The sequence below is a fragment of the Cervus elaphus genome, chromosome 6 (genome assembly GCF_910594005.1).
Source record: "Cervus elaphus chromosome 6, mCerEla1.1, whole genome shotgun sequence".
Classification (NCBI taxonomy): domain Eukaryota; kingdom Metazoa; phylum Chordata; class Mammalia; order Artiodactyla; family Cervidae; genus Cervus; species Cervus elaphus.
This window is the reverse complement of record NC_057820.1, coordinates 31,114,810-31,258,988: the sequence shown is the minus strand read 5'-3', so window position 1 is coordinate 31,258,988 and position 144,179 is coordinate 31,114,810. Positions and strand designations below refer to the sequence as shown.

General features: G+C 37.8%; 3 protein-coding genes and 1 pseudogene across 5 annotated transcripts; all 4 read right to left on the bottom strand.

Moving 5' to 3' along the window:
- Positions 1-26,139: 26,139 nt before the first annotated feature.
- On the bottom strand, positions 26,140-44,190 carry LOC122696509 (UDP-glucuronosyltransferase 2B4-like). Its single transcript, XM_043906584.1, has 6 exons — positions 43,444-44,190; positions 42,540-42,688; positions 32,664-32,795; positions 30,421-30,508; positions 29,822-30,041; positions 26,140-26,625 (listed from the first exon to the last, which is right to left on the bottom strand). Exons 1-6 carry the CDS (start codon positions 44,171-44,173, stop codon positions 26,346-26,348), a joined length of 1,599 nt encoding a protein of 532 aa, XP_043762519.1. The 5' UTR covers positions 44,174-44,190; the 3' UTR covers positions 26,140-26,345.
- Positions 44,191-59,267: 15,077 nt separating this feature from the next.
- On the bottom strand, positions 59,268-79,164 carry LOC122696508 (UDP-glucuronosyltransferase 2B4-like). Its single transcript, XM_043906583.1, has 6 exons — positions 78,409-79,164; positions 77,573-77,721; positions 64,523-64,654; positions 62,753-62,840; positions 60,398-60,617; positions 59,268-60,296 (listed from the first exon to the last, which is right to left on the bottom strand). Exons 1-6 carry the CDS (start codon positions 79,145-79,147, stop codon positions 60,017-60,019), a joined length of 1,608 nt encoding a protein of 535 aa, XP_043762518.1. The 5' UTR covers positions 79,148-79,164; the 3' UTR covers positions 59,268-60,016.
- Positions 79,165-87,881: 8,717 nt separating this feature from the next.
- LOC122696640 lies at positions 87,882-109,430 on the bottom strand (annotated as a pseudogene).
- An 8,999-nt stretch (positions 109,431-118,429) lies between these two features.
- On the bottom strand, positions 118,430-143,713 carry LOC122696506 (UDP-glucuronosyltransferase 2B4-like). 3 transcript variants are annotated; one of them, XM_043906580.1, is made up of 6 exons: positions 142,975-143,713; positions 142,143-142,291; positions 123,139-123,270; positions 120,719-120,806; positions 118,961-119,180; positions 118,430-118,859 (listed from the first exon to the last, which is right to left on the bottom strand). In XM_043906580.1, exons 1-6 carry the CDS (start codon positions 143,711-143,713, stop codon positions 118,580-118,582), a joined length of 1,608 nt encoding a protein of 535 aa, XP_043762515.1. In that variant the 3' UTR covers positions 118,430-118,579. The 3 variants fall into 3 exon arrangements, with proteins under 3 accessions (XP_043762515.1, XP_043762517.1, XP_043762516.1); XM_043906582.1 differs by having other exon boundaries at positions 118,431-118,859; positions 143,227-143,704; XM_043906581.1 differs by lacking the exon at positions 123,139-123,270 and having other exon boundaries at positions 118,431-118,859; positions 142,975-143,704.
- Between the last annotated feature and the right edge of the window lie 466 nt (positions 143,714-144,179).

Below are 144,179 nucleotides of genomic sequence, written 5' to 3'. Positions count from 1 at the left end.
TCTAACAACAGTGACTGATATTTAAGAAGCCTACTGTCTGTCATCGAAATATTAACCTTAGAATTCAAGATTCCACTCACATCATGAGAAGTCAGTACATTAAGGTTTCGTCCATTAATTATTTTTAAAGCTTCAGGTGCTAATAAAGCCATGGTCCCAATGACTCTTAGGCAGTGGGGCCACCCACGTGCAATTACATCTAATTCTTTGCTTAGATAAGCAATGGGTTGCTGGTGAGGCCCTGAGGTTGTGTCAAAACTCCCAGGGCCATACCTTTTCTTTCAGTGACAAACAAGTTAAATTCTGACCCAGTGGGCAAACTCAAAGCCGGAGCTTGCAGGAGAGCAGTCTGAAGAACCTTAAAAGCCTTTTGAGTATCTGGAGACCAAACCAGTTTGTCAGTTTGGGCCTGCTGAGTTTCAGCTATAAGTTTATATAAAGGCCGGGCAAGTTCCCCATAGCCCGGAATCCAAATACGACAGTAGCCTGTGATTCCCAAAAATCCTCTCAATTGCCTTAAAGTCATAGGTAGGGGTGGTTTAGTATAGGTTTAATTCTCTCGGGGCCTATGGCCCTAGTCCCTTCTGATATGATTAGGCCCAGATATCTTGTTGACAAAGCTGAGCCTTCTCTCTTGATGCCTTGTAACCGCAGCCTGCCAGAAAGTTTAAGAAATCTTCTGAGGCTCGTGAACAAGCTTCCTCTGTCTCAGCACAGAGCAAAATATCATCTACATATTGTAACACTACCGCTTCAGAGCTATTAAAGTTTTGTAGATCCCGTGACAAGCTTTGTCCAAATAAGTGAGGACTGTCACGAAATCCCTGGGGCAAAACTGTCCAGGTTAACTGAGAAGCTGGCTGCGTGGAGTCTTCAAAGGCAAATAGAAACTGACTTTCCTCCACTAAAGGCACTGAATAGAAGGCATCTTTCAAATCAATTACTGAGAAATATTTGGCTCGTTCAGGAATTTCAGACAATAGAGTATAAGGATTAGGCACCACAGGGTGTAAAGGAACCACAGCCTCATTTATTATTCGTAAATCTTGAACTAGTCTCCATTTACCATTTGATTTCTTTATACCCAAAATAGGAGTGTTGCATGGACTGTTACAGGGAACTAACAGCTCTGCTCCTTTAAATTCCCAATGATGGGTTTTAACCCTTCCTTAACCTCAGGTTTCAGTGGATACTGCTTCTTATGTGGGAATAGGTGTGGGTCTTTGAGCTTGACAACTTCAGGAATAGCATTTTGTGCTCGACCCACAGATTTTCCATCAACCCATACTCTAGGATTCACACTTTGTTCAACTAAAGGGAGAGAAAGGGAGGGCTCCATATTCATGAAAACAGAGGCATGGACCTTGCTCAGTATATCCCTCCCCAACAGGGGTGAGGGTGATTCTGGCACGATAAGAAACTCGTGTGAAAATAGCACAGAATCCCAGTTGCACGATAGAGAATAACTGAAGTAATACCTTTTGGCTCATCCAGACAGTCCCATTACGGAAGCGGATCGGGAAGAAAGTGGGCCAGGGGCTTCAGTAAGCACGGAATAAGTTGCCCCAGTATCTAAAAGGAAATTGACGGATTGGCGTCCCACCGTTATCAATACCCGGGGTTCCTCAGGTGTAATTAGGACGGGAGCTTGTGTGGGGACCCCTGGGCACCTTCAGTCCTGATTGTCTTGAGAGTCCGACCCCTGAGACCTACGCCTCTGGGGGCAGTCTCTCCTCCAGTGTGGTCCCTTGCAGACTGGACATGGAGCCGGGGGCAGCTTAGATGCCTGAGGGCAATCCCGCTTGAGATGCCCCTCCTTTCCACAGCAATAGCAAGCCCATCCCTTTTCACCTGGGTCCCTCTGGGCATTTTTCTCAGGCTGTTTAAGAATGGTTTTCATAGCCATTGCGAGGGCTTCTGCCTTTTCCTTCATCTTTCTCTGCCTTTCTTTCTTTTCCTCATATTCCCTTCCATAATAGACTGTCTGAGCCAGTTGTAACAGATTATCTAAAGACTGATTTGGTCCATACGCCCGTTTTGATAACTTACGGCGAATATCTGGAGCCGAGTGAGTGAGAAATCTATCTTTTAAGATCACTTTTCCCTCTTCACTTTTGGGATCAATCTCAGTGAATCTGCGAAGGGCTTCTCTCAGTCTGTCTAGGAATTTACCAGGAGCTTCCTTCTCTTCTTGTTCTATGTCTGCCAGTTTGCCATAGTTTAAGGGCTTAGAACGCGCCTGAGTCCTTCAAGAATACATCTGACAAAATGACTCTGATCCCATCTTCCTTTAGCAGTGTTATAGTCCCAGTCTGGTTCTGTAGCTGGGACCGCCTGACTCCCAGTGGAGAGGGCAGTTATCTCGTCCTCCCTCTTTCCTATTGATTCATTACCAAGCCATTCATCTCCGTAAGCAACCGCTTTTCCCAAAACTCAAGCTTTTGAGTCGGGAGTCAACGTTTGTCCCAAGATATACATCACATCTTTCCAAGTAAGGTCATAATGCAGAGTAACACCTTTAAAAGCTCTAATATATTGTTCTGGGTCCTCTAAATGTCTCCCAGATCCTCCTTGATTCTTTGTATCTCTTGATAAGAAAAAGGCTTATTAACTCTCATAGACTGATAATTTCTCCCGGTGGGTACTTCACGAAGAGGCAACAGCATGAGTGGCTGTCCCTCAGTCTCTCTGTCTGCTCTGCGCATGTCCCAGGGATAGATTGGAGAAAGCTGCTTTTCTTTATCTCTTTGCCTCCTGTCCTCCCTCTCATCTCTTACTTCGATGGTCTGAGTTTCTACTGAAACCAGAGTAGTTTGAACCTCAACTTGGAGTCCCGGATACAGGGGTAAAGTAGGAGGACAGGGGGGAGTGGAAGGTTTCACACCCAAATCTACACCCTTAGGACATAAGTCTGGCATATTTCGCAGAGAGAAAAAGGGCAACACATACGCTACTTCTACCCATTTCCCTTGCTTTTTACAGAACCGGTCTAATTGTAAAACAGGTATTATACTCAAGAGACCCTCCAACCGGCCACCGTTCGCCGTCCTCCAGTGGGTACCGCGGCCATGCAGTATCACATAGGAAGACCAGGTGTGTCTTCTTTAAGCCCTGGGAATCAACTCTATCCCAGTTTTTCAGGATACAGTTCAAAGGAGTGAGGCTGGAATTGTTAGCTCCCATCTATAAGAGAGAATAAAAAAGCGACCAGCGCGCCATTTTTTTCTACTGGAGGCGTCCCTCCCTGCTCTAGATGGGGGTGTAGACAGACTTTACACCAAAAGCTTTTCCTTCCTGGTCGGACTTAGTCTGTCCCTTACCGACGCAGGCGTCACACGCGTCCCTCCCGGTTCCACCACCGAGACGGGGTGGGGATGCACCAGGGGTAGACCTGATGGCATCCCTGACTGACGTCCAGCTCTTCACCTCGCTTGCCTCTGATGCCACCCGGGGTGCAATCAGAGTAACTTTCCGGAATGCCTCCCAAGCTAAGACCTCTGGGGGACACATTCGTCACCTGAGTGCCTGTGCACGACCCGGAGTATATTTCTGACCACAGTAAGACCAATACAAACATGAAACTGAGATGTTCCTTCTAAGCGTCACCACACCGGTATAAGAGCCTCCTCTGGTCCACTAAGAGTCAGTGTTACCAAAGGAAAATAACCATTGCAGTTCCAATCCGAGTAACCTTTAACCTCAGAGATGCTCTGGGAGTTAGAGCTCTAGCTAGCTTCCGAACTTTCCATGCCTAGCGAGGCTAGGTGCTTCCTGACTACCAATCCAAGTTTGAGACCTAGGCCACAGTACAGTATCAACATAGATCACAAGCCTCTTGAAAGCCTATGATCCGATAGATTAGGTTAGTACTTCTAGTTCCCAAGGAGTTATGAAATGGTCAAAGAGACCGAAAAGTTTGACCGAGAAAGGAGAGTTCAGTCCACACACTTTGCCCATTTCTGATCGGTTCTCGAAGGAGACATTGGTTGCCTCTTGACATTGGCAGGTCGGTATAAACCCCCGACATGTTTCTGCCATAATCCTTATGAGGTCACCACAGAACCGCAGAGCAGGGCTCCTCACTTGCTTCACGCAGGGCATTTCATTCATTCACACAAGCACACCGTGGAGTTAGTAAAGTACAGCGGAAAACGTGTTCGCTAGGAGAACAAAGAACTAGAGCTCCAAGCATCCTTACGTTGTCCTGAAGGATCCCAGACGAGCCCCCAAGATGAAAGGTTGTTGCTGAACGATGAGACGCGGGATTCTTGGCCTCCGGAGGAGATGAATTCAATCCGGGGCCAGAGACGAGGCTGGATCGCTCAGAGCTTTTGTGTAATAAAGTTTTATTAAAGTGTAAAGGAGATAGAGAAAGCCTCTGACATAGGCATCAGAAGGGGGCAAAGAGTATCCCTACATGGACTATTTAATGAAGTCATTTTCCACTACAGTGTAAAATCTCTGATGTAGCTATTTAGAGTATGGAGCCTCGGGCATATTTACATTCCCTGGCTGGTAGCTTTCATCAATTGTTGAGTGATTTGCTATATATATATAGATATAGATATTGGCCATTCTTAAAGTCTGTATTTAATTTGTTAAAGTATTGCTTCTGTTTTAAGGTCCCACACCATGTGGGATTTTAGCTCCCACATCAGGTATCAAACCCACACCTCCTGCATTGGAAGGTGAAGTCAACCATGGATCACCAAGGAAGTCCTTATAGTTTTTGATAATATCTTGGGAGCATAAATTGTTCCAGAATCTGACACCCCAAAGTTCATTCTCTTTTTCAAGGATACTTTTGAAGTCAATGTTTGAGATGTGTTCTGACCTCAGGATGGCTCTTAGCTGTGTCTTTCTCTGGTTTTCTATGATAAACTAGTTAGCTTGCAAATGGCTTAGCTTGAATCTGTCATGAAGTCATAAGCTTCCTCTTAACTGCTTATCAACAAAATCTTTCATAGCTTGAGGGAACTCTTAGGCTTGACCTTCCCATGTGAAATGAAGTGAAAGCATAGTCTCTCAGTCGTGTGCAACCCTTTGAGACACCATGGACTGTAGCCCACCAGGCTCCTCTGTCCACAGAATTCTCCAGGGAAGAACACTGGAGTGGGTTGCCAGTTCCTTCTCCAGGGGATGTTCCTGACCCAGGGAAAGAACCCGTTCTCTTGCATTGCAGGCATATTTTTTACCATCTGAGCCACTAGGGAAGCCCTGACCTTCCCATAGTCTGTTTCAAATAAAATGAGCTTCTTTGTAGAACCTTGGAGATCTCTGTTTCAGTTCCTGCATCACCCTATGAACAAGCCCTCTGAACTCTGGCTTCCAGAGCTGGGGATAGGGACAATGGCACAATTCTTTCTGAGTGACATCCTTGCTTTGGGTGTAAACACTAGTCTCTGTTTTCAGTTTGCCTCTTTTCATAATAGAAATTCCACATAAGTTAAATAAGCAGGGTGACAATGTATAGCCTGATGTACTCCTTTGCAAATGTGAAACCGTCCTTTGTTCCCTGTAGCAGAGTACATCATGCAAAATGCCAGGCTGGATGAATCTCAAGCTGGAATCAAGATTGCTGGGAAGATATCAACAACCTCAGATTGCACGCTTTCCTGGTAGCTCAATCAGTAAAAAATCTATCTGCAGTGCAGGACACCCCAGTCCAATCCCTGGGTTGGGATGATCCCCTAGAGAAGGAAATCGCAACCCACTCCAGTATTCTTGCCTGGAAAATCCTGTGGACAAGATCCTGGTGGGATACAGTCCATGTGAGAGCACCATTCAGACACGAGTTAGCAACTAAACCCCCACCATCACTCTAATGGCAGAAAGTAAAGAGGAACCAATGGGCCTCTTGATGGAGAAAGTGAAGAGTGAAAAAGCTGGCTTAAAACTCAACATTCAACAAACTAAGATTGTGGCATCTCTTCCCATTACTTCATGGCAAATAGATGGGGAAAAAGCAGAAACAGTGACAAAGTTTATTTTATTGGGCTCTAAAGTCACTGCAGATGGTGATTGCAGCCATGAAATTAAAAAACACATGCTCCTTGGAAGGAAAGCTATGACAAACCTAGACAGGATATTAAAAAGCAGAGACATCATGTTGCCAATAAAGGTCCATACAGTCAAAGCTATAGTTTTCCAGTAGTCATGTATGGATGTGAGATTTAAACCATACACAATCTGAGCACTGAAGAATTGATGCTTTTGAACTGTGGTGCTGGAGAAGACTCTTGAGAGTTCTTTGGACAGCAAGGATATTGAACCAGTCAATCCTAAAGAAAATCAGGCCTGAATATTCATTGGAAGGACTGATGCTGCAGCTGAATCTCCAATATTCTGACCACCTGATGCAAAGAGCTGATTCATTGAAAAAGACCCTGTTGTTGGGAAAGATTGAGGGCAGATGGTGAAAAGGGCAACAGAAGATGAGATGGATGATATCATTGACTTGGTGGACATGAGTTTGAGCAAACTTAGGGAGATAGTGAAGGGCAAGGAAGCCTGGCGCTCTGCAGTTCATGGGGTTGCAAACAATCTGACACAACTTATTGACTGAACAAAAACAAAAGATGTTAGTTCTATTTTTAATTTTTACATCAATACTACACTCTTTAGATTAATGCAGCTTTTTTTTTCCATTTATTTTTATTAGTTGGAGGCTAATTACTTTACAGTATTGTAGTGGTTTTTGCCATACATTGACATGAATCAGCCATGGATTTACATATATTCCCCATCCTGATCCCCCCTCCCACCTCCCTCCCCACCCGATTCCTCTGGGTCTTCCCAGTGCACCAGCCCTGAGCATTTGTCTCATGCATCCAACCTGGGCTGGTGATCTGTTTCACTATAGATAATACACATGTTTCAATGCTGTTCTCTCAAAACATCCCACCCTCGCCTTCTCCCACAGAGTCCAAAAGTCTGTTCTGTACATCTGTGTCTCTTTTTCTGCTTTGCATATAGGGTTATCGTTACCATCTTTCTAAATTCCATATATATATGTGTTAGTATACTGTATTGGTCTTTATCTTTCTGGCTTATTTCACGCTGTATAATGGGCTCCAGTTTCATCCATTTCATTAGAACTGATTCAAAAGAATTCTTTTCAATGGATGAGTAATATTTCATGGTGTAATTGTACCACAGCTTCCTTATCCATTCGTCTGCTGATAGGCACCTAGGTTGCTTCCATGTCCTGGCTATTATAAACAGGGCTGCGATGAACATTGGGTGCACGTGTCTCTTTCAGATCTGGTTTCCTTGATGTGTATGCCCAGAAGTGGGATTGCTGGGTCATATGGCAGTTCTATTTCCAGTTTTTTAAGAAATCTCCACACTATTCTCCATAGTGGCTGTACTAGTTTGCATTCCCACCAACTGCAGCTTTGTAATATTGTCTGAAGTCTAGGAGAGTTACCTCCTGCCTTTACCCCACTCAGGATTACTCTTCCAATTCTGCATCTTTTATAGTTCCATATAAAATTTTGGATTATTGATTCTAGTTTTGTGTGAAAAATGTCATGGGTAAATTGATAGCGATCACATTAAGTTTGTAGATAGCTTTGGGTAGTATTTCCATTTAACAATATTAATTCCTCTAATCCAAGAGCGTTGGATGTCTTTCCATTTCTTTGAATCCTCTTTTATTTCCTTTATTCAAGTTTTACAATTTTCAGCATGTAAGTCTTTCATTTTCTTGGTCAGGTTTATTCATATGTGTTTTATTTTTTGGGTACAATTTTTAAAGAGGTTATCTTTTTTTTTATTTATTTTTATTTTTTTTTAAGAGGTTATCTTTTTAAACTTTCTCATTCTGATATTTCAATATTAGTAAAAAGAAATGCAACAGATTTTTGTAAATTAATCCGGTATCCTGCTAGCTTGCTGAAATTGTATTATTAGTTCTAATAGCTTTTATGTGGGGACTTTAGGATTCTCTGCATAGAGTATCATGTCATCTGCAAATACTGAAAGTTTTTCTCTCTTGCAGTTTGGACACATTTTATTTCTTTTTCCTATCTACTTTCGGTGGGTACAACTTTACATACAGTGTTGAATAGAGGCAGTAATGTGGTATCCTTGTCTTGTGCCTGGATTTAGCAATAAGGCTTTAAGTTTATCACTCGAGTATAATTTTTGCTGTGGGTTTATTGTCAATGACCTTTGTTATGTTGTAAAGTATTTCCTCATCAAATGTGCTCATTTTAATGAGAGTTTTATCATGAATAGATATTGGACTTTGGTAAATGCTTTTTTCATATGTACTGAGATAATCGTGTTTTTTTTTTTTTTTTTTTTTTTAATTTCATATCCAATTTTGCTTCCTGTATTTGGATATATGTTGTCTTTTTTAGATTTGGGATGCTTTCATCCATAATTTCTTCAAATACATTTTTGGTCCCTTTTTCTGTCTCTTCTCCTTCTGGAACACTATACGTGTCAGTTGGCACCTTTTAGATTATGCCATAGATCTCTTATGCTGCTTTCATTTTTTTTTTAAATTTGCTTTTCTGTCTGCTGTTTTAATTGATGATATCTGTTATTTTCTCTTCTAGATCACTTGTTTGTTTTCCTGTGGCATTTAGTCAGCTATTTGTTGTATCTAGATTGCTTTTTATCTCAGAAAAAGAATTATTTATTTTTTAATCATTGATATTTAAAATTTCTAATTCCTTTTCTAGTCATATGTGTTTATATCTATATTTTTTTCTTAACTCAACTGACATTTTTATTACCTTCTTTTTAAACTTGGTGTCTAGTAGATGGGTGATGCCTGTTTCATCAGTTATTCTTTCAGGAGATTACTCTTGCTCTTTTGATTAGGAGTATTTCCTCTGCTGTCCTTCATGGAACACTTATATTCCATAAATGTTGTGAATATTCCTCTGCAGGCCTTTATGGAATGTCCTTTAAAGAACATTTCTTTTTTTTTTTTTCTTTTTTTTTTTTTTCATTTATTCTTATTAGTTGGAGGCTAATTACTTCACAACATTTCAGTGGGTTTTGTCATACATTGACATGAATCAGCCATGGACTTACACGTATTCCCCATCCCGATCCCCCCTCCCTCCTCCCTATCCACCCAAATCCTCTGGGACTTCCCAGTGCACCAGCCCAAGCACTTGTCTCATGCTTCCCACCTGGGCTGGTGATCTGTTTCACCATAAATAATATACATATTGTTCTCTCAAAACATCTCACCCTCACCTTCTCCCACAGAGTTCAAAAGTCTGTTCTGTACTTCTGTGTCTCTTTTTCTGTTTTGCATATAGGGTTATCGTTACCATCTTTCTAAATTCCATATATATGTGTTAGTATGCTGTAATGTTCTTTATCTTTCTGGCTTACTTCACTCTGTATAATGGGCTCCAGTTTCATCCATCTCATTAGAACTGATTCAAATGAATTCTTTTTAACGGCTGAGTAATATTCCATGGTGTATAGGTACCACAGCTTCCTTATCCATTCATCTGCTGATGGGCATCTAGGTTGCTTCCATGTCCTGGTTATTATAAACAGTGCTGCGATGAACATTGGGGTGCACGTGTCTTTTTCAGATCTGGTTTCCTCAGTGTGTATGCCCAGAAGTGGTATTGCTGGGTCATATGACAGTTCTATTTCCAGTTTTTTAAGAAATCTCCACACTGTTTTCCATAGTGGCTGTACTAGTTTGCATTCCCACCAACAGTGTAAGAGGGTTCCCTTTTCTCCACACCCTCTCCAGCATTTATTGCTTGTAGACTTTTGGATAGCAGCCATCCTGACTGGCGTGTAATGGTACCTCATTGTGGTTTTGATTTGCATTTCTCTAATAATGAGTGATGTGGAGCATCTTTCCATGTGTTTGTTAGCCATCTGTATGTCTTCTTTGGAGAAATGTCTGTTTAGTTTTTTGGCCCATTTTTTGATTGGGTCATTTATTTTTCTGGAATTGAGCTGCAGGAGTTGCTTGTATATTTTTGAGATTAATCCTTTGTCTGTTGCTTCATTTGCTATTATTTCCTCCCAATCTGAGGACTGTCTTTTCACCTTACTTATAGTTTCCTTTGTAGTGCAAAAGCTTTTAAGTTTCATTAGGTCCCATTTGTTTATTTTTGCTTTTATTTCCAACATTCTGGGACGTGTGACATAGAGGATCCTGCTGTGATTCATGTCGGAGACTGTTTTGCCTATGTTCTCCTCTAGGAGTTTTATAGTTTCTCCTCTTACTTTAGATCTTTAATCCATTTTGAGTTTATTTTTGTGTATGGTGTTAGAAAGCGTTCTAGTTTCATTCTTTTACAAGTGATTGACCAGTTTTCCCAGCACCACTTGTTAAAGAGGTTGTCTTTTTTCCATTGTATATCCTTGCCTCCTTTGTCAAAGATAAGGTGTCCATAGGTTCGTGGATTTATCTCTGGGCTTTCTATTCTGTTCCATTGATCTCTATTTCTGTCTTTGTGCCAGTGCCATACTGTCTTGACGACTGTGGCTTTGTAGTAGAGTCTGAAGTCAGGCAGGCTGATTCCTCCAGTTCCATTCTTCTTTCTCAAGATTACTTTGGCTATTCGAGGTTTTTTGTATTTCCATACAAATTGTGAAATTATTTCTTCTAGTTCTGTGAAGAATACCGTTGGTAGCTTGATAGGGATTGCATTGAATCTATAGATTGCTTTGGGTAGAATAGCCATTTTGACAATATTGATTTTTCTAATCCATGAACACAGTATGTTTCTCCATCTGTTTGTGTCCTCTTTGATTTCTTTCATCAGTGTTTTATAGTTTTCTATGTATAGGTCTTTTGTTTCTTTAGGTAGATGTACTCCTAAGTATTTTATTCTTTTTGTTGCAATGGTGAATGGTATTGTTTCCTTAATTTCTCTTTCTGTTTTTTCATTGTTAGTGTATAGGAACGCAAGGGATTTCTGTGTGTTAATTTTATATCCTGCAACTTTACTATATTCATTGATTAGCTCTAGTAATTTTCTGGTAGAGTCTTTAGGGTTTTCTATGTAGAGGATCATGTCATCTGCAAACAGCGAGAGTTTCACTTCTTCTTTTCCTATCTGGATTCCTTTTACTTCTTTTTCTGCTCTGATTGCTGTGGCCAAAACTTCCAACACTATGTTGAATAGTAGTGGTGAGAGTGGGCACCCTTGTCTTGCTCCTGATTTCAGGGGAAATGCTTTCAATTTTTCACCATTGAGGGTGATGCTTGCTGTGGGTTTGTCATATATAGCTTTTATTATGTTGAGGTATGTTCCTTCTATTCCTGCTTTCTGGAGAGTTTTAATCATAAATGAGTTTTGAATTTTGTCAAAGGCTTTCTCTGCATCTATTGAGATAATCATATGGTTTTTATCTTTCAATTTGTTAATGTGGTGTATTATATTGATTGATTTGTGGATATTAAAGAATACCTTTTGCCCTGAAATATCAGTGTTCTAATATTTTTTAATTCATTCATCTATTTTATATCTTTTGATTAGAGCATTAAGTCCATTGACATTTAGAGTCATTATTCAAAATTGGTAGTTACAGACATTTATATTTTTTATTATATAGTACTTTTGTTCCATTTCTTCTTTTTATTTTTCCACTTGTTTCTTGATGATTTCTTTTTTCCCCTTGAATTCTGGTATAGTTCCTATGTTTTTGGTTTTTGTGAATCTATCTATGTTTCTGATTTGTGGCTACCATGGCATTTGTTTAAGTTGACACCAAATATGTCCACTTGCTTAAAACTAAATAACATTTGAGTTCAGTCATACTCTAAAATATTTATATTTTATACTTCTTTTCCCCATATTTTGTGACTTTGTTAATCTTATTTTTATTTTCATCCTGCTTATTCTTTGACTGTTTATTATAATTATAGTTGCTTTTTCAATTTTTTGATTGTTTTTTATTCCATGTACTGATTTATCTAAGTGATCTTCAGCCCTTATTCTATGCTTGCCTTTCTTATTCAGATCTTATCTTTCTAAAGAGCTTTGCTTGTTTTTCATTTAGAGAATGTTCAGCCTCTCTTTTAAGATAGGCTTGGTACTGCTGAATTCTTTCAATTTTTACATGTCTGAGAAATTCTTTATCGTTCCTCCTATTTGAAATGACAGTCTTCTTGGGCAAGTTTGAAGGGTTTTCCCATTCAGGATTTTGATTTTAGCATGACTCTTCCAATGGCTTATTTTTGTCAAAAAATCATCTGATAGACTTATGGAAGTCTCCTTGAAAAGGACTCTCTGTGTTTCCTTTCTACCTTTGAATATTGTCTTTATTCTTAATGTTTGCCATATTAATTTTCACATGTCTAGCTGTGGGTCTGTTTAGGTTGATTTTGTTTTATACCATTTAGATATCTGTTTCTTGCTTTATGTTAGGAATTTTCTGTCCAAACTTTCTTCAAATAGATTTTTTATTTCCTTCTCTGTCTCTTCTGGAATCCATTGTATGCATAAATAGGCTCATTTTATATTATCCCACAGATCTTGTATGTTGCTTTCATTTTTTCATTTGTTTCTCTGTCTGCTCTTCTGATTGGGTGATTTTTTCCTATGCTGTCTTCCAAATTACTTATTCTTTTGTGTCCTTTAGTTAGCTATTGATTGCTTATAAATTGCTTTTTGTCTAAGAAATTGAATTCTCTAATTTGGGTTGTTTGATCTTTATAATTTCTAACTCCGTGTTACAGTTATTTGTGTTTTATCTATAACTTTCCTTAAAATTTCATTCATATTTATATTACCTCCTTTGAAAACTCAGGGTGTGGTTGATTGGTGATGCTTGTTTCATTATGTGTTTCTTCAGGGGATTTCTCTTGCTCTTTTAGTGGTTGTTTCCTCTGCTTTTTCATTTCACTTAACTTTGTCTCTCTGATTTTAGGAGAAATAATTCTATATTGTGGTCCTGATAAGGTGAGTATTCACCTATATGTGACTATTCCTGTGTAGACTACATGTTTTCAATGTCTTTGGTGTCAGCAGTGGTTTGGAAATGGACGTCAGTCACATCTTTCATCAGAGTGTGTGTACTGGGTGTTAAAACCTCGATAGGGAGTGTTGTGCTGTGTAAGTTTCTAAACCCTAGCAGGGTGTGAGGTGGGACTTTTTTTCTGCTCTAAAGCTGTCACCGTCCTGTCATTTGTAGAGTCTATTCCCAACTTGCTGGAAAGAAGTCCTAAGAGTTAGGTTTAATCAGGCTTTGTTCATATTATTTTTTTCTCCATTCTCCAAGGGAGGAGAGTGCTAAAGTCAATGATGTCTGTTTGCCCACAGATGTCCTGTATACCAGGATTCTCCAGTGGCTCAGCCAGTAAAGAATCTGCCTGCAATGCAGGAACCTTGGCTCAATCCATGGATCAGGACCATCCCCTGCAGAAATGCATGGCAACCCACTCCAGTATTCTTTGCTGCAGAAGCCCATGGGCAGAGGAGCCTAGCCAGCTACAGTCCATTGGATTGCAGAGTCAGACATGACTGAGTGACTAAGTATGCACATACATCCTATATACCACTTGTGTAGGCATCTGTGGCTCTGTTTGTGTGCAGCCCAAATTTGTGTCCCTTGATGAGGCTGACCCAGATATACTGCAAATCTGTGCTGTGGAGTTAAGTTTCAGTTTAGTCTCTCAGTGGTGTCTGACTCTTTGCAACCCCATGGATTGCAGCAAGCCAGGCCTCCCAGTCCATCACCAACTCCTGGAGTCTACTCAAACTCATGTCCATCGAGTCAGTGATGGCATCCAACCATCTCATCCTCTCTCGTCCCCTTCTCCTCCTGCCCTCAAACTTTCCCAGCATCAGGGTCTTTTCAAATGAATCAGTTCTTCATATCAGATGGCCAAATTTTTGGAGTTTCAGATTCAACATCAGTCCTTCCAATGAACACCCAGGACTTATCTCCTTCAGGATGGACTTGTTTAATTTCCTTGCCGTCCAAGGGACTCTCAAGAGTCTTCTCCAACACCACAGTTCAAAAGCATTGACTTTTTCGGCACTCAGCTTTCTTCACAGTTCAACTTTCACATCCATCCATGACTACTGGAAAAACCATAGTCTTGACTAGACAGACCTTTGTTGGAAAAGTAATGTCGCTGCTTTTTAATATAGAGTCTAGGTTCGTCATAACTTTCTTTCCAAGGAGTAATTGTCTTTTAATTTCATGGCTGCAGTCAACAACTGCAGTGATTTGGAGCCCAAAAAAATAAAGTCAGCCACTATTTCCATTGTTTCCCCATCTATTTGCCATGAACTGATGGGACCAGATGCCATGGTCTTAGTTCTCTGAATGTTGAGCTTTAAATCAACTTTTTCACTCTCTTCTCTCACTTTCATCAAGAGGCTCTTTAGTTCTTCTTCACTTTCTGCCATAAATTTGGTGTCATCTGCATACTGAAGTTATTGATATTTCTCCCAGCAACCTTGATTCCAGGTTGTGCTTCATCCAGCCCAGCGTTTCTCATGATGTACTCTGCATGTAAGTTAAATAAGCAAGGTGACAATATACAGCCTTGATGTACTCCTTTCCCTATTTGGAACCAGTCTGTTGCTCCATGTCCAGTTCTAACTGTTGCTTCCTTACCTGCATACACATTTCTCAAGAGGCAATTCAAGTGGTCTGATATTCCCATCTCTTTAAGAATTTTCCACAGTTTGTGGTGACGGACACAGTCAAAGGCTTTGGCATAGTCAAATAAATCAGAAATAGATGTTTTTCTGTAACTCTCTTGCTTTCTCGATGATCCAGTGGATGTTGGTAATTTGATCTCTGGTTCCTCTCCATTTTCTAAAACCAGTTTGATCATCCAGAAGTTCACGGTTCATGTATCACTGAAGCCTGGCTTGGAGAATTTTGAGCGTTACTTTATTAGTGTGTGAGCTGAGTGTAACTGTGCAGTAGTCTGAGCATTCTTTGGCATTGCCTTTCTTAGGGATTGGAATGAAAACTGACGTTTTCTAGTCCCTTGGCCACTGCTGCGTTTTCCATTTGCTGGCATATTGAGTGCAGCACTTTCACCACATCATCTCTCAGGATTTGTAATGGCTCAACTGGAATTCCATCACCACCAGTAGCTTTGTTTGTAGTGATGCTTTCTACGGCCCACCTGACTTCACATTCCAGGACGTCTGGCTCTAGGTGAGTGATCACACCATCGTGATTATCTGGGTCATGAAGATCTTTTTTGTACAGCTATTCTGTGTATTCTGGCCACCTCTTCTTAATATCTTCTGCTTCTTTTAGGTGAACACCATTGCTGTCCTTTATTTAGTCCATCTTTGCCTAAAATATTCCTTTGGCATCTCTAATTTTCTTGAAGAGATCTCTAGTGATTCCCCCTCTATTGTTTTCCTCTATTTCTTTGCACTGATCACTGAGGAAGGCTTTCTTATCTCTCCTTGCTATTTCTTGGAACTCTACATTCAAATGGGTATATGTTTCCTTTTCTCCTTTGCTTTTGGCTTCTCTTCTTTTCACAACTATTTGTAAGGCCTCCTCAGACAGCCATTTTGCTCTTTTGCATTTCTTTTCTTGGGATGATCTTGATCCTTGTCTCCTGTACAATGCCACAAACCGTAGTTCATCACTCGGTCTATCAGATCTGGTCCCTTAAATCTATTTCTCACTTCCACTGTATAATCATAAGGGGTTTGATTTAGGTCATACCTGAATGGTCTATTGGTTTTCCCCACTTTCTTACATTTCAGTCTGAATTTGGCAATAAGCAGTTCATGATCTGATGGTCTCAGCCACAGTCAGCTCCCGGTCTTGTTTTTCCTGGCTGTATAGAGTTCTCCATCTTTGGCTGCAAAGAATAGAATCAGTCTGATTTCAGTGTTGGCCATCTGGTGATGTCCATGTGCAGAGTCTTCTCCCGTGTTATTGGAAGAAGGTGTTTGCTATGACCAGTGGAGTAGGTGGAGCCAAAGCACTTGGTCAGCTGGTGGATGGACTATGGCATGTGATCCTGGTTATTTTTTAAACAATGCCCAATAAGTACCAGTACTGCCAGTGGTCACCCCATCCAGAACACACCCGAGCCCCAGGCTTTCTCATCATGGCTAGTCTGAGTGTTTTCCCAGCTTACCCAGATCCTGTGCCAAGGTGTGGTGTGAAATGAAGAGGTTGGAAAGTTTATCTTGCTTGGATTCAGTTGTATGGCAAGGTGAAAGCTGCCAGTGTGGAGCTTCTCCTTACTGTTTGTAGGCAAGTAGCACCTGTGTACTCTCTGAGAACAGAGTCTAGACTTCTCAGCCATGCACTTTGTGTCAGTAGTTCTCCCGGCAACCAGTGGGCTTTCCCCCTCCATGTAGGACCCCAATCTGGGACACCCGTTCTGTGGCTTGACTCCTTAGTTCCCCAAGGAGACAGTTCACCTGTTTGGGCCTTCTCTCTTTTTTATATACCTCTCAGGAACAACCAATCTTACAACTTCTTTCCATCCTGTGAGTTACATGGAAATCTTTCTTGGGCCCATATTTGTATGAGTTCTGCCAGTCTGAGGATAGTTTTCTGTGAGAATTGTTCCCCAGGAAGATCCATTTTTGATGTGTTTGTGGTGGGATGTGAACACCATGTCCTCTTGTTCCACCACCTTGATCCAATCCTGTATGATAAATTTAATTCTGACATATTTAATTTCTACAAATTTAATAGAAAATGTTGTTATTATCATTTAGGTTTGAAGCATTACACCAAAAATTGGACTAAAATCATTGTTGACATTTCTTATTCATTTTAATGAGAAAAGTTAGTGCAAATTACATTCCACTATGTACAGCATTTATTTAGTCCTTTATGATGTTAATGTATTCAGACTCTGTTAACCCCATGAATTGATTGATACCATTACTTTATCTTCATTACTTTATGTGATGGAACAGCTTGGGCATAGGGAAGTTAAGTAACTGCAATGATCCCAAACTCATCTATAGTAATTCTGTAGTGATTTAACTCTACACTATTTGCATTTCCAGTACAATACCTTAAACTTTATGGGATGGTGTCTCCCTTTTGGGTTCGAATGTAAAACAAGTGTGTGTTTAAATTTCATTTAAAATGATTCTTCCCATGTTATTTTACTTCTCCAAAATTAGTTCTACCAGATTAATTGCTCTGCAAAGTTCTGCTAAAAAAAAATAACTTTTTTTACTTAATTTCTATTCCTGAAGAACCAGTGAATTTTGTCACCTTTAAATTATCATTGGCAATTTTACTTCTGTGAATTTCCTGTTCATATTCTTTGTTTATTTTCATTTTGAGCTGCTTGAGCTTTTGTTGTAGATCTGTAGTCATTCTCATTGTACAGTGACTACCAATCCTTTTTATGTTACAATTATTGCTGGATAGATTTGAGGCAAATTATATAAGCCTATATATGTGAGCTAATAATACTCTCTACTATGGCAGCATATTAATTCTACTTTTCTTCAGAAATGTGTCAATTATCTAGAGGGGTTATATGGAAAGTCCTGTGGTAAATCTTCCTATTATTCTCCAAGCATCAATGTTTGATTTTATTTTTAATATTAGTTATGTCTTAAGTTGATGAATGTCATATGGTGTGGATGGTGATCTTCTTGATTAAAATACTCATTACTTCACCTGGACCACTTCAATCATAAACTGCTTTCCTGATGTACAGTTTTCATGAATGTGGCTTCAGATTGCTTTCATCTGAATCACCAATTTTTCTTAACATTTCTGTAATTTTTGTATTGTTCTCATTGTTGCTGATTATGTCAGTCATAGTGGGCCCAGGTTTAAAGAACATGATGTCGGGGGGAGGAGCCAAGATGGCGGAGGAGTAGGACGGGGAGACCACTTTCTCTCCTACAAATTCATCGAAAGAATAACTGAACGCAGAGCAAACTTCACAGAACATCTTCTGATCGCTAGCTGAGGTCATCAGGCGCCCAGAAAAGCAGCCCATTGTCTTCGAAAGGAGGCAGGACAAAATATAAAAGACAAAAAGTGAGACAAAAGAGCTGAGGACGGAGATTCGTCCCGGGACGGGAGTCTTGGGCGGCATTGCTTGGGGTAGGGTCCGGGCCTGAGTGCCCTGAGGACAATCGGAGGGAGCTTCTGTGAGGTGCCAACTTGAACTGTGGGAGACCAAAAGAGAGAGAGAAAATTAACCGGCCCGAACACACTGCCGGCCGTTCGCAGAACAAAGAGACCGAGAAAGTCCAGAGAAGAGCTCGCAGGCTGCGGACCGGCCCAGCCCCGCCGGAGGCAGGAGGCAGAGGGGAGGGGAAGGTCGCGGCGAGACACAGGGCGCAGGCACCCGACCAGTGCGGGCGGGGACTGGGGCTGGGACGCGGAGGGCGGAAGGCGCACGCACCCGACTGGTGCCAGAGGAAACTGAAACTGGGTCTGTGGAAGGGAGTGGGCGCGCCACACCTGGGGATAGTGCGCACACCAAGCCCCTGGCTGCCTGGACCGCTCTGACGGGGAAGGCACAGAGAGCAGGCGCAGCTTTTCGCTCCACGCTTTTGTGGAACAACGGAGGGCTGGAACCTAGCGCAGCGCGGGGCGCGCTCCATATAGAACAGCCGGGAGCCTGAGCAGCGCAGACGGAGAAAGCGGCGTCAGCACCTCCCGGCAGCCCCAGCCCGTCCCCGCGGCGCCAGCCCGTCCCCGCAGCGTCAGCCCCTCCGCGCAGAGCGACGGAACTAGCTACCTGAATAAGAGTCCACCTCCGCCCGCCTGTGTCAGGGCGGAAATGAGGCTCTGAAGAGACCGGCAAACAGAAGTCAAATAAACAAAGGGAACCGCTTCAGAAGGGACTGGTGCAACAGATTAAAATCCCTCTAGAAAACACCGACTACACTGTAAGGGGCCTGTAGATACCGAGAAGTGTAAGCTGGAACGAGGAGCTATCTGAAACTGAGCCGAACCCACACTGACCGCAACAACTCTAGAGAAACTCTTAGATATAATTTTACATTTTTCTGTTTTTATCTCTTTTTTTCTTTTTTATTTTTTTTCTTTTATTTTCCTTTAAAATCCCCTATTACTCCCCCATTACTCCTTAACTTTCATTTTCATAGATTTTTACGATTTTTTTAATTAGGGGAAAAAAAAAATTTTCTTTTCTTTTTTTTTCTTTTTTCTTCTTTTTTTTTTCTTTTTCTTTCCTTTTTCTCTTCTATTTTCTATTTTTCTTTTCCTCTTCTATTTTCTATTTTTCTTTTCCTCTTGTTTCTTTTAAAGTCCTCTAGTACTCCTCTACTACTCCTTAATTTTCATTTTCAACACACTATAACCTTACAAAAAAAAGAAGAGAAGCCCTATTTTTAAACCGAAGATTATTCTCTCCCAATCTTGACTCTCTGTTTTCTACCTCAGAACACCTCTATTTCCTCCTTTCCCCTTCTCTTCCCAATCCAATTCTGTGAATCTTTGTAGGTGACTGGGCTACGGAGAACACTCTGGGAACAGACAGCTGCGTAGATCTGTCTGTCTCCTCTTGAGTCCCCCTTTTTCTCCTCCTGCTCATCTCTATCTCCCTCCGCCCTCTCCTCTTCTTCATGTAACTCTGTGAACCTCTCTGGGTATGCCTAAAGGGGAGAATCTTTTCGCCATTAACCTAGAAGTTTTCTTATCAGTGCTGTATAGCTGGAGAAGTCCTGAGACTACAGGAAGAATAAAACTGAAATCCAGAGGCAGGAGACTTAAGCCCAAAACCTGAGAACACCAGAAAACTCCTGACTACATGGAACTTTAAGTAATAAGTGACAGTCCAAAAGCCTCCATACCTACACTGAAACCAACCACCACCCAAGAGCCAATAAGTTTTAGAGCAAGACATACCACGCAAATTCTCCAGCAACGCAGGAACATAGCCCTGAACGTCAACATACAGGCTGCCCAAGGTCACACCTAACACATAGACCCATCTCAAAACTCATTACTGGGCACTCCATTGCTCTACAAAGAGAAGAAATCAAGTTCCACGCACCAGAACACTGACACAAGCTTCCCTAACCAGGAAACCTTGACAAGCCAATCGTCTAACCCCACCCACTGGGTAAATCTTCCACAATAAAAAGGAACCACAGACCTCCAGAATACAGAAAGCCCACTCCAGACACAGCAATCTAAACAAGATGAAAAGGCAAAGAAATACCCAACAGGTAAAGGAACATGAAAAATGCCCACCAAGTCAAACAAAAGAGGAGGAGATAGGGAATCTACCTGAAAAAGAATTTAGAATAATGATAATAAAAATGATCCAAAATCTTGAAAACAAAATGGAGTTACAGATAAATAGCCTGGAAACAAAAATTGAAAAGATACAAGAAATGTTTAATAAAGACCTAGAAGAAATAAAAAAGACTCAATTAAAAATGAGTAATGCAATGAATGAGATCAAAAACACTTTGGAGGGAACCAAGAGTAGAATAACTGAGGCAGAAGATAGGATAAGTGAGGTAGAAGATAAAATGGTGGAAATAAATGAAGCAGAGAGGAAAAAAGAAAAAAGGATCAAAAGAAATGAGGACAACCTCAGGGACCTCTGGGACAATGTGAAACGCCCCAACATTCGAATCATAGGAGTCCCAGAAGAAGAAGACAAAAAGAAAGGCCATGAGAAAATACTCGAGGAGATAATAGCTGAAAACTTCCCTAAAATGGGGAAGGAAATAGCCACCCAAGTCCAAGAAACCCAGAGAGTCCCAAACAGGATAAACCCAAGGTGAAACACCCCAAGACACATATGAATCAAATTAACAAAGATCAAACACAAAGAACAAATATTAAAAGCAGCAAGGGAGATACAACAAATAACACTCAAAGGGATTCCCATAAGGATAACAGCTGATCTATCAATAGAAACCCTCCAGGCCAGAAGGGAATGGCAGGACGTCCTGAAAGTAATGAAAGAGAATAACCTACAACCTAGATTACTGTATCCAGCAAGGATCTCATTCACATATGAAGGAGAATTCAAAAGCTTTACAGATAAGCAAAAGCTGAGAGAATTCAGCACCACCAAACCAGCTCTTCAACAAATGCTAAAGGATCTTCTCTAGACAGGAAATGCAGAAAGGTTGTATAAACGTGAACCCAAAACAACAAAGTAAATGGCAACGGGACCACACCTATCAATAATTACCCTAAATGTAAATGGGTTGAATGCCCCAACCAAAAGACAAAGACTGGCTGAATGGATACAAAAACAAGACCCCTATATATGCTGTCTACAAGAGACCCACCTCAAAACAAGAGACACATACAGACTGAAAGTGAAGGGCTGGAAAAAAATATTTCATACAAACGGAGACCAAAAGAAAGCAGGAGTCGCAATACTCATATCAGATAAAATAGACTTTCAAATAAAGGATGTGAAAAGAGACAAAGAAGGACACTACATAATGATCAAAGGATCAATCCAAGAAGAAGATATAACAATTATAAATATATATGCACCCAACATAGGAGCACCGCATTATGTACGGCAAACACTAACGAGTATGAAAGAGGAAATTAATAGTAACACAATAATAGTGGGAGACTTTAATACCCCACGCACAACTATGGATAGATCAACCAAACAGAAAATTAACAAGGAAACACAAACCTTAAATGACAGAATGGACCAGCTAGACCTAATTGATATCTATAGGACATTTCACCCCAAAACAATCAACTTCACCTTTTTCTCAAGTGCACACGGAACCTTCTCCAGAATAGATCACATCCTGGGCCATAAATCTGGTCTTGAAAAATTCAAAAAAATTGAAATCATTCCAGTCATCTTTTCTGACCACAGTGCAGTAAGATTAGATCTCAATTAAAGGAAAAAAATTGTTAAAAATTCAAACATATGGAGGCTAAATAACACGCTTCTGAATAACCAACAAATCATAGAAGAAATCAAAAAAGAAATCAAAATATGTATAGAAATGAATGAAAATGAAAACACAACAACCCAAAACCTATGGGACACTGTAAAAGCAGTGCTTAGGGGAAGGTTCATAGCATTACAGGCTTACATCAAGAAACAAGAAAAAAAAACAAATAAATAACCTAACTCTACACCTAAAGCAATTAGAGAAGGAAGAAATGAAGAACCCCAGGGTTAGCAGAAGGAAAGAAATCTTAAAAATCAGGGCAGAAATAAATGCAAAAAAACTAAAGAGACCATAGCAAAAATCAACAAAGCTAAAAGCTGGTTTTTTGAAAAAATTAACAAAATTGACAAACCATTAGCAAGACTCATTAAGAAACAAAGAGAGAAGAACCAAATTAACAAAATTAGAAATGAAAATGGAGAGATCACAACAGACAACACTGAAATACAAAGGATCATAAGAGACTACTACCAGCAGCTCTATGCCAATAAAATGGACAACTTGGATGAAATGGACAAATTCTTAGAAAAGTATAACCTTCCAAAACTGAACCAGGAAGAAATAGAAGATCTTAACAGAGCCATCACAAGCAAGGAAATCAAAACTGTAATCAGAAATCTTCCAGCAAACAAAAGCCCTGGACCAGATGGCTTCACAGCTGAATTCTACCAAAAATTTAGAGAAGAGCTAAAACCTATCTTACTCAAACTCTTCCAGAAAATTGCAGATGAAGGTAAGCTTCCAAACTCATTCTATGAGGCCACCATCACCCTTATTCCAAAACCAGACAAAGATGCCACAAAAAAAGATAACTACAGACCAATATCACTGATGAACATAGATGCAAAAATCCTTAACAAAATTCTAGCAAACAGAATCCAACAACATATTAAAAAAATCATACACCACGACCAAGTGGGCTTTATCCCAGGAATGCAAGGATTCTTTAATATCCGCAAATCAATCAATGTAATACACCACATTAACGAATTGAAAGATAAAAACCATATGATTATCTCAATAGATGCAGAGAAAGCCTTTGACAAAATTCAAAACTCATTTATGATTAAAACTCTCCAGAAAGCAGGAATAGAAGGAACATACCTCAACATAATAAAAGCTATATATGACAAACCCACAGCAAGCATCACCCTCAATGGTGAAAAATTGAAAGCATTTCCCCTGAAATCAGGAGCAAGACAAGGGTGCCCACTCTCACCACTACTATTCAACATAGTGTTGGAAGTTTTGGCCACAGCAATCAGAGCAGAAAAAGAAGTAAAAGGAATCCAGATAGGAAAAGAAGAAGTGAAACTCTCGCTGTTTGCAGATGACATGATCCTCTACATAGAAAACCCTTAACACTCTACCAGAAAATTACTAGAGCTAATCAATGAATATAGTAAAGTTGCAGGATATAAAATTAACACACAGAAATCCCTTGCATTCCTATATACTAACAATGAAAAAACAGAAAGAGAAATTAAGGAAACAATACCATTCACCATTGCAACAAAAAGAATAAATACTTAGGAGTATATCTACCTAAAGAAACAAAAGACCTATACATAGAAAACTATAAAACACTGATGAAAGAAATCAAAGAGGACACAAACAGATGGAGAAACATACCGTGTTCATGGATAGGAAGAATCAATATTGTCAAAATGGCTATTCTACCCAAAGCAATCTATAGATTCAATGCAATCCCTATCAAGCTACCAATGGTATTTTTCACAGAACTAGAAGAAATAATTTCACAATTTGTATGGAAATACAAAAAACCTCGAATAGCCAAAGTAATCTTGAGAAAGAAGAATGGAACTGGAGGAATCAGCCTGCCTGACTTCAGACTCTACTACAAAGCCACAGTCATCAAGACAGTATGGTACTGGCACAAAGACAGAAATATAGATCAATGGAACAGAATAGAAAGCCCAGAGATAAATCCACGAACCTATGGACACCTTATCTTTGACAAAGGAGGCAAGGATATACAATGGAAAAAAGACAACCTCTTTAACAAGTGGTGCTGGAAAAACTGGTCAATCACTTGTAAAAGAATGAAACTAGAACGCTTTCTAACACCATACACAAAAATAAACTCAAAATGGATTAAAGATCTAAATGTAAGAGGAGAAACTATAAAACTCCTAGAGGAGAACATAGGCAAAACAGTCTCCGACATGAATCACAGCAGGATCCTCTATGTCACACGTCCCAGAATGTTGGAAATAAAAGCAAAAATAAACAAATGGGACCTAATGAAACTTAAAAGCTTTTGCACTACAAAGGAAACTATAAGTAAGGTGAAAAGACAGTCCTCAGATTGGGAGAAAATAATAGCAAATGAAGAAACAGACAAAGGATTAATCTCAAAAATATACAAGCAACTCATGAAGCTCAATTCCAGAAAAATAAATGACCCAATTCAAAAATGGGCCAAAGAACTAAACAGACATTTCTCCAAAGAAGACATACAGATGGCTAACAAACACATGAAAAGATGCTCCACATCACTCATTATTAGAGAAATGCAAATCAAAACCACAATGAGGTACCATTACACGCCAGTCAGGATGGCTGCTATCCAAAAGTCTACAAGCAATAAATGCTGGAGAGGGTGTGGAGAAAAGGGAACCCTCTTACACTGTTGGTGGGAATGCAAACTAGTACAGCCACTATGGAAAACAGTGTGGAGATTTCTTAAAAAACTGGAAATAGAACTGCCATATGACCCAGCAATACCACTTCTGGGCATACACACTGAGGAAACCAGATCTGAAACAGACACATGCATCCCAATGTTCATGGCAGCACTGTTTATAATAGCCAGGACATGGAAGCAACCTAGATGCCCATCAGCAGATGAATGGATAAGGAAGCTGTGGTACCTATACACCATGGAATATTACTCAGCCATTAAAAAGAATTCATTTGAACCAGTCCTAATGAGATGGATGAAACTGGAGCCCATTATACAGAGTGAAGTAAGCCAGAAAGATAAAGAACATTACAGCATACTAACACATATATATGGAATTTAGAAAGATGGTAACGATAACCCTATATGCAAAACAGAAAAAGAGACACAGAAATACAGAACAGACTATTGAACTATGTGGGAGAATGTGAGGGTGGGATATTTCAAAAGAACAGCATGTATACTATCTATGGTGAAACAGATCCCCAGCCCAGGTGGGATGCATGAGACAAGTGCTCGGGCCTGGTGCACTGGGAAGACCCAGAGGAATCGGGTGAAGAGGGAGGTGGGAGGGGGGATCGGGATGGGGAATACGTGTAAATATATGGCTGATTCATGTCAATGTATGACAAAACCCACTGAAATGTTGTGAAGTAATTAGCCTCCAACTAATAAAAAATTAAAGAACATGATGTCTATGTTATTTTCTGTCATGATAAAGAATTGAATTCTACTTAGAAGTGTTATGGTAAGGAACGAGGCAATCGCTGCTTGAAGAAAGAGACAAAAGAATGATAAATGCTAATCAAAAGTGTGGTTCAAAATGCATTATAATGCAATAGTAATTAATTCAATCTATGGTCAACAAACCCATTGGATAGCACATCGTATCTGCAAGTAGATAAGTGATGCTGTGTCTTGTTTTGTAAGAGTATATGTAGACTTAGATACGTATTTAGATATAGACAAGATCTGCAGATATATTCAGGTACATTTTGAGAGAATGAAAATTCTCTAAGTCCCTTTAGAGTCTAGGCTATATAATTTCTTATTATACAGTGGAGAACTTACATCCATTATTAAAAGTTGAATATGGGAGGGAAAATAATTGGTGACTAAAAGGTGGATGAGAAAAGGAGAATCGAGTCACGAAATTAAAGATTTTCACAAATATTTCAATTTTATAATAGGAAGCAGGTAGCAGTTGCTATATTTCTAATTCTACAAACACTGTTCTGGGAAATAAGCTAAACTGTATGAAAGCAAATATCTTGCATTGGCTCTTGGTAGAAAGTGATGCTGAGGCTGCATGCACAGTAAAAATGAAGAACTGATAGTGGTCTCACAAATAGAATAAAGGATTGAACCTTTTTACAGAATTCCAATTATTGAACAATTTCAATAACAAGAAAAACCTATAAAATTTGACATGAAAATGAAGTTAAGAATTCTGAATATCAAGAAAATGACACATGCTATAAGTAGACTTCTTATTTTTGTTGTTTTTACATAGAGCATGTGAAAAGTAGTTAAACACAATCATTTCTTTTTAGATTAACTTTTGAATTAAAATAATCAATTTCAATATGTATGCATATAGTTTTATTATGTATTTCATTTTTCATCAGTGTTTTTTCTTGGCAAGACATATTTGTTGTCAGGTAGATAATCCCTTGAAAGTAAAATTTACATTTTGTCACAAGAGGAGTCAAACTTGATCATAATTCATCTTACTGTAATAAATATGAGGAGTTCTATTCATGTGGCAAACCTGCTAGACATCTCAGAAACAGCTAGTCTCTTTTCCCCTTCTTTCCTATGCTAGCACACTTTCGGCAACAAAACAGGCAGCACTTTGTGATGACAAACACAGCAGTTGCCACACAGGCCAGCAGGAACCCGATCACGTCCAGAGAGTGGTACTGGAACCAGGTGAGGTCGTGGGCGGCGGGTCGCAGGTGCTTGGCTCCTCTGTTCCGCATGACAAATTCAATCCAGAAGATCGCTCGGTCCAAGGGTTTCATAGGCTGATCATGTTGAATGGCTGATAACCTCATGACATTCTCTTTGTAGCTGAAGGAAAATCAGTGATCAATTTATAGAATGAGCTATAATAGATAAATAAGTGAAATGTCCTTGCAAATGGTAACATAGAGTGCAACACAGTGGAAGAAAAGTAGCTTTTTTTCCTCCAAGGTGATGACTGAGATCTTAGCTTATGGGCTGTGCTGTGCTTATCAGTCAGTCATGTCCGACTCTTTGCCACACTGTGTACTGTAGCCAGCTAGGCTACTCTATCCATGGTGATATTCCAGGTAGGAATATTGGAGTGGGTTGCCATGCCCTCCTCCTGGGGATCTTGCCAACCCAGAGATTGAATCCAGGTCTCCCGCATTGCAGGCAGATTCTTTACTATTTGAGCTACCAAGGAAGCCTGAGAATACTGGAGTATCCTATCCCTTTGCCAGGATCTTCCTGACCCAGGAATTGAACCAGGGTCTCCTGCATTGCAGGTGGATTCTTTTCCATCTGAGCTACAAGGGAAGCCCAGCTTATGGGCTAGGATTTCTTAAATTCTTAGGATTTCAAGTTACAAAGAAAAGAAAGAAAATGAGAGGGAAAAGACTGTGTAGTCTAAAGTGGCATGAGTTGTTCCAAAATGGAAAAAAAAGAAAAAAATTCATAATTTGTTTGTTCAAAGATTGAATTATCTAGTAAAGAATTGTTAATTGACCTGGTAAACATGTTTTAAAATGCAGTCATAATCCAGATATAGCAAGTAAATCTATGATGAGGTTGAGAGACAGGTCCAGAAAGGACTGATCTTACATTAGTGAAGTAGTAGTTGAAAGTGTGGAAGTGGATTGACTTGGTTTGATTTCTGACTCTGATACTTGCTGGCTGCTTCTTATTCCTTCTGTCCCTTAGTTTTTTAAAAATTTAATTTTATTAAGTTTTAAAAGCATTTTTATCTTTTAAACTTTTTCTTTCATAATTGGAGGGCCCAATCACAATAGAGTCTGTTCCTCAGGTTTTCATTTTTGTATAAAATGGATAGAAATAGTAACTTATCTGGTTATTTTGAGAATATCATACTGATTCTTATAGGCATTCTTCGAATCTAGTATACTCTCAGAAAATGTTTTCTCATATTGTTCTCCTGGTTCTTGTTCTTTTAGAACAAGATTCTTTTAGAATGTGAAGACTCAAAATTTCACTTTCAGGCACTGCAGTTACAATGCCTGAACTACTGTTTCTACTGTTGAAATGATGATGGATTGTGTGTGTGTGTTTGTGTTCAGTTGTGTCTGACTCTTTACAATCCCATAGACTGTAGCCTGCCAGGGTCGTCTGTCCATGGAATTCTCCAGGCAAGAATACTAGAGTCGGTAGCCATTCTCTTCAGGGGATTTTCCTGACCTGGGTATGATGGCTAACGGACAAGAAAGTAGGAAGAATAATGAGATATGGTTCATGAACTCTAACTCACAGAGTGCTATATCATGGCACTGCAGCGATAACAATGGAGTTAACTTTTCTCCCTTTTCTGTCAAAACACAGGGGGAGCACTTGGTGTTTGCAAGGATTGCAATAATCAGGAAACATTTTTGTGATACAATAGGGATCAGTTCAGTCACTCAGTGATGTCCGAATCTTTGTGACTCCATGGACTGCAGCAAGCCAGGCTTCCCTGTCCATCATTAACTCTCAGAGCTTGCTCAGACTCATGTCCATTGAGTCAGTGATACCATCTAACCATCTCATGAATAGACTGCAATAAAGAAGTTGCTTAATATGTGTAAAGTAACTCTATGCTACTAAATAAAATATGTAGCATATCATGAACATTCAGTATATAGCAGCTAAAAAATCATCTTCATTTTTGACACCAACTTTACATGATTAAAATTTAAAAAAATATAAAGATACTAAAGAGATGTACATTTATATAGAATCAGCAAACGAAAGTTCTGTTACTTAAGAAAGAAATAAAATATTTTTGCTTTTTTTTTTTTTTTGCACTGCTCATTTAGGACAATAGCTGTCCTAAAAGTAAATTTAAATAGCACTGCTATAAAGACACAGATACACACTGTGCTACTATGACTGACATTCTCAAAAGGTTTCATTGCAAAGTCATTATGAAACAATAGGGGGAAACATATATCATATTTATGATATTAATATAATTGTGTTACTGAAATTCACACATATCCTGAAGTGATTTGGAAATCAGATATTTCTCATTTTTGAAAATTTGGCTTTTAGACAGTAATATCCCATCATATCTCTTCCAAATAAGATAAAATCAATCAAACCTAAAGAGCTCAGGATATATCTACATTTATAAGCAATATCTACATAGTTGAAGTTAAGTTAGAAAGTTCTATTAGCAAAGTATTATTAAAAACTTGCAGATATAGAGAACAAATTTTGGTTACCAGATTGGAGGAATAGAAATATACACATTGGGGTGTAGGAAGCTAAAGTTACTGGGAATAATATAAGCTCAAGGTTGTGTTGTACAACACTGTGAACATAACCAATATTTGGTAATAATTTTGAATGGAAAATAGGCTTTAAAAATTGTGTAAGAAATTTTTAAAAAGGAATATCTCAACATATCCTTCCAAATCAATTGTATTTAGATTTATAATTCTTCTAAATTAGACAAAAATTATCACAATCAGAAAACCTAGGAATAAACCTGTATTTATAAATATCATTTACATAGTTGAAACTGAGTAATTAGAAAGTTCTAGGTGTTAACCATTTATCAGTGATGGGGTCAGAATATTAGCATAGAAAACTTGGAAAATATTAAATGTAATGGGAATTTAAGATTGATTATGTCAAAGGAGTTTACTGAAAATAAAGTATCTTTGTAGAGTTTAAAACATTTGAGGAGTTCACAGGCAGAAAGAAAGTAAAGTGGGCAGATGAGTGTTCATATTACTACGATGCATGTTTCCCTACTTACCTTTGTTATCAATGCGTCTTAATCCTTCTATTACCATTTCAGTGATTCTTCTCATTTGAATGCTGAGTCTTTCAGAATTTCTCTACTATCTTTAAACTACTGACAAACCTTTCCCATAAAACCATAAAAAAATGTTGAGACACTCAAAATAGGTTATTATTGACTGTTTTCAAAGCATTGAGTAAATCTTACTCTTCATTATACTTATGTGAAGGCTCATTTCTGCCTCCTTGGCCTTCAGATGAGAACTTCTCTGGATAGAATGTCAGGTAAAAAATGTATACTCACAAAGGATTATTAATGACTTCCTTCAATGCATTGAGCAAATCTTCTGTTGACATTGTTTCCAAGTCCAATCTGATAGCTGCTCCCTTGGCCGTCATGTGAACAACGTTATGAGGTTGATCAGCAAACAAAGGAAGGCCCACCATAGGGATGCCGTGGTAGATGGCCTCGTAGATGCCATTGCTTCCACCATGAGTTATAAAGGCTTTGGTTTTTGGATGGCCTAGGATTGAGTGAATTTCAATAAAATGATTACTTATAACTTTTAGAATAAAATGAGAAATGGGCTTTATAAGGCACTGAAAGAAGCAGTGTTTTTTAAGATAACAGATTATTACACATATGAGACTGCTTTTAAATTGCTTTCAGAACTCAGAAAAGAAACTGCTATGTCTGCTGAAAGGGTAAATGAAGACTTTGTGAAAGAAGTGCTGAGTCACTCGAACGTCACAGATGAATCCATGATTGGCAGGTGAACAACTTAAAGTAATACATTTTTCAAGTGTTTCAGTAATTCTCTATACATTTGCTTCCTTTTGAAGCGCTATCACTTTGCTCAGCTGCTACTCTAGTTTTCAATATTTTTTTCTACGAAGGCTTACCAAGAACGTCGTTCTGGGGGATCCACTTATACAGCCGAGTATTGGGTCCTAAGGTGTCTGGTTTTTTGCCATCGTATCTCCATAGAACCTGTTAGGGTAAGGGTAATATCTTATTCTATGAGTTGAGCTTCAAAGTTACAATTCTAAAGTGATCAAAATATATGTAGTTACATGTCTTCCATATGACCTAAGAAATGAGGGCATATTAAGTAATGTTAACTGTTAACTTCCCAGGTGGCGCTGCTTGTAAAGAACCCATATGCCAATGCAGGAGACATAAGTGATGTGGGTTGGGAAGTTGGGAAGATGCCCTAGAGTAGGGCACGGCAACCCACTCCTTTATTTTGCCTGGAGAATCCCATGGACAGAGGGGCTGGGAGGGATATAGTCCATAGGGTCGCAAAGAACTAGATATGACTGAAGTGAATTAGCACCCATGCACAATACCCTGACATGAAGAGGAACACCTACATTTGATATACACATGATGGCATAGACAATTGAGATGTCAGTGCCAACACGAAAACTTAAATAATTTCTAGGTGGTCTTATTTCAAGTACAAAGAGACAGTGACAGATGACAAGTAACCTACACACTTATTTGCCTTCTTTTTATACTAGCTGTCATCTTCAAATTTAATATTCACTGATTTCTTTGTGACCATTATAGAAGACAGTTTAGTTATATCAATTTTAGTATAACAAGTTAGTTTATCAGAATCACACATTTTGTTAAAAAGAGGAAAATGCATGCATCAGCCACTTAGAAATAAATACCTTTGCTTATTCATAATTTATTAATAATAAGTTAATTTGTGCTTCTTAGGAAGTATAGCTTCATTTAAGTTATAAACTGTTAAGCGCTTGCAAAAGCAATGACAACTGGAATTTTTTGACATGAATCCAAAGTATTGCCACTATTACTAGACTTGGTTGTTTTACCTTTAGAATAGAAGAGCCAGTTGACAATTTGAAAGGGACAATAGGGCTATTGAAAAAGTTCCAAAATAGTGGCACCAAAGTTTATTCAACTGATCCTGAATACTTCAACAATGAAGCATAAAGCATTGACAGAATTGATTAGTGTGGTCTCTAGATCCAGTACAAAACTAAGGAACAACTTTGGAATTCCAAGCAATTCTCATAAACTGGATTATAATTTATTAGTGTTTAACTTCCATTTGCTCTGTGAATGAATGTAAATTAATTTTAGTTTCTCAGCAAAAAATAGCATAGATTATTGAGAGGCCTATCAGATTGCAAACTAAAAAGTTGTTCACAAATATCTGAAGACCACAGGGGTATTTTATATATTAGAAAAAAAGTTACTGCTGCATTTTCTGAAGAGGAGAGGCAGGTGAATCTTCGCCATGCCAGTCTTCCTTGTGCTTGACTGCTTCTTATAGTCCCTTCTCCCTCTTCAATCAGGAGGAAGAATGTGACAGGTTAGAAGCAGAGTTCATTAAGGACCAGACTTTACAGAGTTCACCTTAAGGGCAGGACCCTATCTTCACTCTATCACATTGATCTTCCTGCTTCAGATTTTAGCAGGGCCTGGCATGCTGCAATTCATGGGGTTGCAAAGAGTCGGACACGACTGAGCCACTGAACTGAACTGAGTCAACCAGGGAAGCAGATGTTATTTTCTCTAAATCAGTGTGGTTGGATGGCAGTTTGGGGAATCTTGTCCATCCTTTCTCTGAGTAGCACTCTGAAAAACACACTGATAGGTCTGTTCCAAAATTTATGGGACACATAAAAGACCAGGATTACATGTTAAGTGTACACTGCAAGAAGCACAACGGCCTTCTATCAATATTGCTTAACATTATTGTGTTATATTGTTATATTATTGTGTTATATATTTTCTGTTAAAATTTAACCCCAGAGAACATTTGTATGTGTACTGTACCTCAGATATCATTCAAGGAAATGGAACAAGTGACAAAGCAGAATTTGGTGGTTTCTTCTCCGGCCCCAGGATACCATTATAATACCAAAATTCATACTGTATCTCTTTAATACCATTTTTTTATTACAATGTTAATCTAAATTTATTATGGATGAAAGATACTCCTTGTAATTCTATAACACCTACTATATATATTTTGGTTTATATATATGAGAGATAAATTGGAGTTATCATATAATTTACCTTTCTGTTGGAAAATGTCTAAAATCAGACCTTTTATAGAGTTTCACAGACATTAAATAGTTGCTCACTGTTAAGTTACTGTGTGTACCTTTTGTGGAATCTGGGCAAAGGCTGATGCAATCACATTGGCTCTTTCTTCTGACATGTTACTGACCATTGATCCCAATGAAAACACCACAATACCATGTTCTCCAGAGCTCTGCACAAATTCTTCCATTTCCTGTGAAAAAAGAATTTGTTCCATCATAAAAGAGAAGGAGCATAGCAAACATTATTGAAGGGATTGCTGCCAGCAACTAAACTGAGAAAATCAAATATAGTCTGGAGTAGAGATTTTAAAAAAAAATATTGTGGTAAAATACACATGACATAAAATTTACTTTGTTAACCATTCCTGAGTGTATAGTATAGCATCATTAAGTATATTCACACTGTGCAACCAATCTCCAGAGCTTTTTTCATCTGGCAAAACCAGAATTCTATGCTCATTAAGGAACTCCACATTCCTCGTCTCTAGTCTCTGGGAGCTTCATTCTACCCTCTGTTTCTACAAATGTGATTAGTCTGGATACTTCTTATAGTTGAATTGTACAGTATTTGTCTTTTTCTGATTGACTTATTTCACTTAGTGTAAGCTTCTTTCATGTTGTGACATTTGCCAGAATTTCCTTTTAATGTGAGTAATATTCCATCGCTTGTATATATGACATTTTGTTTATTGCTTCATCTGTTGGTGGACCCTTGGGTGGCTTCAACCTCTTGACTCTTGTGAGTTGAGCTTTTATGCACATGTACAGATATCTCATTGGGGTAATACTTTCAATTCTTTTGTATATGTACCCACAGAAGAGAAATTGCTGAGCCATAGGTGTTGATATGTTTTATATTATTCTTGCCACATACTATATAGTATATAAAGTGATTTTCCTCCTCATGTTCCTTATATATGTTAACGTCACATTTTGGACATTGGTTAGTTGTGCTAATAAATATTCAGCACTAAAAAAAAGTTTTTAAATTTTGAAAAACTCCATACTATTTTCCATAATGGCTTTTTTTTTTTTTTTTTAACATAAATCACCCCTGAGGTCCTTGGGAAAGAAATGTGTGATATGAGGTCTGTTTCTTCCATTATGTGGGGTTCAGTTCGGTCACTCAGTCATGTCCGACTCTTTGAGACCCCATGGACTGCAGCATGCCAGGCTTCCCAGTCCATCTCCAACTTCCGGAGTTTACTCAAACTCATATCCATTGAGTCAGTGATGCCATCCAACCATCTCACCCTCTGTCATCCATTTCTCTTCCTGCCTTCAATCTTTCCAAGTATCAGGGTTTTTCAAATGAGTCAGTTCTTCGCATCAGGTGGCCAAAGAATTGGAGTTTCAGCTTTAGAATCAGTCCTTCCAATGAATATTCAGGACTGATCTCCTTTAGGATGGACTGGTTGGATGTCCTTGCAGTTCAAGGGACTCTCAAGAGTCTTCTCCAACACCACAGTTCAAAAGCATCAATTCTTCAGCGCTCAGCTATCTTTATAGTCCAACTCTCACATCCATACATGACTACTGGAAAAACTATAGCTTTGACTAGACAGACCTTTGTTGGCAAAATAGTGTTTCTGCTTTTTAATATGCTGTCTAGGTTGGTCATATCTTTTCTTCCAAGGAGCAAACATCGTTTAATATTATGGCTGCAGTCACCATCTGCAGTGATTTTGGAGCCCAAAAAAGTGAAATCTGTCACGGTTTCCATTGTTTCCCCATCTATTTGCCATGAAGTGATGGGACCGGATGCCATGATCTTAGTTTTCTGAATGTTGAACTTTAAGCCAACTTTTTCACTCTCCTCTTTCACTTTCATTAACAGGCTCTTTAATTCTTCTTTGCTTTTTGCCATAAGGGTGGTGTCATTTGCATATCTCAGGTTATTGATATTTCTCCCAGCAGTCTTGACTCCAGCTAGTGCTTCATCCAATCCAGTGTTTCACATGATGTACTCTGCATATAAGTTAAATAAGCAGGGTGACAATATACAGCCTTGAAGTACTCCTTTTCCTCTTTGGAACCAGTCTGTTGTTCCATGTCCAGTTCTAAATGTTGCTTCCTGACCTGCATACAGGTTTCTCAAGTCAGGTCAGGTGGTCTGGTATTCCCATCTCTTTCAGAATTTTCCACAGTTTGTGGTGATCGACACAGTCAAAGGCTTTGGCATAGTCAATAAGGCAGAAGTATTATGTATATTTATGCAAATATATTTGTGTATATGCAGGAAATTAGATAAGGCCAATATACACTGGTGGCAAAAGGATACTGTTAAACACTATTATACTGAGACTTTTCATCTATTATGTTATTAATTGCTAACATAGATTCTTAGAAGGAAATCATACTGCAGGGTTCAACTGACCTTAAATTCTTTATTATTATAGGTCTTCTAAATCATTTATTTATCCAGACATACTTTTTTTGAGAATTATCTTAATTATTAATATTTCATTTCTCTGTAAGCACTATGAAAACTTATATTTGAATCAATTAAGTCTGTCATTCACTCAGCCCTATAATCCTTATCTTAAAATTTGTCATAGTTTCCCAAACTGTCTAAATTATAAACCCCTGACATTGAGGAGTATGGTATTATTGTTGGGAAGTTCTATGAGACAGTCCTATAAGTCCTGTTTATAACCCAGAGGTATACTTGTGTAGTTACTGATTTGACTGACCATATTGCTGAATTTGCTTACCTGGGGCGCCCTTTATCCTTTACATAATTGATGTCGCAGTAGGATGGATAATGTCAGCTGTGGTGAAGGACCCTCAGAGCCCCCTATTTAGTGCCCCGAGTGAGCACTTGCCCAACAGTGGGGGAGGTGCCCCAGGGCTTTCTGCAGCAGAGATCTGCTCACCTTTTTAGTAGTTCACTTTAAACAATATAAAACTGCACGTGAATCTGTATTTGCCTGTATTGTTTCTGAATTATTTTGTCTTGTGGTCCTTTTTCCTTTCTAATTTAAAAAACGCACACTCTGTACTAGAATAATTACACATTGCTCAATGATCCTGTTTAATAAACGTAGAGGAGCAAAATTTTCCTGACCAGTAGTAGCATTTAAAGTTACTTGTCTTCATTGCATTGTCATGTTGGCTCGCTAACCAAAGCTGTTTCATCTATGCTGTGAAAGATACATCGATTTGGTATTATTTTAATATACACTATCTGTACAAATTAATCACTGATGTGGATGTATTCATTTCATACTCTGATATCTTTGTGAAAATAATATAAGATCATGGCAAGAAAATATGCAAATGTATGAAAATTTATATAAAAGGAAATAAGATGTACTGAAATGCTCCATTCAGAGATATCCTTATTTTCAAATTTATATCCTTTTAGCAAAGGTTGAAATATATTTGATATATAACATTATGTAAGTTAAGGTGTATAACATGATTGATACATTTATATACAGTAATGTGATTGACATTTTAATGTGTTTTGAACCTCCACTTATCATATAATTATAATTTCTATTTTTGTTAACCTCTATTCTCTAAGTAAATATGATGGTGCTAATAATAAAATATTGTTGTCTCTATTCACTATCCTGTACCTTAGGTCTCTAGGACTTGTTTACTAAGAAATACTAATTTGTATCCTTAAAGAACGTCTCTCCTATTCTCCCACCTCTTAGCCCCTGGTAACCACCATATTACTCCTATTATATGAATTCAGCATTTTTTGATTTCACATACAAGTGATAATATAGAGTATTTGTCTATGTCTTTTCAAAAAGCTAGGCAGAATTGAAAACCTTTGCTAGACTAAGCAAGAAGAAAACTGACTCAAATAAATAAAATTAGAAAAGAAAGGGAGACACTACAACTGATACTCCAAAAGTACATAGGCTCCCAAGAGAAAACTATGAATAACTATATGCCAAAAATTACATACATGAGAAAAAAATAGATAACTTTTTAAAAACACAACCTATCAAGACTGAATCAGAAAGAAGTAGAAAATCTCAACAGTTTTAAGAAGTAAAGAGATTGTATCATTAATCAAAAACCTAAGAATACACAGAAGCCCAGGACCAGATGGCTTCACTGGTAAATTCTTTGAAACATTATAGAATAATTAATGTAAGTTTTTGAAAAAAAAAATCTTTAAAAATTAAAGAGGAGGTTAGGTGTATTTTCAAACTCATTCTACAAGGCCAACATTACCCTGATACCAAATAGATAAGAACATTACAAGGAAAGAAAATGATAGGCCAATACCCACACTGAGTATAGATGTAAAAATCCTCCACAAAATATCAGCAATCCAAACTCCACAGTGAAGGCATTATATTGAGTGAGCAAGTGAGATTTATCCTTGGGATGCAAGGTTGGATCAGTGTACTCATATTAAGAATTTTAATGCATTGCACAAATAGAATGCAATATAAAATAACTTGATTTTCCAAACAGATGTACAAAACACATTTGATAAGATACAACATTCTTTCATGATAAAAACTGTCAACATATCGAATATAGAAAGAACATAACTAAATGTAATAAAGAACATATATGACAAACTCAAAGCTAACATTACATTCAACAGTGAAAATTTGAAAACTTTTTCTCTAAAATCAGAAACAAAACAAGGATTCCTACTCTCACAGTGCTTCAGCATACTACTGGAAGTTCTAGCTGGAGCAATTAGGTGACACAAAGTATAAGAGGCATCCTAAATAGAGAGGAAGAGGTAAATTGTGTGTGTGTGTGTGTGTTTGCAAAAGACATGATTTTTTTGTATGAAAATCTCAGATTCAACCAAAACTCTTAACTAATCAACAAGCTTAGTAAGGTTGTAGGGTATAAAATCAACATACAGAAATCAATTCCATTTTGATATACAAATAGAAACATCTGAGAAAACCATCCCATTCAGAACAGCATCAAAAGAAGAAAATAACTAGAAATAAATTTACCCAGTGACATGAAAGATCTGTATGTGATAACTATGAAGATTGTGTTGTTACACTGTTGGTGGGAATGCAAACTAGTACAGCCACTATGGAGAATAGTGTGGAGATTTCTTAAAAAACTGGAAATAGAACGGCCATATGACCCAGCAATCCCACTCCTGGGCATACACACTGAGGAAACCAGATCTGAAAGAGACACGTGCACCCCAGAGTTCATCGCAGCACTGTTTATAATAGCCAGGACATGGAAGCATCCTGATGTCCATCAGCAGATGAATGGATAAGGAAGCTGTGGTACATATACACCATGGAATATTACTCAGCCATTAAAAATAACACATTTGAATCAGTTCTAAGGAGATGGATGAAACTGGAGCCCATTATACAGAGTGAAGTAAGCCAGAAAGATAAACACCAATGCAGTATGCTGCTGCTGCTACTGCTAAGTCACTTCAGTCAAGGCCAACTCTGTATGACCCCATAGACGTCAGCCCACCAGGCTCCCCCATCTCTGGGATTCTCCAGGCAAGAACACTGGAGTGGGTTGCCATTTCCTTCTCCAATGCATGAAAGGAAAAGTGAAAGTGAAGTCGTTTAGTCGTTGGACTCAGAGACCCCATGGACTGCAGCCTACTTTTAGCGACCCCATGGACTGCAGCCTACCAGGCTCCTTCATCCAAGGGATTTTCCAGGCAAGAGTACTGGAGTGGGGTGCCATTGCCTTCTCCGCCAATACAGTTTACTAACGCATATATATGGAATTTAAAAAGATGGCAACGATAACCCTATATGCAAGACAGAAAAAGAGACACAGATGTATAGAATAGACTTTTGGACTCTGTGGGAGAAGGCGAGGGTGGGATGATCTGAGAGAATAACATTGAAACATGTATATTATCAAGTGTGAAACAGATTGCCAGCCCAAGTTGGATGCATGAGACAAGTGCTCAGGCTGGTGCACTGGGAAGACCCAGAGGGATGGGATGGGGAGGGAGGCGGGAGCGGGGATCAGGATGGGGAACACATGTAAATCCATGGCTGATTCATGTCAATGTATGGCAAAAACCACTACAATATTGTAAAATAACTAGCCTCCAACTAAAAAAAAAAAAAAAAAAAAGATTATGTTGTAAGAAATAGAAGAAAACACAAATAAATGGAATGTCCTCCTAAGATCATGGATCAGAAGATTTAATATTGTTAAAATATTCACCTTACCAAAAGTATCATACCTCCCAATTTTAAATTATACTAAAGCTGCAACATTTCAAATGATAGTGTACTGGCTCCAAAATAGACAATTGCAACCTCATATAGGGTTTAGAATTAAAACCCTGAATATATAGCCAACCGATTCAACAAGAACACCCCCCCATGGAAAGAATAGTCACTTCTTTCTTTCTGGAGAAAATTGAATAAGTATAAACACAGGAAATGAAATGAGACTCCTGCCTTAGACCCCTCACAAAAATAACTTCAAATGACTTAAAATAACTCCAAAGACTTAAACATAAGACTATAACTTATAACATCCATAAAGGATGTTATATACCATAACATACCTAAAGGAAAATGTAAGGATGGAACTCCTTGGCATTGGTCTTAAAAATGATTTTTTTTTTAACATGACTTCAAAACCACAACAAAAGGAAAAAAATCCACAAGTGGTACTATATTATACTTCAAGCAACTGCACAGTAGAAGAAACAATCAACAGCATGAAAATGCAACCTACAGAATGGAAAAAAGAATGTTTTAACCACATATTGAATGAGGGGTTAATGTCCAGAATACATATAGAACTCATACAACAAAATTCAATTAAAGAGTGGGCAGGAGAACAAAATAGACATTTTCTAAAGAAGACTTCCAAATCACCACCAGGTATATGAAAAGATGCTCAAAATCACTAATCATCAGGGAAATGTATTTCAAAATCACAATGAGAAATTACCTCACCTCTGTTAGAAAGTTGGTGTAGCCCTTATGGAACATAAAAAGAAATTTCTTAATCTCAAAAATTGTAATTCCAGTTTATGTTTTTGTAATGTTAGAGAAAATTGTGATTTTATTATATCTGACATTTTTCAACTAAATATTATATATGATTTAGTGTAGTTACATTCCTTATAAATACATGCATTTATATGATAGAAGAAGGATGTTCATTTTAGCCAAAGCACAGGTGAAGAGCCTTAAAACTCACAAAAAGATTTTAGCATTTCATCTTATATATCTGATTGGCAAAAATCTTAAAAATTCCTAACATTAAAAAAGTTTACATTAAGTATGTTAAATTAAATTTTATGTAGAGTAAATTTTATTAAACTTATTAAATCATTTTCATTAATTTTTATGTAAACTTTTATAATTGACCATTAAAACACTCCATGGGACATCTAATCTCTAGCAGTTTGCTGAATACTATAATCTTGATGATTAAGAAAATCAATTTCAATTAGGAATTAGATCAAGGTGGCTGGCACACATTGAGTTAATGATAGTATGTTATAATAACAAAATAAAAATAATGACAACAGTTAAAATTTCTTCTGAACCACTAAGTATATGCCAGTGACATTTTGGATGTTTCACATGTACTTACAAATTTTTTCTCTCAACAATATAAGGTTGGTACCATCATAAGATATAGTATGGTTGTATCGCTATGAATACTGTAGTCTAGTTTTCACTCATTGTTGCCTACATCTAGCAACAACCTGCAAAGTGCTCTTTTCTCCCACGATTTACCCTTGACATCTAACCCAGTGACTACATGTTGCTTGTTGTCTTGTTGTTTGTTTGTTTAAGCAATATTATAGTATAGTGCTTAGCTGCTCAGTCGTGTCCAACTCTTTGGCATCCCATGGACTGTAGCCCCCCAGGCTCCTCTGTCCATGGGGATTCTCCAGACAAGAATACTGAAGTGGGTTGCCATGCCCTCCTCCAGGGGATCTTCCCAACCCAGGGATTGAATCCAGGTCTCCCACATTGCAGATGGATTCTTCACTGTCTGAGTCACTAGGGAAGTGCAAGAATAGTGAAGTGGGAAACCTATCCCAATATGAAAAGGAGTAAGTCAAGGCTGTATGTTGTCCCCTTGCTTATTTTACTTATATACAGAGTACATCATGAGAAACACTGGGCTGGAAGAAGCACAAGCTGGAATCAAGATTCCCAGGAGAAATATCAATAACTTCAGATATGCAGATGACACCACCCTTATGGCATAAAGTGAAGAGGAACTAAAAAGCCTCTTGACGAAAGTGAAAGAGGAGCGTGAAAAAGTTGGCTTAAAGCTCAACATTCAGTGAACTAAGATCATGGGATCTGGTCCCATCACTTCATGGCAAATAGATGGGGAAACCGTGGAAGCAGTGTCAGCCTTTATTTTTTGGGTCTCCAAAATCACTGCAGATGGTGATTGAAGCCATGAAATTAAAAGACGCTTACTCCTCAGAAGGAAAGTTATGACCAACATAGACAGCATATTAAAAAGCAGAGACATAATACATGTAAATCCATGGCTGATTCAAAGAATAAAAAAAATAAAAAATAAAAATAAAAAAATAAAATAAAAAGCAGAGACATTACTTTGTCTGTCTAGTCAAGGCTATGGTTTTTCCAGTGGTCATGTATGGATGTGAGACTTGGAGTGAAGAAAGCTGAGCGCTGAAGAATTGATGCTTTTGAACTGTGGTGTTGGAGAAGACTCTTGAGAGTGCCTTGGACTGCAAGGAGATCCAACCAGTCCATCCTAAAGGAGATCAGTCCTGGGTGTTCATTGGAAGGACTGATGCTGAAGCTGAAACTCCAATATTTTGGCCACCTCATGGGAAGAGTTGACTCATTGGAAAAGATCCTGATGCTGGGAGGGATTGGGGGCAGGAGGAGAAGGGGGCGACAGAGGATAATATGGCTGGATGGCATCACCAACTCGAAGGTCATGAGTTTGAGTACACTCCAGGAGTTGGTGATGGACAGGGAGGCCTGGAGTGCTGAGATTCATTCGATCGCAAATGCCGGACACGACTGAGTGACTGAACTGAACTGAACTGAACCTATCCCTTCTCCAGGGGATCTTCCCCACCCAGGAATCCAATTGGGGTCTCCTGCATGGCAGGTGGATTCTTTACCAGTTGAGTTACCAGGAAAACCTGTTTAAACAATATTTGACTGCACTTTTCTCTCTCAATCCTTTCAATGTTTTCCCAATACCCCAACTAGATATTTGAAGTTACTGTCTGTTGCCAGCTGACTTCACCAGCATCATCTGTCTCTTTACTTGGGCTCTTCCTGTTTAGACGAAGCTTGGACTTCTTGGCAACTGCCATTACTACTCTACATGCTTTTCTTATCTATCTTCTGCTACCCCTGCCCTATCCCTTCTGTTTATTCTTGAGCATTCTTCTGATTTCACCTTAATTATCAGTGAATCAGAGATACTGTCTATGATTCATGCTGGATATTTTTAGCATTCTGTGCTTTCCTTTTTATAACACTTTCACACAATTTTTATGACTTGCTTGTATTCTGTCTTTCCATGTGGAGTGTCAGGTAGCAAAAACTGTGTCTACACCGTTACTGTACTTTAGAACTCACTTCTAGAATATGTGACATATGTAATTATCCTATAACATTACAATTATAATAATAATAATATAGCTAATATTATATTACTTAGATAAAATATAACTATTAATATTGTTTAGTGACTATCTGATTATGCTTCATTATGTGTCGAATAATGAAGCTGTTATTTAACTGACATATTCTTAAAGTGTCCCACATATTCTAGCTTATTCGGTAATGACAGTGAAATTCAGATACTTTGTTCATATAGAAATATATCAGTATCTAACTAGTAGTTCACTTTATCCAGCTTCTCACATCTGACTCACTGTAATCAAATATTTTAAATAAAGAATACAGCATGATTCCTATTGCAAACACAAAGTTAACAAAGAAGAACAAAGAGGAGCAGGTGACCTTAGGCAGGGGTTTGGCAGGTTTGCAGTGGAGGCCTCCAACAAATTCAACATTTGGTAGCCGTGGGCGAGGAAATGAAAAGTCCCAGTAGTTTCGAATAAGCCACATTTCAGCTTTCCCCATTAACTCAACTAATGTAGTGGGCCTTCCTGAAAGTGAAATAAAAAACAAAAAACAACAATAAATGTTGGATCAAATGAGAATATTGCCGTGTGTATATATTTTAGGTAGTTTTTGCAAAGGAGTTTGGGATGATGTGGTCAAAGATGTTTGAATGTATCTGTTCTTTGATAAATATAAACATAACATAGTATAATATAATATGTGTGTAATTCTCTGTGTACATGTCTTCATGTATTAAGACATTTTATGAGATTTCCAGTGATTTTGTTAAATTAAAAAAAAAGAATTTTTGTGAGTTGGATAATATTCACTCACAGAAGTCCTATGTGCTTCAATTTGTGGTGTATGATTTCCTGGTATCTGAAACTAGTAATGGGTTCTACTTTACCCTATAATTTAAGTGTGTTCATAATATTTATAAGATTGATGGGTCATTTTATATCTTTGTTTCACTCTTTCACTTTTTGAGACAAGTTTATGTGAAATTATATTTATACAAACTCACCTTCCAAGGCACAAGGAAAGATAGGATTTAATGCTACCAAGTAAGAACATGACTTACCTAGTTGTCATGTGTTGTTTGGTCTCTAAGCCGTGTCTGACTCTTGTAACCCGATGGACTGTAGCCTCATCCATCCATGGGATTTCCCAGGAAAGAATACCAGAATGGGTTGCCATTTCCTTTTCCAGGGGATCTTCTCAACCCAGGGATCCTATCCCACATCTCCTGTATTTACAGGCAGATTCTTTACCACTCAGCCATTAGGGAAGCCTGACTTACCTAGTACTTCACTGTAAAACTGATTCCACTTCTTCTCATTGTACATCTGAAACCAGTAGTCAAAATAAAGTACATATATCATATTTTTTACCCTCTCCATGAATGTCATGTGATCACTTAATTCAGACAACATAACAGGTACATAGGATGGTGGAAATGAAAGTCTTCCACTCCTCTTTTCAACCAAATAGCCAGGTGAGAAGTAGAGACTGTACACTAATGGTACTTTAAGTACTTCAGCCAGAAGCTCTCCACAGGGTCCAACAGCATCTGCAAGAATGACATCAAACCTTGATTCCTGTAGTTTTGTCATAAGCTTCTTGTTTGAAACCACTTCACTACATATCTTTATACCAATATCAGAAAATTCCTCAAATAATTGTTGCATTCTTGAAAGATGGATCCAAAAGTAATCTTTCACTGCAAGCATCCAAGTCTCAATCAAAATCTTGGCAACATTCTGAAAATCCTCTTTAGTTAAAGATATAGGGAAAGTCTCAAATTTCATAGCCAATGGTTTGTTTGGATCAATAAGAGTGGAAGCTGAAGATTCCAGTACGGTCACCTCATGACCCCTCGTCACAAGTTCATCCAGAATTGTCTTCATATTCATCCAGTGACTAAATTCCACTGGCCACACCAGCACCTTTCCACAACTCCCAGAGTTAAAGTAGCAAGTGAGCTGTACCAGCTGCAGAAGCGAGAGCCATTTCACAGACATCGTGTTCATATGCCGTAGTTTAAACAATTACTACATCCTTTTGCTATTGCTCAGGCTTATATCCAGAAGAAATCATTCAGAAGTTAAATTATAACTCCTTTACCTCAAATAAATAGGTTATATGAATAGTCAGCAGATGTGGAAATCAGATGAAAGGGCAAAGTGTAGACTACTTCGAGATTATAAGTGTGTTTATATAGATTTGTCAGTGCTATCACCCAGCTAAAAGTCGATGACCTTGTACACACAAGTCAGTTGTATCAATTATGTAAGAGCGAAGACTGGTGTAAAACAATAGCAAGTGAGAGGCCCTTGTGTCTTCTGTCACTTTGACATGGAATGAGAGAAAGGTGACATCAACAAGATGAAACATTAGGAGGTCCCAACACTTGCATCCTTCACAGAAACAAGAAAAACAATAAATGAACAACTATGAACCAATATAAATTACTTTTCAAAATTTCTGGGCTACAATGAAGAAGCAGTGGAAACCCTGCAGGTTGCAAAATCTGAGGACTACTGTGTAGAAAAGCATGGGAAAGATTTTACCCCCACACCCCTTCCTTCAGTTCAGAGGAGCTTGGCACGGGCAGAGATCCCCTCGGAGGGATTTCAGCCCATGAGGAACAATCACGCAAGAGAACTTTGGCAACCTCATCATCATGACCTTTGCAGCCTTGCTCCTGAGCGCTTCCACAGTGCGCACCTACGCTGATTCAGCTGCCCAGGGGCCCTGCTGCTGTGTCCTTCCTGAGGCTGGAAATGCCACTGTGGTGAGACCTGCCTTGGGGTCAAGGAGTCTCCCCATCTCTCCTGTACCCAATTTCCCTGATCGAGGTGTCACAGTGCCTTACCATCTGTGCAACTAGAGTTTCTGATCTGTGCCCAGCTCCCAGGTTCTAAGTCAGTGACTTGTCCTTAAGAAGTGTGGCCATGCTGCTATTTATTTGGGTCTCACCCTGTTATTCCTAATTCTGGTTTTGACTGGCCATTACCCAGGCTGAGCTGCTACTGTTTTACACACCATTCCTGGGTCCTGAGTCATGGCTTCAGCCTGTCATTGCTGGGGCAACAGTGCAGATACTCTGTGCCTCACCATGGGTCCTAGTCAGGGTTCTGATCCGCAATTACCATGTTCACACCACTGCTTCTCTGCACCTCACCCTTGGGGCCCAACATGTGGCTCTGATAGGTCATTACTAGGAACATAACCACTGAAGTTCTCTCCCTTCCTCTGTGGCCAGAAGTGGAACTTGGGCTCATCATCCCCAGGCTGTGCATCCCAGGTACAGCAGCTGGGCCTGGGCCACTGCACAGCCCCGTCATCTCAGGGCCTAAACCACCGCTGCCTTCCCCCCACCTCTCAAATATATTGTTAAATAACCATGTCATATGTCTAGAAATGCAACTAAACACAGTTTACTTGCTTGCTTCTTATATTTGTTAAGAGAAGAAAGGAGAAGATTTATGCACTTACACTATCTTACATAGTTGCTTCTCTTTAGCAGGGCCCTTTGGTCTATCACCGTGACTAAGATTGTAGTCTAGGTTTCCTTTCTCAGTCAGAGGCCTTCCTTCAAGTTCTATAAGGCAGATTTCCCAGTAATAAACTCTTCTTTGGGGTGATAGGGAGTATAAGACTATTTATATTTTGCTTTCATTTTAAAATAAGTGTTTTTTTTTTGGTTGTGCTAGATCTTTGTTGCTGCCTGAGCTTTCTCTATCTTCAGCAGTGGGGGCTACTCTCTCATTTCAGTGGCTTTTGTTACTGAGCACAGACTCTAGGGCATCTGGGGTTCAGTAGTTGTGGCAGGTGGCCTCAGTGGTTGGGGCTCCTGGGCTTCAAAGCTCAGGCTCACTACTTGTGGTGCATGGACCTCGTTGTGGTGCATTGTGCTCTGCACCATCTGGGATTCTCCTGGATCAGTGATCAAAGCCATGTCTTTTGCATCAGCAGATGCGTTCTTTTCCACTGAGCCACCAGGGAAACCCATGACCTCATTTTTGAAAGATAGCTTTTCTTGGTATAGAATTTTTGGCTTACAGGTTTGTCTTTTAGCACTTTCAATATATCATCTCACTGCCAGGGAACATTCCTTGTGTCTAATGAGAAATAAGCAATATCTTGGAATTCACTTGTAAGGATGAATTATTTTTCTTTCAACACTTCAAAACTGTCTGTTTTTAGTTTTCAATATTTCATTAGTGTCTGTGTATGACTCTTCAATATTTATCCTGCTTGGAATTAATTGGACAATTGGGTTGTACAGATTAATGTTTTACATCATAATTGGGATGCTTTCAGGGATTATTTTTTGAATATTTTACTCTGCACCTTTTTATTCTGGCACTCCATTTTTGTGTATGTTAGTGTGCTTTATTATTTCTATGGCCATGCCACCCTGAACACACCCTCTCCTCTGATCTCAGAAGCTAAGCAGGTTAGTACATAGGGCTTCCCTGGTGGCTCAGATGGTAAAGAACCTGCTTGCAATGCAGGAGACCTGGGTTAGATCCCTGAGGGCATGGCAACCCACTCCAATGTTCTTGCATGGAGAATCCCCATGTTCAGAGGAGCCTGGAGGGCCACAGTCCTGCCAGTGGGGTCCCAAAGTCAGACACAACTGAGGGACTGAGCACACACAGCACGTGCACCATTCTCTGAGTCTCTGTTCACTTTTCTTTATTCTTTTCTTCCCTTTTCTTTGCATTATGTTAACTTATTGATCTATCTTCAAGTTCACTTGCTTTTTCATTAGCTTCTTCAAATCTACTGTTAACTCCAGCAGGTGAATTTTCCATTTCAGATATAGAAATTTTCAGCTCCAAAATTTCCATTTGTTACTTTTGTAAAATATGATTTCTATCCCTTATTTATAGACTCTATTAGATGGAACCTTGTTATTATCCTTTTGTTCTCTAAGAAGAGTTTCCTAAATGTAGGTTGTATGCTTATAAGAATTTATCCATTTTTCTAAGTTCTCCAGTTTGTAGGAATATTTTCTACATTCCTATATTCATAATAGTCTCCTATAATCTTTTATATTTTTTAATTTTAGCTTCTAATTTTATCAATTTGAATGTTTTGCCTTTTTGATAGTTTCCTTTGGTTCACTGAGCCCATTGGCAATGGCTATTTTGAAGTATTTTCCTGTTAGAGCCAATCATTTAACATCTCACAGGAAGATTCTATTGCCTCTTTTCTCCCTCTGTAGGTCACATACTTTATTTCTTTGTATGTTTTGTGAAATTATTGTTTAACTGTTATATTTAGACAATGGAGTGTAGCAACTCCAATTCTACATATTGTTACTCCTATATATTTAGTGACTATGTGGACTATTTAATGAAGTTTTTTTCCACTACAGTGTAAAACCTCTGATGTAGCTCTTTAGAGTATGCAGCCTGGGACATATTTACATTCCCTGGCTGGTAGCTTTCATCAGTTGTTGAGTGATTTGCTATATATATTGCTATATATATATATAGATATAGATGTTGACCATTCTTAAAGTCTTTATTGAATTTGTTAAAGTAATGCTTCTGTTTTAAGATCCCACACCATGTGGGATCTTATCTCCCACACCAGGGATCAAACCCACACCTCCTGCATCAGAAGGTGAAGTCAACCAATGGACCACCAAGGAAGTCCTTATAGTTTTTGATAATATCTTGGGAGCATAAATTGTTCCAGAATCTGACACCCCAAAGTTCATTCTCTTTTTCAAGGATACTTTTGAAGTCAATGATTGAGGTGTGTTCTGACCTCAGGAAGGCTCTTAGCTATGTCTTTCTCCAGTTTTCTATGATAAACTAGCTTGCAAATGGTTTAGCTTGAATCTCTCATGAAGCCATGAGCTTCCTCTTAACTGCTTATCAACAAAATCTTTCATAGCTTGAGGGAACTCTTAGGCTTGACCTTCCCATGTGAAATGAAGTGAATGTATAGTCTCTCAGTCGTGTGCAAGCCTGTGAGACACCATGGACTGTAGCCCACCAGGCTCCTCTGTCCACAGAATTCTCCAGGGAAGAACACTGGAGTGGGTTGCCAGTTCCTTCTCCAGGGGATGTTCCCAACCCAGGGATAGAACCCATTCTCTTGTACTGCAGGCATATTCTTTACCATCTGAGCCACTAGGGAAGCCCTGACCTTTCCATAATCTGTTTCAAATAAAATGAGCTTCTTTGTAGAACCTTGGAGATCTCTGTTTCAGTTCCTGCATCACCCTATGAATAAACCCTCTGAACTCTGGCTTCCAGAGCTGGGGATAGGGACAATGGCACAATTCTTTCTGAGTGACATCCTTGCTTTGGGTGTAAACACTAGCCTCTCTTTTTAGTTTGCCTCTTTTCATAATAGAAATTCCACATAAGTTAAATAAGCAGGGTGACAATAGACAGCCTGGATGTACGCCTTTGCAAATTTGAAACCGTCCTTTGTTCCCTGTAGCAGAGTATATCATGCAAAATGCCATGCTGGATGAATGTCAAGCTGGAATCAAGATTGCTGGAAAAATATCAACAACCTCAGATATGCAGGCTTCCCTGGTAGCTCAATCGGCAAAAAATCTACCTGCAGTGCAGGACACCCCAGTCAGATCCCTGGGTTGGGAAGATCCCCTAGAGAAGGAAATGGCAACCCACTCCAGTATTCTTGCCTGGAAAATCCCGTGGAGAAGGTCCTGGCTGGATACAGTCCATGTGAGAGCACCATTCAGACACGAGTTAACAACTAAACCCCCACCATCACTCTAATGGCAGAAAGTAAAGAGGAACCAATGGGCCTCTTGATGGAGAAAGTGAAGAGTGAAAAACCTGGTTTAAAACTCAACAATCAACAAACTAAGATTGTGGCATCTCTTCCCATTACTTCAAGGCAAATAGATGGGGAAAAAGCAGAAACAGTGACAAAGTTTATTTTATTGGGCTCTAAAGTCACTGCAGATGGTGATTGCAGCCATGAAATTAAAAAACACATGCTCCTTGGATGGAAAGCTATGACAAACCTAGACAGGATATTAAAAAGCAGAGACATCATGTTGCCAATAAAGGTCCATACAGTCAAAGCTATAGTTTTCCAGTAGTCATGTATGGATGTGAGATTTAAACCATTAACAAGGCTGAGCACTGAAGAATTGATGCTTTTGAACTGTGGTGCTGGAGAAGACTCTTGAGAGTTCTTTAGACAGCAAGGATATTGAACCAGTCAATCCTAAAGAAAATCAGGCCTGAATATTCATTGGAAGGACTGATGCTGCAGCTGAATCTCCAATACTCTGACCACCTAATGCAAAGAGCTGATTCATTGAAAAAGACCCTGTTGCTGGGAAAGATTGTGGGCAGTTGGTGAAAAGGGCAACAGAAGATGAGATGGATGGTATCATTGACTCGGTGGACATGAGTTTGAGCAAACTTAGGGAGATAGTGAAGGGCAAGGAAGCCTGGCGCTCTGCAGTTCATGGGGTTGCAAACAATCTGACACAACTTAGTGACTGAACAAAAACAAAAGATGTTAGTTCTATTTTTAAGTTTTATATCAGTACCACACTGTTTAGATTACTGCAGCTTTGTAACATTGTCTGAAGTCTAGGAGAGTTATACCTCCTGCTTCCCACCCCCCGCCCAGGATTACTCTCCCAATTCTGCATCTTTTATAGTTCCATATAAAATTTTGGATTATTGATTCTAGTTTTCTGTGAAAAATGTCATGGGTAAATTGATAGCGATCACGTTAAATTTGTAGATAGCTTTGGGTAGTATTTCCATTTTAACATTAATTCTTCTAATCCAAGAGCATGGGATGTCTTTCCATTTCTTTGAATCCTCTTTTATTTCCTTTATTCAAGTTTTACAGTTTTCAGCATGTAAGTCTTTCATTTTCTTGGTCAGGTTTATTCATACGTGTTTTATTTTTTGGGTACAATTTTTAAAGAGGTTATCTTTTTAAACTTTCTCATTCTGATATTTCAATATTAGTAAAAAGAAATGCAACAGATTTTGTAAATTAATCCTGTATCCTGCTAGCTTGCTGAAATTGTATTATTAGTTCTAATAGCTTTTATGTGGGGACTTTTAGGATTCTCTGCATAGAGTATCATGTCATCTGCAAATACTGAAAGTTTTTCTTCTCTTGCAGTTTGGACACATTTTATTTCTTTTTCCTATCTACTTTCTGTGGCTACAACTTTACATACTGTGTTGAATAGAGGCAGTAATGTGGTATCCTTGTCTTGTTCCTGGATTTAGCAATAAAGCTTTAGTTTACCACTCTTGAGTATTATGTTTGCTGTGGGTTTATTGTCAATGACCTTTATTATGTTGTAAAGTATTTCCTCATCAAATGTGCTCATTTTAATGAGAGTTTTATCATGAATAGATATTGGACTTTGGTAAATCCTTTTTTCATATCTACTGAGATAATCGTGTTTTTTTTTTTTTTTTTTTTTTTTTAATTTCATATCCATTTTGCTTCCTGTATTTGGATATATGTTGTCTTTAGATTTGGGACGCTTCCATCCATAATTTCTTCAAATACATTTTTGGTCCCTTTTTCTGTCTCTTCTCCTTCTGGAACACTATATGTGTAAGTTGGCACCTTTTAGATTATGCCATAGATCTCTTATGCTGCTTTCATTTTTTAAAATTTGTTTTTTTTGTCTGCTGTTTTAATTGGTGATATCTGTTATTTTCTCTTCTAGATCACTCGTTTGTTCTCCTGTGGCATTTAGTCAGCTATTCGTTGTATCTAGATTGCTTTTTATCTCAGAAATTGAAGTATTTATTTTTTTAATCTCTGATATTTAAACTTTCTCATTCCTTTTCTAGTCATATGTGTTTATATCTATAATTTTTTCTTAATTCAACTGACATTTTTATTACCTTCTTTTTAAACTTGGTGTCTAGTAGATGGGTGATGCCCGTTTCATTATTTATTCTTTCAAGAGATTACTCTTGCTCTTTTGATTAGGAGTATTTCCTCTACTGTCCTTCATGGAACACTTATATTCCATAAATGTTGTGAGTATTCCTCTGCAGTCCTTTATGGAATGTCCTTTAAAGAACATTTCATGCAAAGATGGGCACAATAAAGGACAGAAATGATATGGACCTAACAGAAGCAAAAGATATGAAGAAGAGATGGCAAGAATACACAGAAGAACTATGCAAAAATATTTTATAACCCAGATAACCACAATGGTGTGATCACTCACCGAGAGCCAGACATCCTGAAATGTTAAGTCAAGTGGGCCTTAGGAAGCATCACTATGTTCAAAGTTAGTGGAGGTGATGGAATTCCAGTTAAGCTATTTCAAATCTTAAAAGATGATGCTGTGAAAGAGCTGCCCTCAATATGCCAACAAATTTGGAACACTCAGCAGTGGCCACAGAACTGGAAGAGATCAGTTTTCATTCTAATCCCCAAAGCAGGGCAATGCTAGAGAATGCTCAAATAACTGCACGATTGCACTCATCTCACATGCTAGTAAAGTAATGTCCAAAATTCTCCAAGCTAGGCTTCAACATGGTACATGATCTGAGAACTTCCAGATGTTCAAGCTGGATTATGAAAGGCACAGGAAACAGATCAAATTGCCAACATCTGTTGGATCACAGAAAAGCAAGAGAATTCCAGAAAAACATCTACTTCTGCTTTATTGATAACACTGAAGCCTTTGACTGTGTGGATCACAACAAACTGTGGAAAATTCTGAAAGAGATGAAAATACCAGATCAAAAAAAAAAAAGAAAAGAAATTACCAGGTCACCTTACCCACCCCCTGAGAAATTTTAGTTTGCAGATCAAGAAGCAAAAGTTAGGACCAGACATGGAGCAATAGACTGGTTCCAAATTGGGAAAGGAGTACATCAAGGCTGTATATTATCATCCTGCTTATTTAACTTGTATGCCGAGTACATCATGAGAAATGCTGGGCTGGATGAAGCACAAACTGGAATCAGATTGCCGGGAGAAGTATCAATAACCTCAGATACATGGATGATACCACCTTTATGGCAGAAAGTGAAGAGGAACTAAAAAGTCTCTTGATGAAAGTGAAAGAGGAGAGTGAAAAAGCTGGCTTCAAACTCAACATTCAGAAAACTAAGATCATGGCATCCGGTCTCATCACTTAATGAAAAATAGAGAAACAATGGAAACAGTGACAGACTACTTTCTTGGGCTCCAAAATCACTGCAGATGGTGACTGCAGCCATGAAATTAAAAGTCACTTGCTCCTTGGAAAAAAAGCTGTGTCCAACTTTAGTTCAGTTCAGTCTCTCAGTTATATCCGACTCTTAGCAACCCATGGACTGCAGCACGCCAGGCCTCCCTGTCCAACACCATCTCCTGGAGTTTACTCAAACTCATGTCCAATGAGTTGGTGATGCCATCCAGCCATCTCATCCTCTTTTGTCTCTTTCTCCTCCCACTTCCAACCTTTCTCAGCAACAGGATCTTTTCAAAAGAGACAAATCTTCGCATTAAGTGGCCAAAGTATTGGGATTTCAGCTTCATCATCAGTCCTTCCAATGAATATTCAGGACCGATTTCCTTCAGGATGGACTGGTTGGATCTCCTCGCAGTCCAAGGGACTCTCAAGAGTCTTCTCCAGTACCACAGTTCAAAAGCATCAATTCTTTGTCGCTCAGCTTTCTTTATAGTCCAACTCTCACATGCATACATGACAACAGGAAAAACCATAGTTATGACTACATGGACCTTTACTGGCAAAGTAATGGCTCTGTTTTTAATATGTTCTCTAGGTTGGCCATAACTTTTCTTCCAAGGGGCAAGCATCTTTTACTTTCATAGCTGTAGTCACCATCTGCAGTGATTTTGGAGTCCAAAATAATAAAGTCTGTCACTGTTTCTACTGTTTCCCCACATATTTTCTATGAAATGATGGCACTGGATGCCATGATCTTAGTTTTTTGAATGTTGAGTTTTAAGCCAACTTTTTCACTCTCTCTTTCAATTTCATCAAGAGGCTCTTTAGTTCTTCACTTTCTGCCGTAAAGGTGGTGTCATCTGCATATCTGAAGTTATTGTTATTTCTCCCTGCAAACTTGATTCCAGCTTGTGCTTCCCCCAGCCCAGTGTTTTTCATGATGTACTCTGCATATAAGTTAAATAAGCATGGTGACAATATACAGCCTTGATGTTCTCCTTTTCCTATTTTGAACCAGTCTGTTGTTCCATGTCTAGTTCTAACTGTTGCTTCCTGACCTGCATACAGGTTTCTCAAGATGCAGGTCAGGTGGTCTGGTATTCCCATCTCTTTCAGAATTTTCCACAGTTTGTTGTGATCCACACAGCAAAGGCTTTGGCATAGTCAATAAACCAGAAATAGATGCTTTTCTGAAACCCTCTTGTTTTTTTGATGATTCATTGGATTTTGGCAATTTGATCTCTGGTTCCTCTGCCTTTTCTAAAACCAGCTTGAACATCTGGAAGTTCGCAGTTTATGTACTGTTGAAGCCAGGCTTGGAGAATTTTGATCATTATTTGCTAGCATGTGAGATGAGTGAAATCATGAGGTAGTTTGAGCATTTTTTGGCATTGCCTTTTAGGGATTGGAATGAAAACTGATCTCTTCCAGTTCTGTGGCCACTGCTGAGTTTTCCAAATTTGCTGGCATATTGAGGGTAGCACTTTCACAGCATCATCTTTTAGGATTTGAATTGGCTCAACTGGAATTCCATCACCTCCACTAGCTTTGCTCATAGTGATGCTTCTTAAGGTCCACTTGACTTCAGACTCCAGGATGTCTGGCTCTAGGTGACTGATCACACCATTGTGATTATCTGGGTTGTGAAGATCTTTTTTGTATTGTTCTTCTGTGTATTCTTGCCACCTCTTCTTAATATCTTCTGCTTCTGTTAGATCCGTACCATTTCTGTCCTTTATTGAGCCCATCTTCACATGAAATGTCCCTTGATAGCTCTAATTTTTTTGAAGAAATCTCTAGTCTTCGCCATTCTCTTGTTTTCCTCTATTTCTTTGCACTGTTCACTGAGGAAGGCTTTCTTATCTTTCCTTGCTATTCTTTGGAACTCTGCATTCAAATGGGTATATCTTTCCTTTTCTTCTTTGATTTTTGCTTCTCTTCTTTTCACAGCTATTTGTAAGGCCTCCTCAGACAGCCATTTTGCTTTTTTGCATTTCTTTTTCTTGGAGATGGTCTTGCTCCCTCTCTCCTGTACAATGTCATGAACCTCTGCCCATAGTTCATCAGGCACTCTGTCTATCAGATCTAGTCCCTTAAATATATTTCTTACTTCCACTGTATAATTGTTAGGGAATTGATTTAGGTCATACCTGAATGGCCTAGTGGTTTTCCCCACTTTCTTCAATTTAAGTCTGAATTTGACCATAAGGAGTTCATGGTCTGTGCCACAGTGAGCTCCCAATATTGTTTTTGCTGACTGTATAGAGCGTCTCCATCTTTGGCTGGAAAGAATATAATCAGTCTGATTTCAGTGTTGACCATCTGGTGATGTCCATGTGTAGAGTCTTCTCTTGTGTTGTTGGAAGAGGGTGTTTGTCATGACCAGTGCGTTCTCTTTCCAAAACTCTTAACCTTTGCCCTGCTTCATTCTGTACTCCAAGGCCAAATTTGCCTGTTATTCTTCTTGACTTCGTACTTTTGCATTCCAGTCCCCTATAATGAAAAAGACATCTTTTTTGGGTGTTAGTTCTAGAAGATCTTGTAGGTCTTCATAGAACCATTCAACTTCAGCTTCTTCAGCATTACTGGTCCAACTTAGATAGCATATTAAAAAGTAGAGCTATTACTTTGCCGACAAAGGTCCAGATGTTCCAAGCTATGATTTTTCCAGTAGTCATGTATGGATGAGAAAGTTGGACTATAAAGAAAGCTGAGCACTGAAGAACTGATGCTGACCTAGATTCTGTGCAAGGCTGTAGTGTGGAATGAACAGGGCTGTGATGTTTGTCATACTAGGATTTGGAAGTAGGGTGAACTGCCAGGTGCTGGTGTAAAGCTTTTCCTCAGTGCTTGTTGGCAAGGCAGCACCTGTGCACTCTTCAAGATCAGAATCTAGGCTTCTGCAGCTGTGCTCTTTGTCTGAGAAGTTCTCCCAGCAACCAAGGGGTTTGTTTCCTCCCTTGTTGCTGTTATTCAGTCTCTCAGTCATGTCTGACTCTATGCAACCCCAAGGACTGCAGCACGCCAGGCTTCACCATCTCCCAGAGATTGCTCCGATTCATGTCCATTCAGTCGGTGATGTTATCCAACCAGCTCATCCTCTGTCGTCCCCTTCTCTTCCTATAGGACCCTAGGACTGGGACACCCATTGTATGACTCAACTCCTTTGTTCCCTAGCGTGGAGGATCCACCTGTATGGATCTTCTCTAATTTTTTTTTTTTTTTTTAAGATCTCTCCCAGAGACAAAGTTGTCAATCTTATGTCTTTTTTCCAGCCTACCATTGATGTGGAAATTATTCTTGAAGCTATATTTGTATAGGAGTTCTACCAGTCTCCCTTTAGTTTTCTGTGACAACTGTTCCACGTGAAGATGTATTTTTGATGTGTTTGTGGGGAGAGTTGAGCTCCATGCCCTCCTACTCCACCGTCTTGACCTGATCCTATACCATATATCTAATGCTGACATATACAATTTTTCCATATTTAGCACAGTGTTATTATCATTTATATTTGATAAATGTTACAGTAAAACATAATAACGTGAAGACTAAAATCCTTCTTGAAAATTTTCTATGCATTTAATGAGACTAGTTAATGCAAATTATATTTCACTAGCTATTTAGTGCTTTAGAATGTTAATGTAGTCAGACTTCAGTAACCCCTGAAGTAAGTGACACCATTACTATAACTGTATTAGTTTATCTGATGGAACAGCTGAGATATAGGGAGGTTATATAACTTGCCGAACTCCACATAAATCTGCAATAACTTTTCAGTGATTTAAATCTATGCTACCTGCATTCAGAGTGCAATCATTATGGTATGTAGGCTCCCCTTTCTTGTCACAGTTACTTTCAAAATGTGATACTGATAATTTCCCATTATTAAGCTAAATTTCAGTTATAATATTATAGTAAAAGTATAATTATTGTTTCTGTTATGTATTAGGCTTAGAACAATACTCATTTTATTTTTATCTCTCATAGTTCTGGGTATTGTGTGGGCTCAGCTGGGTGATTCTTTTACATGATTTCTGAGATGGCTTCAGTCTTATGGTGACTGGGGTTGTAATAATCTGAACGTACTTAGTGATTGGTTTGTGAAGACTCAAACTATTGGGGTGCTGTAACTACTGGAACTTCTTAGACATATCTATGTGTCTCTTCACAAATGATCATTTATAATGCAAAAATTTAGTATGGTACAGAGTTCCATTGTGAGCAGAGAGAGAGAGAAAGACAGAGACAGAAATAGAGAGCCAGCATGTGTTGCATGTCGTAATTGAGCTTTGGCAGTTAAACTGCAACATTCGAGAGACAGCAACTAAACGTACTAAAGTTTAAGAGAGAAGAAATTAGTTGATGGAAGGGATGCCAAAGTATTCGAAGTCATGTCAAACATACTGCAAATGCAAATATTCGAAATGAGTCAGCAGAAGTCCCTACTGTAGTAAAATTAAGTATTGACATTAAAACCACAGTAAAGTCATTAAATAAATTTTTGTGAATTATGATTTGTGAAACTATTGAAATTATAAACACATGTTGTCATCAGTTCAGTTCAGTCACCCAGTCATGTCCAACTCTTTGTGACCCCATGAACCGCAGCATGCCAGGCCTCCCTGTCCATCACCAACTCCCGGAGTCCACCCAAACCCATGTCCATTGAGTTGGTGATGCCATCCAACCATGTCATCCTCTGTTGTCCCCTTCTCCTCCTGCATGTTGTCATATATTTTATTTAAAATATCTAAACATGAAGTTGATATTTTAAAAAATGCCCCTAGATTGGTATATTGAATAGTATGCCAGATTACCAGTCAATTCAAGTGTTCTGAAAGAAACTAATACATTGGTAATATGATACGAAAATCTTAGAACTTATTTTCTTGAATCAATGTTTATTTCACTAGTTATTTAAAAGCACATAATAAATGAAAACATTATTGTGAAAGAGCAAATAAGAAATTAGAATAAAAATGTAAATTCTCTTCAATGGAAATTCAGTGTATTCTTTGAGAGAATTCCCTCTGTGGTATACACATTGGCATACATTTAGTTTTATTTCCAATGTCATGCTTATTTTTTATAATTTCTGGAACTTGTTCTTTATTTTGCAATGTGACATGGAAAGTACTCAACAATGTTGCCCATAATCTATCAGTTTTATCTCATGGCTATCTAACCCATACCTATATTGCAAGTAAGTGTGTTCACTAACTGATAGCCATTTAAGCGCTAGTGGGAATATTCAAAATATAATTTAGAACATGTATAAGTCTTTCTCCTTGACACATAACCAGATGTAGATAGACATCAACAATATGTTTAACTGTACTTTAAAGATGTTTCCATATTATACTCCCTCAAACCTAGGTTCTACCAGATTATTTTTTCTGCAAATCATCTGTTGGAAAATAATTTATTGACTCAATTTTCATTTCCTCAAGCACGAATGAACTATATCACATTCTATGTATCACTGACCATTTCACTTCTGTGAATTTCCTACTCATCTTCATCTATTTTCATGTTGGGTTATTGACTTTTTCTTGGAGATTTGTAGGAGTTTTCACTACAATAGCCACCAATTATTTTTCTGTTTAAAGAAAGTGATGTCTATATTGTTTTCCATCATGAAAAAAGAGTGAAAGTTTATATAAGTCTTATGAGAGGGATGTGGCAATATGTTCTGAGATAAGGGATTAAAGAATGAGAAATGCTGATCTAAAGTGTGGTTATATAGAATAATAGTCATTATTTCAATTTGTGTTTAACATGTTGAATTTCACATCATGTCTGCAAGTAGCTAAGTGATGCCATGTCTTGTTTTGAAAGAATATGTACATATATATATTTGTGTGTGTGTGTGTGTAGATGATAGACATGCATGTAGATATAGATATATAGGCTTCCCTGGTGGCCTAGTCAGTCAAGACTCCACCTGCAATGTGGAAGACCTGGGTTTGATCACTGGGCTGGGAAGATCCCCTGGAGGAGGGAATGACAACCCACTCCAGTATTCTTGCCAGGAGAATCCCCACTGACAGAGGAGCCTGGTGGACTACAGTACACGGAGTTGCAAACAGTTGGACACGACTGAGTGACTAAGCACAACATAGCACATATAGATACATGCAGGGACATTTGGAAAAATGAACATTTCATAAGTCCCTTTAGAGTACAGGTTATATACATATATTTGATATGCAACTGAGACCTTATACACCTGATCAAGGGCTGAATATGGTAATGAAAGCAACCAGGTAACTTCTTTTTCTTTTTAAACTTTTTACTTTATATTGGGGTATAAATGATTAACAGTGTTGTAATAGTTTTAGGTGACCAGTGAAGGGATTCAGTCACACATACACATGTATTCATTTTCCCCTCAAATACCCCTACTATCCAGGCTGCCACATAACATTAAGCAGAGTTCCATATGCTATACAGTAGGTCCTTCTTGGTTATCCATTTTAATATAGCAGTGTGTACATGCCAGGCCCAAACTCCCTAACTATACCTCCCCCTTATCTGTCCCCTTGACAATCATAGGTTCATTTTCTAAGTCTGTGAGTATGTTTCTGTTTTGCAAGTTCATTTGTAACATTTCTTTTAAGATTCCACATATAACAGATGCCATACAATATTTTTTCTTCTCTGACTTATTTAACTGAGTATGACAGTCTCTAGGTTCATCCATGTTGCTGTAAATGGTATTATTTTATTCTTTTTAGTGGCTGAGTAATATTTCATTGTATATATGTGCCTTATCTTTATCCATTCCTCTTTCAATGGGCCTTTAATTTGCTTCCATGTCTCAGCTATTGTAAACAGTGCTACAACGACAGTGCATGGATCCTTTTGGATCATGTTTTCCTCTGGAAACACGCTAAGGAGTAGATTACAGGGTCATATGGTAGCTCTAATTTAGGTTTTTAAGGAAACTTCATTTTATTCTCCATAGTGGCTGTACCAATTTAATTCCCCCACAAGATGACTAATTTTAAAGATGATGAAAAATAGAGAATTAGCTCATGAAATCAAAGATTTTCAGAAATATCTCAGTTTTATAATATGAAGAAGATAGCAGTTGCTACATTCCTAATTCCACAAATATTCCACTATTAAACGAGTTAAACTGGATGAAGGCAAATGACTCACCATGGCTTTAGATTAAAAAATGATGCTGAGGCTGAATGGATAGTAAAAACCAAGTGTTAGTGGTCTCACAAATGAAATGAAGGGATGCATCTTTTGATACAATTCCAATTATTGAATAGTTTCTATAGCAAGATAAAGCTATAGAATTCTACACCAAAACAGAGTAAAAATTCTGAATATCTACAAAATAATATGGATATTATAAATAGACTTATTACTGTTCTTGTAGCTATGCATAACCTGTGAAACACAGTTAAATTCAATGATTTCAGTATAGCTTTTGAATTAAAATAATAAATATCAACATATACCCATATACCTTTATTTTCACTGAACCTTTCACCAGTTTTATTTTTGGCACAGCTTATTTCTAATTTGTAAACAGATATAAAATCACTTGAAAATAATTTTGATCTGAGATGCTAAATTGTGGATTGTTTTGTCATAGGGGAAGCTCATCATAACTCTTCTGTGCTGGAATAAACTAGAGAAGTTCCACCTAGGGGCATAATGCCTTCAGCTACTCCCTCTTTTGCTTCTTTCCTGTTTTAGCAAACGTGCGGTAACAAAAGAGAAAGCATTTTGTGATGACAAATGCAACAGTTGCCACACAGGCCAGTAGAAACCCAATCACGTCCAGAGAATGGTACTGGAACCAGGTGAGGTCGTGGGCGGCTGGCCTCAGGTGCTTGGCTCCTTTGTGGCGCATGACAAACTCAATCCAGAAGACTGCTCGGTCCAGGGGCTTTACAGGCTGATCATGGTGAATGGTGGACAACCACACAGCCTTCTCTTTGTAGCTAAAGGAAAAGCAAAGAAACATCAGTTTATAAAATGAGCTAGCTTGTGGGGCAACTATTGTATTTGTTATCACCAAATGTAGTGAAACAAATATACTCACGAAGGATTGTTAATGACTTCCTTCAATGCATTGAGCAAATCTCTTGATGACATTGTTTGCAAGTCCACTCTGACAGCTGCTCCCTTGGCCTTCACTCGCTCAATATTATCAGGTTGATCAGCAAACAAAGGAAGGCCCACCATAGGGATCCCATGGTAGATGGCCTCATAAATGCCATTGGTTCCACCATGAGTTATAAAGGCTTTGGTTTTTGGATGACCTGGAATTGAGTGAATTTCAGTAAAATTGTTAATTAAAAGTCTTAAAAATAAAATGAGAACTGAGCATTATACAGCAACTGAAATAAGCAGTTATTTTAGATAATATACAAAACTGTATTTAAATTGCTTCAGAACTCAGAATAAGAAATCCCTAAAACTGATGGAGAGGTAAGTGAAGACTTTATAAAGAGCTATGTCACTTGAACTTCACAAATGAATCCAAGATTGGTGAAGAACCTGAAAGGGAATTCTGGGTAAAAGACAACATTTTTGCAACAAAAAAATGGAGGGCATGTCAGAAATTTAATCTCTAAAACAATAATGAAGCCATTTAGCCTGATAGGAAGTGTGTCAAGGCAACAAGAAGGGTAAATGATAATGGCAGTGGAACCAGAGGAAGGAAAAGCTACAATTTATCTTGAAATGTGTGACTACTTGATGTAAAAGATATGAATGCTTTCTGATAGAAAATGTAGAGCCACAGGTAATAAAAAGAGGAACTCTTATTTTTAAGTATCATTTAAAATATCCCTAAGGCATGCTCAAAATTCTCCAAGTCAGGCTTCAACAATACATGAACCGTGAACTTCCAAATATTCATGCTGGTTTTAGAAAAGGCAGAGAAACCAGAGATCAAATTGCCAACATCCACTGGATCATCGAAAAAGCAAGAGAGTTCCAGAAGAACATCTATTTCTGCTTTATTGACTATGCCAAAGCCTTTGACTGTGTGGATCACAATAAATTGTGGATAATTCTGAAAGAGATGGGAATACCAGACCACCTGACCTGCCTCTTGAAAAACTTGTATGTAGGTTGGGAAGCAACAGTTAGAACTCAACACGGAACAACAGACTGGTTCCAAATAGGAAAAGGAATACGTCAAGGCTGTATACTGTCACCCTGCTTATTTAACTTATATGCAGAGTACATCATGAGAAATGCTGGGCTGGAGGAAGTACAAGCTGGAATCAAGAATTCTAGGAGAAATATCAATAACCTCAGATATGCAGATGACACCACCGTTATGGCAGAAAGTGAAGAGGAACTAAAAAGCCTCTTGATGAAAGTGAAAGAGGAGACTTAAAAACGTGGCTTAAAGTTCAACGTTCAGAAAACTAAGATCATGGCATCCGGTCCCATCACTTCATGGGAAATAGATGGGGAAACAGTGGAAACAGTGTCAGACTTTATTTTTCTGGGCTCCAAAATCACTGCAGATGGTGACTGCAGCCATGAAATTAAAAGACGCTTACCCCTTGCAAGGAAAGTTATGGCCAACCTAGAGAGCATATTAAAAAGCAGAGACATTACTTTGTCAACAAAGCCCATTTAGTCAAGGCTATGGTTTTTCCAGTAGTCATGTATGGATGTGAGAGTTGAACTATAAAGAAAGCTGAGCGACAAAGAATTGATGCTTTTGAACTGTGGTGTTGGAAAAGCCTCTTGAGTGTCACTTGGACTGAAAGGAGATGCAACCAGTCCATCCTAAAGGAGATTAGTCCTGAATATTCATCGGAAGGACTGATGTTGAAGTTGAGACTCCAATACTTTGGCTACCTGATGCGAGAGCTGACTCATTTGAAAAGACCCTGATGCTGGGAAAGATTGAAGGCACGAGGAGAAGGGGACCACAGAGGATGAGATGGTTGGATGGCATCAGCGACTCAATGGACATGAGTTTGGGTAAACTCTGGGAGTTGATGATGGACAGGGAGCCCTGGCGTGCTGCAGTTCATGGGGTCGCAAAGTGTCAGACACGAGTGAGTGACTGAACTGAACTGAACTGAACTGAAAGAGTGGAAAAGATAGGTGTAAGGAGAGAATTCAGAGACAGAACAAATGCATGAAGTCACTTAAAATTTCACAGTGAAAAGTAATTATAGCTAAAGTAAATATATTTTGATTCTGAATGTGAAGGATGTGACCATGTATAATACAATGCTGTTAAATTTTCTCCTTTTTTTTTTTTTTTCCTCTGGGGCTGGAAATAGCAATGAAGGAGTAAAGTTTTCTTACTTAAACTCAAAGGAGTGTTCAATAATAAATGTTGGATAAGTTTGTTTCCTATTGAAGTAGTATCACTCTGCTCAGCTGTTACTCATGTTTTCAGTATTTTTCTGCCAAGTCTTACCAAGAAGGTCGTTCTGGGGGATCCACTTATACAGACGGGTATTGGGCCCTAGGGTATCTGGTTTCTTGCCATCATATCTCCATAGAACCTGTTAAGGTAAAGGAAATACCTTATTCCATGATTTAAACTTCAAAGTCATAGTGTTAAAATTTTAAATAAATAACATTTAAATGTCTCTGTATAACAGATAAATAAATCAGAGCATAAGGCCTTAATTTATAATAACTAATAATATATACTTAATAGCAACACCCATAATTGATGTACTCATTTTTAGGTTCAATCTGAGATGGAATGCAATCTTGATATCTCACATATGATGACACAGACAAATAGCTTGTCAATGACAAATTCAAATATTTAAGAAATTTTTAGATGATCTTATTTCTAGTGCAGAAAGACTGTGGCAAATTAACAATAAACCACATATTTTGTTTTAGTTTGTATTCTAAATCTCATTTTCAAATTTATTCATCAATTACTTTTAAACTGTTATAGAAGTGCTTACTTATAGCCACATGTTAATACAATTTAATTTATTAGAATTTTACACTTTTTGATTACAAAGAAGAAAATGCACGGAATTTGCAAATTAAGAGAAATGCTCTGCTTATTTATAGTTTGTTAATAATAAGTTATTTAAGGCTGTCTAGAAAATATAACTTCATTCAGATTACAAATTACTAAACACTACTTCCAAAAACAATGACAACTGGAATTTTTTTTTACATAAATCCAGATTATTGGAGAAGGAAATGGCAACTGACTCCAATAATCCCACTTGGAGTATCCCATGGAGAGAAGCAAGGCAGGCTACAGTCCATGGGATCATAAGAATCAGACACGACATTGACTATACCACCACCGCCAGATTGTTACCACTATTATCATACTAGGCTTGGAAATGTTTTACCTTTACAAAAAAATGAGTTGGTTGGTAATTTGTAAGGGACAACAAGGTTGTTGAAAAAGTTTCAAAATTGTGTCACTAAAGTTATTCAACTGACCCTGAATGCTTCAACAACGAAGCAGAAAGCACCGACAGCACTGATTAATACGGTCTCTAGGTATCGTAGCAAAGTAAGGACCAGTTTTGTAATTCCAAGCAATTCTCATAAACTAGATTTAATTTATTAGTGTTTAACTTGTATTTGCTCTGTGAATGTAAAGTAACTTAGTTTTTCAGCAAAAAAATTAGCATAAACAATTATGAGAAGCCAACCTATCTCTGAATAGCAACCTAGAAAGCACACTGATTAGGTCCGTCCCAAAACTTAAGGGAAGTAAAAGGGACCAGGAATTCCTGGCAAGTACAAACTGCAAGAAGCGCTCCAGACTTTTATCAATAGTGCTTAACATTATTGAGAGGTTACATATACTGTGAAAATTCAACTCCTGAGAACATCTGTGTGTCTTGTCTTCAGGAGTCCTTTGGGAAAATGTGCAAATGACAAGACAGAATTTGGTGATTTCTTTTCCTGTCCATACTACCATTACAATACCAAAATTCACACTGCATCTCGTAAATATTTTTTTTTGTGATTACAGTGTTAATCCAAATTTAATGTCAGTTGAAGACATTCTATGTACTGTTCTACCATCTACCATATATATATATATATATACATGTATATATATATATATGATCTGAGAAAATTTGGAGATATCTTAACAGTTTGTCCTTCTTGCATAGTATATCTGTAATTAGGCTTTTTACAGAATTTAATAGTTTCCTTAAGTACTTATCCACTATTAAGTTACTTTACATACTTTTTGTGGAATCTGGGCAAGGGTTGATGCAATTACATTGACTTTTTCTTCTGTTATGTTACTGATCATTGACCCCAAAGTAAACACCACAATACCATTTTCTCCAGAGCTCTGAACAAACTCTTCCATTTCCTGTGGAAAATAATTTACTTTATCACAAATGAGCAACAACAACATAGCAAACTATATTGAAAAGTTTACCAAAATAAAGCAACTAAAGAGACAAAATCAGATATAGTCTAGAAATTATTAGAGTTGTCACTGTTGGTTTTTTTTTAATATCATGGTAAAATGAATGCAACATAAAATTTTACCATCTTAATCATTCCTATGTGTATGGTTTGATAATATTAATTACATTCACATTTTGCACCAATCTCCAGAACTTTTTCATCTAACAAAGATGGAAGTCTTCACCCATTAAGAAACTCCATTTTCATCTTTCCTCAGTCCCTGGCAACCATTATTCTACTCTATGTTTGCACAGATTAGATTAGTCTAGATACTTTTTTCAAGTTGAATTGTACAGTCTGTCTTTGCACCTCTGGCTTAATTCACTTAGCATAAGATTCATTCATGTTGTGACATGTGTCAAAATTTTCCTTTGAAGACTGAGTAATACTCCATCTTTTGTATCTACAACATTTTTTTTTATTCTGTTTATGGACATTCAATTGCTTCAACCTCTTGGCTCTTATGAATAGTGCTTTCATGGATATGGTGTGAAAATATCTCATTGGGATCCTCATTTCAATTCTTTTTAGTATAAAACCAGAAGAGGAATTGCTAACTCATACGTATCGGTGCTGGGTTTCAACAGCAGGTGAACTGAGAACTCCCAGGTGTACAGCCTGGGTTAGAAAAAGGCAGAGGAACCAGAGATCAAATTGCCAACATCCGTTGGATCACAGGAAAAGCGAGGGGATTCCAGTGAAACATCTGCTTCTGCTTATTGATCATGCTAAAGCCTTTGACTGTGTGGATGACAACATACTGTGGAAAAATTTTAAAGAGATGGGGATACTGTCTTACCTGCATCCTGAGAAATCTATATGCAGGACAAGAAGCAACACTTAGAACTGGGCATGGAACAATGAACTAGTTCAAAATTGGGAAAAGACTAACTCAAGGTTGTATCTAGTCACTCTGCCTATTCAAGTAATAGACAGAGTATATCATGCAAAATGCCAGGCTGGATGAAACATAAGCTGGAATCAAGATTGTTGGGAGAAATATCAACAACCTCAGATATGCAGATGACACCACCCTAATGGCAGAAAGTGAAGAGGAGCTAAAAAGCCTCTTGAGGGTGAAAGAGCAGAGAGAAAATGCTAGCTTAAAATGCAACATTCAGAAAACTCAGATCAGGGTATCTGGTCCCATCACTTCATGGCAAAGAGATGGGGAAACAATGGAAACAGTAAGAGACTTTATTTTGCAGGGCTCCAAAATCACTGTGAACGGTGACTGTAGCTATGAAATTAAAAGATACTTGGAAGGAACACTGTGACCATCTTAGCATATTCAAAAGCCGAGACATCACTTCACTGACAAAGGTCCATAGACTCAAAATATGTTTTTTCCAGTAGTCGTGTTGATGAGAGAGTTGGACTCTCAAGAAGGCTGAGCACCAAAGAACTGATTCTTTCAAATTGTGGTGCTGGAGAAGACTGTTGAGAGTCCCCTGGATAGCAAGGAGATCAAACTGGTCAATCCTAAAGGATATCAATCCTGAATATTCATTGGAAGGACTGATGCTTTGGCCAAAACTTTGGCCAGCTGATGCGAAGAGTTGATTCATTGGAAACGACCCTGATGCTGGGAAATACTGAGGGGAGGGTGGGAGGAATGACAGAGGATGAGCTGGTTGGATAACATCATTGACTCAGTGGACATGAATTTGAGCAAACTCCAGAAGATAGTGAAGGACAGGGAAGCCTGGCATGCTACAATCCATGGGGTGGCAAAGAGTCAAACATAATTGAGCAACTGAACAGAAACAGTAACCTGCATTGACAGGTTTAAATTAGGAAGTGTGTATTATTCTTACCACATACTATATAGTTAGTTTATAAAGTGATTTCCCTCCTGCCCTCTAGATTCTTGAACATGCTAACTTCACATCTTCGACTTTGGACAGTTTTGGTACTCAATATTAAACACCAAAAATTCATTTTAGAAAATTCTGAGGATACTCCATACTGTTTTTGAAGGTGAAAGTGTTAGTTGCTCAGTCCTGTTTGACTCTTTGTGACCCCATGGACTGTAGCCCACCAGGCTCCTCTGTCATGGAGTTCTCCAGGCAAGAATACTAGAGTGGTTTGCCATTTCCTTCTCCAGGGGATCTTCCCTACCCAGGGATCAAACCTGGGTCTCCCCCATTGCAGGCAGGTTCTTTACCATCTGAGCCACCACAGAAGGTCCTACTGTTTTTAGTAATAGCTGTCTTTTTTAACATATGACATCCCTGAGATCCTTGGGAAGGAAATGGATGAGATGAGGTCAATTTCTTCTGTTATGTGTATTTGTAAAAACGTGTTTGTGTATAAGTGGGAAATGAGATAGAGCCAATACACAGTGGTGACAACGAGATACTGTGAAACAATATTATACTGAGACTCTTCATCAGTTATGTTATTAATTACTAACAGATTCCTGTACATCTACAGTGCAGCATTCATTTCACCTCTAATTCTTTATTACTATAGATCTACTAAATCATTTATTTATTTCAGACAGATTTTCTGGAGAATTATTTTAAATTTTAGTTTATTCATTATGATATCATTTTCCTTACTGTGAGCACTAAGAAAAATCTATGATTCAAATTTGTTTATATTTGTCATTCTCTCATTGTCTTACATGAAACTTTGTCATAATCTCACAAACTCTGTCTCACTAAATTACTAATTACCAATATTGTAGAGTTTGGCTTGTAGTTTGAAAGTTCTATGAAATAGTCCTATGAATCTTATATATAAGCCAGAGATATGCTTGAGTAGCAAAGTCAGACACGATTTAGCAATTGAATAACAACAGCAGTGCTGGAGCAGTTACATTTTTGAGTTACCATATTACTGGGTTTGTTTATATATGACATCCTTTGTCATGAATTAATATTGTATAATTGATGTCACAGTAGACTGTGCTATGTGTAACCACTGTGAGGGAACCTAACATCATCACCTCAGTCCCCCCAGGAACACAGTGGGAGAAGTACCCCATGGCCTTCTGCAGTAGAGATCTGGTCACATTTTGAGTTCAAGTCAAACTAAATAAAGCTCCTCAGAAGTTTAGTTCAGTCACTCAGTCATGTCCGACTCTGTGACCCCATGGACTGTAGCATGCCAGCTCCTAGTGAATCCGTATTTTCCTGGAACTGTTTCTTAATTGTTTTGTCTTGTGATTCTTGACTCCATTTCATTTTAAAAAATTATTAGATTTTATTCTACCATTAACAGAGAAATTCCACATTTCTCAATATACTTTATTACAAAAACTATAAATGAGCAAAATTTTCCTGGATATCTGATATAATCCATGTACTCACCTTTTCTTATTTCTTTCTTCTGTTTTAAATTCACTATTCTTTTCTCTCTGGAGATAATGACTGAACTCTTCTATCATAGAATGTATACTTTCTGATCCTAATTTTTGGCATCAAATTTTTTTCAAAACTATATTAACAGAAAAAAGAAACAAAAAAATATGTTCAGACTTTAATGTTGCAGGCTACATATTGTGTAGCACATTTTTCAGAATATAATTTCACCCTAATGATATCAGTCACAGTGATAAGGCCACTAAACTTTCTTATGTCTCACGTGGTGTATCCAAGTAATATATGCATTCTGGTGACCTATAGCAGGATTGAAAGTTACTTGTCTTCAATGTTTTGTCTCAATGACTTGCTACCCAATGGTTCTTCATCCATACTCTGAAAGATGCATCTGTTTGTTATTATTATAATATATTCTCTTTTCACAAATTAATTACTGACATGTATTGGCTATTCTTATTCCCTGATAATTTTTATGAAAATAATACAGGCTTATGGCAAAAAAAATGCAAAACATAGAAAATCAAAATAAGAAATGGATTTACTAAACTCTCTAGGAATTCCTTAGTTTCAAATTCACATGTTTTTAGAAGAAATTGAAATATATCTTATATAGAAAATATTATATAGTTTCAGATGTATGACTTGATTTGATCATTTATATTTTGCAATATGATTGCCATTTTATTATTAGTTGAAACTCCATTAAGTCTAGTAATGATCATTACTTTTTATGGTGGGTATAATTAAGATATAGTCCCTCAGAAAGTATGATGATTATAATATTATACTCTTGTGTATATTCACTATTCTATACTTTAGATCTCTAGGACTTATTTACTACAGTATGCAAACTTGTACCCTTAAATATCTCTCCTATTCTCCTATCCTTTAGTCCTTGGTAATCTCTATATTACTTCTGTTTTTACACATTTGGCATTTTTAGATTCTGGGTCCAAGTGATATTATACACTGTCTTTTTCTGTTTTTTCAAAAAAGATAAGCAAAACTAACAGCATCTAACTAGATTTACCAAGAAAAAAAGATTCAAAACATGAAAATGAAATAGGAGAAATTACAACTGATATGACAAACATATGTAGGCTCATAAGAGACTACTATGATGAATTACATAATAACAAATTACACATTGGAAAAGAATAGACAACTTCCTAGAAACACGCAATCTAAACAACCAAGACTGAATCAGGAAGAAATAGAAAATCTGAACTGTCCCAGTGAGTAAAGATATTGAATCATAAATCAAAAATCTCCTAGCACACAAAACTCAGAACCAGATGCATTCACTGATAAATTCTATGAATATTTAAAGAAAATTAGTGTTACCCCTTCAGAAAAATCTTCCCCAAAATTAAGGGTTGGAGGGTACCTTTTCAAACTCATTCTACAAGGCCAGCATTACCCTGACACCAAATAGATAAGCACATTACAAGAAAAAATCTACAGGCCAATATCCAGACTGAATGTATATGTAAGGATTATCACTAAAATATCAGCAAGCTGAATTTAAGAATACATTTAAAAGCTTATATACTGTCACCAATGGAATATTTCTCTGGGATGTAATATGGTCCAATATACCCCAAAATATTTGTAATATATTACATTTACAGAATGAAATATAAAATAGCTTGGTCATTTCAACAGATGTACAAAAAAATAAAAAAAGCATTTGAAAACATACATCATTCTTTCATGATAGAAACCCTCATTTTTTAGGTATAGAGGTAACATACCTCAATGCAATAAAAGCTATATATATATGTATATATATATATACCCAAAACTAACATTTATCCTCAACAGTGAAAACTTGAAAGCTTTTTCTGTAAGACCAGGAACAAGAAAAGGATGCCACTCTTACACTGATTCAACATTGTACTAGAAGTCCTAGTTAGAATAACTAGGCAACACAAAAGCAAAAAGGCTTCTTAATCAGAAAGAAGGGCTTCTCAGTGGTAAAGAATTTGCCTGCCAATGCAGTAGATGTAGGAAATGCAGGTTCAGTCCCTGGGTCAGGAAGATTCCCTAGAAGTGGAAATGGCAACGCACACCAGTACTGTAGCCTGGAAAATTCCAGGGACAGAGGAGGCTGGGGGGGCTACAGTTCAGAGGGTTGCAAAGTCAGACACAACTGTGTACTTGAGCACACATGCATGCAAACAGAAAGAAAGAAATAAAATGGTCATTTTTTGCAGATGGCATAGATTTTAGCACAGAAAAAATAGATTTAACCACAAAACTGAGCTAATCAACAAATTCAGTAAAGTTGCAGGATGTAAAATCAATATAGAGAAATCAGTTACATTTGTATGTACTATTAATGGAATAGCTACCCCATTTACAACAGGACCAAAAACAAGAAAATAACTAGAAATGTAACCAGTAAAGTGAAAGATCTTTACAGTGATAACTCCAAGACTTTGTTGAAAGAAATAGAAGAAAAAACACATAAATCGAAAGATATCCTATGTTCACAGGTCAGGATATTTATATTGTTAAAATGTCCATGCTACCCAAAGCCAAAGGCATCACACCTCCAAATTTCAAATTATAGTACAAAATTGAAGTTGCTCAGACGTATCTGACTCTTGTGACCCCATGGACTATAGCCCGCCAGGTTCTTCCATACATAGGATTTTCTAGACAAGAATAATGGAGTGGCTTGCCATTTCCTTCTCCAGAGGATCTTCCCAACCCAGGGATCGAACCCCAGTCTCCAGCATTGAAGGCAGATTCTTTACCGCTAAGCCACAAGGGAAGCTCATCTACTTTGCTATAGTCTAAAGGGATAGCATTTATTTATTTATTTTTTTAATTTTCAATTATCTTTTTCTTTTTTTTTCCATTTATTTTTATTAGTTGGAGGCTAATTACTTTACAGTATTGTAGTGGGTTTTGTCATACATTGACATGAATCAGCCATGGATTTACATATATCGCCCATCCCGATCCCCCCTCCCACCTCCCTCCCCATCCCATCCCTCTGGGTCTTCCCAGTGCACCAGGCCCCAGCACTTGTCTCATGCGTCCCACCTGGGCTGGTGATCTGTTTCCCCCTAGATAATATACATGTTTCGATGCTGTTCTCTCGAAACATCCCACCCTCGTCTTCTCCCACAGAGTCCAAAATTCTGTTCTGTACATCTGTGTCTCTTTTTCTGTTTTGCATATAGGGTTATCATTACCATCTTTCTAAATTCCATATATATGTGTTAGTATACTATATTGGTCTTTATCTTTCTGGCTTACTTCACTCTGTATAATGGGCTCCAGTTTCATCCATCTCATTAGAACTGATTCAAATGAATTCTTTTTAATGTCGGAGTAATATTCCATGGTGTATATGTACCACAGCTTCTAAAGCAATATGGTACTGGCCTATAAATGCAAACATACCAGTGAAGCATAATACAGTGTCTAGAAAAAATCCCTGCATATGTAGCAAACTAAAATTCAACAAAGGAACCAAGATACCCAATAGGGAAAAAATAAACACTTCTTTTACTTCTGACAAATTTGAAAAAACATAGGCAAAGAAAAAAAAATGAAATGAGACCCCTATCTTACACCCTCAAAACATTACCTCAGATTTATCAAACACTTAAGCATAACACCAGATACCATAATACTTTTAAAGAAAATGTAGAGATGATACTCCTAAACAGTAGTCTTGAAAGTGATTGTTTTTTAATATGACATTAAAAAAATCAACAAGTGGGACTACATCAAACTTAAAAGCTTCTGCACAACAAAGGAAACAATCAACAAAATGAAACCAAACTACAGAATGGGAGAAAAATTTCACAAATTACATATTGAGTGAGGAACTAAAGTCCAAAATATATATAGCACTCAGAAAACTCAATAGCAACAAAAAATTCAATTAGAGAATAGGCAGATAAACAAAGCACACATTTTTCAAAGAAGACATCCAAATGGCCACCAGTTATCAATATCGCTAATTATCAGGGAAATGCAAATCAAGGTTAGAAAGTCTACACCAAGAAAAGGAAAGTGTTAGTGAGAATATGAATAAAAGTGAATGCTTTTACACTGACAATGGGAATGTAAATTGGTTCCACCTTTATTGAAAACAAAATGAAATTTCCTTAAAAAATTAAAAATAGATTCATTGTATGATCCAGAAGTCCTACTTCTGCATATATAACCAACAGAAATAAAAACGGGGTAGATGAAATACATGCACTCCCATGTTTATTGCAACAATATTTGCAATAATCAGGGGAACTACTTAAGTGCCCATCGATGGATGAATCCATAAAAATGATGTGATAAATATATACACAAACACAAACATGAACACACACACTCAGAATATAATGTTATTCACCCATGAGAAAGAAGGAAATCCTGCCATTTTTGACAACCTGAATAAGCATAGAGGGCATTATGCTAAAATTTGTGCTTTCATTCTAATTTTTATGCTACTGCTATATTAAATGTGCATTTGATATATATATTTTGAAAATTGTAATCCCAGCTTACATTATTTTTTATCCTAGAAGAAAATTGTGATCTTATTATATTTATTTTTTCCAACTAAACTTCATAGCTGACAGTGTAATTAAGCATTCTTTGATGAAATCATTGTGATGGTATGATGTGAGCATTTATAAACTACTTAACCATTGCTTTATTTCTATTATTTCCAGTGTTGACATTTTTGAATTATTGCCCAAAATATTGTGCTAGGACATCTTGATTATTTTCTCTGTATAGTTTCAATAAGTATATTATGAAGCTAAAATCTATAAGCATTTTTGACTCAATGCATTTTGTCAAATATCCTAATTCTTTAAAAAGTGCAGAAATTTTCTAGAATCCAATAATTACTGGAAAAGTTAGTAGTGTGAATAAATAGTTTCCTTATGCAATGAAGTCCTCACAGTCATTGACTTGGAATTATATCTTATTTCTTCAGCTTGATAATAATAGCAAATATTACTGATTTATCATGATTATACTACTATTCATGTTTCCCTTCATTCTTCTTCCTCCTCTCCTAACCTCCCCACCTACTAATAATATCACTCTCCTGAAATGAAGAAATGGAAATTTCAAAAATATGGTTAGATAGCATAGAACTTTCACTATCTTATCTCAGCCTTTGGACTCTGAGAAGGTTCCTATAGGTAATCCAACCAATTTGCAATCAGAACAGATACTACTCACTGCTATATCTAAAATGGATAACCAGCAAGGACCTAAATGATAACATAGGAAACTCTGCTCAATGTTAAGTGGCAGCCTAGATGGGAGGGGGGTTTTTGGGAAAATGGAGACATGTATGTGCATGGCTGAGTCCCTTTGTTTTCCACCTGAAGCTGTAACAACATGGTTAATCAGCTGTATTCCAGTAAAATTGGAATTAGTTTAAAAAACAGAGAGAGAGAGAAAAAAAAAAAAAAAAAAAAAAAGTTATTGAATTTTACCCTTGAAAAAGATATCAGTTTCATTTTGCCACCAATAAAGAGTTGACAAAAATGATCTATTATGGGTTCACAGGACCTCCCTGGTGGCCGAGTGGTTAAGAATCCTCCTGGCAATGCAGGGAATGTGTGTTTCATCCCTGGTATGGAAAGATCTCACCTGCCTCAGGGCATCCCCAGGGGCAATTAATCACATTCACCACAACCACTGACCCTGCAAATCTAGAGCCTGCAGGCCACCTCAGTGAGAAGCCCATGCGCTGCAACTAGAGAGAGCCAGCACAGCAACGAAGACCCAGTACAGACAAAAATTAATTAATTTTTAAAAAGAGACCACAAAACAGTTGGCTAAAGATTGCTTGCTTTAAATTTATGTCTTAGGTCAATTTAAAAGAGACTAGATTATTGCTTTCTTTCATAAGGAATATTACCCTATAAATAGAATTCCTTATACTCTGAAACTACAGACGGTTTTAGATTCAATTTGTAGAAATTGTGGGCTCCCCTTTTTTTAAAAATCTGAACATTATTTATGGTTCTTATATATGGTGGCTCAGATGGTAAAGTGTCTGTCTCCAATGCTGGAGACCCAGGTTCAATCCCTGGGTCGGGAAGATCCCCTGGAGAAGGAAATGGCAACCCACTCTAGTACTCTTGCTTGGAAAATCCCATGGACAAAGGAGCCTGGTAGGCTACAGCCCATGGGGTCGCAAAGAGCCGGACACGACTGAGCGACTTTACTTACTTACTTACCTATGCAGGGTAGATTTTCTCTGTGCTCATTCTGTTAAGCATCTATGACGTTGAGACCTGCATTCCTTAAGGGAACTTTTACTGAGGTTTTCTAAACAGTTCTGGAGAAAACTCTTAAGAGTCCCTTGGACTGCAAGGAGATCAAACCAGTCATTCCTGAAAGCAATCAACCCTGAATATTCTTTGGAAGGACTGATGCTGAAGCTGAAACACCAGTACTTTGGCTACCTGAGGTGAAGAGTCAACTCATTAGAAAAGACTCTGATGCTGGGAAAGACTGAGGGCACGAGGAGAAGGGGATGACAGAGGATGAGATGGTTGGATGGCATCACCTACTCAATGACATGAGTTTGAGGAAACCCCCAGGAGATGGTAAAGGACAGGGAAGCTTGGTGTGATGCAGTCCGTGGGGTAGCAAAAAGTCAGACACGACGGAGCAATTGAATAACAAGAGGATTAGTGTAGGCAAAAAACATCTGTTCTATTATAACAGATGGAGTTATCTCTTTTATGATGTAAGATGTAAACCCCTGGGATTTCAAATGAAGAATGGTTTAAATGCTGATGTGAAAGCAAGTAAGGGTTGGATTTAGGTGCAAATAACTAAGGCATACATTTATATTGTTGAAGAAGATTTTTCATTTTATCTAGAGCACTGGTAAGGAGCCTCAATCCTTACAACAAATATTTTACATCTTGCTCGTCTGATTGCCAAAACCTTAAAATTCTTAATATTAAAAAAGTTTAAATGTCAATTAGATTTTATTTAAAGTAAATTTTGTTGAATTTATTAAATTATTTTTATTACCTTTTAGTTAAGTTAACTTTTAAAATTTGCTTTTAAAAGATTCCATGGGATATTTATTCTCTGACAGTTTGCTGGATAATATAATCTTGATGATTAAAAAGTAATTTCAATTTCAATTAGAAATTAGATCTATGTGGCTGGCACACATTGGGTTATTGACAGTATGTTATAGTAACAAAATAACGATAATGAAAATAATTAATATTTCTTCTGGATCACTGAGTATGGGCCAGTGACATTTTAGATATTTCACATGTATTAACACATTTTTTTCCTTCAAGGACAATTTGAGGTTGGTACTATTATTATAAATTAGTGTGGTTATATCTCTATGAACATTTTTGTCTAGTTTTCCATCACTGCCTATATCTTGCTACAACCTGTTAAATAGTATCCCTTTCCACTCTTGCCATGTTACAATCCAACCCAGTGACTACATCCTGTGATTTTTTTTTTAATGTGATCATCTCTCCCTTTTCTTCACCCTTTTAATTGTCTCCCTTACATCCTACTAGATGTGCCAAACTCCTTACAATAATACGTCTGCAACTTAACTCTTCAGCATTTTCTGCTTTTTTACTCAGCTTCTTCCTGTTTAGACTGAACTTGGACTTCTTGGAAATTGTCATTACTATGCTTTCCTTTTGTATCTTCCTCTACCTTCAGTTCAGTTCAGTTAAGTAGAGTTCAGTCACTCAGTCATGTCCAACTGTTTGCGACCCCATGGACTTCCTACTTTAGCATTCCAGTCCCCTACAATGAAAAGGATATCTTTTTTGGGTGTTAGTTCTAGAAGGTCTTGTAGGTCCTCATAGAACTGTTCAACTTCAGCTTCTTCAGCATTACTGTCTGGGGCATAGACGGATTACTGTGATATTGAATGGGTGGAATATCAGAGATCAAACACAGATTAATCTTAGATTGATGGAAACGAGCAGAGATCATTCTGTCGTTTGTAAGACTGTATCCAAGTATTGCATTTCAGACTCTTTTGTTGACTATAATGACTACTTCATTTCTTCTAAGGGATTCTTTCCCACAGAAGTAGATATAATGGTCAGTTGAGTTAAATTCACCCATTCCCATCCATTTTACTTTGCTGATTCCTAAAATATCCACATTCCTTACCTTCAATTATTCCTGAGCATCCTTTATATTTCACCTTAATTATCAATGCCTCCAAGATATTACTGGGAGAAATATCAATAACCTCAGATATGCAGATGACACAACCCTTATGGCAGAAAGGGAAGAAGAACTAAAGAGCCTCTTGATGAAGGTGAAAGAGGACAGTGAAAAAGTTAGCTTAAAGCTCAACATTCAGAAAACTAAGATCATGGCATCCGGTCCCATCACTTCATGGCAAATAGATGGGGAAACAGTGTCAGACTTTATTTTTCTGGGCTCCAAAATCACTGCAGATGGTGATTGCAGCCATGAAATTAAAAGATGCTTACTCCTCAGAAGGAAAGTTATGACCAACCTAGACAACATATTAAAAAGCAGATACATTACTTTGTCAACAAAGGTCCGTCTAGTCAAGGCTATGGTTTTTCCAGTGGTCATGTATGGATGTGAGAGTTGGACTGTGAAGAAAGGTGAGCACCGAAGAATTGATGCTTTTGAACTGTGGTGTTGGAGAAGACTCTTGAGAGTCCCTTGGATGGCAAGGAGATCCAACCAGTCCATCCTAAAGGAGATCAGTCCTAGGCATTCATTGGAAAGACTGATGCTGAAGCTGAAACTCCAATACTTTGGCCACCTGATGCGAAGAGCTGACTCACTGGAAAAGACCCTGATGCTGGGAGGGATTGGGGGCAGGAGGAGAAGGGGATGACAGAGGATAAGATGGTTGGATGGCATCACCAACTCAATGGACATGGGTTTGGGTGGACTCCGGGTGTTGGTGATGGACAGGGAGGCCTGGTGTGCTGCGGTTCATGGGGTCGCAAAGTGTCGGACACGACTGAGCGACTGAACTGACTGACCAAGATATTTTCTATGATTCCTGCAGGATGTTTCTTTGGCATTTTGGTCTTTCCTTATAGTAACACATTTTATTACTTGTTTTCATTCTGTCTTTCTAGGTAGAGTGTCAGATGGCAGAAACTGTGTCCACACCATTCCTCTGCATGTTAGCACTTATTTCTGGACTATGCTTGTCCCTTTTTAATTATTCTTTAATGAATATTTGATTCTCTATTGTGCACTGAATTATCAAGGCCTTAATTTAACTAACATAGTCTCAAAGTCTCCCAGGTATCCCACTTTATTTTGCGATGATAATGAAATTCAGGTACTTGTATTGGTATGGAAATGTATTAGTTTCTAACTGGAAGGTCACTTTATCCAGCTTCCCATATATGATTTACTGTAATCAAAATTCTAGAATTTTGTAAGATTATTCTTATCAAAAATGCAAAGTTAACAAAGCACAACAAAGAAGAGTAGGTGACCTTAGGCAGGGGTTTGGCAGGTTTGCAGTGGAGGCCTCCAACAAATTCAAAATTTGGCAGCACTGGGCGAGGAAATTCAAAATCCCAATAAGTTCGAATGAGCCACATATCAGCTTTTCCAATTGTCTCTAAAAATGTAGTGGGTCTTCCTTAAATGAAAAGTAAAAACAAAAATAACAACAAATATTAGATCAAAAGAGAATATTGCCATGTGAATATATTAGGTAATATGGGGAAAGGAATTTGGAATAATATAGAGAAAGATGTTTGAAAGTGTATGTTCTTTGATAAAGCAAATATATACGTGTGTGTGTGTGTGTGTGTGTGTACACATAATATAATATGATATGATATAATGAAATATGATCTGGAAACTTGTATGTGTACACTGAATAATATAATATATATTATGGAAAATGAGCTACACAAGTAAAAACAATTTCTAAATGCTTCCTAAAGACTCACACTACAAATGTGTTTTTAATTCCTTAATCTACTTGCCTTTATTTATCAAGCTATTTAATGAGGTTTCCAGTGAGTTAAAAGATGAAGTTTCATCAGTTACATATAAAATTGCTTGGAGAAATCCTAAGTGTTTCAATTTGTGGTTTATGATTTCCTGGAGTGTCCTGTACTAGTATTAGGCCACAAGGTTCTACGTTATATTATAATTTAAGTGTTTCCATAATATTTATGGGATTGATGGGTCATTTTATATTTTCATTCCATCATTTCCTTTTAAGAGACAAAATATTGTGGGTTTCTGTTTATGTGGTCACCTTCCAAGGCACTTGGAAAATTAGGACTTTGTGGTAACAACTGAAAAGATGACTTACCTAGTACTTCACTGTAAAATTCATCCCATGCCTTCTCATCAAATGTCTGGAACCAGAAGTCAAAATAAAGTACATATATCATATTTTTGACCCTTTCCATGAATGTCATGTGATCACTTAATGCTGAAAATATAACAGGCACATAAGATGGTGGGAATGGAAGTTTTCCACTATACTTTTCAAACAAATGGCCAGGCGAGAAGCGGAGACTGTACACTAAAGGTATTCCAAGTATCTCAGTCAGCAGCTCACCACAGGGTCCAACAGCATCTGCAAGGAGGACATCAAACCTTGATTCCTGTAGTTTTGTCATAACTTTCTTGTTCAAAACAACTTCTTTACAGACCTTCATAAGCATTCCAGAAAATTCAAAAAGTAAGCTTCTCAGTTCTCTAAATGATGAAACATTTGTCCAAAATGAATTTTTTGCCATATATGTCCATTTCTCAAGCAAATTCTTGACAGCAATCTCAAAATCATCTTTAGTTAAAGATACAGGGAAAATCTCAAACTTAAAAGCAGATGGTTTTTTGGCATCAGTAATAGTGGAGGCTGAAGATATTAGAACAGTCACCTCATGACCCCTCATGACCAGTTCATCCAGAACTGCCTTCATATTCATCCAGTGACTAAATTCCACTGGCCACACCAGCACCCTTCCACAGCTCCCAGAGCTAAAGTAGCAAGTCAGCTGTAGTAGCAGCAGAAGTGAGAACCATTTCATAGACATTTTGCTCATATGCAGTACTTAAAAGTTACTCTATTCTTTTGGTATTGTTCATGCTTATATCCAGGGAGAAATCAATCAGGAAGTTAAAATTTAACTCCTACATTTCAAATAACTAAATTTTATGAGTAGTCAGCAGCTGTGGAAATCAATTGCAAGGGCAAAGTGTAGAACATTTCATGATAATAAAGTGTTTAATATTGTTTTGTCAGCATTATCACTGATCCAAAAGTCAATGATCTTGCACATGCAAGTAAACTATGTTACTAATGTGTAAGAGAGAAGTGTATAGACTGCTGCAAAATCAATAGCATGTGAGTAGATCTTATGTCTGCAGTCTCCTTGACACTGAAGTAGATAAGATGACATCCACAAGTTGGAAGGTTAGGAGTTCCAAACACCTGTACCCCCCAAAAAAACAATAAATGAACAAGTAGAAATCAATTTAAATTACACTGGTTAAGTTCTGGACTACAACAAAAGTAGAGCAGAAACCTTGCAGAATGCAAAAACTGAGGATGGCCATGTAGTAAAACATGGAAAGCTTTTTAACTAGATCACCAAATCTTCCAGTGATTTGCTCAAAGGGATTTCACCCCATGGGAAAAAGGAGAACAGAACTCTGGCAAATCTCAGCATCATAGACATTTGCAACCTTTGCTACTAAGGACTTACAGTCTTTACCAACACTGATTCCAGCTAACAGAGCTGCCCATAGTCCTTGCTACAGTGTCCTCCTTGTCTTTTGACAAGTCACTGTGGGGATACCTGACCTTGGGGCCCTGTCACCTCCATACCCAGCCTACTTTCCTTGATTGTGACCACAGTGCCCTGACATGTATGGGATGAGAACTGCTGCTGCATGCTCTGCCCCCAGCTTCTACCATAGTGCTTGGTCTTGCCGTAACAAAAGCCATGCTGCTATTTTCTGAACCTGACTCTGTATTCCTAGTTGTAGCTCTGACTGGTTATTACTTAGGCTGAGCTGCTGCTGTTCTACACCTGATTCCTGGGCCCTAAACCTCAGCATCACTTTAGCACTGTTGGGCCACAGAGCTGCTACATTGACCTCACAGTCTGTGCTAAGTCAGCGCTTTGACCCACCACGACTGGGAACACACCACTGCCGCTCTCCAGTCCACCTCACGGGTCCTGACGTGGGGCTTAAACAGGCCATCACTGGGACCATGATGTGACTTCTCTGTGACTTCTCCTGAGGCCAGAGTTGGAATTTTGACTCATCATTCCAGGGCTGCACTGCTGTGTGAGCCTGCACTCCTGGGCCTGAACTACTGCGGAATTCTGTCGCATCAGGGCTTGCACCACTGCTGCATTACCCTACTCCCCATGTTGCTGAAGCAAACAACAAACATAGACCCCAGTTCCATGGCAGAATTATATCTGCTTGTCCCTTCAAGACTGGTCCTTCTGCCCCAGCCAGTACAGTTATACCTCAGGGCCAAAGCGATATAACTGTCCTGTGTGAGCCTGACCTAAGGTCTTTGGCTCCACTTCCTTTCTGAGTGCCAGTGTTATGCCCGATGTCCGAATCCCCGAGCCAGAAGAGAGAAGGCTTCCAAGAGAGTGCAACTCGCAAAAAAGGGAAGTTTATTGCTGACTCGAGTCAGGGCTTACTGCCGCAACCAACGCAGTGGTGCAGGGTCAGAGAGTGCTGAGCCGAAGCTGTTACACAAATTTATAGGGTGAGCATAAGCAGTTGGTAGCTGGCTTAAGAGGATTGGTTACATGTTTGCAAAGTAATCTTATTGGCTCAAACCTTCACGGGCTTTTTTCAAACTTGGGCGTTTGCGGGCTTTTCAGCTTTCCCCTGATAGGTTCCCTTTTTCTTACTGGGTGCATATTGATTGGCTGGCTCCAGGTGGCCTGGTGGGGGTAGGGAATCTTACCATTTCGGGGGAAATCTAAACTTAGGTCTGGGCCGCCTGTCATGGTGTCAGCCCTGGCAGCCTCACACCAGTATGTATCTCTTCAGTTACAACTAACTTCTGTCGGCCAAAGAGAACAGTGGGACCTCAGAAGCCTTTATTACCAAGTACCTCAATGGCCCTAGCCAACACTACCACTACCTGTGTGAACTCTCTAGCTTTGCTCACAGAAGACCCATGCAGTCTTCACAGATGTTGATCTATGCTGATGAAGATACAGAGAAATTATGCGGTCATGCACTCCCGAGAACAAAGATATTACATTCCACTCACCTAGCACCCTCATAGCCAACTTGAGGTGAAAATCTTTCCCCAACAAAGTGAGTTCAAAAAGGCTTGAGGAGGTGATAGTTACCTCTAATACAGAGACATCATCAGAAACAATCAGAAAAGTGAAAAAAGAAAGAAAATTAACATCACCAAAGGAACAAATGACTTGCCAGTAATAGACCCCAAAGAAATGGAGATCTACAAGCTATGAGAAAATAATTCAAAGCAATTGTTTTAAGGAAGATATGTGACCTTTTATAGGACATTGACAATTCAATGAAATCAGGAGAAACAATGCATGAGCAAATAAAAAGTTTAAAAATAAGAAAGGATTTATAAAAACAAATAAACAGAAATTATAGAGCTGAAGAGTACAGTGAACTTAAGAATACAATTGCTATATCTAACTTTAACCCTTAAATTATTGCAATAAATTAAAATCCAATGAGGAGCTTCAACAGCAGAGTCACCAAGAATTAATAGAAGAATACTCAAATTTAGGGACAGATCTCTTGATATTATCCAGAGATGGGGAAAAAAGTAAGTACAATGAAAAAGAATAAAGTAAACTTGTGTGAATTGTGGGACACTATCAAGGAAAGAGTGTTCACATTATAGGAATCCCAGAAGGAGAAGAGGGAGAAGAGCAGACAGAAAATTAATTTAAATAGTTAAGGGATGAAATTTCCCAAATCTGTGGAAAGCTGTGGATATCTAAGTACATGAAGTCCAAATATTCCCAGACAGATTCAGTCCAAAGAGCTCTTTATTGAAAAGTGTTATAAACAGACACTTAGAATTCAGAAAATATAGAATTTGGGAAGCATCAAGAAAAAAAAAAAAGACATCATATACAAGGGAATGCTGATGAAATCATCAGTAGATTTCTCTGTAGACCCTTTAACGCCAGAAGGAAGTGTATATTGTACTCAAAGTACTCAAGAGAATACCGTCAACCAAGGATCCCTTGTTCAGCAAGTCGTCCTTCAGAAATGACAGATAAAGACTTCACCAGACAAACAAAAGCTGAAGGAATTCATTGCCATTAGACCTGCCTTAGAAGAAATGCTAAATGAGGTTTTTCAAGCTGAAACAAAAAGACATTAATTAGTACCATGAAAACATATGACAACATAAAACTCACTGGTAAGGATAAACATATAGTGCAACATAGAATGCTCCAATACTGCAATGATAAATTCTACCATATAGATTAAAAACAAAAATGTATTAAAATATCTGTATCTACAATATTTTATTAATGAATGCACAGTACAAAAATATTTTAAATGAGACATTAATAACATAAAATGTGGGGGGTCCAGTTAATATGTAGAATATTTTCATGGAATAGATGTTAAGATTTTAGTTTAAATTAGAATGTTTTACTGTATGATATATTATGAAAGCTTCTTGGTAATAACAAAGCAGAAATGTAGTAACTACACAAGTCATAAAAGAATAAAAGCAAACTACTCCCAAAACATCAATTTACAAAGTAAAACAGCAAGAGAGAAAAAAAAGAAATTACAAAAGGATCTGAAATCAATTCACAAAATGATGACATATGTTAATAAATATTTTAATGTAAGTAGACTAAATCATGCAATCAAAAGATATTGAGTGGCTGAATAGCTCAAAAGAAAAAGACAAATCAAGATCCGACTACGTGCTGCTTATAAGTGACTCACTTAAGTTTTAAGGATACTCATAGACTAAAAATGAAATTATGAATAAAGATAATCCATGCAAAGGGAAAGGGAAACCAAAAGAAAGTGGGGGTGACTTGTATCAGGCTAAATAGGCTTTAAGTCAAGAGCTCTAACATGAGACAAAGAAGGCCATTATGTAATGGTAAAAGGGTCAATTTTATGAAATGTGTAACTACTGTTAATATATGCACCCAGTATAGAAGCACCTGAATATAGTAAAAAAAAGTCACAGATCTGAAGGGAAAAATAGCAATGCAATAATAATAAGAGACTTCAATATCCCACTTTCAACAACAGAGAAATCATCCAGGTGGAGAATCAATAAGAAAATAATGGAAATTATGAATGATGTAAAACTAGAAATAAAAAAAAAAGATGAAAAACTGGAAAACGCAAGTGTAAATTAAACAATGCCTCCTTGAACAATGAATGTGTCAAACAAGAAATCAAAAGGGAAATAAATAATAAGAAATATCTTGAAACAAATGAAAATGGAAACAAAAAACGCCAGAATGTATGAGATACAGCAAGCAGTAATATGATACAAGTTTATGGTAATAAATGCACATAGTAAGAAAAAAATCTCAAATAGCCTAACCTGATATATGAGGAGTTATAAAAAAAGAGAATATGTTAATATAAGGAAGGAAATATTTAATATCAGAGTAAAATAAATGAAATAGAAATCAGAAAAACAAATACAAAAGCACGGATTTGGTGAGATTTCTAAGAAATCAAAGTTGTAAAGTTTTGTAAATTTTGCATTCTCTTCTGTTTGTGTATGTGTGTTAGTCAGTCATGTCTGACTCTTTGCGACCCCATGGCCTGTAGTTCTCTAGGCTCCTCTGACCAAGGAATTCTCCAGGCAAGAATACTGAAGTGGGTAGCCATTCCCTTCTCTAGAGGACCTTCTGGACCCAGGGATCAAACCCGAGTCTCCTGCACTGCAGGCAGATTCTCACCATCTGAGCCACTAGAGAAGCCCCAGATTTATTTATTTCCTTTAGCTGCACTGGGTCTTTCTTTCTAGCTGCAGTGAGCAGGGGCTACTCTCTGGTTGTGGTGGCAGGCTTCTCATCATGCTAACCTCTCTTGTGGAGCATGACCTCTGGGGTGCTTGGGCCTCAGTAGTGCGCCTTGCGGACTCTGGAGTGCAGGGTCAGTAGTTGTGGAGCATGGGCTTAGCTGCTCCGCGGCATGTAGGACCTTCCCTGACCAGGGTTTGAACCGGTGTCCTCTGCACTGGCAGTCAGATTGCTAACCACTAGGCACGTGGGAAGTCTCTTCTCCTTCAATATCTTTGATTTGTGTGTTTTGATCTCTGATGTTAGGTTCATATGTCTTTATAATTGGCATGTACCAGCTTGGATCGGGGAGTGCAGTGAGGCAGCAACTATCAGCATAAAGCTTCGCTACCCTGTTTGTTGGCAAGCAAGCACATGTGCAGTCTTTGAGAACATCTTCTAAGCTTCTCTAGCCCTTCTACCTGTCTCAGCAGCCAAAAGGACTTGTCTCCTCCACATAAGACTTTAGGACTGGGATGTACAGTCTATGGCTCCACTTACTTAATCTCCAGGGTCAGGGTCTGTCCCTGTAAACCTTCTCTTCCTTTCAGATCCCTTCCAGGAGCAGAAGTCCTAAACCTATGTTTTCATCCATCTTACCCAGTTACATGGAAATCTGTATTATATCATTAATTGTTAAAGAGTTTTTCCAGGTTCCAATTAGTTTCCTGTGTAAACTGCTCCACATGAAGATGTATTGCTGATATGTTTATGGGTGGGGGGGTGATCTCACTGTCCTCCTACTCCACCAACTTAACCCAATCCTGAACCATAAATTTAATTCCTACATCTTTAATAGGAAATGTTGTTATTATTTTCATTTATGTTTGAAACATGTTATATTTAAAAATAATCAAGTAAAATGAAGACTAAAATTATTGTGGCAATGTTCCAAGGCATTTACATGATAATAGTTAATGCAAATTGCATTTCATTCTATACAGCAATTATTTTTAGTGCTTAACAATGTTAGCACATTCAGTCTTCCATCAACCTCGTGAGGTAGTTAATACCAATTGTGTGCATAGCACTGTTGTGTCCAACTCTCTGGGACCTCATTGACTGTAGCCAACCAGGCTCCTCTGTCCATGGAATTTTCCAGGCAAGGAAATAGAGTGGGTTGCCATTTCCTTCTCCAGGGGATCTTCCTGACTCTGGATAGAACCCACATCTCCCGTACTGGCAGGTGGATTCTTTACCTTGCGCCAACTGGGAGGCTCAGTTAACACCAACCCCACATAACTCTGTAGTAGTTTTGCAGGGACTTAAATTTTGTCTATCTGTGTTCCAAGTGCAACCTCTACATCATTATGGTATGGTGGCTCCTGTCTCTCAGTTACAGTTGTTTTCAAAATTTAACATTGACCGTTATATTTTAAGTGCAATATTATGACAAATGTGTAATTATTGTTCCTGTTAATGTGTCAGTGCATATAATTTGCCCTTAAATATACTGGCTTAGAACAACAATAATCATTTTATCTCTCATAGTTGTGGGTGTTGGCTGGGCTTGGCTAGGTGACTCTTTTACATGGTTTCTCAGATGGTTTCAGTCTTGTGATGACGGGTTGCAATCATCTGAAGGACATACCAGGTGATTGATTTGGGAAAAATCAAACTGGTGGAAGCCCGGAACTACTGGCACTTCTTAGGCATATCTATGTCTCACCCCACCAAATGGTCATTTTAATGGAAACTTTGTGTATGGTGAGTAGGGAGATGGAGAGGGGAGAAAGAGAGATAAAGATAAACAGACATAAAGACAGGGGCAGAAAGAAAAATGGAGACAGAATGTGTTGTATTTCATAACTGAGTCATGAAGTTAAGCTGAAACATTTGTGAGACAGCAACCAGATTTAACTGAAGTTCAAGAGAGAGAAAATTACTCAATGGGAGAGCTGTCAGAGTACTTGTAGTTATGTCTCAAAAACACTACAAATCTAAGTATAGATGTATGCCAGCAGAAGTTCTAAGCTATTGAAAAATTCATTAAATATTGATACTTAAACCACAATAATGGAATTTTTGTGAGTTAAGATTTTACAATTATTGACATTGTAAATACAATGTGGTCATATATTTATTTATAATACTTAAAACATAAAATAGGTGTCCTAAAAAAGGCCCTCATTTGATATTGATATTATCCCAAATTTCCAGTCATTTCAAGTCTTGAATGAAACTAATACATTGATAGCATGATGTTAAAATCTTAGGACTTAATATCATGAATCAATATGTTGATTTCACCAATTATTTTTAAAGTCACATAATTAGTAAATGAAAACATTATTGTGAATGTCAAATAATGAAATTTAGAGAATAAAAATTTTAATTCCCATCATTGGAAATTCAGAATATTCTTTAAGATCATTTCTTCTGTGGTTATATAAATTTGCATATATTTAAATTTGTTTCCAAAGGAGAGTGTCATTCTTAGGCTGTGTAATTCCTAGAACTTGTTCTTTAGCTGGTAATGTGACATGGAGAGCACTCAACAATAATTCCTATAATCTACCTGTTTACTCTAGTGACCACATCACTCATACATACTTATGCTGTAGGTTTGTTCACTGACAGCCATTGAAGGGTCTTCCCAACCCAGAGATCGAATCTGCATCTCCTGCATTGGCAGGCAGATTCTTTACCACTGTGTCAGCTGGGAAGCCCATATATACACTACCATGTGTAAACTAGATAGGAGCAGAAAACTGCTCTAAATGCAGGGAGGGGTGGGATCTAGAGTGGTGGAGTGAGGGGATGGGAGGAAGGCTCACAAGGGAGGGGATATGTGTATACATAGAGTTGATTCATGACATGATAGAACAGACACTAACAAACTGAAAAGCAAATATATTCCAATACAAAATAACAAAAAAAGAAAAAGCAATAAAAGGGTCCATTTCCAGAGGAAATAGTTCTACCAGAATATTTGTTCCACAAATCACTTGTAGGAAAATAACTAATTGATTTAATTTGCATTTCTGAAAGCATTTAGTGGCCTTTGTCATTTTTTATAGGTCTTTCCACAACGTAGGAGACATTGGTTCAATCCCTGGATTGGAAAGATCTCCTGGTTAAGAAATGGCAATCCACTCCATTAATCTTGCCAGGATAATTCCATGGACAGAGGAAGCTGATGAAGTCCATGGGGTCCCAAAAGATTTGGACAAGACTTAGCAACTAAAGAACAACATAATAGGAGGCAGGTATCAGCTGCTATATTTCTAATTCCACAAATATTCCACTGGGAAATGAGGTATAAACTGGATGAAGGCAAATGGCTTGCCAGGGTTTTAGATAAGAAGTGATGCTGAGGCTAGATGCACAGTAATAACCAAGAAGTTTTAGAGGTTTTACAAATGAAACAAAATTGTGAAACACAATTCTAATTATTGAACAGTTTCTGTAGCAAGATAAAGCTATACTACTCTGCACCAAAGTAAAGATAAAATACTCTGAATATCTGCAAAGTAATATAGATATTGTAAATAGACTTCTTATTGTTCTTGTGTCTATTCACAACATGTAAAACACTATCATATTCAAAGGTTTCTTTTCAGTATAACTTTTGTGTTAAAATAATAAATTTCAATATATACCCATATAGTTTCATGTTTATTTTATTTTTCACCAACTTCTCTCTTGGCATGACTTATTTCAACTCTTAAACAGAAAACCCCTTGAAAATAAACTTTAATCTGAGATGCTGAGTTGTGAAAAGCCATTTTGTCACAGGAGGACAGGATCCTTATCATAACTCCTTCTTGCTGGATGACTTCCATCCATGGAGTAAACTTGCTACAGTTCTCAGATACAGATACTCCCTTTTCTCCTTCTTTCCTGTTTTAGAAAACTTCCATAAACAAACCAGACAACACTTTGTGATGACAAGTACAACAGTTGCCACACAGGCCAGCAGGAACCCAATCACGTCCAGAGAGTGGTACTAATACCAGGTGAGGTCGTGGGCGACTGGCCTCAGGTGCTTGGCTCCTTTGTGGCGTGTGGCAAATTCAACGCAGAAGACTGCTCAGTCCAGGGGCCTTACAGGCTGATCAAGGTGAATTCTTGATAGCCTCATAGCATTTTCTTTCTATCTAAAGAAGAACTACAAAGATACAAACATTGAAGGGAAGCTACTTTGCTTAAGTATACCAATGGCATATATGGTTTTCAAAAAGAGTCATACAAATTATTCAAAGTAAATGTCATACAATTACAGAAAAGTGAAAGTGAAAGTCACGCAGTCCTGTCCAACTGTTTGTGACCCCATGGACTGTACAGTCTATGGAATTCTCCAGGCCAGGAAACTGAAGTGGGTAGCCTTTCCCTTCTCAAGGGGATCTTCCCAACCCAGGGATCGAATCCAGGTACTCCGGCATTGCAGGCAGATTCTTTACCAGCTGAGCCACAAGGGAAGCTACAATTACAAAAGCAGTAGTCTATTTTTAATTGAGTCCTCATTGAAAGCTTAACTTTTAAATTGAAATTTTATGATTGACAGTTATTTAAAAAGTGAAAATGGAAGGTCAGGTGGGAAATTTCAGTCTTTTCTACCATAGAAATTGATAAGAGCCATTCTAAACACTGTAAGTTGGATAGTGAAAAGGCGAGTTCAGGATGATGCTCTTGTAGTAGTATAATAGAACAGAGTAATAGTGTAATAAAAAATGAAATGACTCTTAACCAGTCCAGGTGCTTTGAATTTTCTCCATTCCATCTATTTTCTACCAGTGGACAAAATTATTTTTTGGAGATACCTATTAGGTTATTATATCTCTCTACTTAAAATTTCCATCTGACTTCTTATCACATTTAGAATAAAACCCAAATCTGTTCTTTGGTCTATAGTATCCAACATGCTCAGATGCCTGGTGATCTCTTCCCTGATCACTTTGTTCAGGCACTCTGTTGTAGGCAAATTGGCCTTCTAGCTGTTTCTTGATGTTGCAAATGTTTTCTCATCTTAGCACCTTTGAACTTGCAGTGTCTTTTGTTCTGGAGCATTCTTCCCCACAATAACCTGGAGCTTGTTTCAGGTTTTCAATTGAAGCCTTTGTGTCAGTATTATAGTATATGTTCAGAGTGGCAGAGTGTCTTTTCTTAATCACATTAAGATAGTAGTCAACAGCAGTTCTTCCACTGTTTTTGTTTGTTTCTTCATTTGTTTATTTTGCTATTTACTCTAGACATTTTAAAATTTGTTATATATCTAAAATAAACCTATAAGTATGAAGCATATATGAAAGCTGCACAAATCCCAAGTAAACAGCTCAAAACTCAAATAAGCTAGAAAATTATCACCAAGTAAAACACAAATATAACTCCTACCCAGATCAGGCTGTAGAGTATTATAAACTCCCCACAGGCATTCCTTCCTGGTGGAAGCTTCCAGTCACTTCTCTCTTCCCCAGATTAAGTACTAGCCTGACCTCTAACACCGTACAATGATTTAACTTGTGCACATATTGGAATCACATGGTATGTAGTTATTTGTGTCTGACTTGTGTAGATGTTGGTTGATTCCACTGTTGTATAGTATTCCCTTGTTTGATAGTACCACAAATTATTTATTCATTCTTTGATCATTGGGCATTTGGATTGCTAAAAGTTTTTGGTCTTTATTAGTTATATGGTTGTAATTATTCTGATATGTGTATTTTGGTTTATATATTTATACATGTTTATTAGTTATATATCTAAGAGTGGGATTGCTGAGAGAAGGCTGCATGCAGGTTTAGGTCTCTTTAATACTACTAAACAGTTTTCTGAAATGGTTTGTTAATTTGTGTTCTCATCAGCAGTATGGAAAGGTTCCTGTTTCTCCACATTCTTATCAATGCTTGGTTGTGATAATTCTCAAATTTTAGCTTTTATGATGTGATGAAGTAAAAATGAGGTTTAATTTATATTTTCTTGATTTCTAATGAACGGGATAAAGCTGTATATATTTTGCCAGGAAGTGTAATCATATGTATTGGTTTTTGAATATATCAATTGTAAGATTGAAGTAATTTCTATTTTAGTTTGCAAAATATTTCTTTTGATATCATGAATGGATGTTGACTTTGATCAATTATTTAATCATTGGACTGGTCATAATATTTTTCTCTTTTATGTTGACAATTTATTGAATTATATTCATTTTCATACATTTAAACAAACTTTCAATCCTGGAATAAGCCAATTTTGATCAGAAAGATTTGTGTTAAAAAATACTTTTTCCTGTAATGTCATTGCCTGGTTTTGATAGTAGGGATTACGGCCTCATCAAATGACCTGAAAAGTGCCAATATGTTTGACATTATCTAGAAGAGTTTGTAGAAGATCGATAGTATTTCTTTCTTAAGTATTTGGACATATTTGCTGATGAAGGCATCTGAACTGGAAATTTCCTTTGTGGCAAATTTTAACAGTTTTAACAGATTCAGTGAAGTATGGAAATATTTAATTATTAAAGATGTATTCTATCAATTTTTGTATAAAATTGTGTTTCAGAGGACACTGGCAAGAGAAAAGTAACTTATGGAGAATATATTTGCAAACCATACATCTGAAAAGAGACTTGTGTATATGACACATAAGAGTTCTAATAGCTCAATAATAAAAAAGACAACCAAATTAAAAAGTAGATAAAGGGCTGGAAGAGACATGTCTCTAAAATGATACAAGTGGCCAAAAAAACATGAAAATATTTGCAGCATAGTAGCCATAAGGAAAATGTAAATCAAGACCACAGAGAGATCATATTCATTATCATACCTAAAATAAAAATTATAATATATAAAAGCATGTGTTGGCAAAGATATGGAGGATTAGAACCCTAATACACTGTTGGTGAAAATGTAGAATGTGACCACTTTGGAAAACAGCTTGGTAGTTTGTCATAAATATAAAATCATCCTATGACCCAGTGTATGATATCTAGATAGCTACCAAAAAGCAATAAAAAGCTATGTTCACACAAACATGTATAACAGTGTTTGTAGCTTCTTTTCATTATAGACAAAAGTGAAAAAAAAAATGAAATGTCCATCAATTAATGAATGCATTAATAGACTGTGATATGGTATGGATATAGTATAGAATATTATTCAATAATAAAAAGTACTGGTACATGCTGCAATATAGATCCAACTAAAATTTTTCTGCTAATTAAAGAAGTCAGTTATTAAAAGCTGCATATTGTATGGTGCTATTTAAGTAAAATGTTCAGAATAAGCAAACCTAGAGACAAGAGGATTAGCAATTCTTAGTATTTTTAAAGTTTCAGAAATTCTAAGCATTGAATTGGAATAATTCCTTTCTCAGTTTTCAGTCTTCTATGGATGTGCTGTGTATGCTCAGTTGCTCAGTTGTGTCTTAACTCTTTGTGATCCTTTGGACTTTAGCCTACCAGTTTCCTCCACCTGTGGGATTTTTCAGACAAGAATACTAGAGTGGGTTGCTATTTCTTCCTCCAGGGGATTTTCCCAACCCACGGATCAAACCCATGCCTCCCATTTCTCCTGCATTGCAGGCAGATTCTTTACCACTGAGCCATCAGGCAATCCTTGTATGGATTCTGTCATACACTAAAAAATGCATACTTGTTACAATATGCTATATAGCTTTCAGATTTTTTTGGAGGAGGGCATGGAAATTATTACACTGATTAGTTGCTCATTTGGAGAAGGAAATGGTGCCCCACTCCATTATTCTTGCCTGGGGAATCCCATGAACAGAGGAGCCTGGCGGGCTACAACCTATGGGGTCGCAAAGAGTCAGATACCACTTACAGTCTAAACAGCAGCAGTTGCTTTTTAAATCAATAGGATTCAAAGTTGTTTCAACTTTGAAACAACTAGCTGAATGTAAAAGTAAAATTCAGATTAGTTATATAATTTTAAGTATTTTAAAATTAGCCTCTTAATAAGGGAAATGAACTCATATTCACTGTTGAAAAGAGAACTTATCGATACTATAGATACCACCAAGTTAAAAAAATGCTATACTCACGAAGGGTCGTAAATGAGAGTCTTCAATGCATTGAGCAAATCTGTACTTGACATTGTGTTCAAGTCTAATAGATGTTCCCTTGGCCTCCATGTGAGCAATATTATCGGGTTTGTCAACAAACAAGGAGTCCCACCATGGGAATCACATGGTAAATGGCTTCAGAGATGCCATTGCCACCACCATGAGTGACAAAAGCTTTGGTTTTCGGGTGACCTAAGAAAGAGATGCCAAGGAATGCTCAAACTACCACACAATTGCACTCACTTCACATGCTAGTAAAGTAATGCTCAAAATTCTCCAAGCCAGGCTTCAGCAATACATTAACCATGAACTTCCAGATGTTCAAGATGGTTTTAGAATAGGCAGAGGAACCAGAGATCAAGTTGCCAATATCCACTGGATCATCAAAAAAGCAAGAGAGTTCCAGAAAAACATCTATTTCTGCTTTATTGACTATGCCAAAGCCTTTGACTGTGTGGATCACAGCAAACTGTGGAAAATTCTGAGAGAGATGGGAATACCAGACCACCTGACCTGCCTCTTGAGAAACCTGTATGCAGGTCAGGAGGCAACAGTTAGAACTGGACATGGAACAACAGACTGGTTCCAAATAGGAAAAGGAGTACGTCAAGGCTGTATATTGTCACCCTGCTTATTTAACTTATACGCAGAGTACATCATGAGAAACGCTGGGCTGGAAGAAGCACAAGCTGGAATCAAGGTTGCCGACAGAAATATCAATAACCTCAGATATGCAGATGACACCACCCTTATGGCAGAAAGTGAAGAGGAACTGAAAAGCCTCTTGATGAAAGTGAAAGAGGAGAGTGAAAAAGTTGGCTTAAAGCTCAACATTCAGAAAACTAAGATAAACTCTGGGAGTTGGTGATGGACAGGGAGTCCTGGCATCCGGCAATTCATGGGGTTGCAAAGAGTTGGACACGACTGAGCAACTGAACTGAACTGAACTTAAGAAAGAGATCAATGAGAACAATAAATTCTGAGTCCCATTTCTTAGAAATAGAAATTGAGAGTATAAGTCAGTTATGAAGGCAATGCTTTCTGCTGAGGATTGCTATGCTCATGGGATCATGCAAACATTTGTGAATTTCCAAAGGAAGTCTGTCTGAGGAAATGAGGGAAAGCTATACATTAGAGGGGATGTTAGTGCAGAGTTGCTTTGTCTAGTGGACATGTGTGGACTGATTCTTGATTCAAAGAACACTATGTTCAAAATCATGGAGGTGAAGAAATGTTGTTTCTTAAGAATAGAGGGGATGATTCATTCTGACAATGTATGGAGAATCTCAGGGGGCTTTTGACAATAGAGGAAAAATGATGGATGTGCTGTTTACAAAGTCATCTTCTATCAGCTGCACTTTGACTTTTAGGCAATGTGAGTTACTGAAAGTTCAAAGAAAAGTATAGATGTTTTCTATATCATTTTAGATAAAAGCACTACAAAGCAGGAGAGCTGAGATAAAAGAATGGGAAGACAAGACGACCAGTCAAGAAGCTATTGAAAATTTATAGGCAAAAGATAATTGTTATCTGGTGTTGATGTTTTACCTTGCTGTTCCACTATTGTCCCTGAGATTTTCTCTTAATTAGAACCTAGTATTTTTTTGCCACCTTCTTACCAAGAAGATCATTCTGTGGGGTCCACTTAAAAAGTTGAGTGTTGTTTCCTAATGTATCTGGTTTCTTCCCACTGAATCTCCACACAACCTACTAAGACCAAGAAAAGGCTCAACTCCACTAATAAGGTCACAGGTTCAGAGCATTTTAGAAGTTAAAATCTAGTAAGAAGTCATCTTGCCCCACTTCTTTCAATGAACAGATGTGGACATTTCTGCTCAGGAATGTTGAATAATGTTAATCAATAGTTCAAAAAAAAAAAAATCAAAGCAGCAAAAATCTGGGGCCCTGTTGATCAACTATCATTTTGTTTACTACAATATGCTATGACAAGTTCTAAAAACTTTAGGGAAATTATCTTGTAAATGATGTAATTTAATAATTAAAAACATTCAAGAATCTATCAGAACTATAGTGCATACAAAAAGCTGACTGAAATTTCTGCAACTTCATTTTATGTGACTGTCTTATATAACAAACTTGTGGTTTGAATCTACAAAATACTTTGCTTGCTCAGCAGTTTCTGAGAGAAATTGGTGAAGATTTGCTTATGTTTACTTTCTCCATGAAGCATTTTGATGGAAATGTGTATCTTTCTATTTTATATTGTGAGCAATATTATACTTTCTTCTATGTGGTATAATGAGATAAAATTTCTTCAACTAGCAGAGAGAATATAAATTATTTTACACTGCATATTGGAAAATCACTTCCTATAATCTTTGAAGTGTAAAATTTCTAAGACATTATTTCATTTGTTTTTCCTCCACAGGATTTAATAGTGGAAATATCCATGCACATATTTTGTACAAAGCTAGGCATTGTAGAATAATAAAAGAAATACTTTTCTAAAAGACAATGCTACATTAATTTTCATTAATCATTATAAACTGAAATAAGCAAATTATCAGTTTGTGCTGTTAATAGATCTAATTGCATTTTTTATGATAGAAAATACTAATTTAGAATGTATCAGCAATGCTAAGCTCACCCCAAAGAAATCACTGATGCTGAAGTTCTCATTTCTCAAAGGGATGAAATAACCCCCAATCCTAAATTAGTGGTTCGTTCAGTCACTCAGTTGTGTCCGGCTCTTTGCGACCCCATGGACTGAGCACGGCAGACCTCCCTGTCCATCACCAACTCCCAGAGCCTGCTCAAACTCATGTCCACTGCATACGAGATACCATCCAACCATCTCATCCTCTGTCCTCCCCTTCTCCTGCCGCCTTCAATTTTTTCCAACATCAGAGTTTTTTTTCCCAATGAATCAGTTCTTTGCATCTGGTCTCCAAATTATTGGAGTTTCAGCTTCAGCATCAGTCCATCCAAAGAATATTCAGGACTATTTCCTTTAGTATTGACTGGTTGGATCTCCTTGCAGTCCAAGGGATTCTCAAGAGTCTTCTCCAATACCACAGTTCAAAAGAATTAATTCTTCAGAGCTCAGCTTTCTTTATAGTCCAACACTCACATCCATACATGACTACTGGAAAAACCATAGCTTTGTCTAGAAGGATCTTTGTTGGTAAATAATGTCTCTGCTTTTTAATATGCTGTCTAGGTTGGTCATCGCTTTTCTTCCAAGGAACAGGCAACTTTTAATTTCATGGCTGCAATCACCATCTGCAGTGATTTTGGAGCCCAAAACACAAAGTCTCTCACTGTTTCCATTGTTTCCCCATCTATTTGCAATGAAGTGATGGGACTGGATGCCATGACCTTAGTTTTCTGAATGTTGAGGTCTAAGCCAACTTTTTCCCTCTCCTCTTTCACTTTCATCAAGAGGATCTTTAGTTCTCCTTCACTTTCTGCCATAAGGGTGGTGTCATCTGCATATCTGAGGTTACTGATGTTTCTCCCAACAATCTTGATTCCAGCTTGTGCTTCATCCAGCCTGGCATTTCTCATTATGTACTCTGCATATTAGTTAAATAAGCAGGGTTACAATATACAGACTTAACGTACTCCTTTCCTGATTTGGAACCATTCTGTCTTTCCATGTCCAGTTCTAACTGTTTCTTCTTGACCTGAATACAGATTTCTCAGGAGGCAGATCAGGTGGTCTGGTATTCCCATCTCTTTAAGAATTTTCCACAACTTGTTGTGATTCCCCATAGTCAAAGGCTGTGACATAGTCAATAAAGCAAAAGTAGATGTTTTTCTGGAACTCTCTTGCTTTTTCATGATCCAGAGGATGTTGACATTTGATCTCTGGTTCCTCTGCCTTTTCTCAATCCAGCTTGAACATGTGGAAGTTCACAGTTCACATACTATTGAAGCCTGGCTTGGAGGCATTTGAGCATTACTTTCCTAGCATGTGAGATGAGTGCAATTATGTGGTAATTTGAACATTCTTTGGCATTGCCTTTCTTTGGGATTGGAATGAAAAATGACCTTTTTCAGTTCTCTGGCCACTGCTGTGTTTTCCAAATTTGCTGACACATTGAGGGCAGCACTTTCACAGCATCATCTTTTAGGATTTGAAATAGGTCAACTAGAATTTCATCACCTCCACTATCTTTGTTCATAGTGATGCTTCCTAAGGTCCACTTGACTTCACATTCCGGGATGTCTGGCTCTAGGTGAGTGATTACACCATTGCAGTCATCTGGGTCTTGAAGATCTTTTTTGTATAGTTAGTGGGGTAAGGCTTTTGTTTGTTTGTTTGTTTAAGGTAGGTGGCTGTCTATTACTTGTTAAGGCTGTCAGCCTGATTCCAGTTTCTCAAAGATGAAAATAAGAATTTTTTTTCTCATTCTCTGTTAAATATTGCTAAGATCCAGAAACAATGGCTTAGTAACTTGTCCCAGGATGACAGGATTATACAAGCACACAAGTAAAATAGTATGCTTATTAAACCATATGGCTTGCTCACCAGGACAAGATTCTGGATCTCACTGTGTCCAGAAATCCAAAGTTATGCCTTCAAGTTTGCTAAATTCCAAACTGTTCCTTACATTACTGTATCCTCCTTAATATCACCAATCAGAACTCAACACCTTAGAATTATCTTTCTCTGATTTCCTTTTACTGAAAATTAATGAAACTTTGTCAAGGTGCTATAATAAGTTAACTATAATAAGTTAAATAATCTTAGCCTAGGAAGATCAACAGTTTTTGTTTTTTTGTGTTTTTTTTTTCTTTCATGGTTTGTTTTGGAGAAGTTGACAAAAGACAAGTATTTAAAAGGTCTGAACTCCTAACAGAATTCCTCAAATAAAATGAAAAACAGTCTGTAGCTCAGCTTCATGAATTTGTATGTCATTCTTTGTCTAATGTATTCGTTACTAAATTGATCTAATTTTCTTCTTGGCAGTTTCAGGACTCCTCTTCTGATATATAGGCTTTCCTGATTATAAGGCTAAGTATGATAATATATGGGTGATGGGGTGTCCCTGGTGGCTCAGATGGTAAAGAATCCACCTTCAAGGCAGGAGACAGACCCAGGTGCAATTCCTCGGTAGGGAAGATTCCCTGGAAAAGGGAATGGCAACCCATTCCCATATTCTTACCTGAAGAATTCCATGGACAGACGGGCCTGGTAGGTTCTAGTCCATGGGATGGCAAAGAGTTCTACACAACTGAGTGATTAATACTTTTGCTTTTCACTTTTTCATGATAATATGAACAGAGTAAGAGGTTACATATGATTGCTTGTGAAAAGAAGAAAAGCGCTCTTGTTAAATCATCTCTATATAAATAAATACGAACTCTCAATTTATTAACCATGATTTATAATTTATTTATTGGTGTTTCAAATTCACAATACCCACAAGTTCCCTAAATTTAAGCCTCAGCTAAGACTCTGATCTATTAAACTTCTCATGATATTACAGTAGTTGTCTGAAAGAGACAAAGACTGCTGAAAGTATTTTTTTCTTGTCTTAAAAGTTTATTTTTGTTTTCTTCCTAGCTCATGCTCTGATAATACTGGGTATACTGCATTAATTTCATCTCTGTTAAGGAAATAGCTTTTCAAAACTTTCCATAGCTTATTTCTCCTTATTTTTATTCAAAATTTAATGAAATTGAAATGTCATATATTATCATTATTTTTATATGGGATGCTTAAATGTTGAGTGTAAATTTGATTTTATTTCTAATCTTGGCCCAGCTATTTTAAGGATATTGATGCTATGATATGCAGTGAATGTGACAGATTTTGCCTGTAAGCTATTTATTTTTGGTGGATTTTACACCATGAGAGGGTGACTACTTGGGCAAAACATCTGATCCAGATATCTAGAACTAATTATGGTTCATGACATAAAGTTACAGAAAACTTTCATCTACAATTTTAAATGTGTAGCCTATTGTGCAGGTTTTGAACTGTGGTGTTGGAGAAGACTCTTGAGAGTCCCTTGGATAGCAAGGAAATCAAACCAGTCAGTCCTAAAGGAAATCAGTCCTGAATGTTCATTTGAAGGACGGATACTGAAACTGAAGCTCCAATATTTTGGCCACCTGATGCAAAGAACTGACTCATTAGAAAAGACCCTAATGCTGGGCAAAATTGAAGGCAAGAGAAGGGGACGACAGAGGATGAGATGGTTGGATCACATCACGAATTCAATGGACGTGAGTTTGAGCAAGTTCTGGGAGTTGGTGATGGACAGGGAGGCCTGGCGTGCTGTAGTCCATAGGATCACAAAGAGTTGGACATGACTGAGCTGAACTAGACTGAACTGGATTGTGGCATTAGAAAAGATTTTTTATAGAGTCCCTTGGACAGTAAGGCAATTAAACCCATCAATTCTAATGGAAGTCAGTCCTTAATATTCATTGGAAGGACTGATGCTGAGGCTGAAACTCCAATACTTTGGCCACTTGATGCAAAGAGCTGCCTCATTAAATAAGATCCTGATAGTGGAAAAGATTGAAGGCAAGAGATGTAACGACAGAGGAGAAGATGGTTTGATGGCATCACTGCCTCAATGGACATGAGTTTGAGCAAGCTCCAGGAGATGGTGGAGGACAAGGAAGCCTGGCATGCTGCAGTTGATGGGGTTGAAAAGAGTTGGATATGACTGTGCAATGGAACGGCAGCAACATTGTGCCTGTTAATACTAAACCAGGCACTTCCTCCTTGGCATTTACCTTACTATATTTGTTTCCAAGCCTGGTGTGAGATCAGGCAGCTTGAAAAGTGAAAGTTGAAAGTTAGTCTCTCAGTCATGTCTGACTCTTTTTGACCCCATGAACTGTAGACTGCCCGGCTCCTCTGTCCATGGAGTTCTCCAGGCAAGAATGCTGGAGTGAATTTCCATTTCCTTCTCCAGGAGATCTTCCCTACCCTGGGATAAAACCCAGGTCTCCTGCATTGCAGGCAGATTCCTTACCAACTCTGCTATTAAAGAAATCAGGCAGTTTACATGATTGAAATAAAACTATACCTAATGAAATTAAGCATTGTGTCATGAGTGCTAAGTAACTTCACTAGATTCCAACTCTTTGCACACCTATGGACTATAGTCTGCCATATTTCTCTGTCCATGGGATTCTCCAGGCAAGACTACTGGAATTGTTTGCCATGCCCTCCTCCCGGGGATCTTCCCAATCCAGGGATCCATCTGCGACTCTTACATCTCCTGTATTAGCAGGCCAGTACTTTACCACTAGCACCAATTCCTGAGAGAGGCTTATTTTCATGAATTGTATTATCAAGATGCAATGATTTCTGGTCTGTTTTGTGTTGTGAAGTTCTTTCACCTCAGATAAGATCATAAAAATTACTGAATTGCATTCACAAAGGTTTTGGAAAAAATATCATGAGTTTGACAGTATACACACACACACACACACACACACACACACACACACACACATCAGAAGGAATCCCTCCATTTAGATACTGGTGACACTGCTTAAAACTTCAAATATTATTTTACTATTTTCTTCTGTTTTTGATTTCTGAGGCAAATTCCTTTGGCCAAAAGTTCACTAAAAAAATTAAGTTATGGCAGCCGATAGTTATGGAGCACATGTTTTTGGCACTGTGTAAGTACTTCATATACATGTGATCTAAGTCGTTTTAATTGTGTCTGGCTCTTTGTGACGCTATGGACTGTAATCTGCCAGGTTCCTCTGGTCATGGGATTCTCCAGGCAAAAATACTAGAGTGAGTTGCCACGCCCTTCTCCAGGAGATCTTCATGACCCAGGGATTAAACCTGAGGTTCTTTACCACTAGAGCCACCTGTGAAGCCCAAGGGCTTTACGTATCTGGTGGATTATTTTTGTTCTCAGTAGTTATGGTCTATAAAGTAGACCATACTTTTCTTCCTTTAATCTCATGCATCCATATTTTATAGGAAAGGTACTATGGCAGAATTTGCTTTTTGTATATTTCCTACCTATCATAGTACCATATATTAAAGCACCAGATTCCAACAGTGTAGTTCAGTGCAGTCACTCAGTTCCACAGTCTTTAAATACTTTCATATATTTCCAATTTTAATATGGCATTATCAGAATTTGATTCTTTTAGATATTTCAATGCAATTTACCTTAATGAAATATGAGAGATCACTCCCACATCACCTCAATCTTATGTATCTTTTGATTTGTACTGTATTATAAGTAATTGCTTAACAGTCACATTTTTCTGGCTGACCAGTCTATAAGATCCCCAAGGACTACCATTGTGTCTCTCTCTTCCACCCCTCCTTCTTCAGTACAGAGTATAGAATTTGGTATTTGGCAGATGAAGAATACACATTTATTGAAAAAATATTATTTCTCATGTGTTGGAAGACTTTTTCATAGTGGTTATATTCATATAATCTTGCACTTCTCTCATACTTTTAATGATTGTTTTATATCCCAGAATATTCAGTAATAGTGAAACATGAAACACACAGTAAGTGAAGGAATGGTATGAAGAAATTTTATATATTGCACATGTCATTTCCATAAGACAGTATTTGGACTGGGAATGGAACAAACTCTCTTCAAGATCAAAATTTTACCTTATGCAGGGGTTTGGCAGGTTTTCAGGGGAGTCCTCCAACAAAATCAAAATTTGGTAAGAATGGTTGGGGAAATTCAAATTCCAATAGCTTATTATCAACCAAAATCAGTTTTACCCATCAATTCATACAATGTAGTGGATCTTCCTGAAAAAGAAAATAAGAAAATGAATATATGGGAACTTGTGAATATATATCCATATTTTCTTAGAAGACAGAGCAATACAGTGTCAGTTCTGTATCGGCCAAGATGAACAAATAATGCCAGCATTTTACAATTTGAACAAACATATGTAGAGAAAGAAGAGAAGGAAAAATACATGTAAGTGAGAAATTTACATAGCTCATAATAACTTCTTCCCTTGGCATCTTTGAATCCTTCTAGGTTCATGTAACTATTAAAGATTACCTCTTGTAATCACATGTTACAAGTTCACTAATAGATTTTAATTCTAAGTCAATTTCCCTCTGTAATTATTTACATATGTGACAAATATTGCATTCTAATGATCATCTTCTTGTTTTCCAATGTATAGCATTTGATTTGTATCACTTTCATGATATTTGTGCATTTTTACTTAATGTTCTGACCTTTTAAACATTTTTTTAAAACTAACTGGGGAGCCCATCTTCCAAGGAGAACAAGCATTGTGTGACTGCCATGAACCCATTGGCAGGGCAAGCTCCTGGTGCTAATAGGTTAGAGGAAGGTTTCTAAAATGGTGCTTGCCAGGGTTGGTGTTAACATGGTGGAATGAGATCCCCAAAATTGCTATCACCAGAGCCACATCCCCAGATGTAGGCCCAGCTGCACAATGCCTCTCTAGGAGATGCTCCAAGATCAGCAAGTAGTTCTTACCCAGGTGTCTTTCAAACTACTGACTTTGCTGGAACTCAGACTAAGTGAGATTTTGTGTACACCCTTTGAGAACAGAGTCTCTGTTTACAAAGTCTCCTGTTTTCTTGAATGTAAGCCCCCCTGGTTTTCAAAGCCAGACATTCTGGGGGTATATCTGACCAAAATAGGGAGTTTGATGTGGGAGCTGAAACCCCTGTCTCCTGGCGGAGGACCTCTATGGTTGTGACATTCCTCCTGTTTGTAGGTGGCCAACTTCAGGTTATGGGTCCCAGTTAGACTGTATCTCTGCTCCTCCTACTTGTCTTGTGTGGCTCCTTCTTTATATCAGTAGTTCTGGAAAATCTTTTCCGCTAGTCTTCAGGTTGTTCTCAAAGATAATTGCTTTGTATTTTGGTGTGTCTATGGGAGGAGATAAGTCCAGGGTCTTTCTACTTCACCAACTTGATCTCACTCACATAGATATAGTTTTCTAAAGATTATTAATGACTTTCCACATTAAATATGGGCCAGCAGCATGAAGAATTTGCACTTCTCACACTTGTTTCAGTCTGGCCTTCAGCTCACCTAGTCAGCCACCAGAGGATACTGGTTGCTTATGAGAACTTTTCAGAGTATAGACAAATGTAAGAAGACACACTCCAGTAGTTTAAGAAGGCTCTCTAACGATGCAGATCTCTCCAGGAATCGATAGCCTTCCCTCCTATAGTCTCAACTCTTTCTGTATGTTTTGAAGAATAAACTAATTGTGGGACTAAATTCTTGAACCATCTGTGATCAAGAAAGTGCATGATGATTGAGATGCACTAAATGAAATGATGGCTTTCACCTCCATCTTTGTGTTATTTATTTTTCCTGTCCTAAAAAATTTGAAACATTCTGACTGTATTGATTACTACAATCTAATGGCAATGGAAGGCTGCTTGATAACTGCCTAAAAAGGAAAAAAGAATGGGCAGCTAAGGAACTATCTTATGATTCAGTCTGTCAAGTGTGTTCCTGTGTCTAAATTTGTGTCTTTGGTCTCCAGAAAAATTATAAATATTGGAGAAACTAAAAATAAATATTAAAAAGCATGTCAGAACGAATGATAAGGGAGATTCATCTGCTAAATACTGATAAAAATCTTCCTTTTTAGTATTTATAATTTGGTTAAAGGAGCTCCTTTGTTAATTTCTATTCTTAGAATAAATCAGCAATGCTGTGATGGCTCCTTGTTCAAGGAATGACATAAAAATTCTGGAAAGCCAGGCTAGGATGCCTGCCTTGGTTGCAAAAGTCTATTTGCACCAGTCACTTGCACCTCTGTCCTCTTACTTACCTAAAATTTCTCTAAGTTTTTTTTTATGGCTTTGGATTATTAGCTTAAGCATATCTTCAGAGACCCACATATACTCTCCATTCACAGCCCAGCCTTCTACTTTGATTTTTTGCTATATTTTGCCATGTTTTCCTTCACTTTGCTGTGCATGTGCTTATTATGTTACCCCACTTCAAAGCTGCTTTTCTATGACCTATGATTCCTGATTAACTTTTATCTTAAAAAACATTAATCTCTGAATTATTTATTTTAGAAACATTGGTCTTTGAATTATTTGCTTAGTCTTTTATTTTAGATAGGCCTACTCATCCTCCCACTTCATCTACCAACCAGCTTTCTACACTGACTGTTTGGCATTTGATGTCCCTTTTCACTTCACATTAACTCTCATGACCCTCCTATGGAACCTCATCTAAGAGTTTAGTTTCTAAAAAAAAAAAAAGAGAGAGAGAGAGTTTAGTTTCTATGACCTGTGATTCTTGGTTAATTTTTAGCAGATTTATCCCTAGACTTTGGTCTTGGTTCTAATCTTCAAGCCTCTACCTCCTATAAACTCATACAATATATATGTAATCTTAATTTTGAATATTTCATGTACAATGTATATGTAATCTTAAATTAACCTTGTAAATCTTCTTAGCCATTGAGAGCAATAAAGAATTTCTGCCAAGGATGGTTTCCAAAATTTTTACAATAATTTCCAAACACAAAGATATATATATATATATATTTGAGTAAAAAGTAGTGAGGGAACATCTCTCTTGGCAAATATAATTTTGGTTAGTTGAGTGATATGGAGAATGTCTGTTATGAAGTCCACCACAATGAAGAAAAACTAACCTTCTGTATATTGTAGCACATTTGATGCTTACTATAATATTTCTCCAAATCATATATGGAGTTTTGAAATTAGAGTTTCATGTTTTTCTTTCATATAACACAATATGAAAAGTGGTTACTCCAGGGCCAGATTGCTATGTTTTAATCCCATCTCTGTCACTTCTTCCTCATGAAAACTTGAGTAGGTTACCTTACTTAAGTTTATGTATGTATAAAATGAGAATAATACTGCCTATGAATAAGATCTCTATGTCTCTATCCCATGAATTAAAAATATAATGGACTTAGATTTCCTGGAAGATAGTAAATTCTCAACAAATATTTACTAATTTCCTTCTGCTCCCCAAATTAGTAAACAACAGAAAACAAGAGGAAGCTCAATAAATATTTGTTGTTGCATGGATACAGTCACAGAATCAAGATTAGAAATCATTCAGAAATGAAAAATCTATTGGGCTCTCACCTGTTGCTTAATTTTTCAAACTGCAGGTGCTATAGAATCAGAAAGCAGAGATTGATAATTCAAATATTAACCCCTGATGTTTTTTTATATTCTAATATTAATCCCTGATGTTTTAGGTTTACTTAGTTTAGTCACCCAATCCTAACTGACTCTTTGTGATCCCATGGGCTGCAGTATTCCAGGTTTCTTCCCTGTCCATCACCAGCTCCCAGAGATTGCTCTACCTCATGTCCAAGATTCGGTGATGCCATCCAGTCATCTCATCCTCTGTCATCCCCTTCTCCTCCTGCCTTCAATCTTTTCTAACATTAGGATCTTTCCTAATGAGTCAGTTCTTCATACTAGGTGGTCAAAATACTGGAGCTTCAACTTCAGCATCAGTTCTTCCGAATATTCAGGACTGATTTCCTTTAGGATTGACTAGTTTGATATCTTTGCAGTTCAAGGGACTCTCAAAAGTCTTCTCCAACATCACAGTTCAAGGGCATCAATTCTTTGGTGCTCAACCTTCATTAAGCTCCAACTCTCATACCCGTACACGACTACTGGCAAAACCATAGCTTTGTCTACATTGAGCTTTGTCATCAAAGTAATGTCTCTGTTTTTAATATGTCTAGGCTTATTTTAATATGCTGTCTAGGTTTGTAATAGCTTGTCTTGCAAGGCACATGTGTCATTTAATTTCATGGAGCAGTCACCATCTGCAATGATTTTGGAGCCCAAGAAAATAAAGTCTGGAAAACGAAATGGCAAACCACTTCAGTATTCTTGCCTTGAGAACCTCAGAAACAGCATGGAAAGGCAAAACGATATGACACTGAAAGGTGAACTACCTACGTTGGTAGGTGCCCAATATGCTACTGGATAAAGTGGAGTGGAGAAATCACTCCAGAAAGAATGAAGAGCCTGAGCCAAAGTGAAAACAAAGCCCAGTTGTAGATGTGACTGCTGATGGAAATAAAGTCTGATGCTATAGAGAATATTGCCTAGGAACCTGGAATGTTAGGTCCAGGAATCAAGGTAAATTGGAAGTGGTCAAACAGGTGATAGCAAGAGTGATAATCGAAATTTTAGGAATCAGTGTACTAAACTGGACCAGAATGAGTGAATTTAATTAATCAGGTGAACATTATATCTACTGTGGACAAGAATCCCTTAGAAGAAATGGAAAAGCTCTCATAGTCAACAAAGAGTGTGAAATGCAGTATTTGGTTTGGTTTTTTTTCTGAATTTTTATTTTATTTTATTTTTTCCCAATTATTTTTATTAGTTGGAGGCTAATTACTTTACAATATTGTAGTGGTTTTTGCCATACATTGACATGAATCAGCCATGGATTTACATGTGTTCCCCATCCTGAACCCCCCTCCCACCTCCCTCCCTATCCCATCCCTCTGGGTCTTCCCAGTGCACCAGCCCCGAGCACTTGTCTCGTGCATCCAACCTGGACTGAAGATCTGTTTCACACTTGATAATATACATGTTTCAATGCTGTTCTCTCATATCATCCCACCCTTGCCTTCTCCCATAGAGTCCAAAAGTCTGTTCTATACATCTGTGTCTCTTTTTCTGTCTTGCATATAGGGTTATCATTACCATCTTTCTAAATTCCATATATATGCATTAGTATACTGTATTGGTGTTTTTCTTTCTGGCTTACTTCACTCTGTATAATGGGCTCCAGTTTCATCTATTTCATTAGAACTGATTCAAATAAATTATTTTTAATGGCTGAGTAATATTCCATGGTGTATATGTACCACAACTTTCTTATCCATTCGTCTGCTGATGGGCATCTAGGTTGCTTCCATGTCCTGGCTATTATAAACAGGGCTGCGATGAACATTGGGGTGCACATGTCTCTGTCAGTTCTGGTTTCCTCGGTGTGTATGCCCAGCAGTGGGATTGCTGGGTCATATGGCAGTTCTATTTCCAGTTTTTTAAGGAATCTCCACACCATTCTCCATAGTAACTGTACTAGTTTGCATTCCCACCAACAGTGTAAGAGGGTTCCCTTCTCTCCACACCCTCTCCAGCATTTATTGCTTGTAAACTTTTGGATAGCAGCCATTCTGATTGGTGTGTAATGGTACCTCATTGAGGTTTTGATTTGCATTTCTCTGATAATGAGTGATGTTGAGCATCTCTTCATGTGTTTGTTAGCCATTTGTATGTCTTCTTTGGAGAAATGTCTGTTTAGATCTTTGGCCTATTTTTTTATTGGGTCATTTATTTTTCTGGAATTGAGCATCAGGAGTTGCTTATATATTTTTGAGATTAATCCTTTGTCTGTTGCTTTGTTTGCTATTATTTTCTCCCAATCTGAGGGCTGTCTTTTCACCTTGCTTATAGTTTCCTTTGTTGTGCAAAGGCTTTTAAGTTTAATTAGGTCCCATTTGTTTATTTTTGCTTTTATTTCCAATATTCTGGGAGGTGGGTTATGCAATATTTGGATGCAATCTCAAAAATGATAGAATGATCTCTTCATTTCCTAAGCAAACCATTCAATATCACAGTAATCTAAGTATATGCCCCAACCACTAATGCCAAAGAAGTTGAGTTTGAATCGTTCTATGAAGACCCAATAGACCTTCTAGAACTAACACCAAAAAAGATGTCCTTTTCATTATAGGGGGCTGGAATGCAAAATTAGGTAGTCAGGAGATACCTGGAGTAAAAGGCAAGCTTGACCTTGGAGTACAAAATGAGGCAGGGCAAAGACTAACAGTTTTGCCAGAGAACACACTTGTCATAGCAAACACCCTCTTCCAACAACACAAGAGAAGACTCTACACTTGGACATCACCAGATGGTCAATACCAAAACAGATTGATTACATTTTTTTGCAGCCAAAGTTGGAGAAGCTCTATACAGTCAGCAAAGACAGTATTGGGAACTGACTGTGGCTCACATTATGAGCTCCTTATTGCCAAATTCAGTCTTAAATTGAAGAAAATAGGAAAAAACAGTAGTCCATTCAAGGTGTGACCTAAATCAAATCCCTTACGATTATACAGTGGTAGTGACAAATAGCGTCAAGGGATTAGATCTGATAGACAAAGTGCATGAAGAACCATGGACTGAGGTTCATAACGTTGTACAGGAGGCAGGGATCAAAGCCATCCCCCGAAAAGAAATGCAAAAAGGCAAAATGGTTGTCTGAGGAGGTCTTACAAATAGCTGAGAAAAGAATAGAAGCTAAAGGCAAAAGAGAAAAGACAAGATATATCCATCTGAATGCCGAGTTCCAAAGAAGAGCAAGGAGGGAAAAGAAAGCCTTCCTAAGTGATCAATCCAAAGACATAGAGGAAAGAATTAAATGGGAAACACTAGAGGTTTACTTAGTAAATGACATTTAATCCATTGAGAGAGAAGGAGTAATACTAGATAACTCTCAGAGAAACTCATCCACAACTGAGCAATTTTTCTTCTTAATAGAGAGACTAGATGATGGAGATGTTAGAGAGATTAAAATAATAGATTTGACTCTAGAGAGAGATGATAGGAACTTTGATTCTAAAAGCTAAAAGGAACCTCAGCTATGAGTTCATAGAAATGTTTAATTTTACAGACAAGTAAATACAAAGTTTATAAAAATATCAGATTGTTTTGTACATAGATTTTTTTTTTTTTTACTGATCCAGGTTTAAAAAGATATTTTTTTATGACAAAATTTCATTTGATTTTTAAATATATTTGATGAAATTTCTTACTTTAGCATACTAAAAATGGCTATTACTCTTTGAAGCTCTTCCTGTTAAGAGGAGGAGGCTATTTCCTCACTCTTTGAATTTGGGCTTGCCTCCTGACTTGTTTTACTAATAGAAGGTGGCAGAAGTGATTATGTGTGACTTTCAAATCTAGACCTAAAACTTTCATGCAACCCATTCTAGAATTTTGCTACCATCTAAAAAGGTCCAAGGTTTTCTGTTGGAGAGGTCACCTGGAGGAGATAATCACAGTGTCCTGCTAATCTGCCAAACCCCAGCCATGGGAGTGACACTTTCTTGGACTGTTCCACTTCTGCCAAGCCTGGTACCTAACAGTAGCATAAAGATTAAGCCCAGGCAAAACCCATTGAAGAGACATTTTCCTAAGCCCAGCTCAAATTTCTGATTCATAGGGTTAAACAGCAAACAGCATGGTTTCTCTTTTAAACTGTGAGTTTTAGGATGTTGATTTTACAGCAATAAATAACAGATATTATGATTTATGAAAAGCACAATGCATATGTAGCTTTCAAAATAAATAAGCCTCAAGAATATTCACATATTGGACTATTACTGTCAAATAGAGGAACATTTCCAATGTCACAGAGTTCTAGACTACTTTGCATACTCTCCTGAATAGTTGCTACCTTTTGACTAAGAATGTGTTATATTTCCATTTTGACACTAAACATAAGAAAATACAAATTATACCACTCTAACCCACACAAAGAAGATAAGATTTCTTTCCATCTACTGGAGGGAAAATGTAATAAACTGGAATTACTTAGTACTTCACTGTAAAATTTATCCCACTTCTTCTTGTTAAAAGTCACAAATGAAAAGTCAAAATATAGGTCATACACCATATTTGTCACTCTCTCCATAAATATCATTCTGTCACTTAGTTAAAATATGGTAATAGATATGTAGGAAGGAGGTCATATAAGCCCTCCACAGAGTTTTTCATATGTATTGCCAGTGGTAAATCAAAGGCTGTAGACCAAAGGTAGGGTAGGCAGTTTAGCCAGCAGTGCAGCACAAGGAGAAACTGTATCTCTAAGAACAACATCAAATCTGGACTCTCTCAGTTTTTCCATAAGTTTTTTGTTTAAAATTGCATCCGCACAGAGCTTTTGAACAGTATCAGAATATTTGTGATATGTTTTTTGCATCTTTGAATCATATGCCCATAATGTACTCTTTGGTAATTCATATGCCCATATCTTGATCTATTTCATAAAATACAAATCAGGCTCATTCTTAGTGAAGGATGTAGGATAAGCTTCAAATTTAAGGGCAGATGGTTTACTGGGATCCACCAGGATGGAAGCTGAAGATGCTAGCACAGCAAGATGGGATGCTTGCTCCCTCTGAGCAAGTTCATCCAAAATTGGTTTAAATTGATGCAGTCACTCTATTCCATTGGCTATATCAGCACCTTTTCACAGAAGTCACAGCTGAAATTAAAAGAAAGCACAAGAAGAAAAGCCCATCTCTTAGACATCCTGATAAAATCCAAACCTTCTTCATAAGCTTCCTTAGCTTCAGAGGTAGCTCTCCCTTATATCCTGGACAGAATCAATTAGGTAGTTAAAATATAACTGCCACTTGGTAAGATCACAATGACTATGAGCTAAAGACTGCTTCCAAGAGTCTGCCTTAGCAATTTCTCTGCAAGCTAATCTCCATTTCAGAGGCTTTGGAAAGCAAATCGATAAGGAAAAGCATGGATGATTTTGTGCTTCTGTGTACAATAAATCCAGTATCACTGTAAATGCTCTGGCTCTAGGGTAAGAGGAAATTACCTAGGATGTAGGGAGTTTGCAGATAAGAAAGCACCCTGTGTCAACACAGATACATTCTGATATATTTGAGCATTCCAAGCATTTCTTTCTGCATATTTTTATACCTATTTTTTTAGCTCCATTTCACTTAGTTCACCTTTGTTCTTTTGACTGAAGTTATTCCTTCCTTTTTCCCTCTTTATATGAACATGAGCATCCTTGGAGTATAACTTTAGTCAGTTTAGTATAACTTTAGTCACTTTCCTTTGAGAATATTGCTTCAGAATTATGATCATTTCCTTTCCTGAACATTTGTGACCTTCCTTCTATTCCTCTCACTTCTTCAACACTTCCTCAAAGCTTACTCTTCAAAAGAATTTATCCTCTAAGCACCTTCTTCTGAACTTCATTTTGTATCCTACTTTTGCAATTGAGGTATGTTACATTAAAAATCTTACCAGGAATTCCCATCAAATTAGAAGCAGGAAAGGGAAGATGCAAGTCATGGGATAGATTTGTTTTCATGATATCCATAATCTATTGACCTGAAATGAGAGGAGAATCTCTCTTAAGAGGATTTGGATATAGATTCTAAGCAAAACATTCATTCTGCGAGTAATATAAGCTTTGATATCTTGGACACTGAGGAAAGAGATAAAGGAAAAATATAGATTCAAAAATCTAGAAAAGGAAAGGGAAATGGATACTGTGTGCCCATGATGGAGGCATTACTTTTACTCATGACAATTTTGGGTTGCCATGATTGTTGTCATGTTTGTCATGATAAATTTTGGTTATGAAGCCTCTTGTAAGTCCCTTTAGAACACAGAAAAAATCTCCTTGGGAGAGTAAAGAAGTGATATTCACAAAGTGGTGTTGGTGCAGAGAGTACTGACTATTGCTCTGTCAAATATAAAAGGTATGTATGGGGAATCTAGATTTAGAGAACAATGTGAAAAAGCATGAAAGCCTGAAGGAACACAGTTTCCTCCAAGTATGAGGAGAAATTTACTGTGGTTATATAAATATTTGCTCTGTAAGCTGTGAGGAGCCTTGGAAAGTTTCAAGTCCTAGAGAGAGATTTCCTTATTTCATTTCTGAAAATTTCTTATGGCAGGTTGTGAGAATGTAGATATGAGATGAAAAAACCCCACAAAAAGGGGGCTAATCTGGAAAGTCTTAACATTTCCAGAGGAGAGGTAATTAGCACTTGAAAGAATGTGAAAATGAAAGTGCTAGTTACTCAGCCATGTCCAGCTCTCTGTGACCCCTTGGACTGTGACCCACCAGGCTCCTCTGTCCATGAAATTCTCTAGGCAAGAGTACTGGAGTGGCTTACCATTCCCTCCTCCAGGGAATCTTCCTGACCCAGGGATCGAACCCTGCTTGGAGTCAGTGTTTGAGTTGCAAAGCAAATGGTTTCTTGTTGAATTATTATTTCTTGAATTGATTTTATTTTAGCTTTCAGTATTTGTGTCTATGAGCTATAACAAGAAGATCATTCCAGTGATCCATTTACAAAATGAGTATTGGGTCTTAAGGTGTTCTGTTTCATATCACTACATCTCTATAGAACCTGTTAATATAATGAAATATTTTCCTTCCATGATGGGAATGACAGAGTCATATAATTTAATTTTGTATTAGCTTATTAATTCTTTTCTTAAATTGCTAGTGTAATAACTTGCTATACACTCAGAACTTTAAACTTTACAAATTTACTTCTTAGATCAAAATCTGACGGACTAACCTCCAGGTGCTGGCACAGCTAAGCATGTCTTTCTGGAGACTTAGGGGAAGAATCTGTTTCCTTTTCTTTCTCAGCTTCAGGAGGCTGCCTGCATTCTCTGGTGCATTTCTCTCCTAGTTGCTGCATTCCAACCCCTTCCTCCATTCCAAATTCAGCATCAGCAGATTGATTTCTTCTCATCTTACTATGTTTCTGGTTCTCTGAACCTAGGTAAAGCTTTCTGCTTTTAAGAAAATTGGATATGATTAGATCAGCTAGACATGGATAATGCAAGCTATTCTCTTCATCTCAAAGCTTTTAATTATAATAACATTGGCAAAGTCTACCTTAATTCACCATGTGTGCTGGCATTTTCACAGTCTGGGGATTAGGGGTTAGTTGTCTTTGTCGATCATTATTCTGCTAACCACAGTCTCTCCTCTGGGGCCCAGAGTTTCATGTTCATCACACATGTAAAATATATACACCTCATCCTTTAGTTTGTAAAAGTCTCAACACATTACAACATGATCTCAAAATCCTAAATCTCACCCTTTATATCATCTCAGTCAGGTATGGGAGAAGCTCTGGATATGATCTGTTATAGAGTATAATCCCTCTCCTTTGAGTCTAATGAACAAGTTATCTGTCCCTCAAATATGATGATGACAGATCTAGCATAACACTATAGACACTGTTTCAAAGGAGGAGGAAATGGGGATAAAGTGTAACTTCCACCATTCCCTCTGGTTTGAATGATTCACACCTTCAATGTCTCCAAAGAGTCTTTTGTTTGACTGAATACTCTGATCTTTTGATCTTTCTGAAGTATTAGAAAAAGATTCGATAGCCACACACTTGGCTTTTTCTCTGGAGCATTTTTGTTTTGTTTTACAGTGAGTCTCTTAATACTAGTTGCCTTGGCAATCTGGACAGACTGAATTTCACAAGTCATCAAGCCCAGGTTACTTCTTGTTTAACACTTCTTTCATCACTTTAATGTCTCTACTATCACGTTTTACTATAAACACCAAAGAAACCAGTCAGTACCTTGAAGCTTTGCTTGGAAATCTCAGCTAGATGTACAAGCTTGTCACTTACGAACCCTTCATTACATCTAGGCATAGGACACACTTGCTTTAAGCTTTCTGATGCTATATAACAAGATTTACCTTTCATCCAGTTTCTAATCATATGCTTTTAATTTCCTTTTGAGAACTCACTGGCAACAAATTTTTTTTTTTAAAGGTTAATTTTTTTAATCAGCATTTTATTTTATTTTATTTATTTTTCGCCACTAGGTCTTCCTTGCTTTGTGCAGGCTTTCTTTAGTTGTAGTGAGTGGGGGGCTACTCTGTTGTGGTAGCCAGGCTTCTCGTTGAGGTGACTTCCCTTGTTGCAGAGCACAGGCTCTCGGCGTAGGCTTCAGTAGTTGCTGCACGTGAGATGAGTATTTGTGGTGCACAAGCTTGGTTGTTCCATGGCATGCAGAATCTTCCCAGACCAGGAGCCAAACCCATGTCCCCTGCATTGGCAAGCAGACTCTTATCCACTCTGCCACCAGGGAAGTCCCTGGCAACAAATTTAATGTCAATATTTATATTAACAGCTTACTTGTTTTGATTTAGGTATTCTCTAATTCAGTTTATTTATATTTATTTTTACTATGATCCTTATTTTTTTTTTTTGGAGTATATATGCAGTGACTTGCTTATGTTTCCTACCCATAAGATATTTCTCAGGCAATTTATGTCTTTCTATGTTGAGTACTCAATAATATATTGTCATTGGCTTGGGAATAAGAATACAATTTATTCTACTTAGAGAGGCAATATAGCTAGCATTTTATTATATAGTAGTGGGAAAACCCATTTCCTAGTATATCGTAGACAGAAATCATTGACCTGTATCTAATGTGTTTTGTTACTGAGGGTCCAGTCAGTTGTTTTGATATAGAAATAAAGAAGCCTGTAGGAATGACAGACATAATAATGTTATTATTCATATAGCCACAAGAATGATCATCCATATTATAGTCAGTTTATCATTATTAGAGAAAATGTGAAAATTATCAGGATATTCTCTCAGGTGATATAATCTTAATTTATAATCTATAAAACATCATAAACATCTATAAACATCTGATAAATCTGTAAAACATCATAAATCCAACTAAAGCCTGATTATGCATCCAAATCAATCTAGTAAAATCCCAGAGAATCTGAAATTACTGAAATATATATATTTTAAGGACAAGTTGCTATGTAGTACATGCCAGGCCAATTCTAAAATAGCATAACTATAAAACTCCTAGAGGAGAACATAGGCAAAACACTCTCTGACATGAATCACAGCAGGATCCTCTATGACCCACCTCCCAGAATATTGGAAATAAAAGCAAAACTAAACAAATGGCACCTAATGAAACTTAAAAGCTTTTGCACAATAAAGGAAACTATAAGCAAGGTGAAAAGACAGCCCTCAGATTGGGAGAAAATAATAGCAAATGAAGAAACAGACAAAGGATTAATCTCAAAAATATATAAGCAACTCCTGATGCTCAATTCCAGAAAAATAAATGACCCAATCAAAAAATGGGCCAAAGATCTAAACAGACATTTCTCCAAAGAAGACATACAGATGGCTAACAAACACATGGAAAGATGCTCAACATCACTCATTGTCAGAGAAATGCAAGTGAAAACCACAATGAGGTACCATTACACGCCAGTCAGGATGGCTGCTATCCAAAAGTCTACAAGCAATAAATGCTGGAGAGGGTGTGGAGAAAAGGGAACCCTCTTACACTGTTGGTGGGAATGCAAACTAGTACAGCCGCTATGGAAAACAGTGTGGAGATTCCTTAAAAAACTGGAAATAGAACTGCCATGTGACCCAGCAATCCCACCTCTGGGCATACACACTGAGGAAACCAGATCTGAAAGAGACACGTGCACCCCAATGTTCATCACAGCCCTGTTTATAATAACCAGGACATGGAAGCAACCTAGATGCCCATCAGCAGACGAATGGATAAGGAAGCTATGATACATATACACCATGGAATATTACTCAGCCATTAAAAAGAATACATTTGAATCAGTTCTAATGAGATGGATGAAACTGGAGCCCATTATACAGAGTGAAGTAAGCCAGAAAGATAAAGACCAATACAGTATACTAACGCATATATGTGGAATTTAAAAAGATGGTAACCATAACCCTATATGCAAAACAGAAAAAGAGACACAGAAGTACAGAACAGACTTTTGGACTCTGTGGGAGAAGGTGAGGGTGGGATGTTTCGAAAGAACAGCATGTATATTATCTATGGTGAAACAGATCACCAGCCCAGGCTGGATGCATGAGACAAGTGCTCGGGCCTGGTGCACTGGGAAGACCCAGAGGAATCGGGTGGAGAGGGAGGTGGGAGAGGGGATCGGGATGGGGAATACATGTAACTCCATGGCTGATTCATGTCAATGTATGACAAATCCCACTGAAATGTTGTGAAGTAATTAGCCTCCAACTAATAAAAAAAAAAAAAAAAAACTCAGACTGATCTTACATTTTTAAACAATATTTTAAAGAAAGGGGCTTATTTATATTTTTCTAGGATAGATCTGACTCTGCCACTTTTTTCCCAAGTTTTCCCGTCCACTCCTACCCTAGCTGAGAAATTTTAAATTGTTGATCTGATTATTCAGAGGCAATTAGATTGATCGAGTCACAATTGAATGGGCAAGTGAGGTGGTCCAGTGGCTAAGACTCCATACTCCCAAAGCAAGGGGCTTGGGTTTGATCCCTGGTCAGGGAACTAGATCTCACATGCTGGAACAACTAAAGAGTTCACTTGCTGCAACTAAAGATCTTGCATGTCACAACTTAAAAAAACAGAATCCTGCATGCAGCAACTATGGTCAAATAAATAAGTTATTAAATGAATGGGCAAGTGAGGAGACAGTAAATTCAGGAAACTATGGCTTAACATTTCTATTGCCTCTTCCCACTTAAAACCAGAGAGGAACTAGCCATCGTGAGACTGACTTTTGGTCTCTAATCTCTGTTCCACAAACAGTTTAAGTGGACCCCTAGTGGCCCATGCCATCTGTCTTAGGTGACATGCCAAGTATGCTATTTCCCATTTTATTTGGCACTCAGCTGAAAAAAGGGAATATGAGCAGGGGCAGAGTTGAAAATCATTTTGAACCTGGAATCAGAGTTTGTCAACTCAACCTTTTACCAAACTCTGCACTGAGTAGCAAGTGGTTGGAATGAGAGCAGGACTCCCTCTGGTGCTGCTTACAAGCTTCACATTTTATTAGAAACCACTGGGATAAATGGGTTTCTCAGGGGGCACGAGTGATAAAGAACCCACCTGCCAATGCAGGCGACATAAGAGACATGGGTTCAGTCTCTGGGTCAGGAAGAGCCCTGGAGGAGGGCATGGCAACCCACTCCAGTGTTCTTGCCTGGAGAATCTCATGGACAGAGGAGCCTGTCAGGCTGCAGTCCATAGAATAGCAAAAAGTCGGACACTGTTGAGGCGACATAGCACATAGCACATTGAGATGAAGTCTGATGATGGATGAGTTTAGGCATTCTTTTGTTCCCGGTCATAATACTAAAAGCTCCTTCTTAATTTAGATTCACATAAATTTCTCAACACAAAGCAAAATTTGCAAAATTTAAACAATTTTATTAAAATATGGAACTGACTGAAAAGACTGGAAGTGAAAGTCACTCAGTAGTGCCTGAGTCTTTGAACCACATGGACTATACAGTCCATGGAATTCTACAAGCCAGAATACTGGAGTGGGTAGCCCTTCCCTTCTACAGGGGATCTTCCCAACTCCAGGATCGAACCCAAGTCTCCTGCATTCAGGCAATTTCTTTACCAGCTGAGCTACCAGGGAAGCCCAAACGATACTTAATTACACGTGCATTTTGAAATTTTACCTCCTTTTGCAGTGTTGACTGGAAAAAAAAAAATGCACAACCTAAAAGCTGAGAGTTAGGTTTTATTTGATGGGAATGTTAGGACTTGAGCCAAGAGACAGCATCTCTGGTGACCCCGGAGAGAGCTGACTCCAAGGAGGTAGCATCACCAACTCAATGGACATGAATCTGAGCAAACTTTGGGAGATAGTGGAGAACAGAGGAGCCTGGCATGCTACAGTCTGTAGGGTTGCAGAGCTGGATAAAACTTAGTGAATGAACAGCATCAACAATGATTGTAACAAGTATGAGGTGGGATTTTGATTTGTATTTCCTGATGCTTGGCGACATGAAGCCCCTTTTCATGTACCTATTGGCCATTTGTATGTCTTCTTTAGGAAAATATCTATTCAGTACCTCTGCTCATTTAAAAATAACTGCTACTGAGTAATGAGTTCCTTATATCATTTATATATTAATCCCTTATCAGATACATACTTTTCAAAATATTTTCCAATTTTGCAGGTTCCTTTTCATTTTATAGGTCATTTCTTTTGCTGTGCAGAAGTTTTTGAGCTTGATACAGCCCCACCTGTTGAGCTTTGCACTGGTTCCTTGTATTTGTGGTGTCATATCCCAAAATTTGTTTCTAAGACCCTTGTCCATGAACTTTTCCTCCTGTTTTAAGATAGCAGCTTTATGGTTTCAGGTCTTATGTTTAAGTCTTTAGTCTATTTCTTAGTCTACATCTTATCAAGGGCTGAATATGGGAATGAAAGCAACCAGGCAACTATTTTTAAAAATTTTTTTACTTTATATTGGGGTATAGATGGTTAACAACGTTGCAATAATTTTAGGTGACCAGAGAAGGGACTTAGCCTTACATATACATGTATTCATTTCCCCCACAAATACCCCTACTATCCAGGCTGCCACATAACATGGAGCAGAGTTCCATGTGCTATACAGTAGATCTTGTTGGTTATCCAACAAGATTTTAATATAGCAGTGTGTACATGTCAATCCCAAACTCCCTAACTATCCCTCCCCCCATCCTTCCCCTTGACAATTGTAAGTTCATTTTCTAAGTCTGTGAGTATCTTTCTGTTTTGTAAGTTCATTTGTAACATTTCTTTTCAGATTTCATATATAATGGATGCCTCATGATATTTCTCCTTCTCTGTCTGACTTATTTTACTTAGTATGACAATCTCTAGATTCATCCATGTTGCTGCAAATGACATTATTTTATCCTTTTTAATGGCTGAGTGATATTCCATTGCATATATGTACCTAATCTTTATCCATTCCTCTTTCAATGGGCATTTATTTGTTTCCATAACTTGGCTATTGAAAACAGTGCTACAATGACAGTGCATGAATTCTTTTGGATCATGCTTTCCTCTGGATACATGCTAAGGAGTAGATTGCAGGGTCATATGGTAGCTCTAATTTTAGGTTTTTAAGGAAATTTCATAAGATTCTCTACAGTGGTTGTACCAACCTAAATTCCTAATAAGGTGACTCATTTTAAAGATGATGAAAAATAGAGAATTAGGTCATGGAATCAAAGATTTTCAGAAATATCTCAATTTTATGATATGAAGCAGGTAGCAGTTGCTAAATTCCTAATTCCACAAATATTCCACTGTTAAATGAGTTAAAATGGATGAAGGCAAATGACTTGCCATGACTTTAGATAAAATGTGATGCTGAGGCTGGATGAATAGTAAAAACCAAGTGTTACTGGACTCAAACATGAAACGAAGGGGTGTGTCTTTTGATACAATTCCAATTATTGAATAGCTTCTATAGCAAGATAAAACTATAGAATTCTACACCAAAATAGAGTAAAACTTCTGAATATCTACAAAATAATATGGATTCTATGAATAGACTTGTTATTGTTCTCATAGCTATGCACAAACTGTGAAAGTTAAATTCAAAGATTTCAGTATAAGTTTTGACTTAAAATAATAAATTTCAATATATACCCTATAGCTTTATTCTCACTGAATTTTTCACCAGTTTTATTCTTGGCACGGCTTATTTCTAATTTGTAAACAGGTAGAAAATCACTTGAAAATAATTTTGATCTGAGATGCTAAATTGTGAATTGTTTTGTCACAGGGGAAGCTCATCATAACACTTCTGTGCTGGAATAAACTGGAGAAGTTCCACCTAGGGGCACAACGCCTTCAGCTACTCCCTCTTTTGCTTCTTTCCTGTTTTAACAAACTTGTGGTAACAAAAGAGAAAGCATTTTGTGATGACAAATACAACAGTTGCCACACAGGCCAGCAGGAACCCGATCACGTCCAGAGAGTGGTACTGGAACCAGGTGAGGTCGTGGGCGGCGGGCCGCAGGTGCTTGGCTCCTTTGTGGCGCATGACAAACTCAATCCAGAAGACTGCTCGGTCCAGGGGCTTTACAGGCTGATCATGGTGAATGGTGGACAACCACACAGCCTTCTCTTTGTAGCTAAAGGAAAAGCAAAGAAACATCAGTTTATAAAATGAGCTAGCTTGTGGGGCAACTATTGTATTTGTTATCACCAAATGTAGTGAAACAAATATACTCACGAAGGATTGTTAATGACTTCCTTCAGTGCATTGAGCAAATCTCTTGATGACATTGTTTGCAAGTCCAATCTGACAGCTGCTCCCTTGGCCTTCACTCGCTCAATGTTATCAGGTTGATCAGCAAACAAAGGAAGGCCCACCATAGGGATCCCATGGTAGATGGCCTCATAAATGCCATTGGTTCCACCATGAGTTATAAAGGCTTTGGTTTTTGGATGACCTAGAATTGAGTGAATTTCAGAAAAATTATTATAAGTCTTAAAAATAAAATGAAAACTGAGCATTATGAAGAAACTGAAATAAGTGGTTTCTTTTAGATAACATATGAAACTGTATTTAAATTGCTTCAGAACTCAGAATAAGAAATCGCTAAATCTGCCTGTCCCATCACTTCATGGGAAATAGATGGGGAAACAGTGGAAACAGTGTCAGACTTTATTTTTTTGGGCTCCAAAATCACTGCAGATGGTGATTGCAGCCATGAAGTTAAAAGACAGTCCTTGCAAGGAAAGTTATGACCAACCTAGACAGCATATTAAAAAGCAGAGACATTACTTTGCCAACAAAGGTCCCTCTAGTTAAGGCTATGGTTTTTCCAGTGATCATGTATGGATGTGAGAGTTGGACTGTGAAGAAAGCTGAGCACCGAAGAATTGATACTTTTGAACTGTGGTGTTGGAGAAAACTCTTGAGAGTTCCTTGGACTGCAAGGAGATCCAACCAGTCCATCCTAAAGGAGATCAGTCCTGGGTGTTCACTGGAAGGACTGATGCTGAAGCTGAAACTCCAATACTTTGGCCACCTCATGCAAAGAGTTGACTCATTGGAAAAGACCTTGATGCTGGGAGGGATTGGGGGCAGGAGGAGAAGGGGATGACAGAGGATGAGATGGTTGGATGGTATCACCGACTGGATGGACATGAGTTTGAGTAGACTCTGGGAGTTTGTGATGGACAGGGAGGCCTGGAGTGCTGCAATGCATGGTGTTGCAGAGTCGGACATGACTGAGCGACTGAACTGAACTGAACTGAACTGAAGTCTGCTGGAGAGGAGAGTGAAGTATCTCATACATATCTCATAAAGAGATACATCACTTGACCTTCACAAATGAATCCAAGATTGGTAGGTGAAAAACCTGAAAGGGCATTCTGGGTAAAAGACAACATTTTTGCAATAAAAACAGGGAGGGCATGTCAGAAATACAATCTCTAAGACAATAATGAAGCCATTTAGCCTGATAGGAGGTGTGTCAAGGCAACAACAGTAAATGGTAGTGGCAGTGGAACCAGAGGAAGGAAAAGCTACAATTTATCTCGAAATGTGTGACCACTTGATGTAAAAGACATGGATGTTTTCTGATAGAAAATGGAGAGCCACAGGTAATAAATAGAGGAACTCTTATTTTTAAGTATCATTTAAAATATCCCTAAGGAATGGAAAAGATAGGTGTAAGGAGAGAATTCAGAGACAGAACAATGCACAAAGTTACTTCAAATTTCATGGTGAGAAGTAATTATAGCCAAACTAAACATATTTTGATTCTGGATGTGAAGGATGTGACCATGTATGATACAATGCTGTTAAATTTTCCCCTTTTTTCCTCTGGGGCTGGAAATAGCAATGAAGGAGTAAAGTTTTCTTACTTAAACTCAAAGGAGTGTTCAATAATAAATGTTGGATAAGTTTGTTTCCTATTGAAGTAGTATCACTCTGCTCAGCTGTTACTCATGTTTTCAGTATTTTTCTGCCAAGTCTTACCAAGAAGGTCGTTCTGGGGGATCCACTTATACAGACGGGTATTGGGCCCTAGGGTATCTGGTTTCTTGCCATCATGTCTCCATAGAACCTGTTAAGGTAAAGGAAATACCTTATTCCATGATTTAAACTTCAAAGTCATAGTGTTAAAATTTTAAGCAAATAAAATTTAAATGCCTCTGTATAACAGATATGTAAACCAGAGCACGAGGCCTTAATTGACAATAACTACTAATATACTACTGAAAGCAACACCCACATTTGATGTACTTTTTTTCAGGTTCAATCTCAGATGGAATGCAATCATGACATCTCACATATGATGACATAGACAAATAGATTTTCAATGACAAATTCAAATGTTTAAGAAATTTTTACATGACCCTATTTCTAGGGCAGAAAGACTATGGCAAATTAATAATAAACCACATATTTTTGTTTTAGTTTGTACTCTAAATCTCATTTTAAATTTATTCACCAGTTTCTTTTTAACTGTTATAGAAGTGTTTACTTATATGCACATGTTAATATAACTTTTTTTTCCCAATTATTTTTATTAGTTGGAGGCTAATTACTTTACAATATTGTAGTGGTTTTTGCCATACATTGACATGAATCAACCATGGATTTACATGTATTCCCCATCCTGAACCCCCTTCCACCTCCCTCCCCATTGCATCCCTGTGGGTAATCCCAGTACACCAGCCCCGAGCTCTTGTCTCATGCATCTAACCTGGACTGGCGATCTGTTTCACACTTGATAATATACATGTTTCGATGCTGTTCTCTCGGATCATCCCACTCTCGCCTTCTCCCACAAAGTCCAAAATTCTGTTCTATACATCTGTGTCTCTTTTTCTGTCTTGCATATAGGGTTATCATTACCATCTTTCTAAATTCCATATATATGCATTAGTATACTGTATTGGTGTTTTTCTTTCTGGCTTACTTCACTCTGTATAATGGGCTCCAGTTTCATCCATCTCATTAGAACTGATTCAAATGTATTCTTTTTAATGGCTGAGTAATATTCCATTGTGTATATGTACCACAGCTTTCTTATCCATTCGTCTGCTGATGGGCATCTAGGTTGCTTCCATGTCCTGGCTATTATAAACAGTGCTGCGAAGAACACTGGGGTACACGTGTCTCTTTCAGATCTGGTTTCCTCGGTGGGTATGCCTAATATAACTTAGTATTAGAATTTTGCAATTTTTTACTGCAGAAAGAAAATGCATGCAATCAGCAACTTAAGAGAAATATTCTGCTTGTTTATAGTTTATTAATAATAAGTTAATTAAGACTGTCTAGGAAATATAATTTCATTTATATTACAAATTGTTAAATACTACTTCCAAAAACAATAATAACTGGAGTTTTTTTTTTTTACATAAATCCAGATTATTGGAGAAGGAAATGGCAACCCACTCCAGTATTCTTGCCTAGAGAATTCCATGGACAGAGGAGCCTGGAGGGTACAATCCATGGGATCACAAGAGTCGGACATGACAGCAACTAGACCAGCATCACCATATTATTAGCACTATTATCATACTAGGCTTGGAAACTTTTTACATTTAGAAAAAAAGAGTTGGTTGGTAATGTGTAAAAGACAACAAGGCTGTTGAAAATGTTTCAAAATTGTGACACCAAGTTTATTCAACTGACCCTGAATGCTTCAACAATGAAGCAGAAAGCACTGACAACATTGATTAATACGGTCTCTAGGTATTGTAGCAAAAGTAAGGACAAGTTTTGTAATTCCAAGCAATTCTCATAAACTAGATTATAATTATTAGTGTTTAACTTCTAGTTTCTTTGTGAATGTAAAGTAACTTTATTTTTTCAGGATAATTGAGTGTAGGGAATTAGGAGAAGCCAACCTTTCTCTGAAAAACAACCTGGAAAGCGCACTGATTAGGTCTGTTCCAAAGCTTAGGGGATATAAAAGGGACCAGGAATTCCTGGCAAGTGCAAACTGCAAGAAGCGCTCCAGACTTTTTTCAATATTGCTTAACATTATTGAGAGGCTACATATAACGTGAAAATTTAACTTCTGAGAACATCTGTATGTGTATCATGTCTTCAGGAGTCCTTCGGGAAAATGAGCAAATGACAAGACAGAATTTGGTGATTTCTTTTCCTGTCAACACTACCATTACAATACCAAAATTCACACTGCATCTCTAAATTTTTTTTTTGTGATTACAGTGTTAAACCAAATTTATTGTCAGTTGAAGACATACTATGTACTGTTCTACCATCTACCATGTATATTTTGTTTTTTTAAATATAAATCTAAGATAAGTTGGAGCTATTGTAATAGTTTGTCTTTTTTGCATAATGTATCTGTAATCAGTGCTTTTTACATATTTAATATAATTTCCTGAAGTATTTAGCCACTGTTAAGTTACTTTACGTACTTTTTGTGGAATTTGGGCAAGGGCTGATGCAATTACATTGGCTCTTTCTTCTGTCATGCTACTGATCATCGACCCCAAAGTAAACACCACAATACCATTTTCTCCAGAACTCTGAACAAACTCTTCCATTTCCTGTGAAAAAGAATTTACTTTATCACAAATGAGCAACAACAGCATAGCAAACAATATTGAAAAGTTTGCCAGAAAAAAAAAAAAAAAAAAAACAACGAAGAAACAAAATCACATATAGTCTGAAAGTTATTAATCACTATTTTTTTTAATACCATGGTAAAATGAATACAACATAAAATTTTACCATCTTAATCATTCCTATGTGTATGGTTCAGTAATGTTAATTATATTCACATTGTGCACCAATCTCCGGAACTTTTTTATCTGGCAAAGATGGAAGTCTGCACCCATTAAGAAACTCCATCTTCATCTTTCCTCAGTCCCTGGCAACCATCATTCTACTCTATGTTTGCACAAATTAGATTAGTCTAGATAGTTTTTTCAAGTTGAATTGTACGGTCTGTCTTTTCACCTCTGGCTAATTCACTTAGCATAAGATTCATTCACATTGTGACATGTGTCAAAATTTTCCTTTAAAGACTGAGTAGTACTCCATCTTTCTATATCTACAACATTTTTTTTTTTTTAATTCTGTTTATGGGCATTCAGTTGCTTTAACCTTTTGGCTCTTATGAATAGTGCTTTTATGGATATGGTGTGCAAATATCTCAGTGGGATCCTCATTTCAATTCTTTTGGATATATAAACAGAAGAGGAATTGCCACATTACGTGTATTGGTGCTAGGCTTCAACAGTACATGAATTGAGAACTCTGAGGTGTACAGGCTGGATTAGAAAAGGCAGAGGAACCAGAGATCAAAATGCCAACATCCATTGGATCATAGGAAAAGCAAGGGAATTCCAGTGAAACATCTATTGCTTCATTGACTATGCTAAAGCCTTTGACTGTGTGGAAATTTCTTAAAGAGTTGGGAATATTGCCTTATCTGCATCCTGGGAAAACTGTATGCAGGTCAAGAAGCAACAGTTAGCTGCTGCTGCTAAGTTGCTTCAGTCATGTCCAAATCTCTGTGATCACATAGATGGCAGCCACCAGGCTCCCTCGTCCCTGGGATTCTCCAGGCAAGAACACTGGAGTGGGTTACCATTTCCTTCTCCAATGCATGAAAGGGAAAAGTAAAAGTGAAGTTGCTCAGCTGTGTCCAACTCTTAGCGACCCCATGGACTGCAGCCTACCAGGCTCCTTCGTCCATGGGATTTTCCAGGCAAGAGTACTGGAGTGGGTTTCCAGTGCCTTCTCTGAGCAACAATTGGAACTGGACATGGGACAACGAACTGGTTCAAAATTGAGAAAAGAGTAACTCAAGGCTGTATCATGTCACTCTGTTTATTTAAGTAATAGGCAGAGTATATCATGCGAAATGCCAGGCTGGATGAAACATAAACTGAAATGAAGATTGTTGGGAGAAACATCAACAGTCTCAGAAATGAAGATGATACCACTCTAATGGCAAAAATTGAAGAGGAGCTAAAGAGCCTCTTGAGGGTTAAAAAGGAGAGTGAAAAAGCTGTCTTAAAATTCAACATTCAGAAAACTGAGATCAGGGCATCCAATCCCATCACTTCATGGCAAATAGATGGGGAAACATGGAAACAGTAAGAGACTTTATTTTGGGGGGCTCCAAAATCACTATGGATGGTGACTGTAGCCATGAAATTAAAAGATGCTTGCCCCTTGGAAGAAAAGCTATGACCAACCTAGACAGCGTATTCAAAAACCAAGACATCACTTTGCTGACAAAGGCCTGTACACTCAAAAATATGGTTTTTCCAGTAGTCGTGTATTGATGAGAGAGTTGGACTACCAGGAAGACTAAGCACCAAAGAACTGATTCTTTTGAATTGTGGTGCTGGAGAAGACTGTTGACAGTCCCTTGGACAGCAAGGAGATCAAGCCTGTCAATCCTAAAGGATGTCAATCCTGACTATTCATTGGGAGGACTGAGCTTTGGCCAATACTTTGGCCAGCTGATGCAAAGATTCGACTCATTGAAAGAGACCCCAGTGCTAGGAAAGATTGAGGGTAGCGGGGAAAGGGATGACAGAGAATGAGCTGGTTGGATAACATTACTGACTCAGTGGACATGAGTCTGAGCAAACTCCAGGAGATAGTGAAGGACAGGGAAGCCTGGCATGCTCCAGCCCATGGGGTGGCAAAGAGTCCAACAGAATTGAGCAACTGAACAATAACAACAGTATGTGTTGACAGGTTTTAAATTAGGAAGTGTGTATTATTTCTATCACATACTATATAGTTAGTTTGTAAAGTGATTTCCCTCCTGCCCTCTTGATTCTTGAACATGCTAACTTCACATCTTCAACTTTGGTCAGTTGTGTTACTCAATATTAAACACAAAATATTTACTTTAGAAAACTTTGAAGAAATTCCATCCTGTTTTGGTAAGTGAAAGTGTTAGTCATTCAGTTCTGTTTGACTCTTTATGGCCCCACGAACTGTAGGCCACCAGGCTCCTCTGTCCATGGAGTTCTCCAGGAAAGAATACGGGAGTGGGTTGCCATTTTCTTCTCCAGGGGGTCTTCTCTTCCCCAGGAATTGAACCTGGGTCTCCCTCATTGCAGGCAGGTTCTTTATCATCTCAGCCGCCATGGAAGCCCCTACTCTTTTTAGTAATAGTTGCCATTTTTAACAGATGGCATCTCTCCCTGAGGTGCTTGGGAAGGAAATGGATGAGATTTGATTAAATTCTTCTATGTGTATTTGTGCAAATGTGATTGTGTATAGGCAGGAAATAAGCCAATACACAGCAGTGACAAAGGAGATACTGTGAAACAATATTATACCCAGACTCTTCATCAATTATGTTATTAATTACTAAAAGATTCTTGGAGAGCTACACTGCAGGATTTAATTCACTTTTAATTCTTTAGATCTGCTAAATCACTACAGATCTACAAATCATTTGTTTTTTTCTGACAGACTTTCTGGAGAATTATTTTAAATTTTACTTTATTCATTATGATTTCATTTTCCTTACTGTGAGCACTAAGAAAAATCTATGATTCAAATTTGTTTATGACTGTCATTCTATCATTGTCTTACATGAAACTTTGTCATAATCTCCCAAACTCTGTCTCGCTAAATTACTAACTACTGATATTGAAGAGACTGGCTTGTTGTTTGACAGTTCTATGAAACAGTCCTATGAATCTTATACATAACCCAGAGATATGCTTGAATAACAAAGAATCAGACACAATTTAGCAATTGAATAACAATAGCAATGCTGGAGCAGTTACATATTTGGGTTACCATATTACTGGATTTGTTTATATATGATAGCCTTTGTCCTGAACTAATATTGTATAATTGGTGTCACAAGAGGATGTGCTATGTGTAACCACTGTGAGGGAACCTAACATCATCACCTCAATCCCCCCAGGAATACAGTGGGAGAGGTACCCCCATGGCCTTCTGCAGTAGAGGTCTGGTCACGTTTTGAGTTCACTTCAAACTAAATTAAGCTCCTCAGAAGTTCACTTCAGTCACTCAGTTATGTCTGACTCTGTGACCCCATGGACTGCAGCATGACAGCTGCTAGTGGATCTGTATTTTCCTGAAACTGTTTCTGAATTATTCTGTCTTGTGATTCTTGCTTCCATTTCAATTTTAAAATTTGTGACATTTTATTCTACTATTAACTGAATAATTCTACATTTCTCAGTATACTCTATTACAAAAAATATAGATGAGGAAAATTTTCCTGGATAGCTGATCAAATCCATGTACTCACATTTTCTTATTTCTTTCTTCTGTTTTAAATTCACTACTCTTTTCCCTCTGGAAAGAATGACTGACCCCCTCTATCACAGAATGTATACTTACTGATGATAATTATTGGCATACATTTTTTTCAAAATTATTTTTAACAGAAAGAAGAGAAGAAAAAATGTTCAGACTTTAACATTGCAGACTACATATTGTGTAGCACATTTTTTCAGAATATAATTTCACCCTAATGATATGAGTCACAATTGTAAGGTCACTAAACTTTTTTATGACTCACGTGGTGCATGCAGATAATGTATGCATTCTAATGACCTGTAGCAGGATTTAAATTTATTTGTCTTCAATGTTTTGTATCAATAACTTGCTACCCAATGATGTTTCGCCTATACTCTGAAAGACACATTTGTTTGCTATTATTGCAATATATTCTCTTTTCACAAATTAATTACTGACATGTATTGGCTATTCTCATTCTCTGATAACTTTTATGAAAATAATAAAAGCTTATGGGAAGAAAATATGCAAAAGCATAGAAAATTAAAATAGGAAATATATTTACTAAACTCTCTATCCAGGAATCCCTTAGTTTCAAAGTCACATGTTTTTAGAAAAAATTGAAGTATATCTTATATAGAAAATATTATATAATTTCAGATGTATAACTTGATTTGATAATTTATATTTTGTAATATGATTGCCATTTTATTATTGATTGAACCTCTATTATGTCTAATAATTATCATTACTTTTTATGGTGGGAATAATTAATATATAGTCCCTTGGAAAGTATGATGATTATAATATTATACTGTTGTGTATATTCAATATTCTGTACCTTAAATCTCTAGTACTTATTTACTACAAAATGCACACTTGTACCCTTAAACATCTATCCTATTCCCCTGTCCTTTAGTTTTTGGTGACTTCTGTATTACTTCTGTTTTTACAAGTTTGGCATTTTTAGATTCTGGGTACAAGTGACATCATATATTATCTTTTTCTGTTTTATCAAAAATACAAACAAAATTGACAACATCTAACTAGATTTACCAAGAAAAAAAAAGGATTCAAAACATGAAAATGAAATAGGAGACATTACAACTGATATGACAAAAATATGTAGGATCATAAGAGACTAGTATGATGAATTACATGGTAACAAATTACACATTGGAAATGAATAGATAACTTTCTAGAAACACATAACCTAAACAACCAAGACTGAATCAGGAAGAAATAGAAAATCTGAACTCTCACAATGAGTACAGATATTGAATCAGAAATCAAAAATCTCCTAGCACACAAAACTCAGAACCAGATGTGTTCATTGATAAATTCTATGAATATTTAAAGAAAATTAATGTCAGTCCTTCAGAAAAATCTTCCCCAAAATTAAGGGGTTGGAGGGAACATTTTCAAACTCATTCTACAAGGCTAGCATTACCCTGATATCAAATAGATAAGCAGATTACAAGAAAAGAAGACTACAGGCCAATATCCAGACTGAATGTATATGCAAAGGTTGTCACTAAAATATCAGCAAACTGAATTTAAGAATACATTTAAAAGATTATATACCATCGCCAATGGAATATATCTCTGGAATGCAATGATGGTCCAACCTAATCCCAAAATATTTGTAATATATTGCATTAATAGAATGAAATATAAAATATTTGGTCATCTCAACAGATATGCAATAAAAAAAGCATTTGAAATGATACAGCATTCTTTCATGATAAAAGCCCTCATTATTTAGGTATACAAGGAACATACCTCAATGCAATAAAGGTATATCTATATCTATCTATATCTATATCTATACACACACACACACACACACACACACACCCAAAGCTAATATTATCCTCAATGGTGAAAACTTGAGAGCTTTCTCTGCAAGATCAGGAACAAGAAAAGGATGCCCATTCTCACACTGATTCAACATAGTACTAAAAGTCTTAGTTAGAGTAACTAGGCAAGACAAAGAATAAAAGTCTTCTTAATCAGAAAGGAGGGCTTCTCAGTGGTAAAAAATCGGCCTGCCAAAGCAGTAGATGTGGGAAAGGAAGGAAAGGAAAAGAAAGTTAGTCACACAGATGTGCCCACTCTGCAATCCCAAGGACTGTAATCTGCCAGGTCCTCTGTCCATGGAATTCTCCAGGCAAGAGTACTGGAGTGCGTTGCCATTCCCTTCTCCAGGGGATCTTCCTGACCCAGGTCTCCTGCATTGTAGGCAAATTCTTTACCAACTGAGCTACTAGGGAACATGGGTTCATTCCCTGGGTCAGGAAGATTCAGTGGAAGTGGAAATGGCAACCCACACCAGTACTCTTGCCTAGAAAACTCCATGGACAGAGGAGGCTGGTGGGCTACAGTCCATAAGGTTTCAAAATCTAACACGACTGGGCACCTGAGCATGCATGCACACAAACAGAAAGGAAGAAGTACAATTGTCATTTTTTTGCAGATAGTATGGATTTTTGTACAGAAAAATTAGGTTTAACCACAAAACTGAGCTAATCAGTAAATTCAGTAAAGTTTCAGGATGTAAAATAAACTTAGAGAAATCAGTTACATTTTCTGTATTATTAATGGAAAAGCTATTCCATTTACAATAGGACCAAAAATAAGAAAATAACTAGAAATAAATGTAACCTGTAAAGTGAAAGATCTTTACAGTGATTACTCCAAGACTTTGTTGAAAGAAATAGAAGAAAACATAAATAAATGCAAAGATATTCTATGTTCATGGATCAGGATATTTATAGTGTTAAAATGCCCATGCTACCCAAAGCCAAAGGCATTAAACCTCCAAATTTCAAGTTATAGTACAAATTGAAGTCACCCAGTCGTATCCAACTCTTTATGGCCCCATGTACTATAGCCTGCTAGGTTCTTGTGTCCATGGGATTTTCCAGGCAAGAATACTGGAGTGGCTTGCCATTTCCTTCTCCAGGGAATCTTCCCAACCCAGGGATCAAACCCAGGTCTCCCATACTATAGGCAGACTCTTTACTGTCTGAGCCATCTGGGAATCTTCAGAACCACACCCAGAAGTACTGGAGTGTGTAGCCTTTCCCTTCTCCAGGGTAACTTCCAAACCCAGGTCTCCAGCATTGAAGGAGGATTCTTTACTGGCTGAACCACAAGGGAAACCCATCTGCTTTGTTATAGTACAAAAGGATAGCATTTAAAGCAATATGGTACTGGCCTATAAATGCAAACATACCAGTGAAGCATAATACAAGGTCTAGAAAAAAATCCATGCATGTATAGCCAACCAAATTTCAACAAAAGAGCCAAGAACACCCAATGGGGAAAGAAGAGTCACTTCTTTTACTTCTGAGAAATTTGTATAAACATAGGCAAAAAAATGAAATGAGACCCCTCTCTTACACCCTCAAAATATTCCCTGATTTATCAAAGACTTAGGCATAACACCAGATACCATAATACTCCTAAAAGAAAATGTAGAAATGATTCTCCTTGACAGTAGTCTTGAAAGTGATTGTTTTTTAATATAACATGAAAAAAATCAGCAAGTGGGAGTACGCCAAACTTAAAAGCTTCTGCACAGCAAATGAAACAACAAAATGAAACACAACCTACAGAATGAGGGGATTTTCAAAATTACACATTGAGTTCAGTTCAGTTCAGTTCAGTTCAGTCGCTCAGTCGTGTCCGACTCTGTGACCCCATGAACCGCAGCACACCAGGCCTCCCTGTCCATCACCAACTCCCGGAGTCTACCCAAACTCATAACTATCGAGTAGGTGATGCCATCCAGCCATCTCACCCTCTGTCGTCCCCATCTCCTCCTGCCCCCAATCCCTCCCAGCATCAGGGTCTTTTCACATGAGTCAGCTCTTCACATGAGGTGGCCAAAGTATTGGAGTTTCAGCTTCAGCATCAGTCCTTCCAATGAACACCCAGGACTGATCTCCTTTAGGATGCACTGGTTGTATCTCCTTGCAGTTCAAGGGACTCTCAAGAGTTTTCTCCAGCACCACAGTTCAAAACATCAATTCTTCGGTGCTCAGCTTTCTTTATAGTTCAACTCCCACATCCATACATGACCCCTGGAAAAACCATAGCCTTGACTAGATGGACCTTTGTTGGCAAAGTAATGTCTCTGCTTTTTAATATGCTATCTAGGTTGGTCATAACTTTCCTTGCAAGGAATAAGTGCCTTTTAATTTCATGGCTGCAATCACCATCTGCAGTGATTTTGGAGCCCAGAAAATAAAGTCTGACACTGTTTCCACTGTTTCCCCATTTATTTCCCATGAAGTGATGGGACCAGATGCCATGATCTTAGTTTTCTGAATGGTGAGCTTTAAGCCAACTTTTCACTCTCCTCTTTAGCTTTCATCAAGAGGCTCTTTAGTTCTTCTTCACTTTTTGCCAGAAGGGTGGTGTCATCTGAATATCTGAGATTTGTAATATTTCCCTCCAAATCTTGATTCCAACTTGTGCTTCTTCCAGCCCAGCATTTCTCATGATGTACTCTGCATATAAGTTAAATAATCAGGGTGACAACATACAGCCTTGACATGCTCCTTTTCCTATTTGGAACCAGTCTGTTGTTCCATGTCCAGTTCTAACTGTTGCTTCCTGACCTGCATACAGATTTCTCATACATACTGAATGAGGGAGTAATATTATATATATATATATATATGTAACTCACAAAACTCAATAGCAACAAAAAATTCAATTAAGGATTTAGCCTCCAACTAATATAAATAATAATAATAAAAAAGAATAGGCAGATAAACAAAACAGATATTTTTCAAAGAAGACGTCCAAATGGCCACCAGTTATCAATATCAATATCACCAATTATCAGGGAAATGCAAATCAAAGTTAGAAAGCCCACCACCAAGAAGAGAAAAGTGTTGGTGAGAATATGAATAAAAGGGAATGATTTTACACTGGCAATAAGAATGTAAATTGGTTGCACCTTTATCAAAAACAAAATGAAATTTCCTTAAAAAATTAAAAATAGATCTACTGTCTGGTCCAGCACTTCTACTGCTGCGTATATAACCAGAGGAAATAAAAACAAGGTAGATGAAATACATGCACTTCCATGCTTATTGCAACAATATTTGCGATAACCAATGGAACAGCTTAAGTGCCCATCAGTGGATGAATGCAAAAAAATAATGTGATAAATATGCACACAAACACACACATGAACACACACACTCAGAATGTAATGTTATTCATCATGAGACAGAAGGAAATCCTGCCATTTTTGACAACCTGAATAAGCATAGATGATATTATGTTAAAATTTGATTTCATTCTAATCTTTTTTCTAGTCCTATATTTAAATGTGCATTTGATACATATTTTGAAAATTGTAATTTCAGCTTATATTATTTTTTATCCTAGAAGAAAATTGTGATCTTATTATATTTATTATTTTCCAACTAAACCTCATAGCTGACTTAGTGTAATTAAGCATTCTTTGATGAAATCATTGTAGTGGCATGATGTGAACATTTATAAATTATTTAACCATTGCTTTATTATTTCCAGTGTTGACATTTTGAATTATTGCTCAAAATATTGTGTTAGGACATCTTGATTATTTTTCTCTGTATAGTTTCATACAAGTATATTATGAAGCAAAATCTATAAGCATTTTTACGACTTGATGCATTTTGTCAAATATCCTAATTCTTTAAAAAGTGAAGAAATTTTCCTAGAATCCAATAATTACTGGAAAATTTAGTGGTGTGAATAAGCAGTTTTCTTATGCAATGAAGTCCTCACAGTCATTGACTTGGAATTAAATCTTGTTTCTTCAACTATTGCTAATTTATCATGATTATAGTACTATTCATGTTTCCCTTCGTTCTTCTTCCTCCTCTCCTAACCTCCCCTCCCACTAACATTATCACTTTCCTGAAATAAAAAAAAAAAAATGGAAATTTCAAAAATAGGGTTAGATAGCACAGAACTTTCACTATTTTATCTCAGTCTTTGGACTCTGGGAAGGTTCCTATAGGTAATCCAACCAATTTGTAATCAAAACAGATATTACACACTGCTATATCTAAAATGGATAACCAGCAAGGACCTAAATGATAACATAGGAAACTGCTCAATGTTAAGTGGCAGCCTAGATGGGAGTGGAGTTTTTGGGAAAATGGAGACATGTATGTGCATGGCTGAGTCCCTTTGTTTTCCACCTGAAGCTGTAACAACATGGTTAATCAGCTGTATTCCAATAAAATTGGAATAAAATTTTAAAATTGTTAGTTTAAAAAAGAGAGACTAAAACAGATATTGAATTTTACCCTTGAAAAAGATATCAGTTTCATTTTGCCATTAATAAAGAGTAGACAAAAAACGATCTATTAAGGGTTCACAGGACCTCCCTGGTGAACCCATGGTTAAGAATCCTCCTGGCAATGCAGGGAATGTGTGTTTGATCCCTGGTTGGACCGCGCAGAAGCGTGGCCCTGAGGAACTACCCCTCGCCCAAGGTCAGGGGCGGCAACCGAGAGCGCCAGGCTGCGACAGTGCAAGAGCGGCCCTGAGGAGCTACCCCACGCCTGAGGTCAGGGGGGGGCGGCCCTGAGGAGCTACCCCACCTCCAAGGAGCAGTGGCTGTGCGGGCGCAGGAGGGCTGAGAGGAGCTACTCCACGTTCAAGGTCAGGAGGGGGGGCCGTGTGAGATACTCCTCATCCAAGGTAAAGGGCAGCAGCTGCGCTTTGCTGGAGCAGCCGTGAAGAGATACCCCACGTCCAAGGTAAGAGAAACCCAAGTAAGACAGTAGGTGTTGTGAGAGGGCATCAGAGGGCAGACACACTAAAACCATGATCACAGAAAACTAGCCAATCTGATCATACGGACCACAGCCTTGTCTAACTCAGTGAAACTAAGCCATGCCCTGTGGGGCCACCCAAGACAGACGGGTCATGGTGGAGAGGTCTGACAGAATGTGGTCCACTGGAGAAGGGAATGGCAAACCACTGCAGTATTCTTGCATTGAGAACCCCCATGAACAGTATGAAATGATAGGCAAAATGATAGGATACTGAAAGAGGAACTCCCCAGGTCGGTAGGTGCCCAATATACTACTGGAGATCAGTGGAGAAATAACTCCAGAAAGAATGAAGGGATGGAGCCAAAGCAAAAACAATAGCCAGTTGTGGATGGGACTGGTCATAGGAGCAAGGTCCAATGCTGTAAAGAGCAATATTGCATAGGAACCTGGAATGTTAGGTCCATGAATCAAGAATCAAGGCAAATTGGGAGAGGTCAAACAGGAGACGGCAAGAGTGAATGTAAACATTCTAGGAATCAGTGAACTAAAATGGACTGGAATGAGTGAATTTAACTCAGATGACCATTATATCTACTACTGTGGACAGGAATCCCTTAGAAGAAATGGAGTAGCCGTCATGGTCAACAAAAGAGTCCGAAATGCACTACTTGGATGCAATCTCAAAAACGACAGAATGATCTCTGTTCATTTCCAAGGCAAACCATTCAATATCACGGTACTCCAAGCCTATGCCCCAACCAGTTAACACTGAAGAAGCTGAAGTTGAATGGTTCTATGAAGACCTACAAGACCTTTTAGAGCTAATACCCAAAAAAGATGTCTTTTTCATTATAGGGGACTGGAATGCAAAAGTAGGAAGTCAAGAAACACCTGGAGTAACAGGTAAATTTGGCCTTGGAGTATGGAATGAAGCAGGGCAAGGGCTAATAGAGTTTTGCCAAGAGAACACACTGGTCATAGCAAATACCCTCTTCCATCAACACAAGAGAAGACTCTACACATGGACATCACCAGATGGTCAATACCAAAATCAGATTGATTATATTCTTTGCAGCCAAAGATGGAGAAGCTCTATACAATCAGCAAAAACAAGACTAGGAGCTGACTGTGGCTCAGATCATGAACTCATTATTGCCAAATTCAGACTTAAATTGAAGAAAGTAGGGAAAACCATTAGACCATTCAGGTATGACCTAAATCAAATCCTTTATGACTTTACAGTGGGAGTGAGAAATAGATTTAAGGGATGAGATCTGATAGACAGAGTGCTGCACAATCTATGGACGAAGGTTCGTAACATTGTACAGGAGACAGGGATCAAGACCATCCCCATGGGAAAGAAATGCAAAAAGGCAAAATGGTTGTCTGAGGAGGCCTTACAAATAGCTGTGAAAAGAAGAGAACCGAAAAGCAAAGGAGAAAGGGAAAGATATTCCCATTTGAATGCAGAGTTCCAAAGAATATCAAGGAGAGATAAGAAAGCCTTCCTTAGCAACCAAGCAAAGAAATAGAGGAAGAAACAGAATGGGAAAGACTAGAGATCTCTTCAAGAAAATTAGAGATACCAAGGGAACATTTCATGCAAAGATGAGTTCTATAAGGACAGAAATGATATGGACCTAACAGAAGCAGAAGATATTAAGAAGTGGCAAGAATACATAGAAGAACTGTACAAAACAGATCTTCATGACACAGATAATCACGATGGTGTGATCACTCACCTAGAGCCAGACATCCTGGAATGTGAAGTCAAGTGGGCCTTAGGAAGCATCATTACCAACAAAGCTAGTGGAGGTCATGGAACTCCAGTTGAGCTATTTCAAATCCTGAAAGATGATGCTGTGAAAGGTGCTGCACTCAATATGCCAGCAAATTTGGAAAAGTCAGCAGTGGCCACAGGACTGGAAAAGGTCAGTTTTCATTCCAATCCCGAAGAAAGGCAACCGAAAGAATGCTCAAACTGCTGCACAATTGCACTCATCTCACACGCTAGTAAAGTAATGCTCAAAATTCTCCAAGCCGGGCTTCAGCAATACATGAACCATGAACTTCCATATGTTCAAGCCGGTTTTAGAAAGGGCAGAGGAACCAGAGATCAAATTACCAACATCCGCTGGATCATCAAAAAAGCAAGAAAGTTCCAGATAAACATTTATTTCTGCTTTATTGACTATGCCAAAGCCTTTGACTATGTAGATCACAATGAACTGTTGAAAATTCTTCAAGAGATGGGCATACCAGACCACCTGACCTGCCTCTTGAGAAACCTATATGCAGGTCAGGAAGCAACAGACAGAACTGGACATGGAATAACAGACTGGTTCCAAATAGGAAAAGGAGAACTTCAAGGCTTTATATTGTCACCCTGTTTATTTACCTTATATGCAGAGTACATCATGTGAAACGCTGGGCTGGAAGAAGCACAAGCTGGAATCAAGATGGCTGTGAGAAATATCAATAACCTTAGATATGCAGATAACACCACCCTTATGGCAGAAAGTGAAGAGGAACTATAAAGCCTCTTGATGATAGTGAAAAACTTGGCTTAAAGCTCAATATTCAGATAACTAAGATCATAGCATCTGGTCTCATCACTTCATGGGAAATAGGTGATGAAACAGTGGAAGCAGTGTCAGACTTTATTTTTTGAGGCTCCAAAATCACTGCAGATGGTGATTGCAGCCATGAAATTAAAAGACGCTTTCTCCTTGGAAGGAAAGTTATGACCAACCTAGATAGCATATTAAAAAGCAAAGACATTACTTTGCCAACAAAGGTCTGTCTGGTCAAGGCTATGGTTTTTCCAGTGGTCATGTATGGATGTGAGAGTTGGACTGTGAAGAAAGTTGAGCACCGAAAAATTGATGATTTTGAACTGTGGTGTTGGAGAAAACTCTTGAGAGTCTCTTGGACTGCAAGGAGACCCAACCAGCCCATCTTAAAGAGATCAGTCCTGGGTGTTCATTGGAAGGACTGATGCTGAAGCTGAAATTCCAATACTTGGCCACCTCATGTGAAGAGTTGACTCATTGGAAAAGACCCTGATGCTGGGAAGGATTGGGGGCAGGAGGAGAAGGGTACAACAGAGGATGAGATGGCTGAATGGCATCAACAACTCAATGGACATGAGTCTGAGTAAACTCTGGGAGTCTGTGATGGACAGGGAGGCCTGGCATGCTGCAATTCATAGGGTTGCAAAAAATCAGACATGACTGAGCAACTGAACTTGGAAAGATCTCACCTGCCTTAGGGCATCCCCAGGGCCAACTAATCCCATGCACCACAACCACTGACCCTGCAAGTATAGAGACTGCAGACCACCTCAGTGAGAAGCCCATGCGCTGCAACTATAGAAAGCTGGCACAGCAATGAAGGCCCAGTACAGACAAAAATTAATTAATTTTTAAAAGGAGACCACAAAACATTTGGCTAATATTGCTTGCTTTCTATTTATGTCTTAAGTCAATTTAAAATAGACTAGATTCTTGGTTTCTGTCATGAGGAATATTACCTTATAAATAGAATTCATTATATTTTGAAACTACAGATAGTTTTGGATTCAATTGGTAAAATTATGTTTTGTTTTTTTGTTTTTTTTTTTTTTTTAATCTGTGCAGTATTTATGGTTCTTATTTATGCAGGGTAGATTTTCTCTGTGCTCATTCTGTTAAGCTTCTATGATGTTGAGACCTGCATTCCTTAAGGCAACTTTTACTGAGGTTTTCTAAACGGTTCTGGAGAAAACTCTTGAGAGTCCCTTGGACTGCAAGGAGATCAAACCAGTCAATCCTGAAGGCAATCAGCCCTGAATATTCTTTGGACGGACTGATGCTGAAGCTGAAACTCCAATATTTGGCCACCTGATGTGTAGAGCCAACTCATTAGAAAAGATCCTGATGCTGGGAAAGATTGAATGCAGGAGGAGAAGGGGATGACAGAGTCTGAGATGTTTGGATGACATCACCTACTCAATGACATGAGATTGAGGAAACTCCAGGAGATGATAAAGGACAGGTAAGCTTGGTGTGCTGCAGTCTGTGGGGTCACAGAGTCAGATACGACTGAGCAATTGAGCAAGAGGATCAGTGTAGGCAGAAAACATCTGTTCTCTTATAATAGATGAAGTTATCCCTTTTATGCTGTAAGATGTAAGCCCCTGGGATTTCCAATGAAGAATGGTTTAAATGTTGATGTGAAAGCAAGTTAGTGTTGGATATGGCTGCAAATTACTAAGGCAACATTTATATTGTTGAAGAGGTTTTTCATTTTATCTAGATCACTAGTAAGGAGCCTCAATTCTTACAAAAAAATATTTTACATTTCATCTTGCTCATCTGATTGCTAAAACCTTAAATTTCTTGACACTAAAAAAAGTTTAAATGTAAATTAAACTTTACTTAGGGAAATTTTGTTGAATTTATTAGATTATTTTTATTGCCTTTTAGTTAAGTTGACTTTTAAAATTTGCTTTTAAAAGATTACATGGGATATCAATTCTCTGACAGTTTGCTGGATAATGTAATCTTGATGATTAGGAAAATCATTTCAATTTCAATTAGAAATTAGATCTATGTGGCTGGCACATATTGGGTTTTGACAGTATTTTATAGTAACCATAAAATGAAAATGATTAATATTTCTTCAGAATCACTGAGCATGGGCCAGTGACATTTTGGATATTTCACATGTATTAACACATTTTTTTCCCTCAAGGACAATATGAGGTTGGCGCTATTATTATAAATTAGTTTGGTTATATCTCTATGGACATTTTTGTCTAGTTTTCCATCACTGCCAATATCTTGCAACAACCTGCTAAATGATGTCCCTTTCCACTCTTGAAACTTTACAATCCAACCGGGTAACTACATCCTGTGATTTTATTTTTAATGTGATCTTCTCTCCCTTTTCTTTACCCTTTTAATTTTCTCCTTTATGTCCTACTAGATGTGCCAAACTCCTTATACTAATATGTCTGCAACTTAACTCTCTAGCATTTTCTGCCTCTTTACTCAGTGTCTTCCTGTTTAGGCTGAACTTGGACTTCATGGGAACTGTCATTCCTATGCTTTTCTTTTGTATCTTCCTCTACCTTCAGTTCAGTTCAGTTGAGTTCAGTTGCTCAGACATGGACAACTCTTTGTGATCCTGTGAATTGTAGCACACCAGGCTTCCCCGTCCCTCACCAACTCCCAGAGTTTACTCAAACTCATGTCCATTGAGTCGGTGATGCCATCCAACCATCTCATCCTCTGTCATCTCCTTCTCCTCCCACTTTCAATCTTTTTGCAGCATCAGGCTCTTTTCAAATTAGTCAGCTCTTTGCATCAGTTGGCCAAAATATTGGCGTTTCAGCTTCAGCATCGGCCCTTCCAATGAATATTCAGGGTTGATTTTCTTTAGAATTAACTGGTTTAATCTTCTTGCTGTCCAAGGGATTCTCAAGAGTCTTCTCCAACACTACAGTTCAAAAGCATCAATTCTTCAGTGCTCAGGCTCTCACATCCATATATGACTAGTGGGAAAACCACAGCCTTGACTAGATGGATCTTTGTCAGCAAAGAAATGTCTCTTGTTTTTAATATGCTACATAGTTTGGTCATAACTTTTCTTCCAAAGAGTAAGTGTATTTTAATTTCATGGATCCAGTCACCATCTGAAGTGATTTTGGAGCCCCCAAAAATAAAGTCAGCCACTGTTTCCACTGTTTCCCCATCTATTTCCCATAAAGTGATGGGAACGGATGCCATGATCTTAGTTTTCTGAATGGTGAGCTTTAAGCCAACTTATTCATTCTCCTCTTTCACTTTCATCAAGAGGCTCTTTAGTTCTTCTCTTTCTGCCATAAGGGTGGTGTCATCTGCATAACTGAAGTTATTGATATTTCTCCCAGCCATCTTGATTACAGCTTGTGCTTCATCCAGCCCAGCATTTCTCATGATGTACTCTGCATACTAGTTAAATAATCAGGGTGACAGTATACAGCCTTGATGTACTCCTTTCTTGATTTGGAACCAGTCTGTTGTTCCATGTCCAGTTCTAACTGTTGCTTCATGCCTGCATACAGGTTTCTCAAGAGGCAGGTCAGGTGGTCTGGTATTCCCATCTCTTTCAGAATTTTCCACAGTTTATTGTGATCCACACAGTCAAAGGCTTTGACCTAGTCAATAAAGGAGAAATAGATGTTTTTCTGGAACTCTCTTGCTTTTTCGATAATCCAACTGAAGTTGGCAATTTGATCTCTGGTTCCTCTTCCTTTTCTAAATTCAGCTTGAGCATCTGGAATTTCATGGTTCATGTAATGTTGAAGCCTGGCTTGGAGAATTTTGAGCACTACTTTACTAACGTGTGAGATGAGTGCAATTGTGCGATAATTTGAGGATTCTTTGGCATTGCCTTTCTTTGGGATTGGAATGAAAACTGAACTTTTCCAGTCCTGTGGCCACTGCTGAGTTTTCCAAATTTGCTGGCATACTGAATGCAGCACTTTCACAGCATCATCTTTTAGGATTTGAATTAGCTCAGCTGGAATTCCATCACCTCCACTAGCTTTGTTTGTAGTGGTGCTTCCTAAGGCCCACTTGACTTCTCATTATAGGATGTCTGACTCTAGGTGAGTGACCATACCATCATGATTATCTGGGTCATGCAGATCTTTTTTGTATAGTTCTTTTGTGTATTCTTGCCACCTCTTCTTAATATCTTCTGCTTCTGTTAGGTCCATACCATTCTGTCCTTTATTGAGCCCGTCTTTGCCTGAAATGTTCCCCTGGTATCTCTAATTTTCTTGAGGAAATCTCTAGTCTTTCCCATTCTATTGTTTTCCTCTATTTCTTTGCCCTGATCACTGAGTAAGGCTTTCTTATCTCTATGCTATTCTTTGGAACTCTGCATTCAAATGGGTATATCTTTCCTTTTCTCCTTTGCTTTTTGCTTCTCTTCTTTTGACAGATATTTGTAAGGCCTCCTCAGACTGTCATTTGCTTTTTTGCATTTCTTTTCTATGGGGATGGTCTTGATCCCTGTTTCCTGAATGATGTCAAACCTCCATGTATAGTTCTTCAGTCACTCTGCCTATCAGATCTAATTCCTTGAATCTATGTCTCACTTTCACTGTATAATCATAAAGGATTTGATTTAAGCCATACCTGAATGGTCTAATGGTTTTCCCTACTTTCTTCAAGTCTGAATTCGACAATAAGGAGTTCATGGTCTGAGCCACAGTCAGCTCCTGGTCTTGTTTTTGCTGACTGTATAGAGCTTCTTCATCTTTGACTGCAAAGAATATAATCAATATGATTTCAGTATTGACCATCTGGTGATGTCCATGTGTGGAGTCTTCTCTTGTGTTGTTGGAAGAGGGTGTTTGCTATGACCAGTGTGTTCTCTTGGCAAAACTCTATTAGCCTTTGCCCTGCTTCATTCCATACTCCAAGGCCAAATTTACCTGTTACTCCAGGTGTTTCTTGACTTCTTACTTTTACATTCAAATCCCCTATAATGAAAAGCACATCTTTTTTGGTTGTTAATTTTAGAAGGTCTTGTAGGTCTTCATAGAACCATTCAACTTCAGCTTCTTCAGCATTACTGGTCGGGGTAAGATTTGGATTATCGTGATATTGAATGGTTTGCCTTGGAAATGAACAGAGATCATTCTGTCGTTTATGAGATTACATCCTAGTATTGCATTTCAGATTCTTTTGTTGACTATGATGACTACTCCATTTCTTCTAACTGATTCTTGTCCACAGTAGTAGATATAATGGTCATCTGAGTTAAATTCACCCATTCCAGACCATTTTACTTCACTGATTGTTAAAATGTCGATGTTCCTTACCTTCAATTATTCCTGAGCATCCTTTAGAATTCACCATAATTGTCAATGCCTCCAAGGTATTTTCTATGATTCCTGCTGGATGTTTCTTTGGCATTTTGATCTTTCCTTATAGTAATACATTTTATTAATTGCTTTCATGCTGTCTTTCTAGATAGAGTGTCCTGTGGCAGAAACTGTGTCCACACCATTCCTCTTCATGTTAGCACTTATTTCTGGATTATGTTTGTCCCTTTTTAATTATTCTTTAAAGAATATTTTATCTCTATTATGTTGAATTATCAAGGCCTTAATTTAACTGACATATTCTCAAAGTCTCCCAGGTATCCCACTTTATTTTGCGATGATAATGAAATTCAGGTACTTGTGTTGGTATGGAAATATATCAGTTTCTAACTGGAAGGTCACTTTATCCAGCTTCCCATATATGATTCACTGCAATCAAAATTCTAGAATTTTGTAAGATTATTCTTATCAAAAATGCAAAGTTAACAAAGCACAACAAAGAGGAGGAGGTGACCTTAGGCAGGGGTTTGGCAGGTTTGCAGTGGAGGCCTCCAACAAATTCAAAATTTGGCAGCACTGGGAGAGGAAATTCTAAATCCCAATAGGTTCGAATGAGCCACATATCAGCTTTTCCAACTGTCTCTAAAAATGTAGTGGGTCTTCCTTAAAGGAAAAACAAAAACAAAAGTAACAACAAATACTAGATCAAATGAGAATATTGCCATATGAATATATTAGGTAATATGGGGAAAGGAATTTGGAATAATGTAGAGAAAGATGTTTGAAAGTGTATGTTCTTTGATAAAGCAAATATATGTGTGTGTGTGTGTGTGTGTACACATAATATAATAAGATATGATATAATGAAATATGATTGGGAAACTTGTATGCATATAATGAATAATATATTGTGGAAAATGAGCTACACAAGTAGAAACAATTTCTAAATGCTTCCTAGATACTCACACTACAAATGTGTTTTTAATCCCTTAATCTACTTGTCTTCATTTATCAAGCTATTTAATGAGGTTTCAAGGGACCTTTTTAAGTTAAAAGATGAAGTTTCATGAGTTACATATATAATTGCTTGGGGAAATCATAAGTGCTTCAATTTGTGGCTTACAATTTCCTGGAGTGTCCTGTACTAGTAAAGGGCCACAAGGTTTTACATTATCCTATGATTTAAGTGTTTCCATAATATTTATGGGATTGATAGGTCATTTTATATTTTCATTCCCTCATTTCCTTGTAAGAGACAAAAACCTGTTACTTTATGTTTATGTGGTTATCTTCCAAGACACTTGGAAAATTAGGGCTTCATGCTAACAATGAAAAAGATGACTTACCTAGTACTTCACTGTAAAACTCATTCCATGTCTTCTCATCAAATGTCTGGAACCAGAAGTCAAAATAAAGTACATATATCATATTTTTGACCCTTTCCATGAATGTCATGTGATCAGTTAACGCTGAAAATATAACAGGCACATAGGATGGTGGGAATGAAAGTTTTCCACTATACTTTTCTAACAAATAACCAGGTGAGTAACGGAGACTGTACACTAAAGGTATTCCAAGTATCTCAGTCAGCAGCTCACCACAGGGTCCAACGGCATCCGCAAGGAGGACATCAAACCTTGATTCCTGTAGTTTTGTCATAAGTTTCTTGTTCAAAACAACTTCTTTACAGATTTTCATGAGCATTCCAGAACATTCCAAAAGTAAGCTTTTCAATTCTCTAAATGTTGAAACCTTTGTCCAAAATGAATTTTTTGCCATATATATCCATTTCTCAATCAAATTCTTGACAGCATTTTCAAAATCATCTTTAGTTAAAGATACAGGGAAAACCTCAAACTTAAAAGCAGATGGTTTGTTGGCATCAGTAATAGTGGAAGCTGAAGATATTAGAACAGTCACCTCATGACCTCTCATGACCAGTTCATCCAGAACTGCCTTCATATTCATCCAGTGACTAAATTCCACTGGCCACACCAGCACCTTTCCACAGCTCCCAGAGCTAAAGTAGCAAGTCAGCTGTAAAGGCAGCAGAAGTGAGAACCATTTCATAGACATCTTGTTCATATGCAGTACTTAGAAATCACTCTATCAATTTGCTTTTGCTCATGCTTATATCCAAGGAGAAATCAACCAGGAAGTTAAAATTTAACTCCTACACTTCAAATAACTGAATTTGATGAGTAGTCAGCAGCTGTGGAAATCAATTGCAAGGGCAAAGTGTAGAACATTTCATGATAATAAAGTGTTTAATATCGTTTTGTCAAAACAGAAAAAGAGACATGGATGTACAGAACAGACTTTGGGACTCTGTGGGAGAAGGCGAGGGTGGGATGTTCTGAGAGAATAGCATTGAAACAAGTATACTATCAAGGGTGAAACAGATCACCAGCCCAGGTTGGATGCATGAGACGGGTACTCAAGGCTGGTGCACTGGGAAGACCCAGAGGGATGGGTTCGGGAGGGAGGCAGGAGGGGGGATCAGGATGGGGAACACATGTAAATCCATGGCTGATTCATGTCAATGTATGGC

What these genes read in the sequence shown, in the direction of transcription:
- LOC122696509 (XM_043906584.1), bottom strand. Translation starts at nt 44,173, where the DNA reads ATGAACACGATGTCTGTGAAATGGCTCTCGCTTCTGCAGCTGGTACAG. An exon ending in CTGCCAAACCCCTGCCTAAG is followed by an intron (nt 32,796 to 42,539) that starts GTCACCTGCTCC and finishes CTTTTTTCACAG; the next exon opens with GAAATGGAAGAATTTGTGCA. An exon ending in TTGCCCAGATTCCACAAAAG is followed by an intron (nt 30,509 to 32,663) that starts GTACACACAGTA and finishes TTACCCTAACAG; the next exon opens with GTTCTATGGAGATACGATGG.
- LOC122696508 (XM_043906583.1), bottom strand. Translation starts at nt 79,147, where the DNA reads ATGAGCAAAATGTCTATGAAATGGTTCTCACTTCTGCTGCTACTACAG. An exon ending in CTGCCAAACCCCTGCCTAAG is followed by an intron (nt 64,655 to 77,572) that starts GTCACCTACTCT and finishes TATTTTCCACAG; the next exon opens with GAAATGGAAGAGTTTGTTCA. An exon ending in GAAGTCATTAACAATCCTTC is followed by an intron (nt 60,297 to 60,397) that starts GTGAGTATATTT and finishes CTTTTCCTTTAG; the next exon opens with CTACAAAGAGAAGGCTGTGT.
- LOC122696506 (XM_043906580.1), bottom strand. Translation starts at nt 143,713, where the DNA reads ATGAACAAGATGTCTATGAAATGGTTCTCACTTCTGCTGCCTTTACAG. An exon ending in TTGCCCAAATTCCACAAAAA is followed by an intron (nt 120,807 to 123,138) that starts GTACGTAAAGTA and finishes TTACCTTAACAG; the next exon opens with GTTCTATGGAGACATGATGG. An exon ending in CCCCCAGAACGACCTTCTTG is followed by an intron (nt 119,181 to 120,718) that starts GTAAGACTTGGC and finishes ACTCAATTCTAG; the next exon opens with GTCATCCAAAAACCAAAGCC.